Genomic DNA, 121896 nt, shown 5'->3' with positions numbered 1-121896 from the left:
CATCAGACATTCATCTCTAACAGCACACTGATGTGTTTCTACTGCGACTGAGGCCGCGCTACATTTCTAAGCCGTGACAGGATATAAACACCGCGGACAGTCGTGTGTTTACACAGAGGTATATCTTCTCCTCCTGCAGCCGTATAAAAAACCCTTTTGGATGTAACACTTTGATTAATGGCCCCGTTCTTGGACTAGATTTGGATGAGTCCCGCGGGGCCTTGCATGGAAGTTATTACTTTATAATGGGAACATGTAAGCAAAGGCCATGTGCTTTTCATCACTCCGGGAACGACAACTGCACGATGAGCAGGGAAAGAAAAGTCGGATCAAAAGTCTCCAAACAGCGGGAGATGACTCTATGTGGACAAGTTTGTCCACATTTTCTACCGCCTTTCCCCTTTTGTTTTGGTCTGTCCCGCTGTTCTTTCAGTTACTGCGAGTTTTTGGAGCCGAGTTCACATTGTGTCCGTCCCTAATTTGCAAATCTCCGGCATGCAACGCTATTCCAAGCTGTAGCCGGGGTTAAAAATAAACCTCGCAAAAGTGAGATGAGACGTAGAGGAGGAACTGTAATCCAGGGAGCGAGCGGGAATGATGTGAACAGATGTGGAAAAGCTGTTCCATGCTTCGTTTAGCTCGTCTTGTTAGACACTAAATGTGGCAGACTTCATTGGAAACTACTCGGAAAAGTACCGCGGGTCGCACACACGTCCAGGGATCGAGTTTTCTTGCTGCCGTTCGGACACTTAAACACCTGCGACGAGTTTCTGTACATGAGCTCCGATGTGACTAACACTGAACAGACCTCACTCTCTGTGGGACATATACGGGGGTTAGAAAAGCAGGACAGATTCTGACTGATGTGCAGAATCTCGGGCCTGTTTCCGCTGCAGAGCAGAGGAATCGGACGCCTTTAAACTGATTCGATGAGTCTGTGAACGGGTGACAATAGGCAGGATATACGGAGAATCATTTCTTATTAAGGCAATGACCGGAGCTGCCCCTGAGTGAGGGAGACAAGGATTTACGGCCTCTCTTATCACTAATAATAAGGGAGCTCCAGGCGTGTGCAAGTTCAAAGGCTATAACACTGGTGTTACATAAGCTGCACACACACACACACACACAGGTCACGGCGTGCTCTTATACACAGGTGTGTGGCGTTGGAGCTCGGCAGAGATTCAGCATTTTGTCGAATAAACATAGCTTCCTCGACTCTGTGGCCAAAATAAAACCAGAAATTCACAGACTGGGAGATTGCGGTTGTGTCAAAGCAGCCGCACGGCGAGATACGATCACATTACAGGAAAGTGTTACGGCGGCGGCGGTCGTAAAAGGAAAGGTCATAAATAAATAAATAAATAAATAAATAAATAAATAAATAAACACCAGGAAGTGTATAAAAGCCACAACTAGTTTATTAATACATTATATTACTATTATTATTATTATTATAATAATACACGACAGCATACATGGTCAAAGTACATCAGGTACATGAGACTAAGAGTTTGTTAACGGGAGTTAACTGTTAATATACATTATGCTGTCACATGACCACCAGTATCTGACCTATGACTATATACTGATGTGACACAAATCTGATTAAAAACATAAATAAACCGGGATTGACGATTGGATTTCTGCATCCACAGAGCCCTGAAAGTAATAAAATTAAAATCTGATCTTTGGAAATCTGTTTTGTTTTTCTATGGTCGTGGCTGATCACTGATGGAGATAAATTCATTTTTCCCTCCATCTGATCAAATATAGCTGTTAAATGATAAATAATAATACAAATCTACAATGTATGTCTGCACTGCAGTATTTTCAATACAAATGATGCATGAACTATCAAATACATGAAAGAGGTATTCCGAAAAATAATAATACATTTGCATTTGGAGATGAATGAAGTTTCTGCTGAACTCAGACGACTCGGTGTTGCAGTGATTGGAGGTGGTCTATGGAGGTTTTGTTATAATGGGACTCTGCACTCTCTGCCTCAGGGGAGGAGCTGATACTCAAGGTCACAGACCTGAGCTGGGTCTGACATTATCTTCTGTACATGCCTATTTACAGTTTGCACAGAAAACACCTTGGAGACTGCGGCGTTTGGTGGAACTCCCTGGAAAATTACTGTATGCCGGGTGTGAAGACTGATAGGTCTGTTAGTCATTGCCAGGGATTGTGTTCCCACTTGAGTTCCCCCCCCTGATGAATTAATGGGCGTAAGAACAGGTGGTTCACTCTGGCTCTGCCAGCTCACGAGTGCCAACCACCTCAGCATCAACATCCAGAGCAGACCTCCCTGAGCGCGCGAGCCCTGATGATTATGATGGATGCTCAGGACCGCGTTCTCCCCGGCGCGTTACTCAACACCTACTGCTGGCTATTCATCAGCCTGCAGCCACAGTGAAGCGAATCTGGTTAGCGCGGGGCGGCACGCGGCAGAGAGCAAACAGAGAGCACGACCGTAGAGTCGTTTTTCACCTAATAAAATGCCACTAAAGCGCGGCGGAGGCGATTCGTTTGCGCGGCGGAGGCGATTCGTTTGCTCTGCGACGGGTGAACTTTCAACGTCTTACACGGCACTTAAGTCCGGAAGAATCAAATCTTACCCCACTTCCACAGAAATGAAGATCTGGACCAGGTTTTTAACCTGATAAGGTCAGCGTTTATGCCATAAAAAGAGGCGACAAATACAAGTATACACGCGCGTATATATTTTATTCTTTTTATATACTTTCACTATACAATTCTACCTTATCCATGGTGAGTCGACGCCAAGCACAAAGATATTGGACGTAAGATAAGTGGTTTTCGTTGTGGAGGTTCTGGTTGAGAGCAAGAAGGGGCCTTGTAAAAGAGAATGTAAGTCCAATTTTAAGACATAGTTTGAAGAACTTGCTCACTGGTGTCTTTTTGTAATGTGCTGTACCTTCTCTGCTGCTAAGTGACCTGCCTCTTTGAGGACAAAGGTGCCTGACTGAAGTTCACTTCCTCTTAAACTCATGCCAAGACATTATCTGCTTGTCCCAGCACTTATTAGCAGATATAATTCATAACTGGATGCAACGCGACAATCGTACGGGCAACTTACGCACAGTGGAAAAGGTAATCAGTATTGGTTAATATTTACTGGAGCGATGTGTGATGTCGGGATATCCCACGATATGTATGTTTGATAAAAGACCAGGACTGTTTAATATGTGGCCTGGGGGCCAAAGTTTGCCCGTCAAATTGTTTGATGTGGCCCCCCTCAGACTTGCTGTACATTTGGAAAAAGAAAAAAAAAAAAAGTGTTTATTTGCAAGGAACATGTGAGAGAATGAGGGTTTTCTGGTGCTGTCTCTCCTTTAACGTTGTTAGTATTTATCCGTATTTAAAGCTGGCATATGTACTCTTCTTTACCTGTGTAGTTTGTGAAAGTACATTTTTTTGTGGTATTGGGCGAGGTTGACGTTAGGCGAGGTGGAAGCCACAGTGCTGTTTATTTGAAAGTCAGAACATGGTTGGACTATGTGGGCGGGGATGCCTGATATATGAGGATGATCCTGACGTCAGTGTTTTACATGTCACTTCCAAAAGGGGGTGGTTGTTTTTATCTGCCCAACCTGTTTGACAACAACAAGCAAGAGAGTAACTTCAGTGCATCTACAGTTCTGCTCAAAAGCTTTTGAAGCTTCACTAAAGCTGCCAGGACAGACCACAAAAACAAAACATGCAGTCGAGTTCACCAACAAATACTGAGAGGTAAGCACATTCTGATGCCGATCTCTAGTTTTATGGATGTTAACTGCTTTATCCTTCTCATAAAGCTACTCTAGCAATGGACGGGACTGAATTAAGCATAACATATCTGTTAATACTGATGTGTCATTGTGAAGCATTTAGGATTTTTGGCAGAAATGGAATATCATGTTCAAATTTTTAAAAATGTTTTTTCGTAGTTTTAAAACAAGTATGTTTGTTTTGGAGGACGTAAAGGTCCAGTATGTAAAAGTTGGTTCACAAGCAGGGTCAGCTCTGTTGGTCCCGCCATTTTGGACCACCGTGTTTTTACAGGAGCCCACAACGGACAAACTAAACAGGTTTTTTTTTGTTGTTGTTTTTTGAGCTACAACATGCAAACCAGGGCACTGCAAGTGTTTTAAAGATTTACCAGGACATGATACATCCCGCTTGAAAGAAAGACAAACTGGGACAAAAGTGTCCGAAGTCCCTTTTGGCCCAGGGCAACGTCTTAAGGGTCATTTTCTCAGACTTTACTGTCGTAAGAATGACGTATTGGGGCACATTTGCTGTTGATCTTGAGATTCAATCTGTCAGACACGGAACGTCTAACAAGAGACAGTTTTGAGAGGCATCATGGGATCTGGAGGATTGGCTGTCGTTAGAGCTCGACTCCACGGGGACTGAAAGCCTGTTCTGCTTTGATAATGATCATTCCCTTTCACGCTCTCTCTGTGAATTGCTCGTACTAAAAGCAAATAAAAAAAAAAAAATGTTGTACATTTTAGGTGTAGAGCACGGGTGACTACCAGAAGTACATAGTGTACACAGTGTCTGCAGAGACGCACATCTGATGACAACCACAAATGCAGAACATTTCCCCACTGGCAGCAGCTAAACAAAGAACACAATTAAAAGAAGGGAAATGTTCTCATGTGTAGGGAGTTAAAAATCCACCAAAACAGCATTTACACCACCACGGGACACAAAAACGCTAATGAAAGTCTTAAAAGGTAGGTCAGAAGCTTCATAAGAGCGGATGAGGCAGGTTTGCGGTCGGACTGCCCCTGAGGTGCTTTAGCAGAAAATAGGTTCTCCATTAAATGCTCCACAACAAAAACAAAGTGACACGAGTGAAGTAAGGTTTGAAAGCCTAAGGCGTCAATGTAGAATCCGTCGCCTTGATTGTTTTTGCCGACCAGACTCGACTCCACTGGCGTTTGGTCAGTAGCTGAGAGGAAGAGTGAGTGGCAATGATGTGTTATGTCATTTAATTCCCACTTCAACACCCTTCAGTCCGTGGGAAACTTCCTAGAAGGAAACGGTTTCTCGGAAACCCGAGGAGTCCTGTTAAAACAAGAATCACCCAGGTTGCTATTTTTCCACTAAAGCGTACAATAATAGAGAGTAACTCGATCCCAGAAATGTTCCTGATGCACTTGACTCAGAGGATTAACTAAACGCTTCAGATTGAGATGATTGGGATTGCGGTTTATCCTGTGCTGTCTGGAGCAGTTCCTCTGTTGGAACCACTGGTAGGCACCGACGTTTGGGGCTCTAAAGGTCCAATGAGTAACTTTTAGGAGGGTTTATTGGCAGATAATAAAAAATCTACATGTATGTTTGTACTAAGTTCATTCAGTACAGTACATATTTTGCCTTTCCATTAGGAATAGCACCAAAATAACCAGCCCCAACCATTCCATTTTCCAGTGACCTTCTCTTGGGGTACAAGGGTAATGGTACGATACTGTACGTGTGGAGCTAGACCCACGATAGTCAGCTGATTGGACGACAGAAAAGCGCCACTATCTTGCAACCGGTGTTTCTTTAACGCCCGCGGTCTATTCTCATACAAGAAGAGGCCATGCTCCTACAGTCACCTGAATCTAAAATCCACTTACATCACAACTATCACTACTACTTGCGATCATCAACTAATTCAAACTTGAGCCTTATTGTATATTGAATTGAGATGAATTAGAAATATCTTGAATTTGACTAGTTACAATTAACTAGCTCAGTGGAGCTGGAAAAGCGAGTTTGTTGCATGTTCGACGGAATCTTGAGCAAGAAGTCATTTGCAGACTTGCCTATAAACAGGTGTGTGTTTGTGTGTTGGACAGGATGTTTCTTTTGCAGTGTTTGTGGACTGTGCGAGTGTTTATCCCTGCATGTTTTGACTTTTTGGGGCAAAGCTAATTGGGAATCCCTGCTGTAGAGCGACTTCCTAAACCTCCAGGCGATAGTCTGTGTTGCCTCCATAGATGTTTGGAATACATTATGGTGACATTATGTCTTTCAGACTCTATACTATGAACTGTATCATTGTCAAATCTCATGTCACTCGGCAACATTCCTGTTTTATATCTTTTTTGAACCCATTTGTTGATTTGTGTGTTCTTCCCGTATCTACTGCTCACAGTGTGGCTCCATAATCACAGCATTTCTCTCGTGACAGTGTCTCTGCTTTTCACCACGACTGTAATAATTGACCAGGGAGCGTGTGGATGAGCAGTTTGTACTGATCAGGCCTGTGTGGACACAAGTGCATCATGGGACACGGGGGCGAGCGCATTACGCATGTGTGTGTGTGTGTGTGTGTACGTTAGTAACCAAACAACATCTGAGCACAACCCTGGGGCATCACACAACAAACACACACAAATGCGCGCGCGCCCGCACGCACACCTGCACTAACGCCGCTAATGAGTGTGTTTCCACTCAACATTGATTTCTCCCGCTCCCCCCTACAGTGTTTCCACACAGGGTGATTTTCCACATACGTGCACACGCACGCACGCGCCTGAAACTGACGGGTAGGTGGAAAAGAGAAAGTATTGGACAATTATATTTCCAATTATGTGGAACTTTGAGAAATAGAAGTATGACACATCCACATACAGTCAGTGATGCTGCTAACTGACCTTGTATTGGTTAGGTCTCAATATCAATGCGAGTTCCCACTAAAATAAAAGGAAAAATAATCCGCAGTATTCAAGGTGTTCCTGATTAATTGGACGTTAGTCTGAAATTGATCCCCAAGACAGCTTATGTCAGCTGCACATACACACACACACACACACACCTGGCCTGATTCATTCTGATGTGGGAAAATGGGAGACCAACAGCTTTCATAGGTTTTTCTATGGTGACTCAGGTTTGGCCTCGGACTGTGGTGAGAATTCAGATGAATCAGCATGTTCTTTTAGGTCCGTCACGTTCGCTGTGACAAATCTTTCCACCACTCTCACAATACTTTTACTTTGGTGTGCACCTGGACCCTGGCAAACACATGCAACCATGGGAAGTCAAATGAAAAAAGTCCAAAAGTCAAATGTCTGGACGAAAGATTTAGTACCACCAGGTCTTGTAGTGGTTGTCGAATGCACTTATTAAAGGCTTTTGTTTGATTTTAGACAAATGTCATGTAGCGTGTGTACATATTTCAAAAAGGACTGTAGCGCTAAAGTAAATCTTTGGCCTAATTACATTAGTTGCCAGAATTAATCTACCCTTTGTTTCCCCCTGCACTTCTCCGGTATCCTCAGAAAACAAACCATCGCTGAAATACACGCATCTTTCAAGCAAACTAGGGCAGGAATTGGTGCGACAGCTCCACCGAGTCATTACTCTTTACACATTACCATGAAAACTGATGCCTTCCAGGTGACAGTATCTCCTGTAAGGCTCTTTTTTGAGTTACAATTGCTATGATCGCCGTGGAAATGGCCATAAATCTGAGCCGTAATTGAGATCAGGACAAATGTATCTTTCATGTGAGCGAGATGACTGGGGAATTGAACGCATTCCCAGGAATGAAGCAAAAAGCCAAAGTCCTCTGGGAGACAAGTGATAGGAAGGAGGGTATTAAAGTGAAGTATTATTAGTGGTCCAAACCCTGGAATCTAAAAAGGAATGTACCAGTTTTTTTGGCAAACTCATATTTCAAAAGGTCAAGCTAGGTCGGGATCGAAAGCAGAAAAGAGCTAGGTCGTGATTTTCTAAAGTGCAGTTCTAAGATGTACTCACGCAATATCTGTGAAAACATGCCTGGCATAGTATAAATACATACTCAGAATAGGTGTGGCCCTGTATTATGCAGTTAGACAGACCTTTCCAACAGGAAGCTGACATTTTCCCATATGGACCCTCACCAAGGTCCAAAGAGAAGATCAGTGATTTCACATCATGGCAACACGGGAGGTTTTGGATCCTCTGCTGCCACAAGATCCACTGCAATGAACCATTTCTCAAACAATGCTCCTAAACCCAGACTTTATAACATGGTTCAGCTTTTCTCTTTACTGCCCGAGTTGATCGCATGACCGAGGCTTACGCTCGCAACAGAATATGTCCGTCATTTAGGAGAAGACTGATAATTAAGCAGCAGTGTCAGCTCCAATAGCTGACACTGCCAATAGCTGCTTGGCAGTTCAGTTTTAGTGTACCAAAAAATCCCCAGGGGGAGTTGTATTGTTGTAGCTTTATCTCCTCTAACAGCGTCTACCACTGTGACATGTCAATCTACCAACAGGAGCAGAGGCGATACAGCTGAAATGGCAACTCTCTCCTCATCAAAACAACTTTGACTCGGGGCTCATTTGCATAAAGCTCATCAGGAAACTAAGTGGCCATGCAAATGGGTGATAATGTTTCAGCTGAGTGTCTGTGATCACGCGCCATTTATCCTCTGTAGGGGTGGAGAGGCAATCAATTCCAGCATCACTCCAAAAAAAAAAAAAAAACTTGACTGAGAAGTGAAAAGTTCACAGCTTATAAGTTGCTGCTCACGGTGTCTGGCTGAGCTAAGCCGGACCCGTGGGTGTTGAAAGATTGCAGGGAAAGTAGGCATTTGCAAAGAGCCCCACGTTAAGAGGGAGGGCATTCAGAAGCATTATGAAGTTCTGCAAAGGTTTTGATTTATATTACAAACAAGGTCAATATTGACTCTATTGAATATAGACTCATCAGGCCACAGATTAGTCCTCCTGTACCTTCAGCTGTGGACAAACTAGTGACGAACAAAGCAGTCGTTTACGGTGCGCTGAATCATTAGATTAGTTCATTAGTTCAGTACTTCCTGCATGACCGGAGCACAGATTCCATCTAACACAGTCACTGAGCTGCTGAAATACGGGTTGTGAAATGGAAATTGTGGCGATTAATGCATGTTTTCCAGGACTTTTAAGGCTTTTTCACTGATCTACAGTTTGGCATTGTTTGGTTTGATTCCTGTGTCAGACATCGGCTCAGCTCGCTTGGAACCTCGCCAGAGCACGTACCAAAAAAGCAACAATGGAAAAGCCAAAAAAACCCAGAGTAGACTTGAGATCCGTAGAGTGGAAAAGTGCCAATAATTTCAAAATGAGACAATGGCAGTTACATTGAATAGAAGAAGTTACAGCAAAAGTTTAGTTGGTAGCATATAAAAATATCAATGCTAACAACGGCTTGTCAAGTAAACGCTAACATTAGCAGAAGCATTAGAAGAATTGCTAAAAACAACAGCTCAAGTCAGTATGCTAACAATAGCTTGTTGGCCATAATATAATGTACATAATTAAACTATTACTTCACATACACTAAGACTTTCACATATAGGTTTTGTTTTGGGTGGTGTAAAATAATATTTAAATTTCCTATTTTTCTAGAGTAGTTTATGAGTTTTTAATGTTGGAAAATAGATTTTTTTTTTTTTTTAGATTGAATCCAATGCGTCACTCACCTTGCAGATTTTGTGGTAGTCTTCTTGGCTTATCCCAGCATGCACCTGGGGAAAGGTGTGGTTGGAAAAATCAGGTCAATCATATCCATGATTAGAAGCAAACATCATACTTCCTTCAAACCAATTTCTCTCTCTCCGTCGACAGTAACGCAGATTAACATTCCCACCACATTTCCACCGTGGGTGCAAAAAAAGCAGATGGAACAATTTTCTAAATTGAAGCAGCCTTTGAAAATAAGGGTCTGCTCTGTTTTCTTTCTAATTTGGATTTCCAACTGTTTTTGCTTTGTGTTTTTCAAACGACTAAATTGCCAACGCCAGTTCACAGCAGGACAACATGGGGCTTGCACAGATAATGTGAAGAAACAAGTTTACTTTATCTCGCCAAGGAAATTGCATTTTAGTAAGATGTTTGGAACATCAGCTCTGACCTCTGAGTCAGGCTGTAAATGTTTTCTGTTGCCATGACAGCCGCTGTCCTTCAAGTCAGAAGACAAACAGTTAAGGCTTAAAGGACAAATTATACAACGGTTTTTTTTTCAACGCGCACTGTCACTCTGCTGTGATTTCCGAAGAACAATGCCACTCATTCTGCACGGGAGGAGCTCTGTCGCTCTCCCTCGTGTGAGATTTATTCCTGTTGTCCCTTCTCTGTGCTGACACTGTGCAGACCCGCGTCTGTGTTTCCTCAGACATTCGCGGGGATGAAGGGAAACCATTAAACATAGCTCTGCTCACAAACAGTTCTGTTTTTCTGGATCCGAGGGGATGCTGAGAGGACGGCTTTTTTAAAAAGTTGACGGGTCAAAGCTGGAATTGTGGAGGTTCTCCCTCTGACAACACCGATATCCAATCACTGTGAGCTGTGTGTTCATGTGTGAGCTGTGTCTGGTTAAGGTATGGCCGATGGCTCGCTCAGGCTTTTATTTCCTTCCTTCGTGCCTCAGACTTGTTTACTGAGCGGCTCCAGACGGAGAGAGGCCTGAGGGCATAGTCCAGTAAACCTCTATTTTTGACTGTGTGTGTGTGTGTGTGTGTGTGTTACTGATTCATGTCTGTTTGCTTTTCATACAGTACCTTAGGCCCATTATTGTGTTGCATAATGCCTGGATGTGTGTGGTATGTGTCTGTGTGTACATATTTCATGCAATATTTACTTTTATTTGAACTTGTGCAACAACCGTACAGTAAATTCTTCACTGCTGTTATCCAGCTGTTAGTGGAGATTTTTGTTCTGCCCACAGTCCTGATGTTTCGGTGGCTGTAAACAGAACACAACACACACTGCTTATGAATGGATGAAAACACTCACATAGAAGCCTGTGACTTCAGGAGCAGACATGTCATGATGATGAGGTGGATGATTCTGGTGCTAATTATTTCAGTCACAAACCTGAAAAGAATGGACAAAAGATGAGTACATTTATATAAGCCGGGTTATGAACGCAGGCAAAATTATCAAAAAATTTCATGTCAACAGGTTTGTTATCAAGCAAAAAAAAAATCATGCTGTACATTAAAGACTAAACAAGGTAGCGCTGCTACATCACAATGAAACGTTGAGAGACACGACAAACCCTAAACAAATATATACAGTATATATATATATATATATATATATATATATATATATATATATATATATATATATATATATATATATATATATATATATATAATGTGAGTGTTTATGCAGACGGTCAAAATTGCACTGAACCCCGCTATCTCACATCATAAACGCTGGAACAAGGCTTAATGTTTTCATATGGATGGGTTCTCATCATGTAGACGTATAGTGTGGCCAGAGTGGCTGCCCAGACAAAGAACACGGGCTCAGATTACAACTCACACAGAAGCTGCGTGACCTCATTCTCTGCCCATTACTCCACCGTCTTTACACAGAAATCAGTTGCTTCCTGCTCAATTCTATATGGGGAAAAAATTAAAAATTGTCTTGTAAAGTATTTAATGCAGTTTATCATCTCAGGAACGTGAATTTGGCACGTTTATCAGGCACAAGAGGGAAAACAACGGCCAGCAAAATAACCTGAATCAATGTTTTCTGTGAGGATCATGGTCGAATATTGAGGGAATGCAAAGTGTTGGATAGTCTTGACCCAGAAGTCATCATGAATGTGACCAAATACTTTCCTAGACCAAACCAAAGCCAGCGTAGAGTAGAAGAGAACTTTCTATCCCCTGACCCTCAAAATTACGTTAACCCAAAGAATTAACCTTCTGTAACTGATTCTGCCGATAATCAACACTGATCTCACAAGGTCAAAAGAAAATCACAATTTCTATATTTTTAAACAATTCTAACAAAAATACAGATTTTTTTTTCCCACCCTCATTGCTTTTTTGTTGTATTTGATTAATGAAAATCCTCTTGCGACACCGCAGGAGGTCCTGGCCCTTAGTTTAGTAACCACTGGTCTAGACATATCGGTTTTTAAAAGTAGTTTATAGACCAGGACCTTGGGGGGTTTAAGTGTCTGACCTCAGGTACTTGAAACAGGGAAACTGGAAGGTTAATGACACGTCGCCGACAGTACAGTGGAGTGTTTACTGTTGGTCACAAGTGGTCAGGGATATAATTTGTGTGTCAAAGTCACAAAATCCTCTATAAAGACGTCAGCAGCGTCTGGTTTGAGGTGACAGGGTGCAACAATGGATTATTTTCATAATCGATTCATCCGTCTGACTATTTTCTCGATTAATAACAAAAGCTGGAAATGATGTATTGTTTGAAGGATTTCTTTGTTCTATGGAGCAAAGAAACCAGAAAATATTCACATTTAAGGAGCTGAAAAACCTGTAAAAAATGTTTTAATTCTTTATAAAAATTTAAAAAATTGTTTAGTTAAAAAAGTGTTAATTGTTTCAGCCCTAATGTCAACAACAGTTGATGGCTTCTTTTACACATTTTTGATCCTAGGAACTTGACAAAGACAAAAATCTTATAAAAATCTCATATAACGTTATACATTTTGTTTATATAAAAGGTTTGTTGAATTGTTTGAATTACAATTTTGTGTACAACCAAATAATTTATTTTTTAAAAATTGTTGTTTACAGTGACTTAATTTACATTATACTGTTTTCTGACTGATACATTATTTCCTTTACATGTTACAGATCATAGTCTGATTACGAGTTATTCTGGTTAAAGTAATCAGATGACGGCGTTTAGATGGCAGGCGATTGTCTCCATCGTGTTGAAATCGAAATATTTCTGTCCATGTAAACAAAGTCAAAGAAAACACAACACAACAAGGAGCGGCCAGACGTCTGAACTAATTAAGCCCTTTTCTTAAACCGTAGGTTTTCCAGCAGTAGCCAAAACGCAGACTTACAAAAAGACGGAAGCGTGGGAGTTGTGAAGGACATTGAAAAGGCTTCCACGTTGTCCAGGTGGTGGGCAGACGGAGAGAAAGTCCAAAATACTCTGAAGAACATGACGCAGATGCACAGCAAGGTCAAACTCACACACACAGACCAAGCAGACTGACAAAAAAAAGTGATAATTGGACACAGGTGAGGCACGGTGAGGTGGGGCAGCCAATCAAGGGCAGGAAGTAGAACATGTGTGGTAAGAAATATCAAAATAAAACAGGAAATGAGGGAGAAACATGAGTAATGTTGGTTTTAGGTAGGGCAACTAACAATGAATCGCTTCATTGTTTGGTTGTATGTTAAAAAATGACATTTTTCAATTTGTCATAGAGAAGCAAGGAGGAGAAACAATGCTGAAAAGTAAGCACGTTTAATGTTTAATATTATTGACTAATAATAAGCTTGTGAGTGAGACATTTGAAACACTTTTGAACAGACGCCGTCTTCTGCTTTTCTGTGCAGAGTCTAGTTCTCTGCAATCATCCCCACTTTCACAGATTTTCTTTGACAATAGTATTGACTAGACTCTTTTTTCTTTTGAAATCTTTAGTGGTTGGTGGAGCTGTGCAGTTACAGCAGGATAACATTGACTGGCACCGACAAGTTGTGACCAGCTCGGCCCTAAAACACATTAAAAAGGGCTTTAGGAGCCTGAGGGACTTAACTGTGTGTGTGTGTGTGTATATGAGTGCTTCTTTCTATGGTTGTGCAGATCGTTTTTGTCTCAAAGCAATCGCTTGTCTCACAACCTCAGTGGCTTTTTGATGCTTTGAAGACTTAGTTTTAGGGTTAGAAAATAAGGATTAAAGTTAGGGTTAGGTGAAGATTAGGCGAGATTTCATGCTTAATGGATCATTCTAATGCTTGATAATCTCCTGATAATCTGATAATCGACAGTATAGATTATTGGAATCTTTATTTTAGAAAGCCAAAGCCTTGTTGTTTTGTTTGAGCTGAAAGCATCGATTAATGTCAGTCAGTCTGTTAATTTACCACTTTGATTCGAGACTGAAATAAACTAGTGGCTGACATTTATGTTCCCGTGAGGAATCGCTTCCTATCGACCGCGGTGATCCCCTTACTTTTCTTTTAGCGCCACCAGCAGGTCAAATTTCTCACATATCCAGTGAATAAACATCTGCTGTTATGGGGGTTCACCCAAACTTTGATCCACAAGGATAACTAAGTTGATTTCCATTCAAAAGTCATTTGTAGGACATTTTGTCCTACTGAGACTTTGGTTTTTTGATATGTGGACAAATAGATTGTATGTTGTCTCTGATTGGTTCTCTGTGCCGTTGGGAGGGAGGGAGGGATGGAAGTCTTGGAGGGGGTTGGGGTGCTACTGCCGAGTGGGTTACCCTCGGGACAAGCGGCCACCATCTGCTGGTAAGGTAACACCGCCGGTGGGGGACCGAGCGTCCAGCTGGGAGGACACTGGAGACCGACCGAGCGAGTGCAGACACAGATGCTGAAAGCCATTAGACTCCATCAATAAAAGCCCAGAGTTCCTCCAGCGATGTGATTCACAGAAAATTGAAAAGTTAATTATTGCTTTGGGTTTATTGGGAATTGTTTATTTGGAATTAGCAGCTTAATCACAGAGGCTAAGGTCAAGCGAGACGAGTAAGCGGACGACATGAGTCGGATGTCGGAAGAAACAGTCATTCCTCTAAATTTGAACCAATCTGGGTATCTTGAAAAGTTTCCCAAATACACACTTTACAATATTTGCCTTCCTTTGGTCTGTTATTGAAGACTATTACTGGACTGTGAGAAACAATCTGCGTCTTTCATGGGAAGTCATCACAACAAATGTCAAGGCGAAAAGGTCCGCTTACAAGTCACTATTGTATAAACCAAATATCTAAAAATACAAAAGAATCATAAGCCACCATTACTGTTTATTCCCCAGAGGTGACTAATGTCCGTTCTTGCATACAGGACAAGAAAGTTAAATAAACACAAATGAGGGTATCATACTTTGGAAGGGTTGATAAGAGTTTTGCTGGATTTCATTCTTTTGCTCCACAGACTATTAGTCAGTAAAATTAGTCAGATTTTAGCCTTTGGTGTTTTTAAGCTGTGGATTTGTAATTGATTAATGTTACTGTAATTGTAGTAGTTTTTTTTAGTAATAGTAGGGGTAGTTTTTGTGTACTTTGTGTAATTTTTAAAGTAGTTTTTCGGAAGTATTGTTCTTGGCTACATAACAAATAGCACTTCCATTTTCTACCGCCTCATCCTCCATAGGAAGAGCCAGTCCCATAGGGCTGACATAGCGCCTAATTCCCAAAATCTGCATGTTTTTGGATTGTGGGAGGAAACCGGAGAACCCGTGCAGAAAGACCCTTGTCCCGACCGGGTCGGGAACCCAGGTCTTCTTGCTCGAAAGGCAAGAGTGCTACAATAACATGTTTCTGAGTCAATTGTGGATATTGTAGAAAAGACGAATGGTTGACTGAAATGAATTGAACCTTGATGTTGTTGGTATCATCTCAGCTCCAGTTGTCATTTTTGTTAAAATCATATACTGTACATATATATATTCTTCTCTACCACAGACTACTTGAGTTCTGCTACCTGCCATCAATTCAGTGGATTCCCACAAGCTAGTCTTGAGGTTTTAGGTTGTAATTACGGGATTTGTCAGCTTGCGTTTCCCGTCTGTGGTCAGATTCCGGATGTCAGGATTGGGTCTAAGGCCACGTTTTTGATGGCCTGCCTGTTCCCAGTTTGATACAAGGAGAAATCTCAAGTACCTCACTGTTTAAAGATAATTCTAGAAATGTTCAACTATTCTTTTTTATTATTTCCTGGAGCGTTCCCAGAAGGTCCTGACATAACCGTCATTTGTGGTTACATAAACAGTGTCACGCAGCTATCAGAAAGTGAAACACATCCATAAAACATCATGGAAGTAGAATTACTCATCTACTATGGATCATTCCATAAACTACAACAATAAATCTACCCGAAGAGGAATGTGGGAATGTTAGGGAACGTTACTTTCTAACCTCATGGGAACATCCTTCTAACCTTCCCAGAACTTTTCCCTCGAGACTGTTCCATGGTACTTTTATAGAGGCCGTATATAGGCTGCCTGACGTTAGAGACATTAGTTAAGAGGAACGGACAGTTCAGACAGATACATGATGACCTGTCAACTTCTAAAGACGTCTAACTTGCCCTGACTCTGACTAAAGTGTTGACAAATATGTGTAATGTATCGCTACTTGGTAAAAGAAGATCTCGGTCAATTTCACACATGAAAACACTGTACGATGTATCCAGTGACTCTCCAGGAGCTTTGTTGTTTTGAGTGGTTGCCCCCGATGAGGTTTGTTTGGATTGGTGTGAACGCAGTCTGGGACATTTCCAAGAGAATCCTGGAGTAGTTTGTCACCGGCGAGAACTCCATCCACACATTTGACAGGAAGTTTAGCAGCTACGTCTACAGCCTCCGTGTTCTCAACCACAGCCCCAGGGAGAACCTGGACTTAATAACATAGTTTTGTTTAAGAAGCTATTCTTATAAAATAAATACATGTTCAGAGTTAGGGTTTGTTGTAAAGGTCAGGGTTGAGCGACTTCTAGAACCAGTGACTGAACAGCATTTCTGCACATGTTTGAGATTTGGCTGACACTGTTCCTGCTTCAGCATCTCGCTTTGGACACTTTCAAACTACAGCATTCCTAAACTTAGTCAGTCAGTCATCATCTAACCGCTTTATCCTCCACCAGAGGGTCGCGGGGGGTGCTGTGCCAATCTCAGCTTCATCGGGCGATAGGCGGGGTACACCCTGGACAGTTCGCCAGTCCATCGCAGGGCCGCACACAGATAGAGACAAACAACCATTCACTCTCACACTCACTCCTATGGTCAATTTAGAGTGTCCAATTTACTTAATCCCCACATTGCATGTTTTTGGACTGTGGGAGGAAGCCGGAGAACCCGGAGAGAACCCACGCACACACGGGGAGAACATGCAAACTCCATGCAGAAAGGCCCTTGTTCCAACCGGGGCTCGAACCCGGGTCTTCTCGCTGCAAGGCGAGAGTGCTAACCACTACCCAACCGTGTGGCCCTCCTAAACTTAGTGCAAGAAGCAAATATTATTATTATGTTATCTCTACCCAACTGGTACCATGAACCTGATTTGTTCGATGTGTAAAGAGTGGCTACTTCCTGTCAAAACAATAAAATAATGTTGTGTTTTAGAAGCTATTCTTGTAAAATAAATATATTCATTTTAAGGGTTAGGGTTTGTTGTGCCACCACTTCATATCAAGTTATAATATTTTTTGCGTCATAAATATGGTTTTATTGTGAACGTCATATTACAATTTCAATTGGGAATAGTTATTAGAGTATAGTTATTTATATTATATTTATTATCAAGTTCTTTTGGAGTCTAGTGTTGCATTGTGCCACTTTATGTGTCTGTAATAAAGAATGAATTGGAATATCTATCTATTTATCTACACCGTGTGTGTGTGTGTGTGTGTACACTGTTGCGTCCTTTATCGTGACAGGGTGAGAGAGGGGGCAACTCTCTCCCTCTCTCTCCCTCTCAGTCGCTTCGCCAAAGAGGAAGCGCACAAACAGTCACAGCTTTATGATCCGCGTGCACTGACCGAGCGAACCAGCCTGTATAGCTCCTCTCTCTCTCTCTCTCTATTTCGATCACTCTCTCTTCCTCTGACCTGCTCTCTCTCTCTCTCGCGCGCGCTCATTATTCGGTACCGCGTTCTATCCGCGCGCACAGCCTCTTCATGTAGACGGTAAGCAGCGCCTCTGTCTTGGGCTTCCTCTGCGCCATGGAGGAGGAGGACTGCTGCTGCTCCCCGGAACGCGAGAGGATGGAAGCGTGGCTGGACGACCACTTGGAGTTCACTCACTCCTACTTTATCAGGAAAGCGTCAAGGTAACCGCGGTGCACAGTCAACCCATATTAATCACTGTGTTTACACTTGTGTGTGTGTGTGTGTAGCCTGCACAGGCAGAATGTGAGTGTGTAGTTTTCTCTGTGCAAAAAAAAAAAAAAAGTCCGTTTGCTTTTGAGTGCGCGCGGCTGTGATTGTGTGATTCCCTCTTGTTAGTTTTGGACTGTTTGTGCTGCAGGTATCACTTTACCCTCGCTCTGTTAAAGCAAAGGAAGTGAGCGCACTGGTCTCATCCAACACAGGGAGCATCCTGCGGTGGGTGGGGATAGGGAAAGAGGTGGGGGTCAGGTGTTCCGTCAAGGTGCGTTTCCATCTGTATGTTTTGATTTACGCATAAAAAAAGTGGGTGATATTTTGGGGGTGAAAAAAGGGGGTAAGAGTTGGTTTGTTTCCATCGCCTGGCTTTCGAGATTAAAATGAATATTTATGCAGTATTGCATAAAAATAAATACATAAATAACTGGAACAGTTGGTGCATCAGTGGGTGTGTGTCCATGCGTCCATAAAAGTCGATCTGTCCACACAAAAGCTGAATTGAAGATTTTACACTTGAGGGAGAGACGGAAGTGTTGGTTGCTTAAGCATTTGGCTTTAGAAAGTTCGGGAGAGGGAAGGAGACAAGGAAGGTACGACAAGGAAACTACCACAACAGCAAATTGAAACTGTAAAAAAATAAATAAATGCTGCCATACTGTCACTATACCATATTTGTTCTATGTATGTCAATTTAGGGAATTTAAATAAAAACAAACCTCTACCGGGTCTCACGGTGGTTTAGTGGTTAGCACTCTCGCCTTGCAGCGAGAAGACCCGGGTTGGAGTTTGCATGTTCTCCCCGTGAGTGCGTGGGTTCTCTCCGGGTTCTCCGGCTTCCTCCCACAGTCCAAAAACATGCAATGTGGGGATTAGGTAAATTGGACACTCTAAATTGACTGTAGGAGTGAGTGTGAGAGTGAATGGTTGTTTGTCTCTATCTGTGTGTGTCTGGCCCTGCGATGGACTGGCGAACTGTCCAGGGTGTACCCCGCCTATCGCCCGATGTAGCTGAGATTGGCACAGCACCCCCCGCGGTGGAGGATAAAGCGGTCAGATGATGACTGACAAACCTCTACCTTTTATCAATTTGTCACCTCGTTTAAACTTTAAAGCGAAACTTTTTTTTCAGTTCTTCAAAGCATAGAATTTCTGGACTTAAGAGGAAATGACAGCATTCCTCAACCTTTATTATTTATTCACCGTACGTCATCTTCATATCCCTCTTCTGTCGTGGGCTGGACTTTAAAAGTTGCCACCACCGACCCCTGACTTCTACAAACCCCCAAACATTCATTCATGAGCAGTGGAAGACGAGTGTGCCGTGTCTTTTTAGACAATTTGTGACACTATTTCAATGGAAACAAGGTTAGTGTCTCCACTTTCTCACAGCTCAGCTCTCTCTTTCTACCGTTTCGCCTGCCGCCGTGCAATCAGTAACAGCTCTGAGAGTTGCACAGGGCCCTTTAAACATTAACTTTTACTGCCCTTTAATTCACAGCATTCTGTTGAATGGGTCCTCGGTGATAATTATACAAGCCCACCCCTCCACGTCGGGTGCTTGTGCCATTAAAGGAAATTGCTTTTTCTTCTGTTGCAGCCTCCTCCAAATTTAGAAGCTCAGAAAATTGGCCATTTCATTTCCAAATCGTTCAGCAGCTATATAAGGCTCTCTGTTTTTCCTGCAGCAGGCATATCTGGACGTTTCATCAGCCTGGCAGCACTTCATCAGGACACTCCACGTCTGTTTGTTTTAGTGACAAACCCATTCAGACCCCATTATCCACTTAAACTGCCATGGCAACTTCACTTGGTTTCCTTTTTATCCCACTACGGCCCAAAAGAAAAACAAATCTCGATTGCATCTCAGTGTCAAAATATCTTTCCATAAACAGGATTGTCACATGTTTTCCTCTCCTGCTGTTTGTCAACTGTGTTGTAAAGAGTGAAAAAGTTGATTGGCGTGGCGCGAGGCGGTTGCCCACGTCAGCCAGTCTGCCGTTCTGGTTGAGAGGCATTTTTCCTAGAGAGGTATTGATTCAGCCACACCTCCCGTGGATACATTAGGGTCGTGCTCTGCGGGGAGGGCAGGCGGCTCAGCGGGTGATGGAGTAAAGACGACTCAACCTGACTGGTTCTGACACAGTGCACGCAGATAACAACCCATTCTCTGGGGCTTTTAGGAGCTTTTTTGGGGGGTTTTATTTGCCTGAATCATGGCCCAAAAATAGCATGGTAAATGTCATGGCCAGATCCTTTTACCGTTTTTTTTTGGGTCATTCACTCAGGTGAACGGAGCCGTTGATAGGAAAACACGATATGACTTTCAGCTTGTTTGAAAACTTTGGTTAAAAACAGCTTCAGGTTTTTTAAGTGTGGTTGTAAGCGCTCAGTGAAAACATGAATGCCAGTGGTCAAGAGGGGGAAAAAAAAACTCACTTTAGGTGCGCAACAAACGACTTACCGCTAATAAAATCGACATCTGTTCAAGTGTAGGCTATCTCAAGAACATGTCGGCCGCTGTAGCTCACTGTTTGATAGCCTTTTCAGACTGGAACGTGGCATTTCTGTTGATTTGTAAACTGCTCCCTCTCCTGCACCAAACTCCATAGAGAAAATCTGCGTTTTTAGTCCATGGGGACACAGGTGGTGCTGGTCTACAGCTGCCTCATTTGGGAAGTTAGTGCCACTGAGGTCAATCTGAGAGAAGGATTTCAATCACAGAAGTCACAAAATAACACTTTGAACTTACTGATAAAGGCAGCACTTGATCAACAACTCCTGTTTGCTGTGATGTAAAATCCCATATTTTCTTTATGGACTTTGGTGCAGGGAGTGAGCAGTTTACAAAACAAGACAAACTTTATTTTCTATTCAACAAAGGTTGTTTAGCTGTGAGATTGTGCAATTATTATATATTAAAAGGGCTTATTTCCTATGAGGTGAGCTTTTGTTAGATGTCTGTGTGCGTGTGACTGGGTTGCAGGGGTTGATTATACAGTGTGTTGGCTGATTAGAGTGTCTCCGCTATCACATCCAATTAGGTGCTCACACACAAACATGCTGCCTGATCACACACAAGATCACATTAGGTTTGATCCAGCAGATATCCACATTAGCGGCGTGGAGTGGCAACAACATGCATGAGCTGAACAAAAAGCAGCTCAGCACATGGACTAAGTTCAACGCTGAGACCCCGAAAAGTCAAAGCTTTTGATTAAGCGGCGGCCACGGGCTTTGGTGAGTGACCAAAGGAATGAGGCTTTGGATCCAAGTGGCTGAAATGACGGCGTCTGGTTTGCGCCTTAGAGAAAGGACGGAGGGTCCATTCATCCTGAGAAGGTTTGGCGTAGAGCCACTGCTCCTTCAAGTCAAGGAGGAGCTTTTTGGGCAACATTCAGACCTTCAGGAAACAGTTGTTAGATTCTAGAGCAAAGAGTGACATCACAATTTGATACTGGTTCTGCCTGTTGTATTTGGGAACCATCGGAGCTGCTGGACCCAGTATACAAATGTGAAATGGCGTTGTTTACCATGTTCATGAGACAAGGACAAGTCTTCAGAGAGCTCCAGGTTCTGGGTGTCCTGTTCTCGACGTCCCATGTCGCAGTTACAAGTTGCACTTGAACGCAGCAATAGACACGGCGAGTAATGAGCTTCACGGTAGCGACAGAATGTGCTCAGCTAAAGAAGTCCCTCTGGTTTCTCTCCTCCTGGACTTAGTTAGTCATTTGATGCATAAATAATGGACACATCTGATTTCATGGTGTGCTTTCCTGCTTACCAGTGATTGAGTTTGTTACGGTGCGATTTGCTGCTCCCCGGTTTGGCTGTGTTGGTTTGCATTCTCTTGCACTCTCCTGTCGTTTAGAAAGTCGTTGTGTTTTTCATATAATGTGCATAGGCAAAAGAGAGAAAAAGTGGCTCCACAACAGCATATAATTAACTGGAGTGGCAGGTGGATTGATGGGTGGTTATATTTATCTGCATCTCCAGCAAAGGCCTATTTAGCAATTCATCACATCCTTGTGCATTTTTTTTATTTATAGTTAATCTTTGCAATGAGCCTGCATTATTCCAGGATGGTTAGCCATTTTGGAACCAGATACAAAAGAACAGTTTATGAATCATTAAAGAGGATGCCCATTTCCTGCCTGATTGTTTGATACTAAGATGCCATTAAAGCAGCTTTTCATGACTCAAATGGTCTCAAAAACTTTGACCGTCTGTCCTGCCGCTGCACGGCTGAACCTGATCACTGCAGAGCAGTGTGTGCCGCCTGGGTTGTCATCTGTTAAATGTCTCTAGTGTTGTTTTGATAAACCAGTTGATCAGGTTTCAGTATAAAGCCGCAGCTCAAAACCTCACCTCACTCTTATCAAGCTGTTCCCACTGCAGAGTTTACAGTCCTTGTTGTGCTGCAGCATCAGTCAGTCAGACAAACTGTTTCTGAATCATTTCTGCTTTTCTTTTGGTGCCGAAACAGGAGACTTTGTTGTCTTGTTGGAGTTCAGGCAGTGATTACTAGGGCTGACTTTCACCTGCTCTAACCCTGAGGGAAAGTTCAAAGTACACAAAGCTTTAAAACCTATTCGAGGTCCAAATATACATCCTGAAGCAATGGACAGTGATGTTGGCGCATTCAAGTATTTCACCTTTGTCTTGAAAATGTCAGCGATTTGTTTACGAAAGGTGACACAAATCATGCACTTAATTCACTATTGTTCGTGGTCTTTTTCACCCTGTCACATTATGTCAAAGCATCTGACACGGTCTCTTCCTGCACAGGGAGATGGTGAATGCCTGGTTCGCTGAGCGCGTCCACACCATCCAACCATCTGCCTCCAAAGAGAATCCTCTAGAGCAGCGCTCGTCTACCATATCCACCATCCTCCCGCCAACCATCACCCTCTTGGACAACCGCTGCCCTTCCCCAGGGTCAGTCCCCAGCCCGGCCCCCAGCACCCCTACTCGCAAAATCTCAGCGTCAGAGTTCGACCGCCCGCTCAGACCCATCGTGGTGAAAGACTCCGAGGGCTCATTGACATTTCTGAGCGACGCAGACCGCGAGACTGTTCTTCTGCGTGGCCCGGTGATGGGCGAGGGCGGCCATGTTGGAGGTGACGGCGGTCACGGAGGTGGATGCAGCAGCGGGGGAGGCAGTGGCACCGAGGGCGACCGCTGCGCCCGGCTGCTGGAGCTGGTGAAGGAAGTGTCGAGTCACCTGGATGTGACAGCACTCTGCCACAAGATCTTCCTGCACATCAATGAGCTGATTGCTGCTGACCGCTACTCGCTGTTCCTGGTAGGAATGTCGGGGAAGTGGCAGGGAGGGAGGGAGGGAGGGAGGGGTCACTGTGATCAGCCACAGCTGGTGAGGCAGACCATAGTTCTTTAGAGCAGGGGATTTCATTTCTTTCATCATCCAAAGATCAGGACTAGATACAACATATTTTGGTTATTACCTCATGTATTTCCTTTGCAATAATTTGAGTGTACAGCAATTTCTTTTGATTAGAAAGTAGTCTATGAACAATTGAAGATTACAAAGTGAGCATTTATTTACATTTCATTGGTCATTGTTAGTGTCTCACTGACCCTCATTTGAGAGCCACTGCCAGATTCTGTTTCCAGACTTTGGTCAAGCTGGCTTGTAGCGGGAGACTTTGACCAATCACAGGGCAGTTCACAGAGAGAAGGTGCCTTCTATTGGCTGTTCTATGGGAGATCATTCCCCCCCCCTCAACCTAAATCAGTGTTATCTCTCAGCATCTTAAAAAACATTCGTTTTTGTACCTTCATATTCATCTGATTTCACTATATTTGGTCTTTCCCAATCCTGGTTCTCAGGGACCCCTGTCCTGCATGTTTTAAATGTTTTCCCTGCTCCAACACACCTGATTGATTTAATCAACTTTCCATCATTAGCCTTTGAGATTTTCCCGCAGAGACCAAGCCGTATAAGTGTCCTTTTTGAAGTTTTGAGCACCACAGGCCTCCGCTGATTGGTCAAATTTCCCGATGGCACATTCTGTGTCGTAGCTGGATCTGGTGTTTCTAAGATCTTGTGGTAGCACACGGTAACGCGGTTCTGGATGTCTGCAGAAATCACCAAATATAGTTGTTTGCCTGGTAAAGGGTTAAATATTTAACATTCTGGAGGCAGTTTTTCCCAAGCAATCTTCCTTGGATGGAGCTAAGCATATGACTGTGTGTGTGTGTGGTCTCAGGTGGGCGAGGACAGCTCCAACAGGAAGTTCTTGGTGAGCCGGCTGTTTGACGTGGCCGAGGGATCCACGCTGGAAGAGTCGTCCAGTAGCTGCATCCGTCTGGAGTGGAACAAGGGCATCGTGGGACACGTCGCCGCGACGGGACAGCTGCTCAATATCAAGAACGCATACGAGGTACTTTTGTTTACTCTCTGCCACATTAGCGGGGACAGTGGAGACGCTGCTGCAGCCACTAATGACGTGTGAGACGCAGGCTCGTGTTTGCTTTGGGGGTATAGTCGATGGCTCCTGCTGACAGAGCAGGTGTGAGTGCGGAGCATGAAGAGGGATAAAAGAAGGACAAGTAGGTCAAAGTGCTCGGTTCATCTTTACACACAGGCACAGTCCCGATTCTCTTCTTTTGCTTTGACCCCTGACAGGTTGAGTGTATTGACCTTGCGAGTGATCAGATTTCGAAAACAAGGCCATTCTCTTACTCCAATCTATGATCAAACCAATCTGACTTTAAAATCTGTTATCAGTGAAATGAGTATGGGAAAAAAACTGCATTTAAAGTCTCTAAATCTCCATCTATCTGCTAAAACATACACTTTAGTGGGGACCAAAGCAGCTAAATGTTGCTGTTCATCAGTGTTTGTACAGAATATTAAAGTAAACGCTAGGTTTCAAACAACTTGTTCAACAGACACGAAGCGAAACGACATTTTCACCATTTTGGTTGCAGTTTAATGACATACAGTCCTGCTCTCTGTCTCCCTCTTTCTCTATCAGTGGTACTGCAGCCTCACAGCAGGAGACTGCTCCACTTTCTTTTTTTTCTTCCCAACTTCATTTCCTCATCTTAAGGAATTTTAATATAATAGGAAAAGCTCTGCTTTACTTTACACAGTTGAAATGAATACTTAAAAATATGCTTATTCAGTTTAACTTAATTGGGACGTAGCTACTGTCGCTTATTGTGTCTTTTATTGGACTTCAGCTGATTAAAATAATCAATATCCATACATCTTTGTTATATTATCATACTGCTATTTACGATTTAAAAAGGATTGGTTCTGTCGTATCGTATGTAAGGTTTAATTTGCATATGTCAATAAGTTCGACTCACTGCCTTATTTTGTTTCTACGTAGCTGCGGATTGGATTTCAGCTATTGTGACCTCTGACCCCTGCAGCTGCCTCCCAACATTTAATTTGCAACACTCTTCAATAGACTGAGAGCAGAAGCTGTGAAATTGTGTTAGCGTGTGTGTGTGTGTGTGTGTGCTGTGGTCGAGTTACATGATGTTTGTGTGTGTGTGTGTGTGTGAAAGAGAGAGAGGATACGGAATAAGTAAAGGGAGTGCATACTGTCTGTGGCTATAACTGAATGCACGTGTTTTGTTTTGTTGCGTTTGTGTGCTTGAATGAATCGGTGTCCTCATTTGAACTGCTGAACAAAACAAAATCACCTTTAAAGATGCACGTGGTTGAAGTTACAGTTTTTTTTCCTCCCCTCCTCTGCCATGGTACTATCTTTAAACAATGTCTTAGTACATCAGTGTTCTGCAGCACCTGTATTTGTTTTACCTTTCGCTGGCATAAACGCTGACCTCCACGTGGAGACTAAAACCTGGTCCTCGTGAGGCAGAACCTCGTTTCTGAGGAACTGGTTGAGTTTAGTTGCTAAGATTGAAGCCGTGTCCTTCAGAGAATCGCTGTGCAAACCTGTGTGTGTGTGTGTGTGTGTGTGTCATCGCGCTGCTGAAATTAATGCAATGCTGAGCGCACTAATGGAAAAGCTTAAGATCCAATCAGAGAACAGGGGGAGTCCCTCAGATGACGCAGAATGACTTCCTGAAAGCAGTATCAGGTTCTGCTCTTGCACACACACACACACTGCCGCATGCACACTAAGGAGCAGGATGCACCTACTTTAACACACACATTTATCTACAGACGCAGGCAGTTTATGAACATTCACTTTAAGTCGATGTTCATTTTGATTATGCACTTATTAAACGATTACTAAATGAATCGTTTAAACTATTTCGATTATTGGGTTTCTCTTTTGTAATTGACCTGGAATCTTGTTTTAAACGGGCAAATAGAGCTGCAATGATTACTTTCAATTATTATTGAAATACTAAATTAACTATTCAGCTACTTTCATAATCGATTCATTGGTTTGAGTGTTTTTGTACTCATTAAAACGAGCCTGTACTTGTACAGGACATGTACTGCAGTGTATTTAGAATACTTCGTGCCTTTTTTTTCTTTTAACATCCAGCCCATGTTTTTGGCGTCTAAAATGTGACTAATGGCTGATTTATTGGCGGATCTACATAACAAAGAAAATAATTAGATTGGCTTGGGAAACACTGATCGATATTTTGTGGACCAAATAATTACTGAATTACTTCAGTTGAAAATAATCATTAGATGCAGCCCTAAAATGAAGTGTTCTTATTCTTAATGTTTACGTTTATGGCTTATTTGCTAAGAGCAAGATGCAGACACACTCATGCAGTGTTACTCTGACGCTACATTGGAAATGAATGTGTGTAGCCCTCAAGGTTTTAAAGCCTTTCCCCCTGCCAGTGATGAAGAAGTGAGTGGGAAGCGTCACCGCCGCGTTCCTGACGCAAATGTGGAGATGTAGTGCGGGAATGTTAATGGTAAAGGCCTGTCCTGTCTCTTATATAAGCCTGTGAGGTAAAAAAAAAAATAAAGTGCACACAGACCACGAGGAACCACACACAGCCTTTGTTTGGAATGCGTTTTGTCATGTCCATGAGCAGGTGAGGGACACACACACACACACACACACACACACACCTAGAGTTCAGCAGATAATGGTAATGGACAGTGATGAGCCGAGTGCTTAAAGGTCAGCTGGTGGGTGGGAGAGTTGCCCAGCAGGAGAACAACCCTCTGAACACAACGTGCCTCAGTCCGATGGTCCTCGACATGCCTTTCAGAAGCCACTTACCTTTAAATTCAATATTTACTCGCCGAAGACGGCGTGTGGCTTTCATCACGGACTCCAAGCGCCGCAAAAAATTACAGCGTGTATATGTAAGACACGGAGTGGAACTCAGTGTTGCATAACGGTGGCGGCTGCGTTTGTGGAGCCACTACAGAATATATGTCTCAATGCAAATCGGACCTGGAGTCGTCCTGAGTGTAGGTGGCGGAGCCGGTTGTTGAGCGTCTGAATACAGATGAGGACTGAAGCTGCTCGCACTTTCTTCCCCTCTCAAGTTTGAGTCATTCAGTGTTTGGGGCGGGAGAAGTAGCAACGCAGCTAACCGACGGTGAACCGGCGTGTGAGTGTGTTTTGTTGTCTGACGTCCGTGCTCTGCTTTGGGACCCCAGGTTCAACGCCGAGGTCGATCTGATCACAGGTTACAAAACCCAGAGCATCCTTTGTCTGCCCATCAAGAACCACAGAGACGAGGTGAGAGCACATAACTGAAGGCCCTGTCGGATATCGCCGACCCTGGTATACTCGCGCGTCAGGTCCCTGTAGCATCCCACTTCACCACCGGGTGGCGGTACAAATCTGGACGCAGGGCATAGGATGCATGCCGACTAAAGAAGAAGACGAGAAATGTGTTGTTACCTGCTACAAATGACTGTATCGGGAAAAACGCTGAAATATGTTCCTGACAGACTGAAGAGAACGTCTTTGTTTCTCACAGCTCTGCACAAATATCACACAGTCATCACTTTAAATGTGGGATTTAGATGAAAATGAGAACAATTATGTAAAAATTACCATTCCCTCTCATATCGCGAATCATCATCATCGTCGCAATTTCAGTCAAAATAATCACAATAAGATTCAAAATCGTTCAGTCCTATTCAGTAGATACCAATATCATGTTGTGATATCGGTGTCAATATTGGACATAAAACAGTGGCATCCAGCAGTTGTCCAATGATACTAAAATCGCGTCTGATAATCCCTCACACTACAGGATAATTTGGCCAGATAATCTGAGAGGAGGCTCTGACACGACATGTCATTAAAAACGTGCTGGAGCACATAGAGTCTGTCATTATACTGTTTACTGACTTAATGGAACATTGAATCCTCCTCAACAAAAACAAAAAACAATCAGTAAACAGCAGCTTGTGGTACCTCCACAATTCCTACGGCTCGCTACCACTTTTTTTACGCGGTCAATACCACTGACGTTTTCAGCTACTTGGGAAACATCAGCCTACAACGCTCATCTTTCGGCTTTGGTCGACCCTTAGTGTCAGCTCATCCAAACGTGTGTTCTCTCCATCACAGGTAGTTGGAGTGGCTCAGGCGATCAATAAGAAATGTGGGGAGGACGGTGCGTTCACTGAACAGGATGAAAAGGTGGGTAAAAGTCAGTTCGTGAAACGTTTGCTTCATTCCTTCCATCAGTTCATGCTCAGTCTTCCTTTCCCGCCGCGCTCACGTCTTGTCGTGTTCCTCCCTCACAGGATTTCTCAGCCTATTTGGCCTTTTCGGGCATCGTCCTGCACAACGCTCAGCTCTACGAGACGTCGCAGCTGGAAAACAGACGCAATCAGGTGAAGAGAGGAAATACGTGTCATGATAAGGAGGTCGTTTTCTCCCCGCAATGCAACTATTGCCGCTTTTTCACTACATGGTACCTGGTACTTATGAATCGATACTAATACGCGACGTCAACAGACTGCCGTCCACCGATTGGTCAGAGAGTTTCGTCACTGGAAGAGGCATGAGCAAGACATCTGACTTTTAAAAATACCTAAAAATCCTGAAAACGTGTGTTATTCTCCAACATTTAGGAAGGAATAAAATCTCAATATTTAACAGAGGAATGTGTCAGACCCTTTTAATTAACTGATTCTAATGATTCAGTACATCATAAATAACCGCTTTACAAGTCACTAGTTTGTGTGTTTTTAGTGTTTTCAGTGACTTCTTGTCCTTGCACTGTCCTCTGTGACCTGAACTTTTATTGTTTTATTGCTGTATGTTTTTATGGTTGGATGTACTGTTATGTATTTATATGTATTGTAAAATGTGTGTTTTTTTTGTGTCCTTGTTCAGGTGCTGTTGGACTTGGCCAGTCTGATCTTTGAGGAGCAGCAGTGTCTGGAGGTTCTCCTGAGGAAGATCGCCGGAACCATCTTGTCCTTCATGCAGGCCCAGGCCTGTACCGTCTTCATTGCCGATGAAGACTCGATGGTAAGTCGATGCACATGCTAGAACTGAACTAAACGGCTCCTCAAAAAAAAAAAATGAGGTTCTGCCTCAGTAGGACCAGGTTTTGGTCCTGACAAGGTCAGTGTTTATGCCAGAAAGGGTCCTACAGTTACACACACAGCCTCTTCCCTGACATATCCAGTGCACCAGATAAAATACCCATTATTCACACGATAAAATCTATGCTTTTATGACGCCGACTGTTTTTATCTCGTAAATTCAGACAAGTGGCTCCATGTTACCTGGAGTTTATGAGCTTGCCTTCACTGCGTGATGGATGACGGGTAAACAGTGCTCCAGGTCAGCGACGATAGTATGAGTATGAGCACAAAAACACTCCGTATGATAACGCACGTCAGTGATTGTCACAAAGAGCAAACAGGGACAGTTTATTTCTGGCTTCCATTTACCGACCGGCGTATCGCTGTTGACAACACATCTGTGTTTCATATATTGGATTGTATCCAATTTGAATTTTTTTTTATCTTTCTGATATCCAACCGTAATATGGAATGGATAACATCTGTAGTTTTGCCTCAGATTCCAACTAAAATTATACAAAATGTGCCTCCGTCCGTCAAATAATAACAATAACCTTTGTTTTTTATGTCTGTTTGCTATTTTCAAATCTCCTGCTTCTGTTTTATTTGCCTGAGTGTTGGTGTTTTCTTGGTACATGTACAGCAGTGTATTCCATGAAAATATAAAGACTACATTTTAACAAGGTTTTGAATAAAGGAAATTTATATGAACAGTAAAACACACTCAATAGTTTACTTTGTAAGGAGTAAATTGTGTTTTTATGCTGATGAATCATCATAAATCAGGGCAACGCATTGTGGGATTGTTTTCAAAGGTATTAAAAATGGCTGTATTTGTTCAGTTGTGATGTCTGAAGGTTAAAATTGTGATATTCCACTCCAGTGTGTAGACACTGAGAGAGGTTATATAACAATCGGGACCATTTATTGAACAATCAATGATTCAGCGGCATAAACAAAGAGGTGAACGTTGTGCACGCACACACACACACACACACACACACACACACAGAGCCACGAGAGAATAAGTTGTCAGGACCAAAATGAAAAAAGTGACAGATGCACAGACTGGTGCAAAGTGAAATGAGACAGTGAGGAGGAAGGGAGCGAGTGATTGTGATGTGGAGCAGCAGTGCACAGGATTTTCTGCCTCTCAGTCACAAAAACGAACAAAAGACAGGGGTTTGGTGACATGTGGGTGTCGTGAAGAATCAAAGGGATTGTCCTCCAAGTTCTCGAACTTTACAAAACTCACACATTTGGTTAACCCCAAACTAAATCTCAAGACGTTTGATGGCAATTTTACATATACAACAGAGATTCCATCATTTTTAGATATTCTGAGTTAGAAATATGACAAATCCAGAATTAAATACAAGAAAAGTAATAGAAATCACTGCCACTTTCTGACTTTTTTTGTGTTTGCTCTAAATCATTTGAGAACAGCCGATGTCAAAAGTTGCAGCTGTTCAAATGTAATAACAGAGAGAGTGACGGCGACATACGGCTGTTTAGTTTCACCGCTTCGACGTGTGAAACAGAGTTTAATGGCAGGAAATGAAAAGCAGCTTCTGCGGACGCGATGAATTATGTCGGATGAGTCACATGTCGCTCTTGACAGCGAATAGAAACGCCCAAAAAAATGTTCCCCTCTGGAATTTTAATAAGTCTTGGCTGTGTTTTTATGTAAATATACATCTGACACACACACACATACACTTACCTTACCTTAACTATCACAACTATTTGCTTAAACCTAACCTTTAACCAGAAGTGAGTACTGAAACATTCTACTCTTTTTTTTCAAGTACAAGTACTGGTCTAAAAATGTACTCAAATGTACTTAAAATGTACTCAGAGTAAAAGTTACTTAGTTACTTTTTTAACAAGGTTGGGCTTCTTTCTTCTGTCATGCAAAAAGGACAAGTTAAGGACAAATTAAAGTGCTGACAAAAGTAAAATATGTCAACACATAATGTATCAGTCAACATGGGTCAAAGGTCACAAATGTCACTAACTCAGGGACCTTAATTAACACCACTTCACCTGCCCTCATTGTTCACCTGTCCTGGTCATTCATCATTCATCTGTCCTCATCATCATTCACCTGTCTTCATCATTCACCGGTCCTCGTCATTTACCTGTCCTCATCATCGTTCACCTGTCCTCATCATCATTCACCTTTCTTTATCATTCACCTGTCCTTGTCACTCACCTGCCTGTCCTTGTCATTCACATGTCTTCATCATTCACCTGTCCTCATCATTCACCTTTTTTTTTTCACTCAGTAACAAACGTGATTTAAAATGTAGTGAGGTACAGTACAAAAAACACACTTAAGTAAAAGTAAAATTACAAATTTAAACAGTACAAGTACACAAAAACCTACTCAATTACAGTAAAACGAGTAAATATAATTAATTATTTTTCTCCTCTGCCTTTAACCGAACCCAAACCCAATTCTTTCCCTAAAAGAGCCCTTTAATGTTGTGAGGACCAGCCAAAATGTCCTCACAAAGACAGGTTTGAACCTAAAATTCTCACAGCCTACTACAGCCACACACACACACACACACACACACACACAGGGTCAGTCCCTGTGCTGGGCACAAACATTTGTTTTGGCGTGTCGTCCTCAGAGGCATCAAGAGTTTTGAAAAACACACACACTGACACATGTCAAACTACTTTTACATCTCTGTTAAGTGCAAAACCTGTGCTCACAGGGCATCACTCAGTTCACCATTATCCACGCATTCCAAACATCAGGCTTCCACCAGCCCGAGTCACTTCTGCTCTCTGTTCCTTCATTCATACACGAGGATAGTTGGTGCATTTACGTTTACTCCGAAATTATGTTTGTGCAGTAATTAAAAGGAAACTAAAAGCTCCAGCGCGGCAAGTCTGTCGCCCCCATGAGTAATGTCTGAGTAATTACTGGTGATCTTGCACCAGAACAACTCTCCACTAAAGTTTAAATGTTGAACAGTCAGACCACATTTTGTGTCTGATACTGAGCTGTTACCGTAACACATTTGTGCCATTTCAAACATAATTCTCCAAATGTGTGACAAATATTCTCCTCCCATAAAGCAGAAGATAAATAGTCCACAACATGACTCAGCTGAAATGCGATTGCTGATTTTTAGTCTGCGCATGCGATATTTAGCTCTAGCTAGCGCATAGTAGCATATATGATTTGCGGCCGACATGCAAAATTGAGGACGCTACAATAATTTTCCATCAGCGTAACAGTATTTTTACTGTATTTACTTCTCTAATAATGCCAAATCTAATGTGATAAAAACCTTGGTAAGCTATAAAAAGTATATAATTTACCCATCAAGAATTTATGGTGGAAAAATAACAATGTTCCCCTTTGGCTACCCTTAGAATGGCCAATTTTCACCTTAAATTTCCAAAAACTCCACACCAACCCTTTACCATTATGCAAATAAAATAAAATTGTATCGGATTTTACGTTTTTATCCGATATCCAATCTACTGATTTTAACAGTATTGGCCAATCCCTATCACAGCACTGGTCAGAGGAGAGGAGAACCTCTCCCTGCCCATCTCTGCCTGTGCGTGCTGTATTTATGGAGTAAGTAGAACGGGAGTGCAGGGCGGTCAGGTTGACGTCATCATGGACCACAAAACAGCAGTTTTTCAGAAGGTAGGCGGTGATTCATGGCGAGTTCAAGAGCAGAAAATGACAGAGCTAATATCCAGTGCATGCGACGAGACAAAAACTCATCATTTTGTCGTAGAAAAATACTAAAAAGTAAAAGCAGAAGCACTCGACGTTTGGTTGCATCATTTATTCTTTTCACTCGGTCTCCGTCGTGATCGAGGCTGAAGATGTGTGAGTCATAAATGTTTCACCTCCTGAAGAGAAAGACTGCCTGTGCGAAGACGAAACAGCTGCTCGATGAACCAAACAGCTGGGTAATTGAGGAAAAAAACCCAAACAACTCTATATGGTTTAAGAGCTTTTGAACGGTAATAATGTAAACCTTTTCCAGATGGCTCCGCATGAACATGGAGGCAATTACAAAATGAAAACCATTGGCGTTAAAAATGATCAAATTGAAGCTATAAAAATCTGCAGTAATCATTATACACTGATTTGTGGATTTAATCTGCTTTCTAATTAGGTAAAAATGTATTACAACTTGTCCTTTTTTGCATTGTTTTGGTCGTCATTTATTTAGTTTTGAAAATAATAACACAAACCATGCACAGAAAATAATAGAAATACTGGAGATAATGAATCAATTGTCCAAAAGCTAATGTTTTGGAGGAGTAACCGTTATACTGTTGTCAACTTCTTGTCAACTTCAAGCCTGTTTTTGTTTGTTTTGTTTACTCTCACACTCGTGATGAGTATTACAATGACTCAAATTGGCAGTAAATCTGTGAAGAGGACCATGTATTTGAAATTAAAGAATCAATAATTAGTGCCAGCACATCGAAAATCCTTTCTTACGAGCATAATTGTCACTTTAAGCAACGTAACCGTTTCATTTCTTATCCAAACACCATCTTGTGTGGGCCAAAGCCTGCCCCACACTAGAGGATAGTTGACCAGACTTCGGCCCCTTTCCGAAAACCGCGGCTGCCCTCTGATTTAAGGCCGATTTGAACAGATTATCTGGCCAAATTATCCTGTAGTGCGAGGGATTAACTGATGCAATTTTAAAGTCAATCCCGATTTCAAATCTTAAGTATTACACGTGTTTGTGATTGGGGGCCGTGAGCAGAACCAGGCAACAACACCAAGTGTGTGGTGCTGCGTCTTGACTGGACTGTCTCGTCTGTGCTTTCTCAGGATTGAAAGAGTGAAAACCGGTTACATAGTTTGTTATGTCTGTGGTCTCCCGCATTTTTTAAATCCTTTAGTAAGTCTCCTGACGTGTTTGAAAACAGACAGACATTCCTTGTATTTATAGATAGATTTAAAGTGAAAGCTAATGATACAGTGGTAGCGTTGTATGGAAAGCACAAAGAACCCCACCTCCAACAACAACACATCATCCACACCATAACATCACATCAAACCATCCTTAACAATAGTTTGCCTAACACTTCAGAACATTTACTGCCCACAACTTAGAGCCTTTCAACCAAAAAAATGGATGCATCTGACAGGCCTGCTATTCTGACTCCACTTATGTAAACACTGTTAGTGAATGCTCCGCTATTCTAATCACCAAAGCCATAAAGTGACAACATCAATGCACATAATAGCCCGTTTAGCAGCTGATGAGTGGGTGCTGGTTCGACGTGCTACGGTGTTAACGTTTGTTTTATGTTCTGGGACAAGAATATTTTTGCGACACTTTGTCCTCATTCTTCAGCAGAGATCCAAACATGCGCCGCGTTCCTTCTTCTCTGCTAATACTTTCCAATAAACATGAATTCAATTGATGTTTATCTACTCCTTACCTACACGATTTAGCTTGGCTCGGTGCGCCGCGCCCAGCCATTTACAGCCTTACCACCAACCTCACCAACGAGAGCTCAGTCTGAGGATTCATGTCAGTGGGCTGGTGGCTGAATGTCAAGTTGTTGTAAATATTGGTTTCACAAAGTATCACCTACATCGCCAATTTACCATTCAGTGTTTGTGTTAAGGTCTGGGTGAACTGGACGGAGAATGCAATACCACTGAAGTGGTTTGTATCCGGGTTACAAAACAATGGGGTTTGACTTTCCCTGCTGGTTTTCAAAACAGGGTCAGCAAAACGGAGATTGAAAACATTGTCCAGGCTATAAAAGCAGCTTTCACTACACTCATACACCAACATCTAACAGCTGAAATGTTCAAATTCCAATTTGTGGTGACTAAAGGATGAGAAAATCTTCATGTTAACGCTCAAGATTGCTCATAGTTTTGGTTTTGCATGTACATGTTTTGAGATTTCCAGCTGTTGCCTCATCCACAATGCATACAATGGAAAGCAATGTTGAAAAACACTTCCAGAGACTATTTTCAGGTTCATCTGCGAGGAGCTTATACTCCAAGTACTGAAAACTGGGTTACTGACTGTGCAAAGGAGACTACCTCCAACCCCTCAGGGGCTACAACAGCCCTTAATTGTTTTAAATCGTTGCAATATGACACTAGAGCTCAACTGAAACCTGACAAGGGTTTTTAAAAGCGGACGCTGTGTTTTGCCTCGTGGTGAAGCGTTTTACATAAAAGCATGTTGCCTCTCTATTGGCCAAATTTAGCACAAATGTCGCACTTAACGTCTTGTAAGAGCTTCAGGCATGTACTGCAGTAACTCTCCGGATCAGCAGGTGGCAGTAATCAGTACTCATCACATGGAGAGGGAAATCAGAAGACAAAAAGCAAAAATGTTCGTCCATTTTACCACAACAACAACACTGTCATTCCTTTGTTGTTGTTGTGGTTTCATTACGTCCGTTTTTCCTCCTTCAGTTGTTTCGCTAATCGGACAAATAATTTATTGTCAGCCAAACTGTTGCTGATGGTGCCTGAAATACAGCAGCGCTGAATTATGACTCTTAGGCGACTGCCATGAAGTGACTGAAGCAAAATTGGTGCAAATATGATTCCTAAAAGGAATAATCATATAATCTGGCAATATTCACATTTCTTTGACCTGTAAATCTCACTGAGTCATTGCTGTTGATGTCATTTTCCAACGCTGTAATCACGTTGAATGAAATTCCATTAACTCTTCCACCAGAGAGAAGTGAGGAAAATTCCTTTTTTTCCTACATTTTGCTTCACGTCATAAATGTAGATGCCATATTGTAGAGATGTTACAGGCTTCGATCCACTTTAAACATGACATATTACATGTGAGGAGTTTGTGTGCGTGACCCGCTCATGACCTCTGGGTTGCCAGACGAGCTGTCTCCCCTTTCTTACTAAACATTTACTCTGCGATTGTGGACTTTTACTGGCCTTATCTGTGAGACGGCCGTCTGTATACAAGTGTCAGCGTCTGTGGCTTCTCAAGTCGGACTCGCTGGTCTGCGGCCGCGAACGCAGCCTTTCCTCCAGGAGAGACGCTTTCCTGGAGGAAATCTAGTAAACGCTTGTCTCGCAACGCTGGCCGTACCAACGATAACACGGTCGTTTTTTTTGAGATGTTGGCCTGCACTGGCTCACTTCACTTTACTGCACTGTGTGGCATCTGTTTTGGAAACAGGGTTTTTTTATGTGCGTATGGGATATTTATGTGTGAGTATTGTATGTGTTTGTATTTTTGCATAATTCACTATTTTTGTGAGTGTGCCGGCATGCGTATGCCGTGTGTAAACGATTATGTGATAGAGTCTGACATCTGTGTTTTGTTCTTCTGTGTTTCCAGCAGAAATAAATGAAAGAATGGGCAACAGGTCTCCTGAAACACATTAGGCAGTGTGTGTTTGTGTGTGTAGATGTTTTACAAATCCCAGCAGATGTTAAATCACCTGCAGTTCTCAGTTCTCTCTGTTTGTCTTCCTGTTTTCCCCCCCAAAACCCTCATGTTTCCTTGCCTTAAAATCATTCCAAGATGTTTTTCCGAAAACCATCCGCTGACGTGATCTGGCAATTCTGATAACATTAACTCTGATATGGCATGGTGGTCAAATTAAAAGGACCTTTTTATTAAATCAAATTAAAGGACAGGTTAAGGTAAAGATGTAAAGACCAAGAGTCCTTGCTGCCTTCTCTCCACCAAAAGAGAATGACGTGGTTGCTCCAAACGGACAATCAAAACAAATGAATTCAAACTGACTTTGAACTCTTGCCTTTACCTAATAATTTGATTTGATTTTGATCATTTTGATTTGATCGGCTTCTCAGGCAATAAGAGACATGAAAACTGCTGTCATTCTATTTTATTTAGTATTTTATCCAGTACAATACCCCTTTTATTCTTTAGGTGTTATCAGTTTATACATTTATTTTTGCTTATCCAAATGTCTGTGTTTTTATTCTCAAGCCAAGCTCGTAATTCATTCTGGAATCTTGAATTTTGGCGCACAGTTAAAAGTTTATCCATTTGTATTAATCAGCCTGAAAGAATTGTAACTTTATAGTCATGTTACTGATGCCTTCGGTACCCAGAGGCGATTATGCTAACGGATATGACTGCAAGAATTCACTCGAAGCAAAAGCCTTTAAGTAAACAATCAGTAAAAGTATAAGTTTTAAGTTTTGTTATGATAGACTTTGATTTCCTTTCCTCTGTCATCGTTGTCCAAAGCCCAGCTCCACCATTCAACACACAAATCACATCATAACATGAGCAGACAGTAGGAGGTTTATGTATCTGGCCAAGACTCTGATAAGTGCACATCAAAAACCCTTTGTCCCGCTTTGACATTGTACGTAAAGCCTTTACTGATGCTTCCAAGGAATATAAGAAAGCAGGTTTGAATTATTTCAATATTCCTACAGGCAGGGAAAAAAAAATTCCATCATCCCATGTCATCCTGTTATAAACCTCCTCCTTTTTGCCAAGGACTCCAATAAATGTCATAACATTGCCAGGTCCTTTTTCTTTCTCTTTAAAACAGCTTTATTACCTTCACCTAGATAGATCATTGAACTGATGCCACAGACTGAAGGGGTGTGTGTGTGTGTGTGCAAGGCAAAAGGGAAAAAAAAAGCCTTGTCTATCTTTAACATCCTGTCCCCACCTCTTAAAAATGGAAAAAGGATCCTTTTGCGAGGGGTTGGAAGTGCAGGTTGAAAGAAAACAAGTCCCTATAAGGGGGAAAGGCAAAGGGAGCACTGGAATGTCGAAATAAACTCTTGTTCTGGGAAGGCTTGATAGGTAATAGATCAATGTCCCGTTCTTTTTTGTGCTGCGAGATGTGTTTTGGGCCGCGTGCGCCATACCGCCGCTTAATCTGCGCTGTTTGAATCTTGGGTTAAGTTGTAAAGAGTAAAAAAAAAACATTTCTGAGACTAAACTGAACAAAACTCTTGTTGAATGTTTTTTATGACCATTAGTGTCAATAAATCGTAATAAACACATTATTGCAGACATTTATAGGCTCTTATAAGAAACTTGTAAACTGTTTACATACCAGCGTGTATGTAAACAAGTGTCGTTGGTGTTGTATATTGTTATATCTAGAGCTGAAACAATCGGCTATTAATCGATTACTAAATAAATCGACAACTAAAACAAGATTTGCGATTGTTTAAGCTTCTTAATTGTGAGTATTTTCTTCATTTCTTTGCTCTGGATAACAAAGAAATCATTAAAAGTGAATCATTTTGGTTTGTGCACAAAATAAGACATTATCAACATTTTTTAAGGTTTTCTGGTATTTTATGGACCAAACGATTAATCGATTAAAAGAGAAAATAATCGACAGATTAATCGATTATAAAAATAATCATTAGTTGCAGCTCTACTTCATTATAAAGATCACAAGGTATATAAAACATCTCTAGTAAGTGCTTATAATGTTGTTAATAAATACCTTAAGTTCACACATTTTTTATTACAGCCTACAAGTGCCTTTAAAACAATAATAAATGTGTTATTTGTGTTATTTGCTTTGTTCATGTTCACATGCATCTTATAAATGACTTATTTAAATAAAGTGTAGTAAATAGGCACCAGTCTGTAATACCTGAAACAAATAAACTTATTTTTCTCTATCTTCTCGCAGAACTCCTTCTCTAGTGTCTTTCACATGGAGTACGAGGAGCTCCGTGAAGTCTTAGATGCTCCCAAAAGGTAAGACGACCGCCCTCAACTCAAACATGTTATTAAATCGAAAGCCCCGTAGATTCAACTTGAGGCTCATCCACTTACTTGCACCGGTTATTAGCGTTAATGTTTCCTTGAATTTGCAGACTTTTCCTCTCCCCCTCAGAGCCCCCTTAGATGACGTTTGTGTAACGGGCGCTTGCACAGGGATTTCATTATCATCACTTGGACGGGGAAAGTGAAAAACGTACAAAAAGATGTAAGGCAAATGTTTGGCAGCAATGGGAGTCGTCGTCGTGCCCATTCTGTCACTTTGAATTGGAAGAGAAAATGTAGCAGTTCAGTCCGGTCCGTTTGCTGTGCTGATTCGCATCCCCGCGGGATCATTCTGAAGTTGTCTACTTCGTTCACCTGCCAAATTCCCAGGATTTCGATCGCAGGCTTTTCAGCTCAAAGCCTTTGTTTTCATTAGCTGAACTGGTTTTGGCTTGGTGCGCCGTCTTTTTTGGTTAATTTGACAGCTCTTCAATCACAATCTGATTATCATGATAGAGTGGGCCCTTTGACCAAACTTGGAGGAGGTCCAGGACCTTTCCACAAGGGTCTAACAATCAGCCGTCGTGCCCAGACGCAATTGCTGAGAGGTCAACATGCGCTTATTGCTTGTGACAGGCACATTAGTTGCATATGTGGGTTAACATTTTCAACTGTGCTGAATTCAGATTGCTGCTCTGTTTAAATCAGTAAATGTCCATGTTCATGTTGCACTCACCGACTAAAGACAAATGTATCCCTAAAATGGCCTCCAATACGAGACCTAATTTTCCACTTGCCGGTAATGGGGAGGGGGTCGACGGTGGGGGAGTTAGATAGATAGAGAGATCATGACTTTCTGGTTCACTTGCTCTATGGAGCCAAAGTTGTTATCGATTCACTATTAGCTCTGTGGCGACAGTGCGTCCAGATTCCTTGTCCTATGGCAGAGAACGTATCCGCTAAGTGCTACCATCACTCAGGCTGCATCACCCGCTCACAGTAGCTGTCTTGCTTTTCTGTTCAGTTGCATCACATACATTTATTAGCGATGTGCCATGAGGGATGGCTTGTTTTCTTTCTCTCTCTCACTCTCAGCCTCTTTTCTCTCTCTGGCTTTAGCTAACTCTTCCCCACATCCCTGAAGTCATCAGTAAGCATCCCCGCAGTCCCAGACCGATAGTCAAGGATGTGTTTTACAGGTTGATGAGATGAACACCCTGCTAGAGCTGGGTATTTTCCTCCAACCTCATGATACAATACTTATCGCGATACAGAGACCACTATTGACCTTCAACATATGGCATTTTTCCACCGTACAGTTGTAGTAGTAGTCTACTGGGTTTTTCTTTTGCTTTTCTATTAGCGATAGCACCTGGTGCTTTTTTTAGTACCTGCTATGGCAAGGTTCCAAGCGTGGCATGCAACACAGGAATCAAATGATGCCATCACAAATGATGCTGACCTGTAGAAAATCCTGAAAACGTGTTAATGTCCAACATTTAGCGAGGAAATCTCTAAAATCTCAATATTTGTATCTATAAAACCACCTCACTGCATTGTCATGCAGCCGTGGTATGACAAATCTATACTGTACTATAGTAATGTGTAGAGTCGCGCTGTGCTACCACTGTGCAGTGGAAAAGCGCCACTGTTTTGCATTGCATTATGTCTGTTGCCAGGGATGTTGGTTTATCAAGACTACCATCACAACATTTGCTGCCATACCTCCAATCCCACCAGGGAGGGTGTTTCTTTACTCAGGTAGCACTATTGAGGGGGACACAGTGTTCAATGTGCCCATGTGTCTTCTGAAATTGTCCACTATAACTGTAAAATTCCAGGTATACCATGTAAATGCAGTCGGTAATAGAATTACTGAACTAAGTAATAGAATAGACCCATTTCCTCTTAAGTCGTGCCTTGGGGTTTTTAGAGGAAGGGTATGCTATTGATTGCAGGAATTCATCTCTGCCAATTCAACATTGTTTCCAACGATTCAAGTGGCTTAAGTGCAAGTTATTCTGCCAATTTGTGTGCGAGAGAAACACTAAGTAGAGACTGTCCAAAAAAATGTGAGCAACATGCCCAAAATTCAGGACTGATCGCATCGTGTCTTTTCCTATGATGGAATTTTAAATGGCTTTGTCTTATTGATTAAGTGGTTTGTGTACACAGGTCTTTATACTGCACAGATGTCACAGGGATACAGTTGTTTGCATCGTATGTTTGGTTAGGGTTAAGCTATGAAGACGCAGAGTAAGGAAGCACAGGAAGATTGTGAGAAGCAAATGAAATATCTGGAAGAAGGTGGGAGGTGAACTTGGAAGGCTCAAGAGTCAACTTTCCCACTAAATGCAAATTATTTTTATATGAACATAACTTTGAGGAGACAAGGTTGGCCGCATTCACAGATGAAGCAGCACATCACAGGAAACCAAAGGGCTCCAGGATTTACAGGCAGGATGAGTAGATGGCGAGGATGAGAGAAAAGGAATGGAGGAGCTGCAGAGCTTCCTGACATCAACCCGTGCTCCAGCCAGGAGGAGTGAACAGGCAGTAATCTGATTTAAGATGCAATGAGATAGAAATCCCCACCCTAGAGACAGCAGGGCTTGCCTTCCCAGTTGCTATGCGGCATCTTAAATTCAATCTCAACCCAAGCAACAGAACTCGATTGTGCGTGTACGCGTTAATGTGTGCGTCTATTTGTGTTTGTGACACCCTATGTGTTCTTGGATCAACCTACCACGCATTATATCGCAGTGTGGTCCATGTGAACAGTTACGCTACAGCCTGATGGACCGCACAGTTGTTGCGTATTAATAATACACAAGAAAATTGAGTAGGCGTGAACTTCAGCCACAATGAAAAGCATTGAAGAGGTGATGCATACTCTGCACACATGGTTTATGCCCCAGTGAGGGATGGAGTAAGTAAGTAGAGGAAGTCCCAGAATACCCAGAATAAACCATCACAGACAGAGGGGGGAACATACATACTCCACAAAAAGCTGACCAGCCAACATCATGTCATTGGAGAACATACATTAGTACAAGGTTAAATTAATCTGCATTCAGCTGAAAATCATCCCAAAGTTTGCAGCATTACCTATTGTTTTAAGTATTAAGGAAATTAAACAGGATCATTTGAGCCTAGTCAAATGAACATTTCAGCTTTAAGGTTTGCCAAACGTACGCATGCCTGATCCAGGGTGGTCACAGAAGGGTTACCTAAATCTAAAAACCTTAAGTGTTGTAGTCAAGATCACAAGAACAAGCCCAAGACCAGACTCATACCAATAACAACGTAGAGTAGGGTGAGACCAAATCAAGACTAAGACAAGTTCACTGTACAATATATATGCTGTATATGCCCCGGCTTGGTCTTGACACTTCTCAGTCCCTAACGCTATGTAATTCGGATTCCACACAGATGGCACGTATCATCAGCTATTCTTCCAATCTGGTTGACAACAACAACACAAAAATACTGAGAGAGAGAGCGAGAACAACTCCTTGTTTGGTTTTTGTGCACTGTAATGACTTGACTATGGTTATGACATGATATGAAATATGAAGAGATACTTTAAACAGAACAAAAGGACAGTTAAGACCTTCGGAAGGTAAGAGAGAAGCTCACAGTTAGTACTGGTCCATCTTTTTCATATACACTGTACAGACCATGCTTTCCATCAGCTTTTATTGGCTGTGTTTTCACACTAATACCTTCTCTTGGCAAAGACGGAGCGACAGGACATAAAGTCAATAAAGGCTGACAGAAACCACAGTCCGAGAGCCTCTTTTTATTGGTGAAACAGATGGACCTGTCAGATCTTGTGAGCTTTTTGTTTTGAAAGGGAGACTCGACACAGTTTTCCGAGGCTCAAAGACTCCGACTGCACTGAAACCCAGGGAGGGGATTTTGTCCAAATTAAAGTCGTTGTGTATGTTTGTGCAAACAGAACTCAGCGTGTAAGAGACCGAGCAAAAGAAAGAGGGAGGAAAAAAGAAAGACACGGTGCAGTGAAAATCCCTGCACTGTCAGGGGTGACACAAACCAGATGTCTTATCTTGTCTCGTCCTCTATAGTGTCTCATTTTTTACAGCCTTCTCTCATGGCTGTGTGTCTCTCCTGTTTAGATCTAATGACTCTTTAAATACCACCGTGTGTATGTGCTGGATTTCCTCTGGGAGGGCTGCGATACAGCAAACTGGGCCAGCGCTAGAGGGGAGGGGCCCTGCAGGATGTTAGCTTTGACCCGGCTAGAACCGCAGGAGGCTTTTTATAGTGACATTCACCCCAGGCTGTGGCTTCGCTACGACACAGCGTCTGTTTCACCGAAGTAGGAAGCTCAGTCGAGCTACACCAATGAGGACCCAGAGTGTTTTTAAACTATCAAAGTTGGGGTAATTACGTTTTTGTGGATTTAGGGTTCGATTGTCCTGAATCGAAACACTATTATGGTTTCGTGATGATGCCGGCAGCTACTCTGTGGCCTAATTCGAGTCAATCACATGGAGAGGAAGAGGAAATGTGGATTTTAGTGAACAAAATATGCAACATCTCAGGGTGTGTGTGTGTGTGTGCAGGCTGAGGCCAGCGTGGACAGAACACATTGTTATAATTAGCCTGGAGCCTTAAAGTCATCCAAACTGCTTCTCATGGACTGGATGTTAAAAACGATAAGAATGAAGTCCTAAATACACTGTAAAAAAGTATTGCAATGTCAATGTCAGTGAAGTAAAAGTACATAGTATCACCTAGGGTTGCAACAAACAATTACTTTCCTTATCAAATAATGTTGATTGGTCTTGTCTTGTTTTGTATGACTTATCCGGTATATGGAGCAAAGATTATTCACATTTAAGAAGCTGATAAAACAGAGAGCTTGTTTTAATTATTAAAATAACAAAATGGATTATCAGAATAGTTGATTAAATAGTCTGAGCATGGGCTCCATAAATAGCCCACGGTCAGCTCATCATCAAACGCTGCAAATGATCCATTCCATTTTAATCGAGTGTGAGGATCAGTCACTTTATCAGGAAGTGAACAGAAGCTTGTGATCGCCACCAGGCAATGTTTTTAGCCTTAGCTAAAGGGGGGTGGCTCCTATTGGCTGTTCTATCACATGTCCTATAAACCTAATGCACCCATTTACATTCCACCACAGCTCATCTGTCCCTGTCTTTTCTTCCTCCCGAAACACGTCCATGTTCACACATGTTTTCTATTCTCTCTGTTATCTATTATTCCCCCTCACACACACACACACACACACGCACCAATACCGTCGCACCGCAGCCCTCCGGCCAAAATCCACTGGCTTTCACCTAAACCTCACATTATGTTTACATATCCATTTTCCATCATTTATCATGCGGTATTATAGCCGACTCTGTGGTTGCACTCGGAGCAGCTTAAGATAACAAACAGGCCTATTAAGCGCTAACAGACGTGACTGATGGCTTCAGATTCCAGACCTGAGTCAGGACGGAGGCAGGGTGGACTCAGGTGCAGCTCTTTCATTAACCAGTAGATGCTTTTAGTCAATGGTTGGAGTGGTCACTACATTATAGTTAAGGAGTTAAGCTGGTAAAGGTGCATCAAGGAATACCCTCCTTAGTAAAGTAGATCCGTCCAAGTAAAAGAGACATAAAGGGGTGAATCTATGGATCAGTCTGTAGGACTGTTTGGAATTACTGTTATTGATAAATATAAGGTTCCACTTCCAAATAATTCATTGCACAATAAGTCTGCATGAGTTCGCCTGGAGTAACTTGTTGTTGCATTTTCTTTTCTCTTCTGTTGTTGTATTTCGTTGTCAGATGACCAAAATGATTGCCAAAATAAGCAATATTTCAAATTAAAAGTAGGGTCCCTACAGAGATGAGGCAAATTCTGGGAAAGTGCTATGCATGTTGAGTAAGTCAAAACACACACACACACACACACAACCTTAGATCAGTATCACAATTGAAAGCAGTAAGGATGATTCAATCATGAAAAATGCTCACATACTAAAGTAGAAAAATGAACCTTTTAAACCTGCGGGCAGGTTCTTTGTCTCTTTGCTAAATGCTCCCACAATGTTCACCAGCTGCTCTCACTTGTGTCCGTCTGCTGTTAGCTGCGGGACAGGTGCTGGACGGTGGGGTTTATCTGATTTTTTTTTTTTCCATACACACGGAGTCAAAACAATGAGCTGAAAGCAGCTAAACGGCTGCGACGCCTATTACATTACGCTGAATTAGTCCACACAATGGTGACTTTACATTGCGGGCTGGCAAAATGCAAGCCAGCTGATGAATCCAGGTGAGCTGAGTGTTTCGCCCTCATTATTCATGCTTGTTTGCGTGTCTCCTCAGGGACTGTGACGTCGGTCAGATTGACTACATGTACGCGCAGTACGTTAAAAACACCATGCAGCCTCTCAACATCGCAGACGTCACCAAGGACCAACGCTTCCCCTGGACTGTTAGTGCTCTCTTTACTTCGTTTGAATTTTTTATTTGCTTCTTTGCTCCTTTTTTTTTCCTCTCAGTGAACAATCCTCTCTCTTTTTTGACAGAGTGAAAACCCAGATCACACCAACTACCAGATAAAGAGTTTGCTCTGCACTCCCATCAGTAATGGAAAGAAGGACAAAGTCATAGGTACAATTCTCCATCTATCTATCTGTCTTTGAAGAACTGAACCTGGGTTTAAATAGATATAGATCTTTTGGGGCCACGCTATTACCCCAGCACAACCCATTAAGGTGTACTAAACCACTTTTGGAAAAAAACAGCCTCTCAAAACCTGAGGGTTTCCTGAAAATTCCATTCACTGCATTCACTTCATCCATAATTTCTCTGCCTCTGAGAATGTGATTTACAATAAAAGCCCAAGACTGAAGCTCACAGATAGTTTTTAAGCCAAGGTTTTATCTTCAGAGGTTGACAGGTCTGTGTTAACCTCGCACTTTTACCACTGATAACTGGCAATTTCTCATAAATCCTGATCTTATGTTTTCATTTGAAACCCATCTCTTTTTGACACGAGCATCTGTATCAGAAACAATCTCGGTCCACACTATGCAGACACACCAATGCCTGAATACTCTTAGTTGTTTTTATGAAAACAACAGCTGCAATATTAGATCTTTTGTTCTTCTCTGCACTCAAGTCGTGAACTAAATTCCATTTGGGAGCTAAAACTGTGGAAAATAACAAACAAAATACTTTTCCCGTGTTGCAATTTGATGAAGCACAATACATTTCAGGTGCAGATGTTGCATTATTCTGTATTTAAATCCATGTTTTACACCCTGGCTTAAAGGGACGTACATGTGTTCAGCCTGGTCTTAAAGGGACATGCGGCACATGCATATTTTACAAACTGTAAAATATGCATGTGTGTCCTTTTAAGACAAACTGTCTTAAAGGAACATACATGCATATGCTAAAGCTGGTCTTAAAGGAACGTGTCTTAAAGGGACATACTGCACATGTGTTAAACCTGACCTTAAAGGGACATACATGCATGTGTTACATCCTACTTTAAACGGACATACACATTGTGTTTTACACCATGTTTTAAAGAGATATACATGCATTATGTCCTGCCTTAAATGGACATGGATGCATGTGTAACAGCCTATTTTAAAGGGACATACACATAATGTGTCACACTGTGTCTTAAAGAGACATTCAGGTAAATGTAATCATGTGTTATTGAATTTAATCATGGTGAAATTGTCCTTTACAGTGTATTTTCACCACAAATCATCTATTTATGAAAAAACTAAGCCCAAATGCTCAGTATATTGGTCGTGCAGTGAAGTGAACACTGATCCCAGATTGTTTAAATCCTTAAACAGTCTCTGTGGTTTTAATTTGACTTTTTAATGCACTGATTAATAACAGTCTTAAATCCAGGGCCTTCCACTTTCAGCCAGCTCAGCGTTACCACTTTTATGATCCCTCCATGAATTGTCCCATCACTCCATCCATCACAGTGATTATCGGCCGCATAATTAGCTGATAGCAGCTCCATTAGTGGGCTCCGAACATGACTAATGACCACGCTTCTCCCTCACTGATCAAACGGAGCAGGTCCTCGTAGCCACTCCCCCGCTGACGAGCGACATCAAAACCCCCCCGTGCATTTCAATGAAATGATCCTCACCCTGTCACTTTACACTCATCAATTCAGGTTTACTAATGTTGTCATGAATACATGATTGACATTATACATGCAATTTCCTGTGTCGTGTCATTATATGACGCAGCTTTGAGTCCAGGTGAAACAAAAACTGGATAATTGCATCTCATTTGAGAGTTACGCAACCGGTCATTACACCGCGCTGCTAATGTTCGGCGCGCACCAGTCAACGTGGCTCGTCATTGAGCTGTAGACTGTGTTCACATTCTGAGCTGCCAGAAAATGCAACGTTCAAACGGAATAGTCTTATAGTTTGCCTTCATTTATCATACATTAAAAGGTTGTGAAGAGTAAACAGGTTAACATCTCTATTAAAAAAATACTGTAAACCTGAGGGCATTAACTAACTCACAAAAAAACAGTTGAATCTTCTGACATCTTCTAATTTTGCACCAAATTATGCAGAATCAGTATCATCAAACCATAAAAAAACGTGTCATTTCGGGCCCAAATGTCATAAAGCCTCAGAAATTTGACTGAAGGTAACACTGGAGAAATTAATGAAAAAAAACAGTTCAATCTTCTCACATTATCTAATTTTTAGAGAAAATAATATTAATAAGAGTATAAATAAATATCGGCATCAATAAGCAGTACCTTTAGCATCAATAGCGATAAAATCTTAACAATAGCCATCCCTATGTTAGTGGCATGAATGTCCCAAAATGTCCTGTAACATCCAAACTATACCTTAACAGCATACTAGCATACCAAAGTTTATGTGACATGAGGTCTAGTGTGTAATCTGCTCCCGTGAAAACCTCTGAAAAGTGGACTAAGACACGGTTAGCAACCAGACGGATCAGCGCTTGTATTTCTGTGTCCGTGCAGGTGTCTGTCAGTTGGCGAACAAGATGGACGAAGCTTCGGGCAGCGTGAAGGCCTTCAACAGGAACGACGAGCAGTTCCTGGAGGCGTTCGCCATATTCTGCGGCCTGGGCATCCAGAACACACAGATGTACGAGACTGTGGAGCGAGCCATGGCAAAGCAGGAGGTCACACTGGAGGTCAGCACGCACCAGCCACAGCCACTCATTTAGGCGGCCTAACCAAAACCTTAACCAGAACCACTTAATCCTTAGCCCTGCACTTAAACAGTTCCTCAGGAATTAGGTTCTGCATTGTTAGGGCCAGACTTTGGTCTCCAAGACGACAAATGGTTCCAATCAGGTCTTTCAGTGCGTTTACATGCATGTAAATAGATTTTAGTCACACTAAGACAATATTTTTTTTTTCTTACCGTGATGAAAACAAGTTAGTCCGACTAAATCGAGTCAGTCTTAGCCGGACTAACATACCTGGATAATACGATTCATAGTCCGATTACTGCTGCATGTATACGGACACGGCAAGCACAAAAGCCATGCTCGATCTAATCTGTAGACGTAGTCGCCAAGGATAGTCATCCGAGCCTCGACTTGGCGACCCTCGAACCGCCTGACAAGCTGATGAGCCGCTTGAACCCGACGTGTCCGGGGGAGCTGTAGCATCGTTCCCTTCTTCTGTGTCCGCCACCCGATGGTGAAGTGAGATACCACAGGACCCTAGCGCGCGAGTATACCAGGGTCCGCGATATGCGACGCGCGGCGGCATGTGTGCGGAAGTACACCAGGGCCTCATAGGCATACAGAAGCGAGTATGGCATGTGTGAGAAAGCATCTTTAAGCTGTAGGCGTGTGAGTGACGGTGCTGAGTCGTGGCAGACAGATGTTGGGGGTTTGTTGTGAGAAGCATTTTGACACTTCTCTGCCTTCAGCTACTGTGTTTGACAGCCAGAAAAGCACAAATTGGTAATCATGGAGCCCACACACACACACACACCACTGTTAACACCCTGTGCTCAGTTTGCATTGGGCTCACCCTCTTTACTTTCAGCCACACACACACACACACACCACTGTGCACCCTGTGCTCAGTTTGCATTGGGCTCACCCAGCCACACACACACACACACCACTGTTAACACCCTGTGCTCAGTTTGCATTGGGCTCACCCAGCCACACACACACACACACACACACACACACATACACTTGAATACATACCGGACACTCTCGCTGTTCCCAGTGTGTGTTGTCCACGCAGGAGCTGTCAGCTTCAGGGTGTTGGAGGTGACGTCTCCTCTCGGCTGCAGCTGACGTCCACCTCCTCTGCCACTTTACCCAGTCAGTCCATGTTACACTCGCACTGGTTGTACTGAGCCGCTTCCTTTTCATCCTGAATTTTAACGAGAGGAGACGAGCTAATGAACGGGAGCACAGTTTAATCAGCTCTTGTTCGCAATTTGTCCAGATTTTTAATGAGGGTTGGATCGAGTCTTCAAAGACCACACGCGCACACACACACACACACACGGATAAATATACAGCATATGTAACTTTGAGGAAACTGGGCCAAAATGTGCTTGTTAGGTGATGAAGATGAGAAGCCGTCACTGTGGGGCGTCTTTGATCACACAGCTGCATCCATGTGGGGAGTTATTAAAGTATACTTAAAGACAGTCACTGAAGTGAAAGCTATGATTACTTAAGCCTAACTATATCTGTCAGGGCATTAGCAGGAGAACAGTATTTGGAGAAAACCCCAAGTACATTTTCTGATAAACTATGAGTGATTTTTATTAATACGTCTAATTAAACACCAGGCAAAAAGGCAACAATTTAGTAATACAGTGACAAGGGCAAGTCAGTGTATTAATTTCTCCTGTACTTTTTCTATTGTGACATTTCAAAATCTCATAATTCATAACCAATATAAAGCCCTTGTTTTTTAAACTGCACTGCGAAACCTTTAATTCAACGCATTGTCAAAAAAGCTGATTATCAGCGCCACACATTTAAAATAATGCTTAGTTGTTATTTTATGAAGCATTTCTGTCTTTTTAATACGTTTAATACAAATTAATTGTTAGTTTTATAACATGAATCTCAATTAAAGTGTTCTAAGAAACCTAATTCTGAACAAATACATGAAAACAACTGATTGTATGGATGAATGAGGCTCATTAATTACAAATAAAGGCTGGTTTAAAATAAAGAAAGGTGACCTATGGAAGTGGAAGTGTACAAATGAGAAGCTGTATTGATATTGTAGAGTAGTGTGTGTGTGTGTGTGCTACTGAAAACCTGATATGACCTAACATTTGCATATGTAATGTGTGTGTGTGTTCCAGGTCCTGTCATATCACGCCTCTGCCACGGAGGAAGAATCGCGGGAACTCCAGGTAACCACGGTAACTTACAATTTATTATTTTAACATTGAACATACTCAAACACTCACATCAATGTCCTAGACTTAATTCATTATTCAGTACACACACACAGACAGCAGGTGTGGACCTGCAGGGTCAGAGGAAGTGGTGTGTGTCCGTGAGATTCAGTCGTGTAACGCAACACCACGCTGCTGAATCAGCATCGAAAAGCCATTGCAGCAACTCTATATAACGCTGCTGTGTTTTGCATGTGCAAACACATTTTGAGTAAAAGATTATTGACCAGTTCAGCAAATAATGCACTGAAACCATGAATAATTAACCCGCGACAGTGGACTGTGATGACCTAAGGCGTTCTTAGAATTCAACATACAAATTATACAGTGCACATCATAATTGTGTCTCAGATGTTGAAGGAACTGAAACATTTATTGCCCCAAATGGGCAAATTTGTCTCGCGCTGAGAGCATAAAAACATTAAAAATCATAAAAAGGCATCTGTGGCTGAACATGACTCTACTAAATAAACCATTATATCATTAAAGCGAAGCATGACTTCATTACGCAGTGTCAATGACATGCATAATAAAGTGCAAAGATCATAGTGTAAGATCAGAGCTTATCAGCAGTTGAACGATGTAATGCCTTTTTTTGTCCACGTCTGAGGAATCCTGTATCTGTGCCCGTAATTTGAAAGTACCAGATACCCAGACCAGTGGTTCTGTTTAGATCTTGTGAGGTAATTCTGACATGTACAATGACACTCATTAGGAATAACATCCAAACTAATAAATTAAACAACAAAATACAAAACAGAAATATGTGCTTCATAAGATGTTTGACCATTTAAGGGTTTATAAGAGGAGGACAAATTATTGCACATGAATTAATGCACCAAGTGCAGATGGAACATGGATAATGCCATAGCTACTCCAGCTAGACTGAAGAATCAAACTGATAATGCACCAACTGGACGATCTTCTCCAGTCTGTTTTTGTTTAGTTCTGTACAAGAAAAGTCGGAAATTAAACTCTTTACAAACTTTTAAAAGCAGGCCAACATTTATATTAAGTAATTCAATGTGAAAGATGAACAGAAGAGGACCGACAATAGATCCCTGAGGAACTCCTGAGATTATTTGTAAGATGTACGTTCGACAAACGTACAAAGTAAAACATGAACAACAAACAACTATATTGGATGCTTTTGACAGAAGCTGATTCTGTATGATAGTCATTGTAATATAATGTGTGTGGTTATTACTTGAAATAAGATAATGATAATGTAGGAGCGACTCTTATAATGGAAGCAGCAAGAAGTTTAAGAGATGAATCCCCAACACTGAAGCAACTTTTGGCTTAAATTATATTCAAATTTTGACCTAGTACTGTCAAATTTAAAACCCCTCAGTTTCCTTTAAAAAAATAAAAAAATCAAGTTGCTGCTGAGCCTTTGCAAATCTTGCGTTGGTGTTAGTCACAACAGAGGCACATCACAACAGACATGACAGCTTCAAAAAAACACCTCGGAAAAGCCTAGAAGCTGTGCACACAAGCAGGCGATCAAACGTAAAGAAGCGGGAAAAATGGTTTCAAAGGAGAAAAGTCCATAAAAGGGAATCATTTTTTGTTTTTTAAAGTCTGCCACTTGCTTGATTTGATTGGCTTGCTGAGCCAAGTATGACACCTGACGAGTGATGTGATTCCACACCTTGTACTGAAAAGATGAAAACATGCCAAAATGGTTTGGTTGGTTAAATTTGTAGCAGTGTGTCTCGATGTGATCGTTGCGCCACGACTTTGCAGAGGCCAAATAAAAATGAAAAAATCAAAAAGTTTAAAACCAGCATTGGTCAAAGCAGAGGGCGATTTGAGATGAATTTGCTGCTGTTACACGTCTTTAAAAGAAAATCAAGCATCATCATGGATGTGTCGCTACACTTTCAAAGAGACGGATAAGTTGGGTTTACAGCCCACCTGTCGTAGGTGTTGTTTTGTTTTTCTTCTAATACAAAGGCGTTTTACAGACACAAGCTGTTTTTAAAACAACATGCCGCAGGTGGAGGCACATGAGGCGGATGACTGTGAAGAGATTTGTGATAATAATGCATAAATCCCGACAAGGTTTTGGTCTGTGTAGGCGGCCGCCTTGAAGAGAAATGGTTAATAATCCAGGGATTATTTTAGTCTGAACATGTTTTAATGAAAGCTCTTTGGATGATTCATCATCGCAAATAGCTGATGCTTACAAATCTCTACAAGGCGTGTTTCAGCCACAGTCAACAGAGTCCTTTGGGTGCAGTGGCGAGGATTGTTGCCTCACAGCAAGATGGTCACTGGTTTGGCCATGTGGCGACCTGTCCGGGGTGTTACCCCGCCTTTCAGCTGACTTCACAGCCATTTTATAAGCTGCCACTCAGCTCTGCCAAGATCCCAAAACAACCGACAAAATCACCAGAGCCTTTTCGTCATTGTGCCCCATGAGTGCAGGCTTTTGACCAATCACGGTTCAGTTCAGAGAGAGCAAGAGAACACAGCTCATCAAGGCAACTCTCCTAATAGGAGCCAAAACATGACCCACTCAACATGTCCTGTTGTGGCCTCTTCTCATGGCAAAGTGGCTGAACTAACAGCATAACCTGATTAAGTGGCCTCCCTCGGGTGCTACATAGAGGACATTTCACTCAATATCTAGGGCACAGGCTTGATTTGTTTTAAGACTGACATGCAGTACAGTATGTGTGCTCCATATGCTGATGATACAGCTTAATATTTGTGCGTTTGTCACCGTATCCGCAGCTCGTTGGTGTTTTCTAACATTCCTTTGTGTGCGTGCGTGTGTTTTAAAAAGGTAGCCACGGTGCCTTCTGCCCAGTCCCTGCGACTCCTGGACTTCAGCTTCAGTGACTTTGACTTGTCGGACAGCGAAACCACGCTGGCTACCATCCGCATGTTCGTCGACCTCAACCTGGTGCAGAACTTTCAGATGAAGTACACGGTAAGGACGCGGTCGGGCCGTGATTTGTTCACGATCGGATTAAATACTCACGACTAATGCCGCTTGTTTTAGGACACTGGGTCTACGAGTCTACGAGCTCTGCAGTAAAGGTGGAGCAAAGACACAACCATCCTGATGTTCAAGTTTTGTTCATTTGTGAGGCTTTTCTTTTTAGTCTTTGTTTACTATTGTTATCTTTTATGTGTCTTGTAAGTACAGGAAGTTATGATGATCGAGTTGACATTTTTGGGTTCATATATTGTCTGAACTTCGAGTTAGATCCTTAAAATGGATAATTGAATGTTTCAGTCCTGGTTGATTTGGTCACTGGTGGTAACAAGCATGTGGTTTCATACTCGGAGTGACATTTTGTTAAAGAAATCAGGGCAAAACTGCAACCGTGGTCTGGTTTTATGCCGCAAACAGCATCAATCCATCAGACACGTAACTAAAAGCAAGAAGCTTATGTTTTTATTGCTGTCAGTTCTGTGTCTGTCTGTCACGGAGGGCACGGAGATTCCTCAGCACAGGTAATGTGCTGTGTTTCTCAACCTGTGTTTCTCTATGCAGACAAAGCTTTGCTCACATCACAAAACTATCTTCAGGGCTTATCAAAACCACAAAAGTTGCAACCGGCAACATTAATTTGTTGTCTTTCTCTGTACGTCATGGAAAAAGAGAAGAGCAAGTTCTTCTTTTAGCACTGCCAGAAAACAATCTGCTTCACATTGTCAACGTGTGTGTGTGTGTGTGTGCATTTTTTTTTTACCTCTTTAGGACCTTTTCCGGCATAAACACTGACCTTGTCAGTACCAGTAGTCCTCAAGGAGACCAAAACTGGGCCCTAGGACAAAGATTTGAATTTAGTTAAGGTTACGGTTTGACATGAACTTAATGCAGTGTCTTGAAAAGTGTAGCTGTGTAAATCTGTGTCTATTAAAGCTGTGAGGGCAAATTCAAATCTGCCATTTTGAGGACAATAAGATCCTGTGGGGACATTTTGGTCAGTCCTCTGAACTTTAAATGGTTTTTTAAGGGTTGAGACCTGGTTATGGGTTCACAATTAGGTTTCTGTTTGGGTTAGATTAAGAATTGAGGTTAAGGTAAGGGACTAGGGAATGTATGATGTCTATGAGCGACTGAGAATGTGTGCGTGTGAGTATTTGCTGCTTTGTGAGGACCCAAAAAACATATCAACCAGACAGAGCGTCTTCACAGAGTTAAGACCAGGTTTTAGGGTTAGGGTAAAGGACTTGGGAATGCATGATGTCTATGAGGGTCCTCACTTTGACTGCTGTGCAAACGTGTGTTCTGGTTGATGAGCGAATGCGTTTACAACTGAGTTAATATTTGTGTATTTGCCTGCATACTTAAGAGGGAGACCACACACACACACACAGAGCGCCACCATTCAAAACTCACACAATCCTTCCTCCATTACTGCCGTCTGTCAGAGCCACCGTGGGTTTGGCTCTCCATGTGAAGAGGTCCTTGTGTGTCGGTGGCTGATCTCCAGAGTGCCTGCGGAGAGAGACGTCTCATAAAGAGGAGCTTTGATTGGAGATGATTAAGGTCCCTCCAGCAGTGTGGCCTGTCAGTTTGACGTTCACACTGAGGAGTGACACATTGACCACCCTCGTGCGTCGCATCCTGTGGCTTGAACTGCTCAAGAAGTCATTATTTCATTAGGATTTTAACACATTCAACGTTGGATTGTCAATTATTACGATATGATCCCTGATGAGAAAAGGAATAGTCATTTGATTTCTTTTCTTTTCATTTGATTAGCTGATTAACAGTTGGCGTTCATGTGGCGCCTTAGATTAAAATACCTTTTCCCACTGTGTCTCCCTTGCGAGTCTTACATGCTGTATTTAAACAATGAATTTGAGCGAGATGAAGGCACTTGATGGAAGAATATCAAAGATCTCTTTGTGCACGTCGTCTCCTCTGCAGAGTCTGTGCCAGTGGGTTCTGAGTGTGAAGAAGAACTACAGGAAGAACGTGGCCTATCACAACTGGAGACACGCCTTCAACACAGCGCAGTGCATGTTCGCCCTCCTTAAGTCAGGACGCTTACAGGTACTTTATAATATAATAATATAATAATAAACATACTTTTATTATTATATTATATTATTCTTTCAAAGGATAAGCTCGCTTATTTTATCTAGGGGGTTAAAGGATACATAACCTCCCAAACTATTTATATGGGTATTCCACCAAATCATTAAAAAAAAAATAAAGTAAGTAAATGTGTACAAATTATGTTTCTGGCTATTTCTCACAATTTCTTTGATCTCTAATATTATTTTTGAACAGGAAACCCAGATATTAAGATAAGATATATATGTTAGGGCTGAACAATTTAAAATAAATATCTAATTGGGATTATTTTGACAGGAACTGCCATTGTGATATGATTCACGATATCATAGGGAATGGCCATTTTTACGTTCTGAAAACATTTAAAATGATTTTTACTGTGTGATATTTATGCAGATCTGTCTGTAGAATAAGATGTGGTTAGATCAAAACAAAAATTAAGACAAAAGATATTTCGACACATATTTTTCGCTTTAAACAACATTGTGATGTATTGTGATTTCGATAAAATTTAGACAAAAACATAACATAAATTTGCTTCTAAGCAAACAACATTCATTTTTTTGTATATTTACAAAGTAAAACTGAAGTAGTTTTCTCTTTTCTATGCTTAGTGTTGCTGTTTCATAAGCAAATAACTTACTCAGTTTGGTAACTGTCACTTTGCTTCTCGAAGGCACCTCTTGTTTGCGAAAGGCTAATTTGAGCTAATTCAGCAGAATTACTCACTTTGAAAACTTCACATTCTTCTATTTCACAGACTTCACCCTCAAAAAAACACCCAACTGAGATACACAGAGAAACTTAAAAATGTGTTAATTCATTGGCTAGCAGCACTTAGCATCTACCTGCTTAACAGCGCTATCACATCCACGTGCTATCGTCGCTGCTGTGTTTACGTCTCACTTTAAGCCCCGCCTCTTTCAGAATTTGATTGGTTATACCGTCACTCAAACTTGATAGTGATTGGCTGATGGCAACAGAATTATACCTGAGTGGCAAACACTAAGCCAGATGCATTCAAAGTCAACACAAAACGTAGGAAATTTCAGCCTCTTACGCAAAAATATCCAACATATTGCTCCATATTAATGTAAAGTTACATCACATTGCCCATATTTCATAACACACCTGGAAATATAGTTTTATATAGTATGCTTAAGACAAAATGTGAATGTCATAATCAGAAAAGGGTAGATTCAGCTTTATGTACTACTACTACAACTAATAATAATAATATAAATAAATAAAGACAATATACATTTTATTTTATACATTTATCTATACTGTACTTTTCAATAGAAACACGAACAATAACAATACTATACTGAAACAGATTACACTATAAAACAGAAATTGGATGTGATAACAACAGTTATTACAATAGTTACTAGACATACTTTGTAAGGCAACTTTGAAAATGTCATATCGAGTTCAGAGCTTTTATTCTGTATAAAAATATGAATGAAAAAATGATTCAAATAGGTTATGTTGCTAGAATTGACAGTTAACTTAAACTAAATGTTTATAGATTAATGTCCATAAAATAACTACTTGCAAATATTAGGCTCAAAGAAGAAGCAGTAATCCTTAAAATTCAAATGATGCACAATGAATATTAACAGTGCATGTTTGTATCTGGTGAGTAAAGACAACATATTGTTAGTTTAACGCAGAAATTGGGGTATTTCTTTCTGGCGGAAGACGTTTTAAGGAATGTTAAATTGTTTTGCTTGTATCTGCGCTGACTCTGAGCTGTGTACTTGTACATTATGATGTTATAACCCCCCAAAGTTATTATTTGATGTCAATGCAGCAGCAGATTGTTATGTTGTATGGATGACGCTCATGTGTGAATTATTTTCCTCCCGTTTGTCTCTTCCTCCATCCATCCATCCATCCATCCATCCATCCATCCATCACCTGACAGAACAACCTCAGCGACGTGGAGGTCTTGGCTCTGATGATTGCAACTCTCAGCCACGACCTGGACCACAGAGGAGTCAACAACTCCTACATACAGAGGTGCAATACCAGAGAGCATGAGTCACATTTACTGTCGAATCTCCCATCTTCTTCCACTGTATACATGTGTGGGAGCAAATAGACTGTAATCTCTCTGTGGGCTTCTTTACTGACTCTGTGTGTCTGTGTGTCCAGGAGCGACCACCCACTGGCGCAGCTCTACTGCCACTCCACCATGGAGCACCACCACTTTGACCAGTGCCTCATGATCCTCAACAGCCCCGTAGGTGCACTCACTCTCACTCACTCACCCACACACGCACTGCAGAAAGACTTTCTTTTCAACTGCCATAAGACTTGTTCATGCTTCTAAATAACTGCGACACTGTCACACACCAGATTTTAATCAACAACGTAGTATTTATTATTGTTTTTATGAGTGCAATTTCTAGTATAACTGTAATAAAATCAGACACTTGTTTTAAGATTACAGATGTGCTTTTGTGTTATGTATAACAGGGCTTTCAGCACGGTTTGGAGCTTTTTTCATTATTAAGACAAGATTTCTGATTGTTTTAGCTTCTTAAATGTGAACATTTTCTTCATTTCTTTGCTCCATACAACAAAGAAATGAATCATTTGTGGAAAAAACAAGAACATCATCATTTCCAGGTTTGACAAAGAAACAAACAATCGTTAGTTGCAGCTCTATCTGTGTGCGCTTATGAATGGTGTCGTGTGTTGTAAGCAGGCAAATGTTAAGTTCATACTCTTCACATTTCAAACGTACACTTTAATAAGCAGCTATTATCTGACAATTCCATCTCGTCTGAAACCTGTGCGCGCATTCACGCCATTCATGCACGTTCGTTTGTGGATCGATCGAGTACTTGCGAACAGTGGGAACCTATTTTCAGACTTTACCCGGCAACAAGAAATACTATTTTCTGTTTGGCTGATAGGTTGCAAATTCAAGACAGCTGTATGAATGGACGTATCATCCATTCATAGATTACTAATTTATGTGCGGTGAGTTTTATCACTTCTCAGCGTGAGAAAATGTGTCATTTGTGAGCGCGTGAACTTGTTGAAATGCGTGTGTTTCACGCTGAATGTGGGACACGGGACTCGGGTGATTGTGTGCAAGAGTGACACATATCCCACCCCTTCTTCCCAGAAACCAATCATCTCCTTTATAAACAGCTGAACCTAGGGACAAAACTTCATTTAGGAAATGCGAATTTTAGTTCATGGGGTCTCGGAAGCTGCTGGCTAACAGCGTGTGACACATACAGTATCTAACCCTATCTTTTCAGAAACCAAACATCTGCCGTGCATCAGCTGATGTAGAAAAAAAAAACATGGCTTCACTCCCAGATGTTATCCTCATCACAGTAACGCAAGACATGGCATTAGTCACACTTTCACAGCTGCAGCTGATTCACTTCACAGCAGCTGAGATACTTCATCTCCACATCTTGCACGACACGACTCGGCTTGACTCCACTCGTTTTTGGTATGTTTTTTTTTTGGTACCTGCTCGGGTGAGGTTACGAGCGAGCTGAGGCGATACTAAAATGTGACGTCTACACACTGTCGGCCACTGACTGCGAGTGTCGCCACTGCAAGAGTCACGAGCGCGACATCCGACACAAGAAACAAACCGAACAATGCCGAACTGAAGACTTAAAAATCCCCGAAAGCGTGCGTTAATCGCCAACATTTAGCAAGGAAATGTCTAAAATCTCAACATTTAACAGAGGAGTCTGGTGTATTTAGCGACAGCACTGCTGAAAGACTGGCGATGATTTGGTACATCATAAACTACTGCTTTGGGATGTCACTAGTTTGTGTCGCGTATAAAGGAGGAGGAGCTACGATAGTCATGAAAAACAAAGTGTCTGATGCCAAACCGAGTAGAGCCGAGTAGTGCTAGAACTGTTGCATTTACAACTTGTAATTCACACATTTCACTAGATATTAGGGCTGCCGTCATCCTACAACGATACACATGAAGTGTTGATGTTAAAGATTTAATTAAAACGTTGGTGAATGTTTTTTCTGTTCCAGACGCCAATCCTTTACCAATGAAAAAACTAGAATTAAAAAAAATATGCAATCTGATTTTACTGCACTGTGGAAAGTAATAAAAACTAGTAATGCAATAGGTTTCCCCATAATGCAATAAAAATGTTGATGTAATGTAATAAGTATTATATTTGAACGTCTCCTTGCCAAGTGATGGAGACTCTCAAATGACATCCCTCACTGGCTTCCCACCTGCCAGCTCTGTGGCTGACAAACCCAGCCAAGCTGTACAACTTCCTGTCAGAAAGTGAACCCAGCTGTCAGTAACGGCACCGACAGTTCTAGTTTGAGTTAATGTCAGTCTTTACTAAGTTTGAGCATAAATGACCTACGACATTTAAGCAGAGATTGCTTATTGTGACATGATATGTGATCAAATAATATTTGTAGCATCCAGTCCAAGAAAGGGGAACTCATTGACTGAAGTATTTATGAATTTAGCTCAATATTTAATGTACATTAATTAACCACCTTTTTAATTATCTATATAGGACAAAAAACTAGAAAATGTAATCAGTTATTATATTTTATGCACAAAAGGCTATGTGCTAAGATATTATGTGCTTAATATATTCATCACAATTTCTACGGTTCCCCAAACATTCACGACTTTACTTTGGGGGTCGTCTCATTGCAATCGCTTCTTTTTTCCATGTCAAGTGATTTATACTTAAAAGCTCCACGCGACTTAGCCCACCCAGTGTTTGCAGTGACGTGTGGGTCACACGGGAAAAATAATCACATTAAAACCGGGTCACAAATCACTTTTGACTTTACCAGGCTCTGGTCATTGTAAAATAAAAATGCTGAGCGCTGTTGATCGTGTGTGTGTGTGTGTGTGTGTGTGGACCTGAGAGCATCAGTTCACACCATAGACTCTAGATATAGAGTCAGACAACACGGCAGCTCACAAAAGTGACGCCAAAGCTTTCTATTCGCCCCCTGGTGGTGAGACAAACCTCCACAACCACTACTCAAACTACATCTATGCTTAGTTTTGCTGTTTCATAAGAAAATAACTTAAAATAAGTGAAGTACACTTTGCTTCACAGGAACCTCCTGTTTGCAAAGGCTAATGAGCTGTTGCTAATTGTTAGCTGTGTACAGTCTACCACAGGATTTGTGCTAATTCAGCAGAATTACTCACTTTCAAAACGTCACATTCTTTTATTTAACAAGATTCACCCTCAAAAAAAATACCCCACCCAGCTTCCAACTGAGATACACAGAGAAACTTAACAGTGTGTTAAGTCATTGGCATGCAGCACTTAGCATCTATCTGCTAAACGGTGCTATCACTGCAGCTGTGTTTACTTCTAACTATAAGCCAAACGACGTCACAAACCCAAGTAATGATACAACATAAATGTCTTAAGTGTGGTGCAGTTTATCAAATTTACCCCAAACTTAAATTTTCAATCTGTTAGTCTATTTTTTTTTTTTTTAAAGTAGATTTTCCAACAGATGAAATAAATTTGCGCGGACAAATTAACCCAAATAGCGGGAACTGAACCTTTAGTGCGTTACAAGAATGGGTTAACGGCGGCAGTTACATAAACAACATTATCAGCGATGTGTATGTCATACAAAACTGTAATCGGTCAGAAAGAACATCTTGTGAATTGGGTCACGGTTCAGCCTCGGGCCGTCGGCAGTCGCTCCGCGGGAAAACAGCGGCTACGTACGCGCCGTTGACGGCGTCTTATATAAAAAAAACTATCTGCTGTGAGCCGCCTGCTCTCCCTTTCTCTCCCATTCTCGCTGTGTCTTTCTTATTTATTGCACCCATTCTGCTTATTCTCCAGCTGAAACGCTGCGATGATAGCCCAATAAAATATGGTTACTTACAGCCCGCTCTGATCTTTATGGCCTCAAAACAAACTCTAAATACACTCACCGCTCACACTGCACCACTTAACCCCACTGCTGCTGGACACATTTACACACACACACACCATATTGCAGACCTTGTCACATGCAGCATTAGTGTAATCACACAAACACTTGAAGTGGAAGAGACATGGAATAATGTGTCAACACACACACGCATGCATATGACCACTCGCTAGAGACATGTGGACTGGATTCATATGTTTAATTTATTTGCGCGCGCGGTTTTCCCGTCTGTCGTCGTCATGGCAACCCAGTGCATGGCATGTATTCCTCGGGGGGGGGAGGGGGGGCTGCTGTCATCGTCTACATACGATCAAACACATGTATACTGTGAAACTTTTATGTATGACCTCTGTGCAAGTCGGTGCATTTGCATTACGACTAAAACCTCCTACGAGTACGAGTCAACGCGGTAATCCGACTGAAATTGTACTTGACGAGTTTCTTCGAACGCAGACCATGTGCAGGATTTCCGCGGGTTCTTGAAAACCTTTAAAGATTGTGAACGGTTGTTGTAAACCGCCCCAAAATCGACATTGAAAGTGCTTGGATTTTGTGCAAGAAAGAAGTCAAGTCGGTAAAGGTCTCCCTCGTTTGTTATGACGCCACCTACTGTTTCGTGCGCGCTACGTTGCTTGATGTACGTAGACTAGGCCTACGCATGGTGTTATAATTACTAGCGGCGTTCTCTCTGCGGTTGACGCGAGATTCCATGCAGAACAATGAGTGAGTCATGTTAAGCAAGAGAGAGCAAATGACGACGTGATGTCTGGGAAATGAAAATTCAAAGAACTCTGGCTCACAAAGACTGACTTTGACCAAGATCCCAAGGACAATCACTTGAGCAGACGCAGAGTGCGCTGCAAATTAATACAAGTGGACGCCATGTCCCATCTTAAGCTGTGTCAGCACATTCTGCCCTTGAATTTGAGGGAACAGGCCCTTGAAAAGTCCTTGATTTTGATGTCAACCAAGGTGTGGATGTGGCTGGGAGTTGATCTAGACGCTAATCCTTGTAAACAATAGAAGACAAAAGCAAATCTCGGCCAATAACGGTAACGGATGTTTCAAAGTTCATGCGTGCTAAGAAGACTCAGAACGGTGCTCAACATGCTAATATCTACCCTCAAGCTCAACGTGACAATTCTCTCTTTCTCTCCAGGGAAACCAGATCCTGAGCGGCCTCTCCCTGGACGAGTACAAAGCCACTCTGAAGATGATTGAGAGGGCTATTCTGGCCACAGACTTGGCCCTGTACATGAAGTAGGTACCAAACGTCAAGGCCAGATGGAAATCTACGTGGAGAGGGAACCAAAAGAGAGGGAAGGGTGGAGGAAGGAAAGTCATTACAGGCCAAGCAGAGGAAGATTAGTAGGGTTATGTTGGAGTAGTTTTCACTGAAATGAGCCAAATGAGACCCGTCGTATCGTTCGAGGATGTTGAAATTTCATTCCCGTCTTGGGACATAAAGTACAGTATGTGATAATTACAGTCGCCGTCTCACAACTGCTATTAACAGCTACACATGCAGGGCAGTATGCGTTTTCACTGTCTCAGCTTTAGCCTTTATATTTCCTGAGTGTAATATAATGTCTGGTGTGTGTGTGTGTGTGTGTGTGTGTTATCAGGAGGCGAGGGGAGTTCTTTGAGCTCACTAAAAACAGCCAGTTTGTCTGGGAGGACGAGTATCACAGAGATTTACTGAGGTGAGTCTGAAGTCTGGACACTTTCCTGAACGTGTCTGGAGAGGCTGTATATGACAGCAACTAGCTTTATTCATTTTCAAATCAGTCGTCAATTTGCACAGATTCATAAAACCTTCTTTAAAGTGTGTCGGAAGGACTTTTATTTTGGAACAAATCATTATTATAAGTGTACAATCATACAGTGGTGGTGGCGACATAGATTCACCATTAAATGTTGCTTAATTTGAACACACTTGAACCCTTTCACCTGAAATTTGTGTGAAAGGTTTCCTGCTTGTGACCAGATCAATATATATCAATGTGTCTCCCCCTACAGGTCAATGCTGATGACTGCATGTGACATATCAGCCATCACCAAACCCTGGCCTGTGCAAAAGAGGGTAAAGACTCGTCACATCCGCAGTATATTGTTTGTATTGTGTGTGTTGGTCCTTCAGTCTTTGGCTTTTGTTTTCTTCTTGACTTGATCATGAGACATGTCCTCAGTTTTCTATTCATAAATTACACTCTGGACTACAGGCTTTAGATTAATCATCTAAAGCTGTCAGTTGCCAGATTTTGGTTCCGATCTGGCCCTTCCAACAATCGTGGGTTCCGATTTTAAGGCGGATTTGAACAGATTATTTGGCCAAATTATCCTGTAGTGTAAGGGATTAACAGACACGTTTTTTAACGTGTTTCTGTGAGATCCCAAATTCCTGGAATCTCTCAGAAAACCCTATCTCTGTGTGACGTAGGCTTTACTCTCTGTCCTCACTTCTGTTTACTGTCCTTTTCTTTCTCTTGCTCTCTCTCTCTAACTCACTCACACACACACACACAGGTTTGTGTAGCTGTTCCTCTCAGAACTAAACAATTCATCAACCCTAACCTTAACTAGAACCATTAAAAGCCAAACCCTAACCCTAATCTAATTCAAATCTTGGCCCTGAACTGAACAAGTTCCTCAGAAATTAGGTTCTGCCTACTTAGGACCAGGTTTTGGTCTCCATGAAGACTACCGGTCCTGACAAGGTCAGTGTTTATGCTAGAAAAGGTCTTGAAGAGGTAGCAAAGACAAGACCTCACACACACACACACATAATGGTTTCATCCTTCTCCTTGGTGACCTCGGTTAGTCTGCACCTCGTTACGAGCCACACACTGGTGTTTGTGTGCGTGTGTGTGCGTGTGTGTGTTTTCATGAGTGTGCACTCATTAATAAAAGCAGCTGTGTCCTCAGACGACACCTTTTAAAACTCAGGCCAGCAAAACGCACACACACACACGCGCTAATGTGTCCTCACTTAAACACTCACACGAGCGTCTCATCCGGATCTCATTAACAAACGGTGCATCTCATCTGCCTGACCTGAGCTGAGAGGAAGATTACAACAAGGTGCTTTCACCCTCAAACGGGGGGGGAGAAGCTACGTGGACAAAGACATCGTTCATTATCGATTATTTACACCCGTAATTGTCTTACTGGTCAAAATGGCTGCTGTTCAAAGACCCAAACTGATAATGGATTGAATGATGAGGGAGGGCTAAATCGTGTGGGTGTGGCTAAAAGAACACAGGTGAAATTAATTAAGGTGGGGCATGTAATCAAGCTGGAGGGAGGGTTACAGAATTATTATCGGATTAGCAACAGTAAATTCAGTAAATTGAAACTATCAAATAATAAGAATGATTCCTTTCACTGGATTTCTACTGTTACTATTGGCTTCCACATGTTACTTAACTTTTAACTGTTTACTTTACGTTTCACTTAACAAAATAATTTAACAATAACTTCTTTTCCCCCACTAAAGTAGTTGTGCCAATATAAAAGGCTCATCCCAGGGCAATAAAAACAACATTTCATAGAATACAGGGATTGTGCTCCTTTAAAATGTTCTTTGATTTCTGCAAAAAGAAGAATAAATTCACCTACATTTTACACACTGGCCCTTTAACAGCATAATTAGTCAATCTTCAACCGCCTCTAAATTCAACAGACACACTTTCATGAATCCAGTCTGTGTGTTTTGCTGTTGTTGGAAGTCTTTAAAAAATTACAAAAATAAATCCACCGCCACTGGACTATTATTTTGACATGAAACTAACTTGCTCTGCTCGGTGGACATGAAGAACTTTTTGACTGACATGAGGGCAAGTAAATAAAGACAGAGTTACTTAGAATCAAATGCCTGGTGTTTGTTTAGTCAGCTGTAATAAGTCGTCTTTCTCTCTGGCTGAGGTTCCTGCACCTCTACACTCTGCTGAGCCTTGATTACAAACCCAGTCACTTTCAACACTCACAAAAACATAGAGTGTGATCCTGATTAGAGCCTGAGGCTGCAGTCAGAGCTCATTTACCTTTCTGCATACACACTGAGACTATTACCTTAGCGTGGGTACCACTCGCTGCCAGGCTATTTGCTCTGTCTTACTCACTTAATTATTTTTTGGCTCAACACAACTTCATACAACTTAACTTATTTCACTACCACTTCCGCCATTTTACTGTTTACCTGCCTCGCATCCTTTGGTTCTTGCTTATGCCCTTCCTTTAAAATAAATTAAATATAATATAAAAAGATATTTGTCCTTTTTTACCGAGCCCCAGACAATTTTGGCCACAGCTCGGGCTGCAACTCACGATTATTTTCTTGATTTACTGAGTACTTGTTTGGTCCGTAAAGTGTCCGAAAATGTTCAGTGTTTACCAAACCTGTAAATTATTCAGTTTTAATGTTTTAATTGTTATATGGGGTAAAGAATCGAGAACATATTCACATTTAAACTCAAACCGATTAATGGATTATCAAAATAGTTGGCTATTAAGTATTTGATTAATAATCGGAAATATTGTCACAGCCTTAGCCACAACACACAAATTCGTAGCCATAAATTGGTGTTTATTATGCACGTTATGTATATGTTGTAGACATATTTGAGAACTACAATATCCATTGTCAAGTCATGACATATTCCTTGAAATTCAATCATTTGAGCGTAAGTGATGACAGCGTAAAATGACAGTCACTCAGTAATAGTAAAAGCTAAAGTAAGTAAATTTTTGGCTTTTTTTTCCCCCCTTCTTGTCGGTGATGCAGATCGCAGAGCTGGTGGCCACTGAATTTTTTGAGCAGGGGGACAAAGAGAGACAAGAGCTCAACATTGAACCCATTGTAAGTACTGGAGTGACTGCATTCTGTGTGTCGTGGGGGCAAAACCTCTTCTTGTGGTGCACCACAGGGATCCGTTTTGGGGGCTTTAGTCTTTATATCACTTATGTGTTGTTGTTTTTTTCTACATCCCTTTACTTTAGGACCTAATGAATCGAGAGAAGAGAGATAAGATTCCCAGCATGCAGGTGTCCTTCATTGATGCCATTTGCATTCAGTTATATGAGGTAATTCAGACAATCTACCGTGCTTACAGAAATGCAGGACATCCATCCTTTTAAACCGTGTCTTATATCGTGCAGAAATATGATAACAAATGTTATACTTTTCTTGTTGTCACAGACTTTGGCTGGGATGTCGGAGTGCTGTTCTCCTTTGTTGGAGGGATGTCAGAAAAACCGGCAGAATTGGAAGCGTTTGGCCGAGGAGTGCGAGAAGGAACTGGTCAACGGCTTGGTGTGATTCCACAGCACAGCTTTCCCGGGTTTTTACGTGTTCAACACCGTCTCACAAAGTTTCATAAATTTGGTATAAATGTAAACGGAGAAGATTGTATTATGTCATGATACATCTAACTTGTGATCAAATGTTTACACTCGGTACACAAGTTGTTGTGATCCGTGATATTGCGATAATTAAGAAAAAAAAAGTTTTAAACACTTGAAAAGTCTCTAACATTTTATTTTATTTTGTTTTATTTAAAAAAACAAAATTGTTTTCTTTTTGTCTGCAGTTAAGTTAAATGTAAGTTAAACGAAATGGAGCTTAAAACTATTACAACTCATTAACAGTAACCCATAAATAAATTAAATGGCAGTCCCTTTATTTGAACTATTTCACTAGGGACCAAAGTGTTGGACAATTTTACTGTCATTAAAGCCAGATTGTGTTTTTCCATCTCAATCCCAGCGCTTACTAGCTTTAGCAAAAAAAAGGGGTCACACCTATGAAATTAGAAAAGTTATAATATCTCTAAGTGTGTGTAAATACACTTTAATCCCTTAAACGCAGACTTGTGCTAGCTCAATGTTAGCTAACTAGCATTAGTTAGCAAACTGGTGACATTGGTTCAGTTTCCAAGTGTAAATCACACTTTTGTGCTAAATTTGTGAAAACTTTGTGAGACAGACTTATTCATTCATAATAGCCGTCACTCACCAGAGACAATAACAGTCAGCACTAAGCTATATTTATTAATAATAGCCGTTTTTATTTTTGCACAGAGTGGCTTTCATTTTGAAGTCTCACACACACACACACACACACAAGCACACACACTATCTCTCACAGGTAGTGGGGTTTCTAGGGGGAATCACTAAATGGTGACACCGCACTATTTCCAGTGGGCTACAGATATTATTGTATACATACTATATAGCGTCGCACTAATCCCATATGCTTGTTAAATATGTTTTGAATCACGGCAGACGCACTACAAGGGGTTTGAGTCTTTTGGAACATGTTTTCACTCATTGTCTTAACTATTGCATATTTATTTTTTTGTTTGTTTTATATATTTATTAGAGTTTCTATATTGTGGGGTGGGGTGGGGGAGGGGTCGTCCTTTTTGTCAAGAGCACACGATTCTTTATGTAGGAGAAGTACTTTTCATACTTTAAAAAAGGGGGGGAAACAAATCCCATCTGTGCTTTCTTATAAGAACAACTCTTTCAGATGACGTTTGGAAATGTACTGTATTGTATCGACTTTTGTTTTTATGTAATAGCCAAAGACTAGGCCAGCAAATTCAAATGGAAAGAGGGTCTAGATTCTTCCACTGCCTTGTTGTGATAAAGTAGGACCAATTCACAATTTAAAAAACAAAACAAAACTATATTTTATTTTCGTCCATATCTCTCCGAGCCCGTGAATGCCTTTCTCCTATAAGAGGCTGTTTTTGTACGTCCTATTTTTATAAGTGAACGATGCATTGTGGGCAGCCTGAGAAGACAGACTGTGTTGTAGTTTATTTGCTTTAATGTCACATTAACAGAACCTGTTTTGAAAAACAACAAAAACATCTGACTTGCTTAAAGGTACACATACCTTTTTATTAATCTGGTGGATGAGGGGTCCACACTGGAGGTTCTGCAGGCACTTTCATGGCGAGGATTTCTCTCTTTCCGTATGAAATATTTCTGAATGTATCCAGGCTGCAGTATTTTACTGTAAAGGGATAGAAATCAGCAGAAACTCCTGTTATGAAATGGTTAAAACTGGGCTTTCAACTGTTGGTTTGTCTTCATTACTAATTAATCAATTGTTTAAAAAGAAAATAGCAGTGTCAGGGTCTCCCAAACCTCAAAATGATGACATCCAAAATACTCTTCCCCCCAAAAAAAACTTACTGGTGACAACTTCCCAGTTCAGCTTAAATCTTCTCCAGCAACATAAGACATGACAAGAACTAACATCAATAATAAACGACACAAAAAACAGCAATTTTCTTCAATCCCACAGCTGTATGATACCAAATTCAATTTTCATTATTTCATCCAAAGATTATGGTCTAAACTGATTTTAGGTGATCAATTAGGCCCAATCGAATTGAATTTACTCACTTAAACAAGCAGAACAGAAACAAACTAGTACAGACAGCCTGGTCTTAACTAAAGCACTTTTGTAGATGCACATGCTCAGAAAGCTCATTTGTCCCTGTGGCTGTTTTTGTATTTTCAGAAGTGTGCAGTCAGTTTCACGTGCCTGTCTACAACAGACGACATTTCCTCTCGGCTTTAGTCTCTGGCTCTTTTTGTTTTCTTGCATGTTCATGAGAGGGCATTACACCAGAGAGAAAGGATTGTTTTAATTAAAAGAATAATCTTTTTCTTTCTTTTTTTTAAAGAGGGAAGCCCAGACTTGTGTGAGTGTCTATTGCAGGCGAGATAATTTCATATAGAGATGATATGGTACGTTTTTGACGGAGTTCCACATCTGCAACTGTTGACACCACTAAAACACTGTGAGCCAAGTAATGGTATGTGCTATTAAAGAATAATGCTAATTTTCCATGTGTTTGGTGTGTTGTTCTTTTATTTTTGCATAATTATTTTTATAATATAAAGTGCATAGGTCAGGACAATATTTAATTTACATTCATTGCCCACCAGGGGGCCTCAGCTGAATTGTAAATTGGTTGTAAAACTTTTTAACTTAAAATGAATTAAATTCAGCAAAAATTATTAAATTATGACTATATTAACCCCTTAAACACACCAACCATTTTTTTTTCATTTACTTATTTGTAGTCTATTGTAAACATCTGTTAACTAAAATACTAACACACCTACACGTCAAAATGTACTCGTTAAAACCTGTTGAAATCACTATTTTTGATGCATTATGATAACTTGTTTTTATGAGCACATTTTGGTGCTCTGGGTGTGTTAATGTGAGTATTTCATAAACTGGGACATTACAAACAAATAATAATGCATATAAACCTGATTACAACCCATTTTACATGAAGTACATTGAAAATAATTTCTGTATTTTTTTAAAACATAAAATGAAGGTACTTCGTGACAAAAAAATAGCAATTTAAGGGTTACATTTTTTCTTTAAAAATTCATTAATATTTGAAGTTTGGAAAGGACTGATGTTGGTTTTTATTAAAATAAATCAATTTGTAGTTTCATTTTTTATGAAGACATTTTGGTGCTCTAGGGGTGTGAATGTAACAGATATTAATGTGAATAAACTTAATTTAAGTAATAATTTTCTTTCTCAGCACAGTTCAGACCCAAAATGAAGATTGTGTTGCGCTGCCACCTCTTGGTCAAAAGCAGAAATACCATATGAGTGATGGAGCACAAATTATATTCATTTTATTTATTTATTCTTTCACATAAAAGTTGAACATATAAACCACTAGCTTCTAAAACAGAGCTGGACAACTAGAGCAAGAGAGAAAGAAAGAAAGAAAAGGAGGAAAACAACAGTAAAGAAAACGTATAAATCACTGTTCATGAGAAATATTTACACCAGTGTGGACGCAGATGTTTGCACACACGTCCGCAAAAACACAAATGAGACGAGGTGAAGTTCTGAGAAGAAGAGGACAGACGGGAGGTAGGACAGAGCACTGTAAAATCTACTGTTTTCTGTAAAGGGCACGGGTTGTTGCCGGGCAGAGCAGAGCTTGTGGGATGTTTAAACGGAGTCAGCCCTCTTGTACGCCACCATGCTGTTCACCTTGTGGATGGAGGTGGTGAAGGAGCGGAGGCGCACTTCCTCCGACTGGCTGATGATCTGAGGCCCTGACTCCTCCCACTTCTCTGGGACCACCAGGTCTTTGTCCGTGTAGACCAGGAGGTCAAACGCACCTGGACGAGGAGGACCAGGTCAGAACACATTGACACGCCCACAAAACAAAAAATCAAAAACAAATCAATGTTCAGACCTGGTATTAAAGTGGGAAATCTATGATTTTTAAACCTGGACTCTCTATGTTTATAAATGTGGGTGCGTAAGTGTATAGTACTTACAAAAACTTTTAGATTCGGTCCAGTAGATCTGTTTGGCCCGGCAGCAATCACTACTGTGTAATCCTATAGGGCAACTGAGACAGTCTCCATAATATCCATGCATTTACTGTTGCCTCTGGTGCTGTTCCTTGTAAATCTTGTGTTCCACACATCCGGATCTCACCTTTAACTTAAGTAAGCCTGATTTCTCACCAGGAAGTCACCCTCAGTTGTGTTTCCTTGTATTCTTTTGGTGTCAAGTTGCACATGTGTGCCAGCAACGGCACTAAAAAGTGTGCCACAGGGAGCAACTAGTGGTGGGGAAAAATACAATATATTCTTAGATGCATCGCAATTCAGACGTGGACGATTCTGAATCGATTCACAAATGTCCAAATGCTGATAACAATGAAGCATGAAGCCGAGAAACAGCAGCACTATTTCACTGAAGCGGAGATCGCGACACTCAACAGCGAAACCGAAACAGAAGTCACGGGCCAACGAGGGTAGGACAGAAATGACATACATGTGGTGCTTGGATATCTGTTGTCACCTTATCATACGTCACTATAACTGCACATTTTATCACCGACGACTGGAGGCTAATGTCACATGTGCTCCAAACAAGAGAAGTGAATGAGGGCCACATGGGTGCTAATGAAGTGGAGCTGATGAACATATTGCACGTAAAAGCATGATTCGGTTTACATTTCGCCTTAAATGTGTGAATTGTGATTGAAGCTGTTACTTCTTCACAATGCAGATGATAATGGAAAGGAGTGAAACTCTTGTTTTTCGTTACAAATGCACTGTTGTTAAAAATAGCGGTGGGTGACCACACACAGTGAGACAGAGACTTTTAAAAGACTGATAGAAAGTGCATCGTTAATCACTTTATAATCGAATCGCGAGGCACCTAAAGATTCTCACCCCTCGGAGCAACATGCAATAAGTGTGTACAGTTGACATGGATTCAAAGTGGAGGATTGGCAGATGATAAAAATCACAGACCCAGGTGAACGTTTGCAAATAAATAGCTTAATTTTTTTAATCACTCCAGCACAAACGAATGTCGTCGTCTCAGAGTGGCTGCACACGTTTGTGTGAACATTTTTACATTACTACCAGGTCTGAACGAGTTTGTCGGTTTGTGTTACTCACATGGCGTCTCCAGCAGAGGCAGGAAAGTAACCGTGGCTGTGATCTGTCTGATGACGGAGCGGATCTCGTCCTGAATGGTCTTGATGGACTTCTCTCTGGGAGCACTGGGAGACACGAATGAACTCAGTCAAAAACACACGTTAAAGAAGAGGGAGAAAAGGGAGATTAATACAGTCATTGAGTCAGTAGCAACTGGACTTTCACCTATAATCCAGATAGAGGGATATTCAATAGCAGCAGCTCAAGACACAGCAGCATACGCCAAGATTAGACACATAGGATATGAGATAAAATAAAGAAAAAATGAAAAAAAAAACACCATTATATTTAATTAAAGTACAGAATAAAAGATAAGAATCAGGAGTGTGCGCAAACTACACACAGACATGTATACAAATGTTTGAAAGGAAATTCTAATAGTAACAACCACTGGTTTGAGGTTATTATTTTCAAAACACTGAAAAACAAAACATTTACGATATTAATTCAGCCTCTTATGCTTTAATCTAAAGCAAATGTTTCAAGTTACTGAAACACAAACCTATATGGTGTAATTCGTTATTCTGAAATGTTATTTATAACTCCGGGTGCTCAATGATTAGTACTCATTAAGTACTAAAAATGACTACACACACTGATAACTGATGAGGGAAAGTGTTGAAATAAGAAACGAGTCATAGCTGCCACCTGCTGGTATCAGAGTGTACTGCCACTCAAACACACACAAGAAATCTTCCTTTAAAATGTAATAAATCCATATAAATTCAATAACTTAAACGAGCATCAAACCACTGTCAGTAGTTGAGTGTTGAGGGACTGAACTGACCTGCTCTCCTTGGCCGACTTGTCGCACTCGATGTCAAACTGCCATCTCTCCAGCACCTCGTTTGTTTCCAGACACGTGATCACCAGCACAAGCTTCTGCACCGTGCACTCAAACAGCCACTCTGTAACACACACATATTTTTTTTACTCTTCCGTGAGACGTGTGATGAAGAAGCAAACATGTCTCTGCTCATACCTTTAAGCTGAGACACGACATTGGTGAGGTAGTTCTTCAGTTTGGAGTCGGTGGTGAGCAGGAGGCTCATGTCATAGTGGGTGACTCTGGTGAACATCTCTGGAGGATAAATGCCGCGCTGGTACAGGATGCTGTTGATGCCGAAAGCTGTGATTGATGGAAGGAAACAGAGATTACAGACCGTGAGGAAGTAAAAGACCGTGAAGTAAACAGTTCAATTCCCTTAAGGGCTGAACAATTCATAATTTTCAAAACAAAATGACAATGATGTAACACATATCCTTGCATTCATTTCAAGACATAAGAGACTAAATGACCTGAAACATGTGTATGTATGTATATATACACAAACACATATATGTGTATATATATATACATATATACATACATATGAATTCTTCCTCTAGCCCTTTTTGTTATTTATTTCGTTTATGTTCACAATAGCTCCAAAACGGATTGTAAAATAATTTAATTCTGTGCTCTTAAATTTAATAATCTGTATTTCATAAAGTGTTTGTACAATGCATTGTATAAATAAAGTTTTTGGGTTTCACTGATTTTACTGGCGACAGACATATCTCGTAGTCTATGACATTCATTGTTAGTACATCAGATATTATATAATTCAGCCTCCACCTTTGTTCGCCACCACCTTCTTATCATGGAACACGACTTAAAACACGACAGTTAAAATGTGTAAAATAGCATGTTGACTTTGGTTCACCGTGTGTTTAAGTGAACAAAACGAACAGCTACTTTACTCTCTGTGTGTTGTCCTCCTGCGGAAGCTCCACCACGTTAGCATTAGCCGGCACTAGCACTGCGTGTCCACGGTCTTTCACAGCGGGCCAGTAAAAGCACTAAAAACATCCAACTTTCTGGAAAATACTCACAAAAAAACTCCGCCACAAGCTCCGTGCTTCCCTTCAGAGTGATGCCCTTCAATGTGCTCGTCATGTTCACTTAAACTGAACTTTTAACGATTGTGATGTGTTTTCTTTGAGCCTTTTTCAGCTGCAACTACCCGCCGCCTAGTTTGAAATTTGCCAGCTGCAACTGTTGCGCATGCGTGAAGCGCGCAATATGATGACGTCATTAAAACGAGCACTGGCCATGGACGTATTGGCACTGACCCGTTTTCGACACTAGAGTTCAGTGTAACTCAAAAAAAATCACAGTTGTGTCTCCGTTTATGAGCCGAATACTTTAATTTTATTGCTTTCACTTACATTTTATTACTCTGGAGTTCATTCGCACACGTATTATTACAACTATTTCTCTTTGTAATGTTTAAGAATGTTATTATTTCATACATGTGATTGGAAAATGCAAAATGAAGGCAAACGTTTTGTAAAAGCCAACGTTTTTTTACTCTGTTTTTACAAAAAAAGTTCATGAAGTTAAATATGAATTATAATTGTGTACATTCAGTGTTTCATCAATTTACAACAATTATTGTTGTAAAAGATTGAATTGTCAAAACAAATAATCTTTTTTATAAACAGTACATGTAAGACACAAAAGGAAACATATACTACGGCTTTAACACCATAATCCCCAAGGTATACTCTTGTATCAGTCTAGTGGTTTCACAATGGTTGTCATACAGTCTAACAAACAAACAAAATAACCAGATTTAAATCACTATTTTCACATGGGTTGTTACCGCTGGATATCACACTGCTCCCCTGCCAGCTGAAGGAAGAGGTGACTGTAAAAACCCACTGCAGTTACGTCATCATCCTGGACATATTTCACAGTCTGATTCTTGCCCATTGACAGCTCTTTTTTCCCACCACCACAGACTTCCTGCCATGTATCGCTCACCTCACTACACATCAAATGAGAAGGAAACTCTTTAACCCCCATGCATTAGCAGAACTTACCTGGCCTTGTTACAGTGAACCCTTCCATAACAGGCTGGCGGTGCTGAGCAGCTGCCTTCTTCTAAAACAACTTTACCGAGGCGCTAATTCAGGAAAGCATGTTTTAAAGCTGTAGTACGTAACTTCCGTTTTCTGTGTTTCTCAGTCTGGCAGTGTTTAGATCATGTGTCACCCTTGCTGCACACAGGAAGTGATGCTTTTCTTTTGTCCAACACACATGGATACAACAACAACATTGGGCGAGTAAAGTGAGATTACTGCAAACTGGTTCAAAAGCGAATTCTGCTGCTCAAATATGCAGTTGGATAAAATCAGAGGTGGCAAAAGTACTCATATTCTGTACTTAAGTAGAAGTACAGATACATGTGTAAAAAAAGAAGTACTGATTCAACTCCTTTACTCAAGTAAAAGTAATAAAGTACAGGCTCTGAAATGTACTTTCAAAGTAAAGTAAAAAGTAAAAATACATTTTTGCCATTAATGAACCACAATACATCCTTTGATAATTTTGTTAAATGAAAAAAGTTCTGACAGAATAATCAAGATTGAACTGACCAGAGGTACTGCATGAGCATCTGGATAACTGTTAACAGTGAGAAGCCCTCACTCGACTTCTTCCCGCGGTTACCTGTCCCCCCCGTCTCCCTCTTACCGTCTTTTACGCATGCTTTTACGTCGTGTCGTCATCTGTGGAGGTTTAAAAAAATAAATAAATAACAAGCCTGTTTTTACAATGTAAGGAGTAGAAAGTACATATTTTTCTAATACAAAAGTCATCAGAAAAATAAATTCTCAAGTAAAGTACAGATACCTTAAATATCTACTTAAGTACAGTAATGAAGTATTTGTACTTCGTTACTTGTCACTGCTGGATAAAATGCTACTTGCCCCGCCCACTGCTGCGCTGCCACTACACACACACAAATGGTGCTTTTCTATTATACAATGCTTCTGATCATGAATGTGGTTAGATTTAGGCAAAAACTGTGCTTTTAGGGTTGGGAAAAGAGTGAAATACCACATTCTCATGGTGGCTTTTCAGGCAGTTGGTGGGACAGTTACAGCTTATAAATTAATTTAATACACTTTATCTTGTTAATGTGGGAATATTTTACAGTTCGTGTTTTTCTCATTCATCATGTAGTGAGTCATACATGCTTGAACATTAATCAAACAAACTCTGAGGGAGTCACGCAAATCCAAATCCCTCCAACAGCGCCGGTTGGTTTTGTGGTCCTTGTGAACCTCAGCTCACGTTTGCGCGCCAAGTGTCACGTTAACAAGTCTCTGCTGCTTTTGAACCTCACAGCTCTGCGGTCGTGTATGGAACGACCTCGGCACCGCAGTCATGTTCCGTAACGGAGACTGTGGGCCATGGCGTCAGGCCCACACACACACTCTCGTCTGGCATCGCAAACGCGAAACATCCTCTGCGTGTAAATGATTCGCCATTTACACATCTGAATATTCAACGGCACAGCAGAAATAAAGAGTTCTGGAGACGAACCAGAGAAATACTGACTCAGCAAACCTGATGAGCCAGTTAGACTCCACCCTGCCTAGTATGACATCGCTTCCTTCACCACAGTCAAGGCAAGTTCCACAAGAAGTACAGTTTTTGTAGTTATTCCACTGTGACGTATTGTTTTCTAAGGAAAATACAATTGTTTTTGTACCTCGTAAACATGTATCATACATTATTCAATGTGATCTATACAGAATTTCCATTATATTTGCTGGAATAAGCTCCCCACTGACATGCATGTTATCACTTTCAAATATGAACTCAAAATATATTTATTCAGAATGGCTTTTAATACTCAGTGGTGTTTTTATTCTGTATTTTTATCCTCTGGTCTATGTTTATGAAATAAAGCATTTTGGTTACCTGTGGGTTGTTGTAAAGGGCTATGTCAATAAAGCTATTTGTTTATATATTTCAGTTTATTACATTTATCTTATTGCATCTTGTGTCGCATCGCATCACACCGTATCGTGTCGTATCATACCTTCCACTTGAAGGGGGGTATATCGCCACCTAGTGGAGCGGAGGCAAACACACTTTACTGAATAAATTGGTGCTTGGTACAATGGGAACCGCACAGTTGAACTACAACTGTAGCGTGACTCACCGGTACATGAAAACGTACTCATTGACAGTGTTGAAATGTAACAAAGTAAAAATACTTAAGTACAAAAGTCACGTATTTACTTTGCTATTTATATTTCTAGCAACTTTTACTTTCACTTTAACTATCTTTGTTACTCGTTACTACCAAATAAAATCAGAAGATGAGCTGGTAATGGTCTGAGCTTATCAACTCTTTATGAACTGCTTTACACTACAGTTTTCACTGATTCACACACTCCAAAATGGGGTTAAGTCCCTTAAGTACAGTAAATGTCATATACTCTAAGTAATATTTTAAAAAGTGACTTTAACTTAGTTAAGATACTTGTACTTTTACTCAAGTATCCATTTTAGGTACTTTATACAAGACTAAACTAAACAGCACGTTCAGTGACACAAACCGGTGGGAAAATCAATGTAAGTAGCAAATAATAAAGACATCACAGGCAGTTCTGATGTGTCATTATGTCATTACTCCAAAAAAACCGATGAGGCTTTGCCTGGCCTTTGCCTTTGTTATTCCTCCAATGTGCTAAATGTGTGCAGACTTGTCAGCTGTCCTGCACTTTCACAGACTCGACATTTGCCTCATGTGCATATTTGGCTCGTCTGAACCGTCATCGTGTGCAAAACACACCTCAGTCAGTCCTCACGCAAACGTCGGCGAGGAGGCGTGTCCGCAGCGTCGCTAACCACACACCGATCACACGGAATATGATGAAGTGCCATCACTTTGCGTTGTAATGAGGTGTTTGCCGCACATTCCTAGGTGGTTTTTGAGCTCGTCCCACTTGGCGCTGAGTGGCTGCAGAGATGAGTGTGTGTGTGTGTGTGTGTGTGTGTGTGTGTGCAGCCATCAGCTGGCTGGAGCCGAGCCTCATGTTCTGTTCTCTGGCTCTCTGCATGCAACAGCTGGAGCTGTGCAAATGACTTCTCATGTCTTATTCACACGCAGGCACACACACACACACACATTCCCTCATTCTTGTACATACACAAACCAAATGTGAGCTCACTGTACACACACACACAAGCTGACGAGAGGATGTTTTTGTTTAAGATGAGGCCGTTTTATTGGTGTGCAGCTTGGTTTTCGTTGCTGTAGCTTATCTCCCGGGGGTCTGACAAATGAACTAAAACTTTATTACACATAACATGTAATGATACATAACATCAAACACAGGAAAAGTGGAAACTGGAGAGTGTGCGCGGACACGCCATTTGCCGTTCTTGAGCATTTTGCAGGTAAACAACTAGTTTTGTAGTCATTGAGATTTTGTGTTTTTGTGTTCGTGCAGCCCAGATTTTGGAACTGTGCGCAACGAGGGAATTGGGTGTGTGTGGACAGCGCATGCGTGAACTGAACTCAGATAGTAACCTCATCCTAACCATACGGCACGTCTTCACCCTCAAAATGTAGTAATTTACATTGATTTAAGGTAGTTTTTTACACCTAATAGTCCGATAGACTCCGGGGTTGCAACATTCCGAGTTTGTTTTCACACTTTAGTGGAACAAACCAAACCTTTTGTCTGACAAGACAATTTCCCTTTAAAATCCCCGGGTGTGTTTGTGTCATAAGAGACAAAGTTCCGTCCATTTTTCACGAGTGAGTTTATACGACGGCCTTCAGCCCCGTTAGAGACGATCCAAACACGCGGGCCCCATCCGTGGACAGATCGCCCCCTATAGTAAACAGGGTCTAAATGATGGCGGGGCGGGATGAGAGTCACTCAGTCACTGTCAAAACACCTGCACCACATCCACACACAGTGACTCCTCCCTGCACATGCACACATCTCCCCGAGGACCGACGCCTGCGAGCTATAACGTTAACAAACAGCACACACGCCAGCTGCACAGTGGAGAAACACTTTTATTACTCATGCAGTCTTAAAGCTTCACAATGCATTAGTGCGCTATAAACAAAGCGGTCTGTGTCATCCAAACATGTCCAGCTGCAGACGTTTTAATACCTTCAACATATCCTTTGTGCTCACGCGTGCATGCACGAGGAGTCAAAAGGTGGACGAGAGAGGCTCAAAACGAGTGTAAATGAAATTGGAAGACGGCGCCTTAAAGAGGGCGACTTTTCTTGAGTTCTTCAATGTAGTTTATTATATCAGTTAATGTATATGTAATGTGTTTTCTGCTTTCTATTAGAAAGGAGAAATTAATTCATTAATTCATAACCCTAAATCCACTTAATGGCCAACGACTAGTTCAGTTCCAGTGTGGAATCTCTATTGCAGTGTTTCCATCATGGTTCAAATGTCCTCACAAAGGCAGGTTTAAATCAAAAGTTGTACTACACACACACTCATACTCGTATATATAAAAGACAGCTGCCTGATAAATCTGCATGAACCCGACTTCCTGTTGCAGAGAGTGAATCACGGAAAGTGAATGCGACGCACGACGTGGCCGAGGGGCGAGCAGCAGAGATCACGTTGCAGAGGGAGTGAGATGATATAAGTTCACATATGCTGAATACAAATACGCCGACAGTGTTGCGTAACCGCGTTCTTTTCTTTTCCACATCATCGATTCCCTCCTGCTCCCCGAGTCTCAGACGAGCAGAGATGAGTCCAGATGACTTCCTGTGTAACATCTGCGTGTGTGAACGCCATGTGTCGCAAAAATAAAATCCTGTTATCCCGTTCTCCGCTTACACACCATTCTGTGGTCGCTGGTGGTCGGCCAAGACTTCAGCGGGAGTGACGATACAGGACGGGACCACATGACGACACCGCTAACAACTTTCCTTGATTTCTCAAGGAATGATGAGAGAGGAAATTAGAGCCTGCATTTAGACATTTACTGAACAATGACTGTGCAGAATAGCAAGAATCTGGTGAATTAGTGCAAATGTGAAACATGTTTTGGTTCTGGATGAGATCAAAGCAGCAGATTCTCAACTTTGGAGGGTTTAGAATAGAGCTGCAACTACAGTAACGATTGTTTTTACAACTGATGAATCTGTTTTTAATCGATGAATCGAGTGCTTGTTTGATCCTTGTTTTTCCCAAACCTGGAAATGATGATGTCCTCAAATGTCTTCAATTTGTCCACAAACCAAAACGATTCCGTTTTAATGATTTCTTTGTTGTACGGAGCAAATAACCTGGAAAATATTCACATTTAAGGAGCTGACAATCTGAAATCTTGTTTTAATTATTAAAAAATAAAGGAGTTTTTAAGACGTGTGCGACCCGTGAAGGTCTCGGCAAAATTCCAACTGTTTCTGAAAGCTGAGGAGTTGCACGTCAAAGCCAACATGTGGTTATTACGGTAATTTCACTCGCGCTGTTGCAGCGAATCAGTGTCTTTGTCACCAGAGAGGAGAGAGTTGGAAAAACACCTGTACATAGTTTCCATTTTTTGGCCTGTTTTTGGACATTGAGACAAAGACTCCTGCATATGCTGTTCATATTTCACATTTAACACGCTAAATCTGGTGTTCGTCTACAACTACAGCGATTTTTTTTTTCTAAATGAAACGATTCATTTTTTTATCCTTTTTAAATTGGTAACTATTTTAACATACAGTAAATTGTACATAACTGCCAGATTCTGGTCCTTTCATGGTTAAAATAAGCCCCCCCCAAAAAATAGAATAGAACTTGAAAAATGTCTACAAGCAAATAATTATCAAAAATAGATAAAATAAATAAGAACAGAACGTCTGTCACGCCACACAGTGTCCAGTTTGTGCATCTTTTGCGGTTTAGCTCTTATTTTGAAATCTTTGTTCCATATGTGTGTCGAGTTTGACTTCCTGCCCTTTTTGTTTCACGCCCTCTGATTACAGATTACACGCACCTGTTCCTAAGTGTTTTCACCTGCGGCTCATTAGCCCACCTTCATTTAAGCCTGCATGCAACACACTGGAGGATTATCAAAGTCGGACTTGTTTTTACACACACTCACACAACAGACGGTGTGAGCGATTTTCACCGTTTTAATCCTGGGAAAGCACAGATTAGACACACTTGGCGTCTAATCAGGAGGAGATTCCAGGGATTTGGAATCTTCACAAACATAAAAAAAAAACAACAGTATTTGGGTCTTTTAAAACTTTTTTAAAACTCTAACATTGAGTCCTGGTAATCACATTCCCCTTGCGTTTTATATCTGCAAGCTTCCTGCAGCTATAACATATCTGATTTATACATGTGGCCCTCAAGTAAAGTTTCATGACAAACACATCTGCTCCGGCTTGGACGGAGAGACGCGAGTATGAGCGGATTAACCACACAGTTATGGGAAAGAGGACTCGGGACTCTGGAGGATCCGAGTGTCTCGGCTCCTCTGGTGCATCTGCCCTCCTTCCGTCCCTGAGGCGCTGACACAATCATGACGGCACACACACACTCACACACACACACACACACACACAGCTGGCTCTGTTTAGCAACGCTACATGTGGATCAGTGCATCTCCCATTGTGCTGCCATTATTTAATAGCAGCTTTGGTGCAACACGGAGAGGGATGTTTACGTGGCCGAGGCTCAAACAGTCATTACGTGGCCAACCGATGAAATCGGTATCCATAATTAAAGTATCCATAATTTATATTTGTTTAATGTTTTTTAAACAAGCACAACACTTAAACTTAAGCAATAAAAAACAAACCAACAAACAATTCTATTGTTGTTTTCACAGTGTGATAAAGATGATCACATACACCACAACATCTGGTGCCACTGCATTACATACATCCATTTTTAGCATTAGCTGCCCAAACAGAAGAATTGGAATTACTAACTCTTTTTGAGCATTTGAGCAAGCTTAAAAACATAAAAACATGAAAAGCCCGCGCTGTTGTTTGACTTATCGGTTCTGTTTGTGCTCGATCTGCGCTGTAAACGTGCGCGAACTGCAGCTACTTCTCGTCAAAACAGGGATTTGATGGGATTTTTTAAAATAATACACGTGTACATTTACATTCTCGCTACAGTTTTAGTTAGTTTTACAAACACACAATTCATGTTCAGTTAGTTATAACTCTAGTTTTGATTTTTTCTTTGTTTAAAGGCTGCGTTTGTGTGTGTGTATCTGCGTCATTACCTCGTTTATGAAACCCTAAAGTTTCAGAACAAACAGTTCAGCCACTGCTGAGAAAATAGGGTTTTATTGTTTTCCTGGGCTCTGAGAAGCAGATCGGCATTTCCGTATGTTGATGATGTCATCAGTATACCTCACCACTCCTCTCACCACTGTAGCGCCTCCTGGTGCGGGCACTAGTCCGGGCACATCCGGTTGCGTACATTCAACCGCAGAAGAAGAAGAACTACTCTCGTTGTAGCTGCTGAGATGCAGAGCATCCACCGTGCCAGAGGGGGAGCTGTGTATCTGAGAGCTGGCCTATCTATTACGTCACTTCCAGGTACCTGGCCAATCACAGGACAGTGGGAAAGCTCTCGTTGGCTGGCCAATCACAACACAGTCCACGTTCTGGGGGTGTGGTTTTGGTCTGAAACAGCGCGGCTGACGAGAGCGTCAGTGAGGAGATATTTTGATCGGCTCGTTTGCAGCGATTAGGAGGTTTTTAACCATGAAAACATGTTCATATATGTAAGTAGACCTCCATAACTAACATATATGTGCGATACAAGCATTCTATGTCGCCTTTAACTTTAGTTTTCGTTAACTATAATAACCTCGGTACTGAGAGAGACACACAGAGAGAGCCGTGTGGAGTTGACACAGACAGCATGAATGAAACAGACATTTGTTTACATTTAAAAATGACACACTACAGTTTTAAATCCAGCACAGGTTGACCAGTGTTTACCTTAAATGCTGATATATCACTGATATAACCACACGTCCATACATCCATCATAATCTGAGGTATACACACACACACACACACACACACACAGAGTCATGTTATCATTGCGGTGTTGTGTATCCAGCGAGAGTGAGGGAGCCGTCGTGAAAAAGCTCTTTTCAACGCACTTCATGTATGGTGAAAGAAAGTCAGTGTGCCGCAGAGAAACACACTGCTCATTTATTTATGTCACACACACACACACACACATGCAGACTGCAGCCCCCAACCCCACCTCGCTCACACACCTCCAACCCTAACCTGCACCGGGTTGGTTAAAAATAGCTCGGCGGCTTCACTGTGGGCCGCCTTTGTGTGGCCGATTTGGACGTTATTAAGAGGAGGGGAGGTGTAATTGCACACTCACCCTCACACCCGTCACTCAGCTTTTTTCACTGACCCACTTTTCACTGCTTCACACACAACGGCACAGATTTTTAAACTTGAAGAGAAGCTTCATTTTGATTTTTTTTTGTGTGCAAACTGTCAACAAAACAGTTTGTTCCAAAAAAAGAAGAGCTGATTTTGCAGAATGGATGTCAGGTGTGCAGCCCGGTTGGTGATTGCAATCCATGAACTGCAGCTGGAACACACACACACATACACACACACACACACACACTGACAGAGGCTGCAAACATCAGACAAGGCTGATGTTTTGGGCCACGTTCAGGTAACAACTCTGAAAAAAATGACTCATAGCAATGTTTTCCTCTTAATGTGACTCATATTCAGGGCTACGTGGACACAGAAATAGGTTTGGCAATTCTGATTTTGAACTATTTTGGATGATTTTCCCTGTTGACCCAACTTTTTCGCATAGATAATAAAATAAGGCTTAAATTAAACGTGAATTTAATGATGACAATTGTTGAAAATTGGAAAAAAAAGCATCAATTTGACGATTAAATGGCTCAAGCTATTATTCTAACTCTTGTGAAACATGATTTATGGGGATTAATATAAACACGTGATAGAAAATCACCAAAATGATCAGTTTTAACCTCATTAAATTGTCTTTACATCTTTAATAACAGACCTGATGGTCACTGCTAACCTGTTTACAGACACCCTCAGTATTTCTCTCTGCAGCTGCAGGCCTCGGTCCTGTGCGACACAACAGCGTCTCTGTGCAGCTCGGGGTCTGAGGCCGAGGCGGCGAAAACAGATGCCTCCCGAGGGAGCGCCGCCACCGCCGCTGTGGACGCCGACGATCTCTGGTGAGGTTCATCAGGCGGATCCACCCCTGAAAGAAGCACTGACACAGTGAGGTTTGTGCGATCGTGACTTTTGTTTCTCTGTTGTCAGAAATCGTATAAAAAAAGAATCCTTTCAGAGGTTTTGCAGACAAACACAGGCACACAGTTTGGCAAAAAATAAAAAAAAGCACCTGTTTTGGGTTACAAATATTTCAGAATTGAGTTGCAAGTGGTGCTTTCAGTTTTCCAGTTTAACTCATGGCTTGGCTTCACTCGCAAAACTACCGACCTAACCCCTAATCCTCTGTGAAGACATGAATCATTTGCAGTGTCCGTCAGGGAGTTCATCCACTGACTGTTTGTGGCTGAAGAACACAGTCATTTGTGCAAATAGAGTCAAATTAGATCCGACTCAAGTCTGTAAACAGAGGCCGAGCCAGATGATGTAAACACTTGGGGCGGAATAGTCCATCTAGCTACTGCACAGGGATATTTAGTTTAAACGTGCAACCAGAGTGACACACTTTCCCAGTGTCCAATTATAATCTAATTAATCTACATGAGAACGTTCATGATTGAAATAAGGGTTGCTTTAACTCAATTTTAGCACTGAGGAAAACAGCAACATACGTTTTCTAGATAAAAAACATGCTACTATGCTACCATGATTTAAACATGGTAGCAAAGTGGTTTAAAAGTGGTTTAGTATTGGCTCATATCTTCTTCATCTGCTCTGTTTTTGACAATAATTTAAATTCCTAAATTCCTATGTTGTGCGTGTTAGCATAGCCATTAGCCTAGCTGTTAGCCACGAACGTTTGTGGGCGAAACTTGTTCTTTACAACTCTGGCAATGCCTAATATTCTTTTGTTTCATTAATTGGATTAGTTGAGCGGTTGATTCATAGAAAGACAGAAGTAAAAGTTGAATATTTACCACAGTAGCATTCGTCGTCTTTCTCTAGCTTATTTTCGTGACGTCACATTTCACACACTAATGAAAAAGAAAAAGATAAAAAAAAGAAAATCACCACAGATGAAATCAACCACTGATTATGGGAATCATCTGAATCCCCTCTTTCTTAAAGGGTTCACCTGGGTTTAAAAATCCCCTGATATACAGTACCAGCTATTATTTCTGTTCTGTTGTGGAAGTTCCCCTCATGTTTATAACCAGCTCGGTGAATCAAACACATTATTGTGGTCTCTACAAACCAGTTTTCTGGCCTTAATTGAGTCTGAGGAGAAAACAGCGCTGGTACATTTTCAGCTACAATGCCACAGATGTGTAAAGTCCCCTTATCTCTGATTCAAAAATAACTACTGTAACTCCCACTCTGCTGGCTTCCTAGCATGTTCTCTACACTTGGTAGCGCAACCTTCTCCTGTGCTTGGATATTGAAGGGAATGCACATTTATTTTTACCATATTGGTCATTAAAGGTGTTGAACTGAAGTGGTTCCCGTCCTGTCTGGCACATCGGAGCTTCTGTGTTCATATGGGGGATTGTTCCTCAGACAAGGCTCTCACTTATTTATGGTGTACCACAGGGCTCTGTTTTAGGCCCCACCCTTTTTTTTCCTCTGGGATGAATATTTAAAAAAAAGCATATATGTATATACAGTATATATATCTGTATATATATATATATGGTGTATTAATCACATTGAAACGCATGACTTCATGGTTTTTTTTCACCCTGATGGAGAGGATGTAGGTGCACTGGATCCTCTAAACCCCAAATTCGACCCCTAAAACCAAACTTTTTTTGTAGCTGCCCCCAAACTATGAAGTCAACACTTCTATCTAGATTCTTACCATTTTATTATTTTACTATTTTACTTTTAGGTATTTATGTTTTATATCTTGTTGTTAGGCCATTTACTTTGGTCAAACTTTTGTTGAAAATAAAGTTGACTTAACTTGACTTAAAGCTTCATGACTTGAGCTCAAAACGTTGACGTGTAACTTGTACGTGTATCCTAACCTGTACTTGGTATGATGTGTTTGTCCAACATCAATTTTAAAGAAGTTCTGTTGTTACTGCAAGGTCTTTCTATCTCAAGGGACTTCCTGGTTAAATAAAGGTTAACTAATTTTTAGTTTGTTTGTTTTGGTAAATTGGTTTCTGCATGTTTTGAATCCAAACTCTATGCAAAAAAACCCATAATTCCTCCAGGGAAAATCTCCCCACTTTGTGCTTTTGTTGCTAACAATACAATATAATTGTTTTTACACAAATTGCTGCAAAACATTCAATCACCCGCACACACCCCGAATCCAAGCTGTGATTAGTGGCAGTGCGACATGTCAATGCGGTTCTGCCTATACAAGCAAAACAACCACATAAATCTTTGCATACAAACACCAGCGAGGACAGATCTGGTATCAGATCAGCTGGTGTTAAAAAACAGAGTCATAAAGGAGGGCACATGGGGACATGAGGCTGGTGTTACTCCTTTTAGAGACAATGAGACAAAGTAGACCCTGAAAACAGTGGGTTTTCGCAGAATACATTAGGATTTTTCGCACTAAACCTTTTCTTTTTGCGACATGCGGTTTACCCAGTGCTAACCCACTGTGGTGTCCCCCATTGGTTAGTTTGTCTTTTTCCATATGTTTGTTTTTCTTCTCTGACTTCAATCCCCAGACAAGAAGACTACGTCCGTTTTTACATACTGTCTATAGTCTATATGTCAATTTCCATCAGCCTGTTTTATGCGAATTTTCATAAAACTAAATAAAAACACAGACAATTACAAACAAGAATCTCGAAATGTCACAAACAAGTTTTTATACTTGAGGGAGGTGGAAAAAGGTGGTGTAATTATAAAAGCTAAACATTGAAAAAGTGTAATGGAAACAGATTTAGTGAATAACAAATGGCATTTGGAAATCATGTGACCGAGACTCCAGCAGAAACATATGAACCATGATGAGAAATTCAGGGATTCAAAGCCGTGGGGAGAACATAAGTAACTTTTGTTTATGTTGAATTGACTTTACTTACTTTTTGATTCAATGTAAGGGCCTCGGGTCCCCAGAGTCCCTTGAAACACCCCTGTAAACTGCAAACCAACTTCCTCACAGCGTTTTGCTACTGTATAAACTAATATACAAACAAAAAATGTTTAAAGTTCACATGTGACACAGTGCAACTGTTTATACTGCAATTTATGGTTGACAAACTATATTTTCATCACTAAAAGTTTCAGTTACAAGTGGACTGAGCAAACAAAACGGTGTTTTTGCAACAGAAATGGTGTATGAGAGGTTTATTCAGCGTTATGATTGACAAAGTAGGAACCTGAAAAGCAGATATATAAGCTACAGGAGCCCTGCTATATATGGATAAGATGTATGATGTGATTATTTTGGGATAGTATTGGACTACTGACCTGTATACAAACAGGTATCAATTTACTGAATGAAGTTTGTCTACCTTCGCTACACTAGCTGGCAATATTTCATTTTTTGCTTATTGTTGTTATGCCGTTTCCGGTTTAGCTGGCGGCTAGTTGTTAGCATGTCGATCACCATTCCAAGTCTTTCTATTACCCTTGAACGGGTTATATTTATTCAGTTCAAATACTATACGAGCTTGTGGCGTTCCTCATGGAACGATTTCAGGTCCACTACTATTTAATGGAACTTGTTGTTTTACATCTCACTAAGGTTAGGACGTAAACTCTAAGTTAGCAGGAGGCCTGCTCAGACTGCACATGCTAAACAAGTCCAAACCCTTGTTTAGCATGTGCAGTCTGAGCAGGCCTCCTGCTGTGAGGCTGAGAGAAGGTTTATGTTTGGGCTCACTGCATGTGCTGGGATGAAACGGATAAGGAGGTGCAGAAAGAATGTTCGCGAGTAACGCAGGCTAGCTGATCGACATCTGTCCGGGGGCGCGACCTTTGACCTGCGAACGGCACTGCGGGTCACTGACAGGAAGTGTGTGGAGGTCAACGTTGTGGTGCGAGTGGTGGGGAAAAACAGCAACACATACGCAGCTACCCGTGTTATCACGTCTCAGAAGGCCAGAGGAACATCCACGGCAAAAGTCAGAACGTATCCTCTGTGAAGGAAGTCTCACAGTAAAGGATGTGTGTGTTTAAAAATCTAAAAAAGAAAGAACGAAATGTTGCCACATCTCAACACCATCAACCAGTGACATCCGATGACAGCCTGAAAGCACAGTTCGCAGCCATGCAACACTGTCGAGCTTCTCAGTGCGGCGACTTCACGCTGGGCCTCAGGAATGATAAAAATGCATAATGTGGTAACAGCGTTTACTCAAAGCAACACCAGCAAGGCTCCGCTTCTACTCGTCTGAGGACATAGCCTTAGAATAACCCTTTCATATGTACATTATGCACTTCAAGCATCCTTAAGGCCTTGCTTTACGAAGACCAACATCTTGCACTGCCAGATTTCCAGTTTTGAAGAAAGAAGATCTCCACTATTCCCTGACACGCTTGGGAAAAGGAAGACACGTCATTAATTCTTAAACACTGGAACTTTTTAAACCTTTTGCGAATCATATTCAGTCTCCTCCTGGAGCCATGTTTAACTGTTAACCTTTGATTTCCGTCGTGGTAAATAATGTACCGTTACAATTTTTTCCAAATGCTAAAAGAACTTGTGGCGTTCCCCATGGAACAATTTCGGGTCCACTATTATTTAATGGAACTGATGGTCTTTACAGATGTTTTTTGACATCACTGTCTTTGTTTTACATCTCACTTAGGTTAAAACCTAAATTCTAGTTATAGATGAGAGAAACTACCCTGAGACAACCGGCGTTGGCTCCAGACTTTCAGCAAATCAGCTTTATGATGACAAATATATACGTTTGCCTCCTACAAACAGCCTAATACACTGCCATTTCTGAAACTGAACCCTGAATTAGAAGTTCAGTTTATATCCAGGAACTTCATTTTAATGGAGGGAACAAAGCAGATATTCTGGACCTTCAGCCTTTTCTTAAAAATATGCTTTTTTGCCATAATGACAGTCAGTGCGACCTACGTGCCTGCGTCTCATACAACCGTACTTCAAAAAAACCTGAACTATGCCTTCAAGTTGCACTTAATAATGCACCATAACAACATATTTGTGCCTTTTAACATATGTTGCTGCATCAAAGCCGAGCCTTGGAGGCAAAGATTACCATCGACGTAAATCAACAAAAGACACACGATTATTGTTCCTTTTATACACGTTCTCTGCGCGGCGCTCTGTTTAGTGTCTGATGATGACTTACATTGTGGTCAGGAGCTGCAAGACAAATAGATCACATGTGCTCTAATGGACTTACTGGCTGGTACGGAGGAGGCACGCTCTGTGTCTTCAGGCCTTGGATCGGCAGCTTGGCAGAGACAGACAAAGCCGCCTCCCCGCCCGACTTCCCAGCGTTACACTGGCCAAATAAGATCAATATGGGCGCCGGAGGACGTCTGTGTGGCTGTGTGTGTGCTCAGAGAATGTGAAGGATTAGTAGCGAGGACAGTAGATGGATTGTTCTTCGGTGGGGGGAGGTTTAATGGTGATGAAAGCCGGTGTTGCAGAGGGTTTTCTGATCATACTCACCGACTCATCCTGGCCGCTCACATCGTTCACACACACTTCCAGAAGCCATAACTTCCTGAAAAGATCAGAAAGAACTTTAAATTGATCTAAATTTAAAGTCTGTCTGAGCCGCAGGACGAGTGGCTAGTGTACAATAGAAAATAGAAAAGAACAGAAATAACCGTGTCTGGTGCTGTTTGAAAGAGTTCCACTAGGTTTAATATCTTAAAATAGCAAAGAGGTGATGTCAAGGATAAGGAAAGAACATGCAGATATAAAAGTTACGTACGACAGAGGGGGGGGATTTAGCCAATATGGTTATAATTCCTCAAATTACTGGGCTATAACTCCAGAGAGGTCAAATGAATAAAACAGGGTTTTATTGTTTGCTCATGGAGATAATAGAAAACATTCCTATAAATCTGTCAAACAGTCAAATTTGGTGAGGTTCTTGCAAAGTAGGGCTGAAGGATTCTTCTCCCAGAGGTGTTTTTAGGCATTCTCATCATGGAGGAGACCCCAGGGTAGACCAGGACATGCTGGAGATATCACATATGCCGGCTGGATTGGGAACACTTCGGTATATCCTCGGTGGAGTTGGTGGAAGTGGCTGGGGGAGAGGAGTATGTGGGCTTCTCTGCTGAAATCCAGACCTGGCTAAGTGGATAAAGACGAGGCAAAGGATTGACTTTGTTTGCTCAAAGTGTAACTTTGTTAAGTTCTCTGCGGCCAAACATTGGTGTCCTGTAAGAAATCGGTGGCGGTGACCGTTGTTTTCCTTTAGCTTCAGCCATTATAGCGTCCCACACAGTTTCCCTTTTAAACCGCATCTAAATTTGCTATGGTTACGCTTGCCGTCCACATGACCCCTGAGTTTTGGAGCACCTCAAACACAGACGTTTATAAATGCTTCGGACTCAGGTTTAGTTTGAAAACTCTGGGGATGCATTTTCGTCTGGACGGGGCAGAAACCGAAACCGTTACCGGTCATGACTCCAAGATCAGCTTTGAACGTCGTGCCCAATCCCATTTCTCCTTTTTGCCCTAAAAATTCAGACTGATACGTCTCACCGGAGATGATCAAAAAAGAAAAATGGAGATGTCAGAAAACATTTTTAACATTCGGGAATATAAGTGGAGCAGTTTATAGTGCGTACAGGAGACTGCAACCAAGATTTTTAGTGGTTGGCTTCATGAGGGTAACATGAGTTTCCATGGATTTGGTTAATCTGGGAAAGGTCTTGAAAAATCTGTTTTCAGATAATTAACGTCTGCATGTCACCCTACTCTTCTACCAAGAATCAGGACACACTTTGCCTTCACAAGAACATGCACCCCATTATCAGAATATAAGCAATTCCTTCTCTTTTTCTTCTTAGTTTTAGTCAATTTTCACAAAAAAAAAGGCAAGTGACAACACAGAAGATCAAGATACAGAGCTGAAATGCCCAAAAAGTTCGGTTTCAAAATGCAAACGCAGCTGCATGCATGTAGCCAAACGTCCACCATGAAGGAGATATATTAGGACCTGCGTCCTGCTTCTGTTTCGTCCCGTCACAGTCGCTTCGTCCTGTGTTTATTTGTTCTTGAACAAACCAAAGTTTTACGATCTCAAGAAGAGGCCACCAGACACCCGCGGCCTTTAAAAAAGAAAAACACCGACCTGATGCCAGATTCATCACTCGGGCCTCAAGAGTGACTTTTTCCTTTTTGCCGTTTGATTCTGCTGCTGGATGTTCAAGTCTTCTAATACCACGAGGACAAGAGCAACTCACTGAGGTGCACTTCAGCTCCCAGACTCGGGGGAACTCTCTCAGATGGCTTTCCCGTGTGCCGCATGCACACATGTGTTATGGTGAGCGAGGGTCGGCGGTGAGGCTCGGAGGAAAAACAAAAGGTCGTGTTGATACAGTCACCTGAGCCGACTGGATAACACATTAAGTAGCAGCGGACTCGAGCCGCTGGGGAGCAGCTGCGCACGTGGCCCGACACAAACCACAGTGGAATAACACTAATAGATATTACACCGGCTCGGTGGAAGTGATTTACCTGCGCGGGGCACTGACTTCTTCATTACCCCGTCATCCCGGGTGAAAGCGCTTCGGCCCGGTGTCGAGTTGCAGCTGCGGCGTTATGACATCATGTGGCGGTGAAGAACCCAGCGCTGGCTCACCTGTGTTTTTCTTTGACACAAGAGGACCATTCTGTGGACACGTCTGGCCACATGTGTCGGGGTTAAAGGTCGGATCAGACCTTGGTCTTTGTCCGTCTCTCCCCAAAGGTTTTCTTTTTTCATGTTGTCGAGATGCACAGCTGATTTTGTTTGTCTCTGCTCAGGTTTTAATATTTTTTGCCCCGCCCCCCCCCCAATCTGAAATTTGAAGAATTTCCTCTTCATAATCCCAAGAAGAATTCTCATTACTTTTTAATGAAGAAAAACTCACTGTGTGTTCTTTGGATTAGCGACTAATGGCGACACTGTATCTGTTGAGACAAGCTTAAGGCGATATGATTTACACATAGATGGTGAGATTCTGTCTTTTTGAGTTCATAATGAAGGACTTCATAATAATGGAATAAAGGAATAGTTCTGGGTCTTTGGGTGGTTGTATGACGTGATGTCAAACAGAAACAGAAACCACTGGAAATGAGTGTTTGTGTTGCGTTGTAAACTGCTCACGTACCTACACCAAAGTCCAGAGAGAAAATTCACGATTTTCCATCGCAACAAACAGGAGTTGTTAATCCACTTCTGCCTCCTGTCGTAAGTTCAAATGTGTCATTTAGTGACTTCGGCATTTGAAATCATTCGCTCAGATTGACCAACGTGACATAAACTTCCTAAATGAGGCAGCAGTCGTGGAGCAGCCACTGTGTCACTGTGAGCTAAAAATGCACATTTTCTCTATGGACTTTGGTGCGAGAGACTGAAGCGTTTACAAACTTCTGTTTAAAGGTTAGATAATCCTCTCTTCACACCTATTACAGCCCTTTTCTTTTCACACGTGGCAGAAGACCAGACATCGTGCTCATGGTCTCCTCGGCTGCCATGTTTGGATGAACCTCTTTACTGCCACTATCTGTTTTGTCTTCTCTGCCTTTTTTGGCCTCAGTGGCCTGTGTTGCTCTCTCGCTTCGCTCCAGATGTGTTGTGCGTTGACAAGTCAAGGATGAAACACGAGTGTCCACTTATCACGCATACCTTCGTTTCATCGCTCACTGCCTGGGAGGGGTTGGGGGGTGGTGGGGGTGTAACCGGGATTCGACCCTTATCATCCCGTCATCTGCACTGACTCAGGGAGTCAAGCCCATCACGGGGCAGATCTTTAGTCTTGCTCGTCAGATGCTGCGATTTACACGTCGTTAAATCATACAAAAGTTCAAAAATCAATCGAAAGCAACATGTGGACTTGCAACAGAGCAGATGTGTCACAAAAAAAAACATGATTAAAAAGGGAATTATTTTGTCCTTAAAGCCAAATGTGTGTGTTTTAGCATGGAGCGAAACTATGTAATGTGTTGATTGACAGATTAAAGCGTAGCATAAGTCTAAATCCATTCAAATAGAGATATTATCATGAAATATGATATACATGGAATGCGATAAAGGGTTTTTCTCCCTCCTTTTTTTTAGTTTTTTCCTCCACAGTTGTATTTTTATATAAACATAAACAGATATGGGATAACTGTTATTATAATTGATTTGGGCTGGACATAAGTTTTACATAAGTAATCTGTGAATCTCTTCGGGGGGTTAAATATTTCAAGCCACTGGGGACAGTTTCATTTCACCTTATAATGACATATAACGACTTGTACTTACATACAACTACTTAAAACTACTAATAATCAAGCTATGTACAATTACTTACACCTTTATCGAACCCTGTAATAACTTATAAGTTCTTAAACCAAGCAAGTACATATACTTACTTACCTATATCTACTAATAACTGCTTATATTTACTTATACCTACTTGTACGTACTTATTGCTACTTACAACTGCACATGCTTACAGTATGACGACATAAAACCTATTTATACTTAATTAACTACTTATGACGACCTATATTTATACCTTCTTATTCTTAATTCTAACAACGTAGACCTCCATACAGTTTAATAACTACCTACTACTTTCAACTACATATACCTACTGATAACTCCTTATATTTAAGTACCTACACCTATACTTACTTTTAAGTACCTACAATTACTTATCTTCGTCTTCTTCTTTCAGCTTAACTGGTACTTATACTACTACTACATGTATAAATTGTACAAAAACAAGTGCAGTGAACGCTTTAAAATTAGGATAAAACACAGTGACAGTGAAATATTACTGGTGTATTGATGAAGTTTGAAACTAGGTGAAACACCTGTGTGTTTCCTGCTTTGTTGGTCTCAGTGTGTGTGTGTAAACGTATGTGGTGACAGGTGAGAAAGCCACACACACACACACACACACACACACACACACACAGTGATCCTATCTGAACAGAATAGCAGGTTTGAAGTGAGCCGAGCAGGAACAGACACGGTCTGTGCCCGCGCTGAGCTTTCTGCACCGCAGCCCGTCTGACGTGCAGACAAAGCAGCCGGGGTCTGGTTTGGAAGATAATAACAGGAATATCATCTGAAGATTGTGTTTCAGTCGTCCGCGTCAATTATCAGCCTCTTGTTACCGCAAGACGGTGTCTGCCTGATGTTGGATCAGGTAAAAACAAATCTATATATGAGGTAATCCTCGCAAACAAAGATTCCCTTTGTCTGCTAATGTGTTACCATTGAGCCAAAATGACTGGTAAACATGAAATGTTTGCAAAACAGCTCGTCTCTGCCCAGTCTGCTCTATAAAAGCCTGGAGCTGGAGCTGCTCGCTTTTATTTCCTAATCCCTCTGCAGCTCATTATGAAGCTTGAACACCAACTTTTTTTATTTTTTTTTTATTTTATAGGTCGGAAGATCACATCAGCTGAATCACACTGGTTTTTTGTTACCAGATGTTTTAAAGACGAGCAGAATCAGTGTTTCCGCGTCGGGACGCAAGCCAAAATGTAACAAGACGAGTTCTCCTGTCAGGTGGAGCAGGAAGTGATGAGGCGTAAGAATCAAGATTATGTCCCACACTGACAACAAGGTCATGTTTATTGTGTTAGCGCAACTTAAAACAGACTTTTAAAAAACTCATAGAAAATGACTTAACCTTTTAACACCTAAGCCTCAAACTGTCCGCCTGGACTTTTTTGTTCTTGCTTATTTTAACCTTAAAATGTCCTATGAGTAAGTGCTTTTGTTAAACTTGAAAATCTAACGGTATAAAACATATTTAAAATAAGATTTTTGTCTAAATGTGCAAAAAAAAAGGCCAACTCTCTCCACTCTGGTGACGAAGACACTGATTCGCAGGCTTCCTGAAACAGCATGAGTGAAATTACCGTAATAACCACATGCCGCTAGCACAAACTGTTGCATAATTACGGTAACGCATGTCGTCTGTGACATGCTCATTGTTAGAGGGTTACATTTGGACTGTGCTGACCCTTTACCCCGGAGATGATAGAAGACGAAGAAGACATTTAGACCATTTTTTGGAGGGTTTCTTTGCTTTTGTATTAGAGATAGTACCTGGTACCTGGTATTGTAAAAAATATGTACTCCCTCCGAAACTGTAGGGGGAGCTCTGTGGAGAAAAAGGCATAAGAGCGACCAGACTTGCAAAGTTCCCGCTTTGAGTTGCACAAAAACAGACAGGAAAACTTTGTCTTTTGTTTTCTTAAAAACATATGAGATATATAAAATGTGACAAATCCCACAGAGACAGTTTCTATCCAACTATTATTATTATGATTTTTTTTTTTTTTTGGCTCGTCACAATGTCGACCATAGATCTTAAAGAAAAAAGAAAAAAAACAACAACAATGAAATCTCCGCATAGTTGACATTCCGCGTCTATCTGCCGATCAGAGGTTATCTCGGCTCGGAGACCCAGTGTCCTCCACCTGCACCGCCATCAGCTCGCCCTGGAATGTTGGACACAATAACAGAGACGGGGCGAGCGCTGCACTGATCATGCGGCTGATCTATAATCTCCATGTCAGCACTCGGCACCCGCTGACTCTTCTTACACTCCGGAGCCGTTTCCACGACACAAGAGCCTGGAAATGTTGACATACACAAGCTGCTGCAGCCGAAAGGTTAACAGCTTTTACACTGGCAGGAAGTACGTTTCTTTTCTTTCTTTTTTTCTTCTTTTCTCTTTTTCTCTGTGAGTGGAAACCTTGCTGCGCTTCATTTCTTTGGCACAGAGCGGCACCGAATCAGAACGAAGCCCGCAGCTGTTGATGAAACACAGAAATAATCTCAGCTGAACGGAAACATCATTTTTTTTCTTTCTTTCTGTCTTTCTTTCTTTCTTTCTTTTTTTTCAAAACTAATGATATTAAAAACTATAATTACCCAGATTGTTTGCACATTTTTCCACCCAATTTTTCAGAAGGGGATAAAGCACTTGTGGGGGGAAAGTGGCTAATGACGGCGTGTGTTATGAATCACTCAGCTAGTACAAACTGTTTCCTTCAGCTGAAAGATTTGTAGTCGCTTAATATGTAATTCCATTACTTTGATTCTAACCGCAGCGATTGTGTCATGTTTGAAAATGCACGTTCAGCACATTCAGCAGTTAAAAACCACGCAGCTCGTCCAATTCAGTCTTTTGCCCGTTTACTTATAATAACGATAATAATAATAATAATAATACAAAGTTAATATATAGTACTCTTTTCACAATTTAAATGACTAAGTTCTTCAGACAAGTCATAAAATATCAGCAGAATAAATAGAATTTTCAGTTTTAAAAGCCAAATCAAACTTTGAGGTGGTTGGTGCGGTTACACAGACGGAAATTGGTTCCAAAAATGGAAAAATGTTTTTTTCCAATGGAAAAAAACAACAAAAACATATATATATCAATATGGTTTTTGGAATACGATTTTCTGAATTAACAGAGGGGAAAGCTCGCAGAAGTGGGGCCACACGGTGGTACATGTGGCTAGCACTGTTGCCTCAGAGCTAGAGGGTTCGGGGCTTTCTGTGTGGAGTTTGAATGTCCGGTTTGTCTGGTTTCCTCCCACATGTCCAAAACAATGCAGAGGTTATTCAGACACTCTAAAGTGACCCATGTTTTCTTCATGTCATGTAAACATGTTAGTCCGACTACTATCGGGCTATAGTCTTCGTCAGACTAACATAGAATGTGATTCATAGTCTGATTACTCCTGCATGTACACGCTTAGTCGGACTAAAGTCAGACTTGCCGTTCTGCACATGCACCAAAATGTCCTCCCCGGTCTTTGACCTGGAAGTTGAAGGAGACAACAACTGGGCCAGTTGTCCGATTGCCCGTCTTAGTCAGACTATGGGCTTAGCTTGAATAAACTGTGCATGTAAACGTACTGAGCGAGCGGTTGTTCGTCCCCATATGTTGACCCTGCGATGGCTCGGTGATCTGTCAAAGTTGTACCGGGTCTTTCGCGCTATGTCAGCTGGGATTGGTTACCAGCAGCCCTGGGACCCTCATGTGGAGGATAAAGACGCAGACAAAGGATAAAAGCTCAGTACAGTCTGCCGTGTTGCCGCTATCATGTTTTCATCTGCTCAAGTGGTGCATTTCAAACGTAGAGTGGTGGAACTTTGATCGCACTTAACTGAATGTGGGCTGGTTCACTGCGAACTAAGGATGGCAAGATACCACTTTTTTTGTGTCCGACACCGATATCACAAAGACATGTTGTGTTGTATGTTGTTTCCCCAAAAAATAAGACATAAACAGCCCAAACATGACTCAGCTCAAAATGCTTTTGCTGATTTTTATTTACATTTTTACAGTGAAGCATGTGACTTTTTGGATTGTATTATACATTCTTATCTGTCCCATATCCAATCCAGTGCTTTTAACCAGTAATACTGATTCCCATCCCTACTGAGAACACCTAGTTGCTAATCGGAACCACAACCAGAAGGAGAACCATGCGGGTCCATGCCATGTTCTTATGTGACCACACACACACAATGCATTTATAAAAAAAATCCCCTTCTATAAGAGTAATTATGTCTGGAATTTAATTAATTTGAGTGTCCTTGCTCCATGCGCTTAAATACTTTGGGAAAACAAAGCATTTACTGTAGAGGACACAGATCTCAGCTATGCAGAGAGGCCACACTCTCGCCACTGTCTTACCAGGGCAGCAGAGCGAGGGGAGGCTGGTTGTGGCACTTTCCAGCTGTTTTACACATGGAAATGGGGAAATTGACAAACATGGTGCGTGAGTGAGTCAAAAAACTCGAACGCTACCCTCTGCCAGTGCAATTTGTACCGTGGTCAGATTTTGTGGAGCTTCCCCATTTAAGTACAGTACAAAATAGTAGACAGGGGAGTTTGAGGTCACATTATGTGAGTGTGCTGAGTCATACCTGACCACCCTGTAAAAGCATGACTCAGATCTCATACTTCCCCTGTAGGGCTGAAGGATATGGAAGCCCATATATGCCTGCAAATGAAAAAAAACAAAACTTGATAATTCAAAGAATTCTCATGAGTGTGAGATTAAAAAGTCAAAATGATGAGGTCATAATTCATAACATGAGAATAGTAGCCACAATTTTTGTGATAAAAAAGAGTCAGAATTGGGATTGTTCCTGGGAGCTACAATCTCAGTATTATGGGAAACATGAGACATTTTATCTCATATTTGGAATGTATCTGATTACTTTGATGGTTTATCTCATTATTATGACATTTATCTAAGAGTTTTGACTTTTAATCTCCCAATTATGAATTTCCACTATTAAGTTCCACCTTTGACATGAATTGTCAAGGCTTGGTTTTCAAACAGCTTCTGTAGAAGACTAATTTTTTCAAATTAGTTTGGGAACTGTATCACTCTCCCACAAAAGCAGGAGGACCAGAATACGTGCGCTGAAATGATTCCTACTTTAGCTCGTTCTGGTAGCGTGTGCAGACATGTCGGAGACACTCTCCTGCTCCGCTGTTTGCTCTGGACGCTCCAAACTGTCAACTTTGCTTTTCATCCGGAAAATGCGCTCCTGTCTCGACACCGCTGGCTTTTTTTTTCTGGGTGCGTGTGTGTGTTTGTGCACGTGCGCCGTTTGCTGTAACGCATGCTATTCCAGGAGATTCTGGGCTGCAGGATGTGAGTGGTCTTTCACAGGCGCACTGCACCACCACCACCACCACCACCACCCCAAGCCCAACCCTTCTCCACCTCCTGACCGACTCACTGGCTCACAGCAGGACTCTTTATGTAGCAGCATGCTAACATGAGCAGTTACAGTACAGCAACAAACACTGTAACTGAGATAAAAACATGATTTTGTCCTAAATTTACCTGAAAAAAAACCGCCATGTGTTTTTTGAGCAGTGCAATTCGCTATTCAGGGAGTCGTCTTTGCGTTTTCAGTCAAAACTCCGACCGGTGTTGGAGTTTGCCTCCGTCTTAATGACTTTCTGTTTGCATCACGTTGACTAAAGCCATGTTTCCACCACGGCACAGTTTAGTCTGGTACACCAACACAGGACATCCAGCAGATTTTCTTGGTTTACATTGTTTGAATAGACTTTGGGGCGTTGGTCTAGCTCCACCCACGCTGTACTGTACCATTACTCTGGTTTCCCAAGGGACGGGTACCAAAAACATGGAATGGTTGCGGACGAATATTTTGGTACATTTCCTAATGGAAACGCAAACAAATACGCACCGAAACACACCATCAATGTCATGTGGAGCTGGCAGTGCTTGGAACAATGGTTTGAATTCAAAGTTCACGCAGTACAGATTGAAGTTTGGTGACAAAGCAGCGGTCCACCCCCAACCGTCTTATAAATGTGGGCGAGCAACCCATTTCACATGTGCCTCTTTGTTCGTGCCTCGTCCGCCCATTGTATTCAAATGGCACCGAGATAATGGCCCCAGTTTGGATGTGTTCATTTCCCGCTGCATATGGCTTTGCTCACACAGTGATCGCATATTTCCTGTCACGCCTGGACGGGGATAAAACAAAAAAAAAATGGAACACATTGGTATTTTGGCCCAGAACAGCCCAGCCCACCACAATCAATCACACACCAACCCTGAAAATGTACACCAAACACGTCCACGCCCTGAAAACACTGCAGCCATGTCTTGAGTGAGCGGGAGAAACGATCAGAGGGAAGAGACGTGATAAATACCTTCAGAGGTTGGCGTTGCCAAATTGTGCTGTACGTATACGCCAATAAATTCTCTATGAATCCTGGAACAATGGGATGCACTGTGTGTGTGTGTGTGTGTGTAAGGGAAGAAAGAGTGACAGTTAAATTAGACGTGACGCAAGACTGATCAAATGATCTGTGTTGAAAATCTCACCAGATCAGAGAGTTCTGCTCTGTGAACAGTCACGCTGTCCTTGTTTAATATGGACATTTGGACACGAGTCATCTGGCACGCGCTTCAGAGGGATGACCAGTTGCTGCCGTTGTGAAAAGGGTGGAGCTGCAGGCCTGCAGGCAGCAGTTTCAGGCCCACAGAATTAGGCCCCCTATGGTAAAGGCCGAGGCTGGCGTTAGATGGCAAATTGGCAAAACTGGACGAAACGGGAAACGCTCGTTTTTTTAATTTTTCATTTGAGCACAATATCGGAAATTGGAAAAAAGTCATTCCCCATTGATAGGTCATTAGGTCATCATCATCATAAACTAAACTGTTTCTACTCGAGCCCATGATGAACAAAGTCAGTATGATGTGGAGACCACCATACGTTGTTATTTGTAAGAGAAAAAAAAAAAGGCGCAAGAGACGTTTGGGTGATTGCAATCTGCATCCTCGCCACTAGAGGTCAGTAAATCCTTCACGACGGTCCTTTAAAATCTTTATCTGGTGATTTTTGTTGACTACAACCAGTCACATGAGCTCTATAGAGTGGCTGCTCCGTGTGTCACTCATCCCCTGCACTTCTCTCGGCTATAGGAGGATGTGAAATACATCCCTGCTGCTCTGTTATTGTAATTTATGTGTCATCTCTCCAGGGCCGACGCGTAAATCAGATGCCAGAGTGTAAGTCCAGATAAGAAAAACAAATGACACAGCTCGCGCTGGAACCACAATGAAAACAGATCAATTTTGTGGCGAGGTTCCGTCTCACCGCTGCAGACGCTGATACAGGTGAGTGTTGACAGATGAATAAGCAGACTGGTTTGTACCTGTCGAGTACACAAACAGGTTTAAATGGGACAAATGTCTGAGGGGTGGGGTTTCTTTTCTGCAACTTTTCACCTTCACGGCATGTGGGGAAAGGAACCAGCGGGGCCCGTTACACAACCTCAACGTCACATGTTGAAATTATGAGGAAATCCTAAAATTATGGAGCAAAAACTGTGTATGAAAAATGGACAAGTGAAGTCTAGGGAGTAGGATGGATGCGACAGTCAACCACCAGGGGGGCGCATCCAATGGTTGCATTCAATCCTGATATTAAAGTCAGACTTTTAGAGCGACTTTAATCTGACTTTGAGTCTGATTAGTGAGATTAGAGTCAAACTTTTAAGAGCCTGACTTGAATCTGAATTTGAGTCTGATTAGTGAGATTAAAGTCAGAATCCAGATTTTTAGAAACTGACTTTAATCTGAATTTGAGTCTGATTAGTGAGATTAAAGTCAAACTTTTAAGAGCCTGACTTGAATCTGACTTTGAGTCTGATTAGTGAGATTAAAGTCAGAATCCAGAAACTGACTTGAATCTGAATTTGAGTATTAGTCAGATTAAAGAATTTTTAGATGACTGATTTTGAGTCTGATTAGTGAGATTAGTCAGAATCAGAATGACTTTAATCTGATTTTGAGTCTGATTAAGTCAGACTTTTAGATCCTCTTTGAGTGATTAGTGAGATTAAAGTCAGAATCCAGATTTTTAGAACTGACTTTAATCTGAATTTGAGTCTGATTAGTGAGATTAAAGTCAGAATCCAGATTTTTAGAACCTGACTTTAATCTGATTTTGAGTCTGATTAGTGAGATTAGTCAGAATCCAGACTTTTAGAGCGACTATAATCAGATTTGGAGTCCGATTTAGTGAGATTAAAGTAAAACTTTTAGAAACTGACTTTAATCTGACTTTGAGTCTGATTAGTGAGATTAAAGTCAGAATCCAGATTTTTAGTAACTGACTTTAATCTGATTTTGAGTGATTAGTGAGATTAAAGTCAGAATCCTGAGATTAAAGTCAGGCTTTTAGAGCGACTATAATCTGATTTTGAGTCTGATGAGTGAGATTAAAGTCAGAATTCTGGAGCCTGACTTCGATCTGATTTTGAATCTGATTTAGTAAGATTAAATTCTGAGATAAAAGAAAAAGTCAGAATTCATGCTGGGGTTTTTCTTACATGTGGCCCTAATACTCTTCCGTACTCACATGATTTCAAACGTCAGTGATCATTTTCTTGAGCAGTTAATGATCTCAATCTCGTCTCTTTTCCTCAGAACATGACGTCAGTTGTGTACATCATGTTCCCCTTCATTGACACAACCCACAGCTTCAGCAGCAGTGAATATGTTTTGCATTAAAACCAACAAAAACTATTGTGTAAGATGATTTTCACGTAAAACCTACGTCTTGGCGACTTTTCACCCACGTAGTGAACACGCCGTTGCTCTCGCCGCCGCCGCTGTGCTGAGGAAATCCACATTCTTCAAAGTGAGTAAATGAATGAATTCCAGTCTGAAACACGCTGCGTTTCCAAGGAAAAAGTGAACAGCTGTGCAGGAGGCAGAGTTGCAGGCTGCTGAGTGAGGAACATTTTATAAACAATAAATGGCAGCGGGGATGTTTTCACTTGGAAGATCAGGGGGAAACATTTTTTTTTTAAAAAGTCTATTGTCTCACCTGTGATGCATTTGATGGATTTTTATCATCTTACACATGGTTTAGTCCACTGCCTGTCTGGAATGATAAAAACTCCACCTGGACAGAAACCAACATGGAAAGCAGCTATTTCCACAGACTGTGCAGGGCGCTCTGCTCTGCTCTGCTGCTGCTGCTGCTGCTGCTGCTGCACTTATATAGCTCCACTATGTGTTAATATAGTCTTTGACTGGTTGTTTTATCACTTGCAAACATTTTATTATTTTGGGACGGACACTTTTTGACATGTGGAAGATGTTACGAACACGTGGAACATGTGGTTTTAATTTGACCAACTCCTGGATTAACATACAGAAAGGGCACACCAGAGCGTCACTTACAACCATTTCCATAAACAATAACCTGATTTGATCAGGAGAGTGGAGTTTGTAAAGTGCTCAATCTCCAGCACCAAAGTCCATCAAAAAAGTAATGTTTTAAACTTGTGGGTGACATTTGGTGAATGATTTTAAACACAGAAGGGTCACAAAAGACCACATTTGAGCTTCGTGGTGAACAGCAGATAGAGGCTCACTGTTGGAGGAAATCAAGACAAATACACTGTAAATGAGGCTGCACTTTAAAGGTATATTTTAATTCAAAATCCACACTATTGACTGTCCTGTCATTTAAAAAAAAATGTATTCTTTGGGTTAAACTGATTGATTTTTAATGTTTTAAAAATGATATTTTACATTTTTTCTACATTTGGCTCACTTTGGAGCCTCTATCTTGGAGGAAATCAAGAATAAATGCACTGTGCATTGAAATTCACCCACTGAAGCAGCACTTTTTCATTCAAAATCCACATTATTGACTGTCCTTTCAAGTTTAGTTTTGATTCTATAAAGTTTAAAACTGTATAAATGCACATGTTCTACTGCCACTTACACTTTATTGTCTGTCTGTGAATTTGAATAGATGTTATACCTTTGCGGTGTCAAAGTGGTTGCAAAAACCCACACCATTGAAATAATGCATGTGTTATATGTTAATGCAAACAGAATAAAGACAAAGTTAAAGTTTAAATAACGTAAAATGACTCTGCATGAGAGTTAAAGACATATTTATTGAGACGAAATCGACAAATTCAACCTCAACTTTTTCTTTTTCTGTTTTCACAGGACTGTAAGAGTCTTAAACACACACGGAGTGAATGACAGCTGTGTTCCCTCCCACTCCACCTCCCACCCAAGTCATCGTTCCGGAGCTGCTCGTGAACGCATCACCGCGCTACAGTGTGGTGCTGTTGGCTGAGAGGAGGAGGAGGAGGAGGAGGACGCATGTTGCTGCCTCCACAGCCGGAGTTAGCGCTCAGTCACCGGTGTCTCTCTGCTGGGATGGACCGCTGTGCGTGACAGGATGGAGGACATCAGCTGCCGTGGACACGCTGCTCCAGACTGTGTAGCGTTTGCGTGGAGCGTGAAATCCTCTCGCGCGTCTTCCGACGCACGCGCAGACGCGCTGTGCGCTTTAGTGCACTTTTATTGAGAGTCTCGGACACATCAGCTGTTCACGGGGGTGCGTTTGTTTTCCACGTGGACGCATCTTCTCCACGGACCGTGAAAGTGTCAGAGGAAGAAGAAAAAAAAAACGATGCGAGCCCGATTTCCATGCGTCGCCGTTCCCGCGGATCATGTGCACCACCACCGCCGCTGCTGCTGCTGCTGAATCCTCCTGAAACATGTTCATGCTCTGGGTCCCGGTGAGTCTGTTCCTCGGCTTCATCGTCGCGCAGACGTGGAGCGTTCAAATGTCGTGGGAGAACTGGGACGCCGAGCAGCTGCGCAACCGGGGCAACGAGTTCGAGAAGCCGCAGGCGGGCGGCTCGCAGCCGCACATCGTCTTCATCCTGGTGGACGATCAGGGTTTCCGGGACGTCGGTTACCACGGCTCCGAGATCAAGACCCCGGCACTGGACCGGCTGGCGGCGCAGGGAGTCAAACTGGAGAACTACTACGTGCAGCCGCTGTGTAGTCCATCCAGGAGCCAACTCCTGACCGGCAGGTACAGTCATGACGATGATGATGATGATGATGATGACCTTTGACCCTCACCTGACACTGCACCACAGGCCCAATGTAGGCTCTTAATCAGAATACCTAATCCTAATTCATGCAATAAAACTTCTCCATCTTGAACCACTATAAAGACTTACAAAAGCTTTTATTTTGGTAAAAGTTAAAGGTGCAGTGTGTACTATTTAGAAGGTTTATTGGCAGAAATTGAATATACTGTCCACAATGAAGTGTGTTTGGGATGCAGTGTTGTAATGTAACAAAGTACAAATACTTTGTTACTGTACTTAAGTACAACATTCATATATATGTACTTTACTTTGTTATTTATATGTCTAGAAACTTTCACTTTTACTCCTAACTATTTTTGTGTTTTACGCGTTACTACCAAATAAAATCAGAAGAAGAAGAGTTGGTATTATGGTCTGTATTTATATAGAGCTTTTCTAGCCTAGATGAGCTGCTGCAACATGGGGTTAAGTGTCTCGCTCAAGAACACATATAGACTAGCAGAGCCAGGAATTGAACCCACAACCTTCCAATGTGAAAGACAACTCGCCCTACCACTGAGCCGCCATGGCTCGTTCCTAACACCTCACTTTTTTAATACCTTTATTTCTAAAACTTAAGTACATTTTGTATCAGAACTGATCTTGTAACATACTTGTACTTTTACTTTTAAGTATCCATTTAAGGTACTTTATACAAGACTGTATAACATAATAGATACATTATCAATTCTGCAAGTTGGAATTCTTATTTTTATTTATTTATTTATGGAAAAGCACATTAAAATGTAAATATGCCAGTTTGTAGCCTGAGGCTAATTACCGCCTGTAGTCCCTTGGCAGGTTGATGTTATACAGGATAAAATAAATGGTTTCTTCACGTACCACTTCCAGAACCCCTGTCACTCCAGACGGCAGTTTGTGATACACGTCGATTTCGGTAAAACTGATCCCGTGGTGCGTTCAGTGTGAATACACATTTTGTACGTACGCTAGATAAGGGGCCTCGCTTTACGGAGGAAGCAACAAGCATCGTCGAGTGTGGAAGGACCAGTGACATCTCAATTTCCCAAGTGCTTTAGGGAACTACGGTGGCCATCACATGCCAGAAAGTATGTTTTTCTTCAAAGTCTGTTGCAGCTGATGACGTTGTTGTATGTAAAGATGATTTAATGTTGGTCTTCTTGAAGATACAGTTGGCGTAACTGATGAAATAATTCCAATTTTTTTTGTCTGATAAGCTGCTACTGCGGCTCCGTGTTTTTTTTATTATCACAACCAGGATCTTCTTTATCAGGCTTTTAGATCTAAATGTTCTGATAAGTCGTCGCTTATCAAAGCTCGGCTTCCTCCAGGCGATTGGTAAGCAGACACCGGCTTTTTACAACTTGTAAATGCACTTCCCTGTGACGACTGAAGAGAAGGCATTCTTTCGTTTATGTGCACATTTAGCTATAACTTTGGGGAGCCAACGCTTTTCATAACTGATAAAACTAGATAAGGTTGTTTGGTTGCCAGAAAAATAGACATAAAGAAAGGAATGCTGAGGATTTCCAACTCCAGTTCAGCCTCCTGGGGAAGATCATGTGATGTCATGGAAACGCTTCACATTAGCCACTAAATTGAGCTTTTAGCACGTTGCAATTTGCAGGGATTTAAAGGCCCAGTATGTAAGATTTACGAGGAATCTAGCTCCAGAAATGAAATGAAAGTACAATATTTAAAAGTTATGGTTTCAGTCATTCCTTATCACTTAAAAGCCACGATGTTCTTTTCCAAAAGGAATTTAGTTTGTCGCAATTCGCCGCTTCTCCCCTAGAGGCCGCCACATTCTACTTACAAAGCGTGCAGTCGATGTTCGTCTGGCACGTTCATACCTAATGTGAAGCGTTTTGGAGGATTTTTGCAATTGATCCCAAATCTGACTAGTTGTTTGGGCTTGGGTTTTCGTCAAACACATTTTTTAAGGTTTTCCAAATTAGGGAGCGGTAGTGCTACCGTAGCAACCAAGCGGTGTTTAACACGGCGACAGGAAGCTGTAGGACGATATTAAAGGGGCAGGGCTGGTTAATGTGAAGAGTATCACGGTGGGGGTGGGGGGGGGGTTTACTCCGTTATGTTGTGGTCTGGTTTTTTGCGCTTTGACATCAGCAGTTTTCCCTCTTTGTAGTGTACGCAGCTCCGCAGGGTTTGCTCTCGCGCGCCGCCTCCGCCATCTGCTCTGCTCCTCAGCAAGGAAGGCTTGGAGCCTTGCTGGGCACCGGTGACTTTTGGCAGGCGTCCGAGAAAATAATGAGAAAAGTGCAGCCACCCCCTCGTTCCTCCGTTCCCTGGGAGCTGCTCTGATCTCTGGACTGCCGAAACAAAAACATATAGCGATAACATCCACGTAGGAATTATAGGTGGAGAATCTGATTCAGCTACACTTCCTGCCCCAACGGCTGCTTGCAGGGAGGTTTGTACTGTATGTGTGTGGCAGTGTTAATATTAAATCATCAGCAGTCTACTTTGTATCGCTTGGACACTCGCTGAGTTCTTTCAAGTCACATTTTGGCACACGAACAAAGACTTGTCAAATATGACTCCGAATCCAAAGCATCATCGCCTCGTAAGAGTCTTATGAAGGTTTGCAGGCTGTTTAGACTGATTGCCATGGCAACTGCCTGCACCTGAACACAGCTGCATGCTCCTGGCATATCCTCAGATTTTATTATACCTTTATTTCTTTGTTTTAATGCCGACTGGACCAATCCCTGTGCGCTCCTCTCACCTGTCCCCCAGATGGACAGGTTGTTCTGCCTCATAAAAAAACCCAGAATGTTCCCTCAGGACCACAGGGTCCATATAAAAATCCTGAATGATACAACCCTCATGTGACCAGTCCAAGTCACTGATTGTGAATAACAGTGCCATTATTTTTAACAAGGATCGTTCTGGATTAAAGACTAGTTTATGAGGAACTTGGATTTGTGGGAGATTTGCTCTTTTTTTATGGGATAATTGACCTTGGTTTTACATCGCGATCAAAAACAATCCTTTACCTCAGAGTGAAAACAGGACTCAACAAGGGTAACTAATGATTCATGATTGTATATACATAGGTACATAGTCAGCTCATGTTTGGCATCATATAAGGCATCAGATTCGGTCTTGTGGGCTATCGTTTGTCTTTTGTTTTGTTTCGTGTGGTCTTACCCCCCATAAATCTTAGAGTCCAGTGCATCATTTGTGCCCCTGAGTGTACAAATCTTACCTTAACATGACCAGAGCTCAAAGTCAACTGAGACGAAACTGGAGAAACCAAGGGCAGCGCGACGCCAGACCACATACGGCAGAGCAGCGCTGCTCGAATGCCGCGTTCCCGAGTGTGGTTAGGTTTTTATAACTCGTCAATGACAAAAAGAAAAGAACCCAACTATGACTTTCCCGTCCCAGAACGTAAACAGAGACTTGCAAATGTGAGTAGTTTGGTAAAATTTGAGAGCTGTAAACAGGGAGTTTTGGTCTGCGGCGGCTGCTCTACAGCTGTGCTGAACTGTGGCCGCGTCTGCAGCGAGGCTTACCGTTACAGATTTGATCCTCGCCAAAGACAAAATGAAGTCACATCAGAAGTTAATCACATGAGCGAAGGTTCATGTTCAGAGTGGCTACTGTTGCGTTACGCCATGACGTTAAGACCTCTGTGACTCCACATGGTTACCACAACCAGTGGAGTGAAGATAAAAAAAAAAAAGGACTTGGCAAAAGCTTGTCAACAGCTGTTGCTGAGAACGTTAACAAAGCGCTGTGAACTCTCCAGTAACGGAAGCTTGAGAAACTCCGAACCTGTCCGATTGTCTTTAAGCTGCTCTGATGAGATTAGAGGCCCAAAGTCGGGGTGACTTTGCTCTTCAGCCACATGACCTTCCTTCTCATGTGATCGTAAGAAGTGGATTGCCAAGCAGGTGTTGCACCTTGAGCAGTCTACGATGAGGCGTAACAGACTCAATAGATCTGGAACCTTTACAGTTGTTTTTTTTTTTGTATCCTTTGTAGTTAAGGAAAATGCGCTTTTGAAGTGTCAAAGATTTATGTTGCAGAGTTTTTTCGGCCATGTTGCCTTACCTGTCTGGACAAATCCCACAGATGGACTTTCTGGAAAGTTCTGGAGATCATAAACAAAACATTCGGCTCTTGTACGACTGGTCTGACTCTCTCTCTTGACTCTTGGTCAGCTTCACGCCTCCGGGGCAACACTTCATCAGTTTCATTGTTGTGGAATGAGCTGCACCATCCATCAAGAAACAAAAGATGAAGAATGCAGTGAGAGGGCTGCAGGTCAGCGAGGAGCAGATCTGCAGCAGGTTTAGTGGCTGTGTTCCAGAATGCTCTTCTGCCATCCTGGAACACTCCTCTTATACCTACATCTGGTCTAAACCAGCGGGCGACCTGGACTGCTTGTTTTCTTAAAGCAGCCCTTTTTCACTCTGCTCCTCACCCACTACAACTCCCTCTCCCACTTATTCACACACGTCCCAACCGTCCGCACTTATCTCAAGCATGTCTAAGCCCCTCAGGCACCCCCTTTTCTTGGCCCCATGGCCTATCGCAGAGCTCCGGATTGAGTAGCGCGCTGACAAATCAGCCCAGTACATATGCAGGCTTTGAAATGTGTGGAAAAGGAAATCTTGACATTCTTCCTCATCTCAAAGAAACCGTAAAATATAAAAACCCATGAGAGCACAAAGTCCAAAGCGAGGGGGCCGCACTGAAGGGAGACTTTCAGAGATAGCGAGGAACGTAAATGAAGAGCTTGCTGAAAGGAAGAGCTAAGTGAGACCAACGACTCCTGGGCTGACTTTGATTAAATGCAGAGTGCTGTGCTTATTTGAACCATATGTGAGGAAGACGTGGAGCAGAAACATACGGGCATCAGGTCCTACACAACCTCAGTGGCTCGAGCAGCGGCCAGTGCACTTGTCTTTTGGGACTTGAAAGATTGCAGGCACTTGGCGATTTGAGTTTAATGGCGTGTGTGATTTGTTGGCCTTGTGGCTCAGCGGTTGTGTAAATAAACCAGAGCGATAGAGTGATTACAGTGGCGGACCATAACTTTGTGACTTTTTTTTTTTTTTAAATGAGAAAATGGCGTGATAAGATGTGGAAGTGAGCCATCGTCTTTTGGAAGTATTCCCCCTGCTTGTGTGTGTGTGACTTGGAATTCTTAGTGGATAAAGGGTTCAGGCATGGGTGACCTCCGATCTGTGGCCCCTGCGCTTTAGCTGCAAATGTATGGTTTTAAAAGAACCTATAAATCAGTCAGGACAGGACACCTGAAGGGACTACAGGAAAGACCTGCAGATCTCCAGAGGGCAGTTGTTCACTTCAGTCTTTATTTTTAAGTCTTCACGTAATAATTGTCCCTGACATTTCCCAAAACCGGCAAAGTCAAGATCTCCATCTTCTCTGTCAAAACCTTGACTGGGTTTTGACTGATTTGTGGAGGAATCACAGGCTGCACTTAGCATGACATTCTCATTACACGCCTGTAACCTGTTGGTATGTGAACACCACCAAACCTGCAGGAGCCGTGAGTGCGAGGAACTGGGGGCTCTTAAGGGGTCAAATCCTAAACACGCACACATGTGTCTTAATAACTTTGCACAGGTATCTGGTCTCGGTTTTTGCTCTTGTGCTCCACTGTCTGGGTTTTATCATTGAGTCTTTTTTGCTCTCTCTCTCTGTCTCTGTCTCTGTCTCTCTGCCGTGTTCCTGTCCTGGCATCAGTGCAAAAGTGCGTGACGTGTAAAAATAAACGAAGTGAAGGGCAGAAGTGGAAAACTGACCCTTGTAGCAAAATAAATGAATTTAAAAAGAGATTGAAGATAATGGAGCGTAGAACATCCAAAAGTGATTTTATGTATGTTTATGGGCAACTTACAAGGCTAAATCTACCATGTACTCTGCGTGCTGGAAAATCTAGATTGTGGTGAAGGTTTTTACGAGTGCCCGCTCTTCTTGAGTTAATTATGTCTTATGTGGATTTTCTTTTTCTCAATAAAAATGAGGCGGAAACACTTTTCTTTATGTCTTTTTTTTTTTCCAAAGAAACAACTTTTCCTGTTGTTGATATTGTCGTCTTTCCCACAAACACAACTGGCTTCGCTTCTTCCTGTCATCCCCATCCCTGGCTTTGTTCATTGCGTTCAGATCTCATCGCCTAATGACAGGCCAACAATACATCCTCTTTTCCCCCAGCGTGCATGTTTGTAATTGGATTTCAAAGCCCTCCCTGCATAGACCACCGAGTGTCAAGACATTTTTCTCATTGCCATTCGAAACCACGACGCTCTCTCTTGGCGCCCACCAGGGCCAGTGTGGTCTCATTCTCATATTCACTGACCTGACCTCAAAGACTTGCAACAAATAGAGGTATCGAATTCAGAATTGTGCCATGTTATTACCCTCAGCAGTTGTAACATACCCAAGGTCCTGGGAACCAGAATTGAATTCATGGGAACCTGTTTTGCCAACTTGTAAACACTACAATTTCCTTACTTGATTTCCAAAAGTTTTGGAGGCCTCAAACCCAGATGGCATTTTGTTGTAGCCAGGCGTAGTGCAGCATGCTGGATGTCTCACCAGAGATTAAAGCGATCTGCCCACAGGTTTTTCCAGAAAACCTCCACCAAACACAGCTGGCAGCAGATCCCGCTGCTGCTGATGAGGTGGGTCAGCGTTACTGGCAAGGGCAGAGCTGTTGACCACAAACACGCTCCGCCGACACAATGCAGCAATGTGCAAGTCACTGTGGTCGTCCTGACATCTATCTAACATCTGCATCCTGTGGATATCAGATGAAAGTTTCGGCTGATGATTGGCTGAGTTCATCATGTTTTTGTTGGACTGACTCATGTTGATTTCTCAAAGATTCGACTTAGTAAATAATGAACCTGTCAAGCACGCAAATATGAATCCAGTAAAAACATCATGACTTCGTCTAAGACTAGACTAGACTGACAGATGACTGATGCAAAATAGTCGGCAATCACCACTTTTAGCATGTTGCTTATCAGTATTCGTCACATGTTCGTCACACTATGTTATGGAGAGCCAAACATAAAAACAAATGCTACTGATAATTGGATAATACAGAAGACAGCAATGTTACTAAAGCAAGAGCTGTTGCCAACTGCTGATTATTATTATTATTATTACCACAGACCTTCAAACACCATTCTGAGGTTACGTTAGCTCCACCGAATCGAAACTGAAGCTCCAATAAAAGCTCAATTAAAAGACGACGCTCTGGCTCACTGTGCTACATGCAGGGGAGTGTGCGTTTGTTTGGAGAGTGTACAACTCGAGTGATAAATCAACACGTTATTGGCTCACGTGCCACATGTTAACCTTGGAGTTACTTTTGCATTCTCCACAAGCAGCAGAAGATCACTAGGCCTGGCCAAGCCTCTGGTTCTCTGCCAAATGAATCCTCCTCTCTGGAAACCTACACCAGACACTTATTTTCACTCCCGTTCCCTGGTGACAGCTTGACTGCACACCACTAACCTCAGGAGAGAAAGAGGGGAGGAGGTGGAGAGGCATCTGGCTACATCAGTCCCGCGTCTTCTGGCTGTCTGCCTTTTACTCAAAACAGACGTAGGGAGTCGCGCAGAAATTAACTCGGATCTCATTGTGTTTATCTTCCCACTGTCCCAGCTGTGCAGCCTCAGTGTGAAACAAAAACATAGTTAGTCACATTCTCAGTAATGATAAAGTTTGCCTGGCTGTTTTAAATTCAGACCGCTAATCCCACAGCGCATAGTTTCGATTATGGGAGACTCAGACGTGGTCCAAATGTCCATTAGTATAATTAGATCTGATCCAAAACGTGGTAGACCCAAAGAACAACAACTCAATAATATGATGGATCACCATCGATTAGAAACGTAGCGAACATTATTTTTCATTGCACTCAATCTCTTTTTGGAAGACTTTACTTTGATACCTTGTTCTAGGGAATGGAAACATGTTTTAAGATGGGATAAGCAGTATTTTTGCCATTATTGGTCAGTAATCCCATAATAACCTTCCAGCATAAAGTCAATTAAGTTATCTGACCAGGACTTAGTTTTGACAGTAGACAGTAGACTTTGAATAGTCACAGGGCAATTCAGAGGAATTGGTTTACTTACTGCTTACTCTGCAAAGCAACCTCAAATAAACTAAAAGAAAGTCAATAAACATGTGTCAATATTGGTGGAGCCTTTCAGAAAACAGAGTCTAGTTTTTTAATAACCTGGAGTTGCGACTCAACAATGCCAGCTACAGCTTTTGTCAAATCTGTCGCAGCAAATCAGGGACAGATGTAAGGGTGCCTTCTTTCGAGTAGAAGTCTGGAGGACATTATCCACTTCTGAGGCAATATTTTAACAAAATACTGGATGTCACCATCATTTGGTGACATTCGCAGTCACTGAATAATTGATGATGTGGTGGTGTCAGAAAGAGAGCGCCCTTAAAGTCCATTCTACCATATTTTCATTTGTGCTAAATGACAATAAAAGTCAAATACATCACTGCAGATTTCTGGGCTGTCATATTCCGCCCCTCACTGCTGAAAGTACTCAAAGGTCCAGTGTGTGAGAATTAGTGACATCTATTGGTGAGGCTTAAAAGTGCAACAAATGGACGAATCCTCCGCTGACTCCCTCCCTTTCCCAAGTGCTTTAGGAAACTGTGGTGATCTTTGCATACCAGGAAGAATGTAAACGCTCTTTCACAACTCTCTCTCAACACTCTTTCTGCCGTCTTCGTGTTTCAGCATTGGGTATATGAACAGTGTACTTGTCTGTGAAGGCGCTCAGTCATCCATCCAAATCATGGTAGTCTTTGAGTGCTAAAAACAAAGGCAACTGGACTTCTGTAAGGTTCTGTAAGACATTTCACCTCTCATCCAAAAGGCTTCTTTCGTTCTGATTTTGGTGTGGGAGTCCCCAGGTTTTTTTAAACCCTTGGTGGCACCTTGGAGTCCTTGACATAGCCATCATAGGAGTCCTTAAAGGTGGGAATTGGGGTGAAACTGTTTGGGGAGGGCCCTCAAGGCAGCATTGTATGTCGACCTGTTTGAGAAGTCAGATAAAGAGTACAGACTGGCTCAAAGGGCAGAAGATGGATGGATGGAACCCCGGAAAGCAGAGAAATAGAGCTTTGTGCCCGTATACCTGTCATGATAGTGGCCCTCAGGACTTCTGCAGAATGACAAATTTGTGACGTCAGCTTCTTAGTACCATAACTCTTGAAAGTGAAAGTTACCTTGGAAAAAGGGGCAGAAGCACTCAATTAACATTTTTTGACAATTCTACAGCCATAAAATCTAAATAAATCCAGAATTATCGGGACGGTCACAAGGCAGTTGTTGCAAGATACAGTAGCTGCCTCTATAAAGTCCCTTCCTTTAAGTACATATATAAGGCTTACTCTAAGGCCATGAAAATCCAACTTTTTTTTATTTTAACACAATTATACAATTATATGAACACACTCATGGTTAGCATATTCACTTTCTGCCAATAAACCCTGGTAAACGTTTCACAACTGGACGTTTAAAAGTTTACATTTGTGGTTTCTATCAATGTTGCTCGATACAAACAGTCCCCTTTGCTTATCAATAGTGCTGTGTTAGCAGCATCGTTTTCACCAGGTCACAACTCTGCTTCCTGTCTAGCCTTGAGTGACAGGTCCTCTGTTTTGGCTCTGGGCCCCCAAACTTACCCCAATACCATATCCACCTCTGCCTGCACTGCCAGACTTCAGTCGAGCATTACTCTGTGCAGGGTTTACCAGCCTCTAAGTATCCTCTGGTCAGCTCAAATGTGTTTGCTTTGGATGTGGTCAAGTTGTAATTAGAATTGAATTGAATAAAGTATTGGTTTGTGATTCCCCCACACAAAGACTCTCTCTGTGACTGGACAACCTGTTGCCTGTTGGTCTGTGTGGGAGGAAAAACATTGTCTTTAATTTTCTAAATATACAGTACGTCAGCAGCAAATTCAATGTAAAGGTTTTCTGTTTTTGTTTTTTTCGAAATGGCAGACAGTAGCCTATAAATAAAATCCTATTATCCTATCTGGAGCCATTTGCTTCTCTTAAAAGTAAAAAAATATATATATAGAGGAAAGCTTTTCAGAATGTTTGGAAATAAAGCCAAGCTGTAAATGTCACTCTGTGGAAGAGAGCGATGTAAAAGCATAACACTCTAATGTCAAGCTCTTATGTTTTTGGCAGGTGGTTTAGTGCTTTTTGCAGTTACCGTAATTGATTTTCTTTTTGTGTGCAGTAGCTAATGGGTACAGTCCCTTTTTCAGTTTTTACATTAGGCATGCAAGCATATGAAAATGTCACCATTATCCTGACCAAAATAATTGTGATTCATGATATAACTGTGAAAATATGCTTTTGAAATCTTGAAGTAACTCGAAAATGCCCTCAAGGCATTTTGTCCAACAAATTCTCATTTTAAAGAGACTAAACAAGATTATTATATATCATGAGCTCCTGGAATGAGGGTAACATTGTAGCTCCTGAAAATAAATCATTAGGATTGTATGTTGGTAAGCCAGACAGCATTTTAGATCAATGATTTGTACCACAATAATGAGTTTTCATCAAAGTTGATTCATGTTTCTGACCTAGTGATGTCTGTTTTTTCTAGGTATCAAATCCACACTGGCCTTCAGCACTCCATCATCCGACCTACCCAGCCCAACTGCCTGCCCCTGGAAAATACCACGCTGCCCCAGAAGCTCAGAGAAGCAGGGTACTCCACTCACATGGTGGGCAAGTGGCACCTGGGCTTCTACAAACGTGGTTGTCTCCCCACCCAGCGTGGTTTTGACAGCTTCTTCGGCTCCCTGCTCGGCAGCGGAGACTACTACAGTCACTACAAATGTGAAGCGCCCGGTATGTGCGGTTACGATTTGTACGAAGGGGAGGAAGCAGCTTGGGAACAGGACCGCGGCTTGTACTCTACTGTGATGTTTACTCGAAAGGCTATCGGTATTTTAGCCAATCACAACCCTCGCAAACAACCTTTGTTCCTCTACTTAGCCTATCAGGCTGTTCATTCCCCGCTGCAGGTTCCTGCCCACTACCTCGAGCGCTACAAGGCCATCCCAAACTTGAATCGCCGTAAATATGCCGCCATGGTGACTTGCCTCGATGAAGCTATCCACAACCTCACGGTAGCGCTCAAGCGCTATGGTTATTATGACAACACAATTATAGTGTACTCTTCAGACAACGGAGGCCAGCCATCAGCTGGTGGAAGCAACTGGCCCCTCAGAGGGAGTAAAGCCACCTACTGGGAGGGGGGTATCAGGGCTGTGGGCTTTGTTCACAGCCCCCTGTTGGTGAACAAAGGGACAAAATGCCGATCTCTGGTCCACATCACGGACTGGTTCCCTACTCTGTTGACTCTGGGTGAGGGGACAATAGACGAAGATCTAAATCTGGATGGGTACGATGTGTGGGAGGCTATCAGCGAAGGCCGCCAGTCGCCTCGACAGGACATTCTACATAACATTGACCCAATTTACATCAGAGCCAAAAACGGTTCATGGAAGGCTGGGTACGGCATATGGAACACAGCCATCCAGGCTGCGATCCGTGTGGGCCACTGGAAGCTCCTGACAGGTGTTCCTGGGTACAGTGACTGGGTGCCACCTCAGACCTTCTCCAGCCAGCGGCTAACCAACCGCTGGCATAATGAGCGCGTGCGTTGGGACCGAGGTAAATCCCTCTGGCTCTTCAACATCACAGCCGACCCTTACGAGAGAGTGGACTTGTCTCTGCGCTACCCACACGTGGTGAAGAAGATGCTAATGCGGCTAGCGCAGTACAATAAGACCGCAGTGCCGGTGCGCTACCCAGCCAAAGACCTCCGTTCTAACCCTCAGTATAATGGGGGCGTTTGGGGACCCTGGTTCAAGGATGAGAGGGACAAGCAAGGGGAGGAAGAGAGAGACAATCATTTGTTCTCCAGCCATCTTGGAAAAAGAAGGTGGAAAAAGAAATCAAAGAGCAGAAAGCTGAAAAGGAGGGTAGATGGCTAGCTTGCCCCATTTGTGAAAGACTTAAGCTGCCTTTTCTCAGGGATTGACACTTCCTGTTTCAGGATTGTCCTCGTTATAGGCTATAGAACTCATGTTCGTTTTAACTTGACTCCAGTTAATACTGTATGAAAAATCAAAGCAGATGGAGCTTATGAAATGCCTCAACAGAATAAGGAAAGGATCCACTCGTTCAAACACTACTGTCATGCCCAGACACAGCTAAAACCTCATGTTAATGTTCGGGGCATTTAAAGAATGTTTATTTTTCTAGATTGTGTTGCATGCTTGAACTGTTGTCACCTTTTTGAATTGCTCTGTATACTCATGTGTCACTTAGCGTAGCATATCGATATTCATAGACAGTTGCCATAAATTATGGTGACAGGAATATATATATATAAAAAAAAAAAAATCATGATTCTATAATGTTATTGATTGCAGCGATGCGGTCTTGTGGAAACAGATGTAGGATTTATGTGACGTGTGAGTTGATGTGTGTTGGTTTTATAAGCACAGTCTGTCTGAACTCAAAAATAATAGATTTGGTTCTCTCTTTTTGATGACGTCTGGTCCGGCACCAGGCCAACCTGAATGTAAGACAAACTTAACAAAAAATAAAAGCTCCAGACACAAAGCTCTTTGTCTCCTGCTATCGTTCAAGCTCTGTCTGGTTTGCATTTTATTCCAGCGCGATCGCTTTTATCCCAGTGACAGTAAGTACTCGTGTAACTGGAAATGATTTACCATTTCTCGCCTTTCTATAAGCTGAGGTATGGCCACAAAGAACATACACTCATGGAAAATATTATATAAAGTGGTATCCCGCCAGTAATAAAGACATAATTGCTTTCCTCACAGTCCTCATCAGTGTTGATGTTCTGTAGCGGTCGCGGAAAATTTGGAAAACCAAGCATTTACCCCACCGTCAGCTTAATATTTTGCAACCTCACTTGAAATATGAATATTAAATGTTTTGGTATTTAATTACGGGTGGTGGGACCAGTGAAGTTGTCCAGGTCCGCTCTGGTGAGTTGGTCCATGCAGCTGTTCTTAGGTCTTCACCTCAAGTTGGACAGCTTCAGTCGACTTGTGTTTGCTAATTGACGGAATAGTATTACATTAGTATTTGAAAATGACCAGAGAGGCAGAAATCGATTCCCGACAGCAGTGCAGGCTCCACAGCTGCAGACACCACGGCAGATCGCGGAGACAACAATATCCTTGACAGCGGCAAAGCCATTATGGAGAAAGCAGACAAAGTACCACTTTCCCCTTTTCAAGACGTCAAACCTAATGGCGGTGCCGTGGTTAGAACTTCCTTCAGGTTAATTTCAGACCCTGTTTATACCTGGTTTTAACATCTATCCTGAGTGATCTGGTCTGGTGTACATTGCACTAAAGTACAAATCCATCCTGATACGCCCTCAGGTCTGAACACAAAACCACATTCGAAGGTGGGTTGAGGACGCATGAACCGCAGTCTGTCCTCCTCGGCTGGGGTCCTCTGATGCCCTGATGTATCTGTAGCCACCAAAATATAAACAGTAATTTGTTTTTCTAATGGTTAGAAATCTTAATTTAATGAAAACTATTAGGTGGGGTGAGGTTTTCACTTGCCACAGTTTACATCACGAGGCATCTGTTTTTAGTTTTCAGCTGAAATCTCCTCCCAAAACAGACTACTTCTATTGCTGTTGTGAGTATTGTTTGATATATATAGAGTAGATCATTCATAAATCATGTTAATTAGTGTCTAGTCTCAGAATATGGGCAGACTCTACAAGGATATGAGGGAAACCAAACACATGTAAACATCAGAAACAAGCTATGTCACAGGACTGCGGGTAATCACATAAATGTCGCAACGGATTACGCAATAAACGGCCGACTCTATTTTGGTTTTGATTATTCGGTTAAAATGAGTTTCACAAAGATATGCTTGTATTCTTCCCGTCATGGTTAGTATGATAAACTGAATCAGATAAAAGTTGATGTTTTGGCAGGTGATAGGCATATTTTTACATTTGTGTTTTCTTTTTTTACAATTAGTTTTCATTCGGTTCTGGATCCCGGCCCATTAGAAAAATGTTCTTTGTGTGTCTGTTGCTTGGCATTTATGTAAATAGTTCCTAAACTCAGCGACATGAACTGTTCATTACGTTTGGTAGTAAACGGTTTGTTGTACTTTACAGGACAATTAGATCTTTTAATGACACTAAATGACTGCTAAACGTCCCCTAGACCAAAAAGATTTATTGCTGCCTATAAACGGAGCCCTTTCTGTTTTGCTGGGATTTGACTCTGTAGCTTGTCTATTTGTCTTTGTAATTGGCCTAAGCAGCTTGAAATTTGCTGTGCACATAAGGAACAATTGGAGCCCCAGAGAGAGTGGCTTTCCTGTGAACTAGGCTGTCAGGCTTCACCACCGCATAGTCACGCTAACTTTGATCCCCTCTGCCTCAGAACCCAAACCCAGAGCCAAGTTATGACTCAACTTTCACGGTGACATTTGTAGCTTTCACTGATACGAAGATGGGTGTTTCCACCCCGAGCCGCTGTAATGCCTCCTAAAGACTGTGAGACCTCGGCAACGTTGAGAGTTCATTACAAATCACAGTGGGGCTACATGGATCTAATAAACGCGGCTAAGACCCCAAGTATGATGCGGACACCTTCTGAATCATGGTCCATGACGCAAGTCATCACTCAAGTCATCATCTCCAAAGCAACTTTGCTAAGTAAGACCATGGGTCTCAAACTGTGGTACACAAGCTTCCTCTGGTGGTACTTTCTGATTGGGAATAAATCTGCCTCCTTGCTGGGTGGATTTTTACACCCCTCCCAAAAGGTTCATACTGTCTTCTTGCCATGTTTTGGACCACTTCCTGTGGTCCTCTGAGGAGGACAGCACCCCCTGCTGTCTTTGCAAACCTGTACAAAACAGGAAGCAAGACACGTCACATGTTAACGTCACGTGACCCTTCAGAGGAAGACCACAGGAAGTGATCGGAACATGTCATGGTAAGCAAAACCATGACTAAACAAAACTTAAGCTAGCTAAGCTAACAGTATTTACACCACTGTGTTTTAACATGGTGTTGCTATGAGAGCTCACTGTTTTTCTCAGGTGGTACTTGGTATGAAATGTTTGAGAACCACATACGAAGCAAGTCAGCGACGTCATCATCCACCCATGTACTGTAGGTTTGCAATGCCATCAGCTATGACATGAAGATTCGTTTTGCGTGCTAAGAAGATGAGGATGTACTGGATCCCACATACAGGCTTTGAGATGGTGTCAGAAAACATTCCTAAGCTACCTTTCGCCTCAACAACATGACACCAGTCATTCACAGTGTGAATTAGCAGCATTAGGAACATTTTGGACTCCAAAGAATTGGCTGCGTCATCTTTCGCCTGGAACAGTGGTGTAGTGCAGGTGAGGTCTTCTAGGGTTAAGGAGTGGTTTTCGTCAGCTCCCTCGCAGGACTTGTGCCCACAGACCGTATTGTACCCATGGGAACCAGAATTCACCCGGGTAAGCTCGGCTTTACTGTAGCATTTCCCCACGTATAACATAAGGGACGACTGAGAATTATAGAAGATCGGATTCTTATTTTACTGCGTCGGCCTGAATTTCCTCTCCCACGAGCCGTCGGAACAGTTAAACCCTGGTTTCTCTGGGGAGTCACATTTGCTTTCAGTTATGGGCACTCACATCCCTCTTATGGGAAAAAAAACCAAAGGCATTTCACCCCCCCCCCGTGTAACTGAGCTGTAAAGCAATACATCAAGCTCCCTCACTCTGTCGCCTCACATTGAGAGTGCCCATTAGTGCTCATTGGGAACGATAGGAGAAAATAAACCTGATCGATGGCAGAGCCAGACGCCTTTGATCAATGTGAAGGGCGGGGATACCACTTTTTGCTGGACTCAGCTGTGGCACCGCACGTGAAATGTAAAGTTCTTGCAGGATCACGGTGCAAAAACCGGCCAAATTTGTGCACAGCCAACTGGAAAGAGCTGCCGGTGCCGGAGCCAAGAGCTACGTCCCGAAACACCATGACTCAACGAGAGCCGGGCTCTTACATTATTTGTCTCCCCAAAAAAAAAAAAAATGATGTGATGAAAAATAAGAATAATATCAAACAGCTGTGTCCAAAACAATCAAATCGATAACACAGCAGCCACGAGGGATCCCGTGAACAACCGTCCCAAAAGTGTCTTAACACATTTAATGCTTGAAATGCATCCCTTTGTGGGATTACAGCGCGCGAGGCTCTGCTCTGCTCTCCAGCAACTTGGCAGAAGTGTGACATTCCATTTGTGAGAGGTAGTTCAGTTTTTCCCTTTCTCTTTTTTTTTTGTTTTTTTTTGTTGTTTAAGATGATGTACCAGCATGTGAAACAGCTGCTGTCATGTTTCAGTGACATCATAGGAAGTCCTTGCCTAGGAAGTGGCTGGAGGAGTTACAGCGCTGATGCATCCTTTTTCCTGTGTGACTCACAGTCGCGCACAGTGCTACCAGTGCTACCAGTGCTAGTGCTGGAAAAGTACAGTCTTCTCCTGCAATAACGATGTGATTGTTGTTTATTAAACTCCATAAGACGAGTTGAAGTGAGGTTTAGAGAGGACAGAGGAGTGGATTAGCTTGACGGACAGTCTCACTTGGCTGTTGCTCTTTCTCCAGGAATGGGGATTTCCTGCAATGAGCAATTTCATTCATGCATAACTGGAACTTATCTTGGCCACCTTCAGCAACAACTTCTACCACTCCCACTTTATCCACATTATGACGTATCGCCCTGTTTTCCCTCTTCCCGGCGACCACGCCCTTTATAGCTTTATATTTCTTTCTCATCCTCATTAATCCTTGTACACACTTGGCCGAGTTCACTCACTCATCTCCTCGCCGTTGCAGCCGCTCAGACGTTCTCCATTTTCTCTTAATTCCTGCCATTCTTCTTCTTTATTTGCACTCCTTTCATCCTGTTTCTCTTCCCTCTCTGTATGTGTGTGTTTGCGCCACAGGTTTTGCTCAAGTCCAGACCTGTAGGGGGGGTTTTGGGTTCCTGCGCCAGCTGTGTTGCGAGTGATTCCTGCATCCGTATCTTAGTGGTGCTCTGCTGCCGTCCATCACGCCTCCTTTTTGATCTCTCCTGCAAAGGGTTTTGAGTTTTCGC

The 121896-nt window shown here is 41.9% G+C and overlaps 3 protein-coding genes across 5 annotated transcripts; 2 read left to right on the top strand and 1 right to left on the bottom strand.

Moving 5' to 3' along the window:
- The first annotated feature begins 3620 nt into the window (after window positions 1-3620).
- Window positions 3621-66942, top strand: pde5ab (phosphodiesterase 5A, cGMP-specific, b). Of its 3 annotated transcripts, none has more exons than XM_044020242.1 (22): window positions 3621-3759; window positions 22631-23147; window positions 24073-24246; window positions 27421-27510; window positions 28354-28425; window positions 28533-28622; window positions 29128-29265; window positions 38979-39046; window positions 45424-45532; window positions 45627-45711; window positions 48092-48267; window positions 50433-50492; window positions 53323-53469; window positions 55426-55551; window positions 57506-57600; window positions 57736-57823; window positions 62684-62784; window positions 63150-63227; window positions 63544-63607; window positions 66308-66382; window positions 66523-66606; window positions 66722-66942. In XM_044020242.1, exons 1-22 carry the CDS (start codon window positions 3728-3730, stop codon window positions 66839-66841), a joined length of 2589 nt encoding a protein of 862 aa, XP_043876177.1. In that variant the 5' UTR covers window positions 3621-3727; the 3' UTR covers window positions 66842-66942. The 3 variants fall into 3 exon arrangements, with proteins under 3 accessions (XP_043876177.1, XP_043876174.1, XP_043876173.1); XM_044020239.1 differs by lacking the exon at window positions 3621-3759 and adding an exon at window positions 17437-17790 and having other exon boundaries at window positions 50433-50483; XM_044020238.1 differs by lacking the exon at window positions 3621-3759 and adding an exon at window positions 17437-17790.
- Window positions 66943-70200: 3258 nt separating this feature from the next.
- mad2l1 (MAD2 mitotic arrest deficient-like 1 (yeast)) lies at window positions 70201-74091 on the bottom strand. Its single transcript, XM_044020615.1, has 5 exons — window positions 73921-74091; window positions 73028-73174; window positions 72833-72953; window positions 72007-72110; window positions 70201-70704 (listed from the first exon to the last, which is right to left on the bottom strand). The coding sequence occupies exons 1-5, from the start codon at window positions 73982-73984 to the stop codon at window positions 70532-70534; spliced, it is 609 nt and encodes a 202-aa protein (XP_043876550.1). The 5' UTR covers window positions 73985-74091; the 3' UTR covers window positions 70201-70531.
- A 29733-nt stretch (window positions 74092-103824) lies between these two features.
- On the top strand, window positions 103825-117347 carry arsj (arylsulfatase family, member J). Its single transcript, XM_044020349.1, has 2 exons — window positions 103825-104602; window positions 115315-117347. The coding sequence occupies exons 1-2, from the start codon at window positions 104280-104282 to the stop codon at window positions 116711-116713; spliced, it is 1722 nt and encodes a 573-aa protein (XP_043876284.1). The 5' UTR covers window positions 103825-104279; the 3' UTR covers window positions 116714-117347.
- Window positions 117348-121896: the final 4549 nt, after the last annotated feature.

This window comes from Solea senegalensis, linkage group LG3 (assembly GCF_019176455.1).
Source record: "Solea senegalensis isolate Sse05_10M linkage group LG3, IFAPA_SoseM_1, whole genome shotgun sequence".
NCBI classification, from domain to species: Eukaryota; Metazoa; Chordata; class Actinopteri; order Pleuronectiformes; family Soleidae; genus Solea; species Solea senegalensis.
This window is presented reverse-complemented; position numbering and strand designations above follow the sequence as displayed.

Coding starts and splice junctions, on each gene's coding strand:
- mad2l1 (XM_044020615.1), bottom strand. CDS start 73,984: ATGACGAGCACATTGAAGGGCATCACTCTGAAGGGAAGCACGGAGCTT. Junction 72,954..73,027: donor TGTCGTGTCTCAGCTTAAAG/GTATGAGCAGAG, acceptor TGTGTGTTACAG/AGTGGCTGTTTGAGTGCACG. Junction 70,705..72,006: donor GCCTCTGCTGGAGACGCCAT/GTGAGTAACACA, acceptor CTCCTCGTCCAG/GTGCGTTTGACCTCCTGGTC.
- pde5ab (XM_044020238.1), top strand. CDS start 17,684: ATGGAGGAGGAGGACTGCTGCTGCTCCCCGGAACGCGAGAGGATGGAA. Junction 39,047..45,423: donor GTCTTAGATGCTCCCAAAAG/GTAAGACGACCG, acceptor GTGTCTCCTCAG/GGACTGTGACGTCGGTCAGA. Junction 66,607..66,721: donor TTTGCATTCAGTTATATGAG/GTAATTCAGACA, acceptor TTGTTGTCACAG/ACTTTGGCTGGGATGTCGGA.
- arsj (XM_044020349.1), top strand. CDS start 104,280: ATGTTCATGCTCTGGGTCCCGGTGAGTCTGTTCCTCGGCTTCATCGTC. Junction 104,603..115,314: donor AGCCAACTCCTGACCGGCAG/GTACAGTCATGA, acceptor TGTTTTTTCTAG/GTATCAAATCCACACTGGCC.